At 44.2% G+C, this 144,179-nt stretch overlaps 1 long non-coding RNA gene across 1 annotated transcript; it reads left to right on the plus strand.

Annotated features, from left to right (window-relative positions):
* Positions 1-48,456: 48,456 nt before the first annotated feature.
* LOC112545516 (uncharacterized) lies at positions 48,457-107,954 on the plus strand. The gene is made up of 3 exons (XR_003089005.3): positions 48,457-48,815; positions 101,868-101,962; positions 107,801-107,954. It is a non-coding gene; the product is annotated as an uncharacterized LOC112545516 (long non-coding RNA).
* Positions 107,955-144,179: the final 36,225 nt, after the last annotated feature.

The raw sequence follows: 144,179 nt of genomic DNA on the forward strand, positions 1-144,179 counted from the left end.
CCTGTTTTTAATGGGAGAGTCCCTTATTTAAGCCCTCTTTCAGGTGTCCTGCCTTTAAATAAAAAGAAAAATTGTCTCATATTTCTCTTGCTAGTCAAGTCAGGCTGCAGTCAGTGCAGACACAGCCCACACTGTGGGGCTGAAGCGCTGATCACTAGCAGATCCCCCCCAGCCCTGTGGGGCTGAAGCCCTGATTGCTAGTTAGGCCCCCCCCTGCTGCAGGAATGAAGCTCTGATCGCTGGGAGCTCCTCCCACAAGGCTGAAGCCCTGACTGCTGATGGGCCCTCCCCCTTTGTGGCTGCAGCTCCAGTCACCGGCAGCTACACTCTTGCCCTGTGGGCTGAAGCCCCAATACCCAGCACCCCCTGCAGGGCTGAAGCTCTGTGTCACTGGGTCTCCTGGTGCCTGGGGCACCCTTAGTCATTCCCCGTGAGGTACAGCCTCTAATGTCAGGGCTGGCTCAGCCTTTCAGGCTTTGTACCCAAGTCAGATTCACCCCCTATTAGGGTCAATACAGCCACTTGGGCCTAGTCACAAATACAGCCCCACTCCCTCAGGGTGGAGACAGTTTTCTGGCCTGGTTCGCGGGTAAGCTCCCCCAAGACTCTAGGGAACTGGATTACAGTGGGGCAGGGAGGTAAGGGGACCCGGGCCCTCCCACTCCACCAGGTCCCGGCCCAGGGCAGCGGCAGCTCTCACTGCCGGCTGGGCGGGGCTGCGCCGGAACATGCCGAGCTCCCGCAGGACAATCTTCCGACTGGGCCACTTCGCACCCCACCGATGCACCGCGCCGTCTCCAGCAGCCAGTCCCAGTCTGGCGACTCCCTTGCCCGGCATTGTTGCTGCAGCGGCTGGTGCTGCTCTGGGGGCAGCTCTGGTTTCAGGGGCTGTTCAGGAGCTCCTGCCTGAGCTGCTTCCCCTCCATCTGCCCCGAGTAGCCCTCTTTTATACCCAAGCAGTGGGAGCATGCCCAGCAGGCTACAGGGGGTGTGGCCTCCCTGGCCCTCAGAGCGGAGTTAACCCCTTCTGGCCTAGAGCTGGGGGATCTTACCTCGTCACACTCTGATTCTCACTGCCCCTCCCCCCCAATTTCCAGTACCATGCCTCCAGGTTGAAGCCCTGATTCATGGTGCTCACCAAATCCCCAGCATGCATGCACCCTCTGAAGCCCAAATCCATGCTCCCTCCCACCCTGCAAGCCATGAGTGGTGAGGCTCAAACTGGGAACAGCTGAGTTTAACCCTGCGTGCCCCATGCTTTCTGTGAGGGAGAAGCCTCCCGAGTCCCTAGACAGAATCAGGGCCGGATTAACTTTATGTGGGCCTGGAGCCCAACATTTTTGTGCACTGTGGAGCATGACTCAGGGAGGTCAGCTTCTAGAGCAAGGGGCCAGCTAGAGACAAAGGGGCACAGCATGGCAGGGGCGACTCTGCTCCTCCCAGGCCAGTGTGAGGGCATTATTTATAAGCCGGCACTTGTCAGATGTACAGTTGGCTGCCCGGACCTGTGCTTCCACCCTGCCCCTTTCCCTGGAGGGCAGGGCTATGCTGTGACCCACAGCCCTTGACTCAACATCCCCCCTTCTTCCTATGGCCAGAGCCCCACACAGCCCTGCTAGAAGTACAACACCCTGCACACCACCCTTGCCCAGTGCTCCCCTGCCACAGCTGCCTAGAACCCGCACTCCCTAGCCCCCAAACACACATTCTCGCTATCTCACAGCCCAGCCCCCTCAGACCCACTAAAGACCCACTCCCCCGTTTGCTGGCTGCACTCACTGACCCTGCTGGGAAGTGACTGTCTCTGCTGGCAGCGCAGCCAGGGGAATTGCTCCAGCCCCATAACCACTAAATTGTAAGTATATATTTTTAATTTTTTACCTATTATTAATGGTATAATAATGCAGTATTTCTTTTTAATGGGTGCTTTGTCAACTTTGTATTATTTTCAATGTTTGTACTGCATATTTCTGATGGATTGCCATTGAACTCGCTTAAATCCAAAGCAATTTTACCAGGTGTCCTGTATTCGACATAGAGAAATATGGTCACCCTATACATATATGAATAGTATTTGGCCTTTTTAAGATGTGGAAGACAAGTACACTGATGTACCCCAGCCATGTTATATAGTCCTTCTGGCCCACAGCCTCTTGACTCCTCTGAAACTGCATCTTCATGAAACTGCAGACAGTCCTTTTATTTAGATTACATTAACTGTAGGTGGGTGAAACAAATCTGTGGCAAACTTGAAAAAGGCATGACTGCTTTTAAGACAGCAATAATTTGTTTCCTTGCAGCATGAGCACAGCTTACATACATTTCCAACCCCTGAAACCTGACCAATGCACTCTTGTTTTCATTTCTGGACCTATGTACCTAGTCCACTGCTTCAGTTATCTGATATAACTTTATAGCTACAGCTTATGCAACATGTAGTTTAAACCATATGGTCATTCTTTTATGTAGTGTTTCTTCTCTCTTATTTTTCATTTTCCCACACCCACTCCATTTATTGTTGGCTGCTCTCCCGGCACCTTTCCTACATAGAGGGAGTTGCATAAATAGACCACTGTAGATATAACAACACAGACAATGGTGAAAGGATCTTCTCGACTCTGCTTCAGAGTGGTGTAAAAAGCACATAATATATGGTACATGTCTACAATAGTCTGTAATTACAGAATTTGATCTATAAATAAGAGTAACAATCCTGTTTACTATGATATGGGACCAGCAACAAACTGATTTAAATGGCTACATATTATTGAATGATGTAGCCTTGACTGCTTAATCTGTCTGCAGTCAGTAGGAATGAATGTAAGGTTATGGGGGAAATTAGGAATAATAGAGTACATTTAAAAAAATCTGCATAATGTTTACATTATCTACCTCATATTCCTTTTATAATGATTTAGGATTGCTTTTCCTCTTCACTTAATTTGCTACTGAATTACATTTAGCACTAATCTACCCCATATTTATTTTATGCAAGATTTACCCTTGTAATAATGGGCCCAGTCTTGCATTCCATGCACATTCAGAACTCCCACTGATTTTCAGTGGAAGTTTTGGTTGCCAAGGAATACAGCATCAGGCCCACAGTATGGCTTATTGCAAAGTTACTGCTCAAGGGATAGTAGTTTGTTTTTATTAAGATTTATCTACATCAACATGTGTTTTAATCAGTTATTCTGTATCAAATCAAGGTCAGGATCCCACTAGAGCAGTGGGTCTTAACCTGGGGTGCACGCACCCCTTGGAGTGCGAGACATGCCAGATTTTTATGATATATCTTAGGTTTAAAGAACTGATCTACCAACAATTTTTAATAAGGGGTGCGAGAACATATTTTGAGAACCAAAGGGGTGCAGACTGCAGTAAGATTTAGAACCACTGCACTAGAGGAAAGATATGAAGATTCTTTGCAAGTGAATACTTGGGAAAGAGAATCAGTTCGTCTGTCTTAAAGAATAGTGCAAATGATTTAAGGGAAAAAAGTGGAGAACTGTTTAGCGGAAGTTGCATTTTGGTGTGTAGGAACAGGAGGGAAGAAAAAGAAACTAAAATAGCTGTTTTGTTGATTTAGTATTTGGAGGATTGTACAAACTATTCATTGGGATGTATCCACTTATGGAATGTGGGCCAAATTCAGAGGTGGGGTAAATGATGTTAACTGTCCCTAAATAATTGTAAGCTTCAGGAGGTAGCTGAGTTAGTCTGTACAGTTAAACTGAAAAAACAACAAATAGTCTGGTAGCACTTTATAGACTAACAAAACATGTAGATGGTATCATGAGCTTTTGTGGGCAAAGCCCACTTCTTCAGATGACCTGAGTGTTGGATGTCTAGGACCCTAACCCCTCTCCCGTCTGCCCTATTTATTTTGGTCCTAGAAATCTAACACTCCGGTCATCTGAAGAAGTGGGCTGTGCCCACAAAAGCTCATGATAGCATCTATAAGTTTTGTTAGTCTATAAAGTGCTACCAGACTATTTTTTGTTAAATAATTGTAAGTAGGTGGAGAGGGGTGTATCTTGCATGCAGACATTCAGAAGGGGAGGATACTGCAGGAAAAGCATTTGACAAGAGAGTGTAAATGTTCAAAGTAAGGAAGAAGAGTTATAATCTAAGCCCTTGGGCACGGGGTGGAAATATGATATCATACCACAGTGTATGCCTCTAGATAGACAGTAGGATACTGGAGACGGGCCTAAACCACAATCCCTGATCTTAACTCCATCCAAATTTGGAGGCATTTGTATCCAAAATTGAGCTTTACAGCTCCTGTTTACTAAAGGCCCCTGTCTACTAATGATATCAGTAGATAGACTATATTGATTAAGAAGTGCTTCATTCCTGGAAAAAGGGGTGTGATCAGTTAGAAACATGCACATCGGCAGTCTTCAAAAAAGCATGTGACTCCAACAGAGAGAGCCAGCTGCTTCAAAGAATGACTAGAGTATCAAGCATCTTACTTAGAGGTAGGCCAACCCAACCAGATATTGGAATTCTTATTGCTGGAGATGCCATACAGTCTGTTTGTGTGCACACTCTGCTGCCTTTTGCACATACAGACAGAAATTAGACTCTACTGATAAATACTTTCTAAAATAAAATACATGAAAATCACCTTGTTTGCTTACTGGCCAAGATCTAAATGCTGGATTTGTGTTTGCACTGCTGTGATTGAGGGCATCTTTCACATCTAAGGGTACGTCTAAACTACATGGCTCCGTCAACGGAGCCATGTAGATTTGTTGTTTTGGCAAAGTCAAATGAAGTCGCGATTTAAATGATCGCGGCTTCATTTAAATTTACATGGCTGCCGCGCTGAGCCGACAAACAGCTGATCAGCTGTTTGTCCACTCAGTGCGCTAGTCTGGACGCTCCCCCGCCGACATCAAAGCCCTTTGTCAGCAGCCCCGGTAAACCTCATCCCACAAGGAATAACGGGGCTGCCGACAAAGGGCTTTGATGTCGGCAGGGGAGTGTCCAGACTGTCCGCTCAGCGCGCTAAACAGCTAATCAGCTGTTTGTCGGCTCAGCGCGGCAGCCATGTAAATTTAAATGAAGCCGCGATCATTTAAATCGCGGCTTCATTTGACTTTGCCTATGTGTCTAATCTACATGCCTCTGACGACAGAGGCATGTAGTCTAGACACAGCCTAAAAGAGTGGAAGCAAAATAGGGAATGTAAATCCTTATGCAGTGGTTTAAGTGATAATGAGATAGTATCTACTGTTGCAGGAGAAGCACAGAATCTTGGACTTCTGATCTGGGAAGATAGAAAACATTCCAGTTCATCTACGAAACATTTAAGAATAAATAAATAAAATGGTGAAATTGTCTATGTAGTGTGTATATATAAAGAGATTTCACCCATTCATGAGAAAAGCCTTTGTCAGCACTAAAATTTCCCTCTTCAGAAGTAGATTTTCCAAGCCAGGACAAATCAGAGGGTGCACACATCTTGTCTGTCTTTATGGTGCACTTTGGAGACATTCCATGTTCATTAGCTTCTGGCTGAGGGAATGGCTCCATGTGTGAAGAGGAAAATTCCCCAGGGAATCTATTGTGTAAACCACAGTCTGGGAGATAAGGCTGGACCTCAAAGAAGAAATTGGTCTTCTCAGATCATATTATGTCTACATGTCTGAGACTAGACAAGCTTTAGGAACAGAAAAAGCAGTACACAGGAGGTTTTCATCAAACTGAGAATTCCGTGGGCAGATAGAATAAATTGGCTAATAAGATAAAAGCATAAAAATATAAGGAACTAAACAAACCCACAACAGCAGAGGATGGAAGGCATGAAGCTTCACTAGAGCATTAAAATACAGGAGATTTCAAAAATATACTGGGTCCACAGTACTAGACTTCATGAGAAAATACTCCCAGACAACACTCACTTCTTGGAAAAATGTGGGTTGGGTGTTGGTGCCTGTGTGTACTACATGCCAAAAAAAATCATACTGAAAAGAATGATTAAAATTTAACAGTCCGTCTCATGCTCATGTAGTTCTAAAGCTACTCAAACATATTGTCAGGGTATGGGAAGAATCCCATTTTTCAAATCTGTTCATTTTGTAAATTAACGTGTAAATTCTGCATGATTAACTGAATATGTTTAAAGTGTTTAAACACTGTGTTGGAGTTAGTTATGCTATATTTTAGTAATGCCTTTTACCTCATCTCTAGTATAAATTCCTCTGACATTTTTTGTTTTTTAAAATTCTGTTCAACTTGCTCCAAATGATATTGTGGGTTTCCATCCTCTTTTTTACCCTCAAAATACTCTCTGTTGTTAGTTCAATTGGGTTTTTGTTAGTTTAAAAAGAGAGAAGAAAAAAAAAAACCAATTGGTCCCTCAGGCTATGGCTAGACTGTAGAGTTTTATCAGAAAAACTTTGTTTTGCTTTTTTTTTCGGAAGAGGCTTTTCTGAAATTTGACTGGGCCAAATTTCAGAAAAACCTCTTTCAGTACAACCCTTATTCCTCTCACTGAGAGGAATGCTGAAAGAATGTGCCCTGCTTTTTTCAGAAACTGTTCCGAAAAAGTGGACGCGTTCCCTGGATACCGAAAAACTGCAGTCTAGATATAGCCTCAGATTCAACCTGGGATCTGGAATTCATGCTGGAGTATTTCTTTCTCTCTTAATATCCTGTAGTAAAGAGTTAGCAGGCAGAAATGTATCTTCTTTACACCTGTATAATTCTGTTGCCTTAAAGTTATGAACTCAGTGATGCTTATGCAACTCAAACACAGACGTAACAGACTGCCTCTGTAATTGGAGTTGATAGTACACAGCAAGGAATAGAAGCCAACTCACTCTCTCTTAGCTGTATTATCTTGAAGGACTAGGGTAGCAAAATCAGTTAAACATTTTTGCTAGGAGATGGTGGCAAGCTAATAAGATTCAGGTTATACAGAGGAAGCATATTGGTTGAGTAAGAAGGTGCCACACTTCAATCTGTTATCCTTTGACCTACCCTGTTTCCTAATTGCACAATACCATTGTCTTTCTCAAACATTCATATGCAGCATATTCTTTCAGCAAGCAGAGAACCTGATTAGTTAATGACATCCGGGGTTAGGTTAGTAAGGGTATGTCTACACTACCCTCCTAGTTCGAACTAGGAGGGTAATGTAGGCATACCGCACTTGCAAATGAAGCCCGGGATTTGAATTTCCCGGGCTTCATTTGCATAAGCGGGGAGCTGCCATTTTTAAAACCCCGCTGGTTCGAACCCCGTGCAGTGCGGCTACACGGGGCACGAACTAGGTAGTTCGAACTAGGCTTCCTAGTTCGAACTACCGTTACTCCTCGTGAAATGTTCGAACTAGCGGGGTAGTGTAGACATACCCTGAGAGATGATGGTGTGGGTGAAAAGCAGAACCTTTGTTGAATCTAGTGCATTTTTAGCAAGATGATATATGTTCTTATTATGTATCCCTCCCTCCCGAGATCTTCACAGCACATCTTTATAGGTCTTCCTCCAGGAATCAGCTAGTGCCATTGGCTAGCAGGTGTTAGCATTGGTTGACCAAAAGTCTTCCCCTAAATAACTCTTCCTGCTGATTCAGGGAGTGAGAAACTAAGGGTACGTCTACACTGCACACTTATTTTGAAATAAGCTATTCTGGAAGAAATACTCCAAAATAGTTTATTTTAAAATAGCATGTCTACACTACAGGGAAGCCTCAAATAGTCGGAGGCAGACTTCCCTAATGTGAAACAAAATACAGGACTATGTAGCACTTTCTTGTTAGTCTTTAAAGTGCTACATAGTCCTGTATTTTGTTTCAGCTACACCAGACTAACATGGCTACATTTCTATCACTTCCCTAATGTGGACGTGCTACCTCAATTTAGAGCCCCAGGAAGGCACTGGGGAGTAATTATTTTGAATGGCTCTGGGGAGGAGCTATTTCGAAATAACAGCAGTGGAGTGTCCACACTACTGCTATTCCGAAATAGCTATTTTGGAATAAGCTTTATTCCTCGTGGAATGAGGTTTACAGTTTTCAAAATAAGCCATCCATTATTTTGAAACTATTTTGAAATAACGGAATTGCCGTGTAGATGCTCGCATTGGTATTTCGAAATAACATCAGGTATTTTGAAATAACAGTGCTGTGTTGATGCACCCTAAGGGCTAAACTAATTCTAAGTGTAAGCAGACATAATTCAATTGAATACTATGAAACTGCATTACCTTACATCAAAAACAGTTTGGGAACTGTTGGGAGCCCCAACAAGAAGACCCAATTTTTTAACCACTTTGTTAATTGTTTTTCATGGTGTTAACGAACATGGTGGTAAAACGTCAAAAACTGGTAGAATTTCTTCTGGACTTGGGCTCTTGACAATTCTAACAGTAGTTCAGCAGATTAGAATTGATGGAGATTTTTGAAGTAAAAATTTCAGAAGACTCCATTTTAGCAATGCTTCAACATTGCTATTGGGCATCGTTACACAGTTTGTGACATGTGCTATACAACAAATGTTCCTTGATCATTTAACTTGGTTACAACAGAGTTGTCCACAATTCCTTTAGAATGTTTGACATTTGTTGTTTAGAAAGCATTGATGCCTCTGTGATAAGGCTGAAGCTGGAAGGCCTGTTTTTACCCTGGGTACTTTGACATACCTATATCATGTTCATGCCAACATTCCACTGTGTTGCAACCAAGCCAGAGGACAACTGTATTTTAACTGAGTTTCCTGAATCAGATATATTTATAATGTAAATGGAACCCTTACATGTTGGTTGAAATCATGTTCTAATTGTGTTTGAGTGCAACCATTTCAAGCATTGTTTCACACACGATCACAAGATTAATATGGATCAGACCTTAATGCAACATTTAAATCATCGTTCTAGGAATTTATTTATTTTTGTTCTTGTGGACAGTATTTAATATAAACTTGTAAATGAAAGATAAGAAAGAACTACCTTTTGTCTTATTGTTCTTGTGTGTACATACATATTTTCCTTTGTTTCTGTTTTTGTTCTGATAGTTAAAATTATGAAAAATAATAATTAAGGTAAAGTTGTTTTGATGGGAAGTTAATTGTTGTGATTCTTTGTAGGAAATGGAAGCTTTTACTATTTGGAAAGCATTGCAGAATTGCATAGAAACATCGGGGCTGACACACGTTGGATATTTCTGATTAAAGTGTCTTGAGAGAAGTATCTAGGATTTTTCACACAATATAAATCTTGCAGTATGATTTAATTAAAGGGAATTAAATTGGTCATACCATTTACTAAACAGAAACTTTTCTTATGCAAATATTGTGTGTGTGTGTGTGTGTGTGTGTGTGTGTGTGTGTGTGTGTGTGTGTGTGAAAAGTAGGTACTAAAAGGGCTTCTGGGCTCAAAAAAAAGGTTAGGAAATTGGTACTACTGTTATCTCAAATGGTTACAAGCTAATCACAAACTTGAGGCTTACCGTTTGTAAGATTCACTATTACCTTGTCCCAAAATACATTTTTTTCTAACTATGTAATAAGAGGCAGAAAGCAATATGTTTGATAATCCCAGCCAAAAAACTCAGGCACTATTTTACAGCTTTACATTTAGAGTAAATGGGTAACAGACTGAAAATCCTGGAATGTATGTCAAATACAGCAAATTATTTACTTTTTAGACATTTTAAAAATGTAATCAAATGTGCTACAATGAAAGATGAATTTACAAAGAAATGTAGATCAGAGGCCAAACTGACCACTGGCATAAACAACAAAGTTTCATGCATTTATTGGAGAGTATGCCTTAGAAATGCAACTTGGAAGCAAATATTCTGCTTCTAAATCTCTAAATACTTTGTCTCATAGCTTCTATTCTTCTCATTTGTCTTCCATCATTTCTGTTTATATCCTTCCATATCCTGTCACTTTCCCTCAGATTCATTTTTTCTATAATATTAAATACTCCAATTAAAAAATAAACTCCCTTCTGTTCTCTCTTTCTCCCTGCACGCTACATCTCTTTTGGCTCTTCTGAGATATTTTTCTTTTCTAAGCCTATCTTTTCTTTTATCTTATTTCTTCTTTACATGGTTATATTTGCTGGCATTTTTAATGCTCTTGGCTGGGACATGAAGACATGGGCCTCCTAGGCTATGTCTACACAGCAACATTATTTCAAAATAACTATCATCATTTCAAAATAACATTGTTTGCATCTATACAGCCAGCAGTTATTTCGACATAATGTCAAAATACTGTTGGACTTCTTAGTCCAATTCCTGTAATCTTCATTTTATGAGTAAAGGAAGTCAGAAGAAGAGTGCTCTATTTCGAAATAAGTGTTGTGTAAACAGCACCAAAACTCAAAATAAGCTATTTCGAAATAAGCTACGCAATTGACGTAGCTCAGTTTGCATAGCTTATGTTAAGTTAAGCTCTGCTGTGTAGACGCGCCCTAGAGAGACATGTCAGGCTTTAGCAGCTAGTAGCTTTTCTTGGCAGTAACTTCCTTTGGGATTTCCATGAGGCGTAACGGTTAACTCGAACTAAGGACTTAGTTCGAGTTAACATTTGACTGCCTCGTGTAGCTGCGGGCAGTTAATTCGGACTAAGGGGATTTAAAAATGGCGCCCGGATGGGAAGATGCAAATAAAGCCCGGGATATTTAAATCCCGCGCTTCATTTGCAACTTCGAATGCCTACATTAGCCTCCCTAGTTCGAACTAGGAGGCTAGTATAGACATACCCCATGTGTCTGGAGTGTTAGTGAGCTTCAAACCAGCATCCTCACTTAATGTAGAATAAAAGTATGTCATGTCCTGAGGTACTCTCCTCTCAGGTAACAGTACACTGATATAATTTGTTTTCGCTCCTGACTGGACAACTTTTGCACTCAGTTAACATCCAGCTGCTCACTATCTTCTTGTTCCAATCACAATCAAAACCAACGCTTGTTATTTCTCCCGGTGGTCTGCACTAGCAGTGGTATCAGGATGTGGCAATGCATGCATGCTGGTGCCAATGTCTGCTATAACTACTCTAGTTCCATTGTATCCTGAAGATCAGTAGAGTCTGTATATTGTATATGGGACTTTGCTTAACACAGAAGAAAACAGTTTTACCAAAATCAATTTATTGAAAGAGAGACAATTTAAAGGACTAGAGAAGGATCTGACTGGATGCTTCACAAATAGAACCATGAAAACAGTTACTTTGTGTGGATATGATGACAGCTATTAAATTTAAACCAGCTTGTAGATATCAAATAAATCTTACGGTAGCTTATCTCTCAGCAAAAAAGGCGACATTTGGCTGGTGTTTTTATTGTGAATTATATACTCATCCTTACATACATGCACACAACTGAGCAGTTCCATTTCCAACCAGAAGAGGGCAAAGGCACACACACACATACCCCCAACAACCAATTGCAGTTTAATTTGTATTTTCTGTCATTACATCTTCCTTTTTCTGAGCACTTCCTCATCCTGTGTGGCCTTATTTGCATAGAATATATATCTTACTGTAGTCTAACATCTCTCTGCTCTCTCTGCACTGAAATTCCTCATTTAGCTTACTTTTTACATATTGCCCACAATAAATGATTTCCTATGCCAGATACAATGGAATCATTGGACTGAAAGGGATCTTGAGATGTCATCTAATCCAATCCCCTACATACATAGCAGGATTAAGTATTATCTAGACCATCCCTGACAAATATTTGTCTGACTTGCTCTTAAATATCTCCAGTGATGGAGATTCCACAACCTCCGTAGGTAATTTATTCTACCACTTAACCATCCCAACAGTTAGGAAGCTTTTCCTAATGTCCAACCCTTACACCTTCCTTTCTGTAATTTAAGCCCACTGCTTCTTGTCCTATCCTCAGAAGTTAAAAAGAAAAATTTCCCACCTTGTTCTTGTTCTCTGTAAGTTGTGTGCTTGGGCGGCCATCCATGGGAGATTCAGCTGCTGTGCAGCCCAATTAGCAGAGCACCCACAGCTGCCCATAGCCAGCAGCATTTGTTTCTACCGATGGTGCGCATTTGCATATGTCTTGGCACGCATAACAAAAAATATTCTGCATGTGGATAGAAAAAATTAGAGGGAATATTGCTCATAGGTCATGTTTTCCAGATCTGTAATAATTTTTGTTGTTTTTCTCTGAACTTTCTCTAGTTTGTCCACATCTTTCAGGAAATGTGGTGCCCAGAAATGGACACAGTACTCCAGTCGAGGCCTAACCAGTGAAAAGTAAAGTGGAAGAACTGCTTCTTGTGTCTTGCTTACGACAGTCCTGCTAATATATCCTAGAATGATATTTGCCTTTTTTGCAAGAGTGTTATGCTGATGAATCTTCTTTAGCTTGTGGTCTACCTGTGACCCCAGATATTTTCTTGGAAGTCACTGGCCATTTTGTATGTGTGCAACTGATCATTCCTTCCTAAGGGGAGTACTTTGCATTTTTCCATATTGAATTTCATCCTATTTACTTCAGACCATTTCTCCAGTTTTTCTGGATCATTGTGAACTATAATCCTATCCTCAAAAGCACTTGTAAATCCTCTCAGCTTGGTGTCATCCGCAAACTTTATAAGTGTATGCCATTATCTAAATAATTGATGAAGATATTAAACCTGACCCAGAACTGATCTCTGTGGAACCCCACTTGTTATGTCCTTCAAGCATGATTGTGAACCATTGATAAATACTCTGTGGAAATGGTTTTCCAACCAGTTTTGCAAATATTTTATATAGGTCCATCTAGGTTGCTTTTCCCTAGTTTCTGTATAAGAAGGTCACATGAGTCATTATTAAAAGCTTTACTAAAGTCAAGAACAAGTTACATCTACCACTTCCCTCCATCAACAAAGCTTGTTACTCTGTTCAGGAAAGCTATCAGATTGGTTTGACATAACTTGTTTTTGACACTTGTTACTTATCACCTAGTTATCTTCCAGGTGTTTGCAAATTTATTGCTTAGTTATTTGCTCCACTATTTTTCAGGGTACAGAAATTAAGCTGACTGGTCTGAAATCCCCCAGGTTTTTCTATTACCCTTTTTATAGACAGACACTATATTTGCTCTTTTCCAGTCTTCTGGAATCTCTCCCAACCTCCATGACTTTTCAAAGATAATCACTAATGACTCAGATATCTCCTTAGTCAGCTCCATGAATATTCTAGGATGCATTTAATTAGTACTTGGTGACTTGAAGACATCTACTTTGGCTAAGTAATTTTTTTCTTTTCCTACTTTAGCATCTGATCCTACCTCATTTTCACTGGCATTCACTATGTTAGATGTCCAGTGACCACTAACCTTGATGAAAATTGAAACAAAGAAGTCACTAAGCACCTCTGCTATTTCCACATTTTCTGTTATTCATCCCCATTAACATACAAAGAATCAGGGGACAGGAGAACAGCAATATGAGAATATGCATTAACCAAGCAACCATTTGATAATGAAAATGATTATTTATACTGTTTTTCCTTTTTCTAGAATGTACACCCTGGCATTACAGCTTGGCATCATGTCACAGCTGAAAAAAGGCCTGTGTCTGAATCAATTGTAGTAGTCACTGGTAATCCAAAGCCTCTATGGGTATGTCTACACTACAAAGTTAGTTCGAACTAACAGACGTTAGTTCGAACTAACTTTCATAGGCACTACACTAGCGCTCCGCTAGTTCGAATTTAATTCGAACTAGCGGAGCGCTTAGTTCGAACTAGGAAAACCTCATTTTACGAGGATTAAGCTTAGTTCGAACTAGCTAGTTCGAATTAAGGGGTGTGTAGACCCTTAATTCGAACTAGTGGGAGGCTATCCCTCCCCAGGTTTCCCTGGTGGCCACTCTGGCCAACACCAGGGAAACTCTATTGCCCCCCTCCCGGCCCTGGACCCTTTAAAGGGGCACAGGCTGGCTACGGTGCCCGTGCCAGGTGCAAGCCTGCCAGCACCCAGCCAGCAGACCCTGCACCTGGCACGGCTCGAGCCATCCACCCAATGCCCCCAGCCCTCCCCCTCTTCCCGGGACCAGGCTGGCGGCTCCCGGGAGCTTGCCCGGGACCGCAAGAGGCGGGCACCCGCCTGGACTAGTGCAGACATCGTGGACCTCGTCCACGACCTCCGCACTAGGCACAGGAAAGTGGCCGGCTAGGGCAGGAGAGCTGCCAGCCTGGCCACCCAGGAGCAGGTGTGCATGAAAATCAAGGTGGTCCACTGAGACCCCCGACCCTGAGCCCTGAGTTTACAATGGCTGTACTGGGTCAGACCAAAGGTCCATCTAGCCCAGTAGCCTGTCTGCCAACAGCGGCCAACCCTAGGGACCCTGGAGTGGATGGACCGAAGACAGTGACCAAGTCATTTGTCTCGTGCCATCCCTCTCCAGCCTTCCACAAACCTTGGGCAGGGACACCACTCCTACCCCCTGGCTAATAGCACTCCATGGACCCAACCTCCATGACTTGATCTCACTTCCCTTTAAACTCTGTTCTAGTTCTAGCCTTCCCAGCCTCCTGCAGCAAGGAGTTCCACAGGTTGACTCTTTGCTTTGTGAAGAACAACTTTCTGTTACTAGTTTGAAGCCTGCTACCCATTCCTTTCCTTTGGTGTCCTCTAGTCCTTCTTTATGGGAACTAATGAAGAACTTTTCTTGATGCACCCTCTCCACCCAACTCCTGCTTTTAGAGACCTCTATCCTGTCCCCCCTCCGTCTCCTCTAAGCTGAAAAGTCCCAGTCTCTTTAGCCTCCCTTCATATGGGACCTGTTCCCAACCCCTGATCCTTGTAGTTGCCCTCCCCTCTCCCAGCCTCTCTCTTCCCCTCTCCCACCTCCTTTTCCCAGTCTCCCCCAGTTTTGTTCAATAAAGACAGATTCCATTTTTGAAAACAATTGTCCTTTATTTTGTACATCAGGAAGAGGGGCTAGGGAAGGGTAAGCGGGAGGAATGGGGTACGTGCCCCCGATGTGGAGGACTGGGCTAGCTCTGCGGGCTTTTGGGGTGGAAGCTCTCCTGCAGCCCCCCAATTGCCCCCTCTCCCCAGATGGCAGCCTGCGGCAAGTGCAGCCGGGCTGATGGCCGAGTGCTGTGATGTGCCCAGTGTGGGCACTCCGGGCACTCCAAGCCAGGACTGCTTTGCAAGCGGGGCACCCCTGAGAACTGTCTGTCCGGGGTGGGGGTTGGGTCCCTTTAAGCACAGCCCTCGGCTAGCCTGAGACAGCAGCTCCACGCTCTAAGTCCTCCTCTGATGCCCTGCCGGCACTGCTTCCGGCCATCCTTAAGCCTGGCTCAGGGTCCACTTAATGTGGACATGCTAGTTCGAATTAGCAAAACGTTAATACGAACTAATTTTTTAGTCTGGATCCGTTAGTTCGAATTAGCTTAGTTCGAATTAACTAATTCGAACTTAGTTAGTTCAAATTAACGTTGTAGTGTAGACATACCCTATGAGAGTGAGCACTTGTAAAGACAGAGTCATTTTCAGTTCTTGACAACAGCTTGGAATGTGAGCATTGGAGCCCTGCTTGCCTTTCTTATTAATATGGCAGAAATACCAACTGGAACAGTTATAGAGACAATGACTCTTCATTCTGCCAGATTGGGTCATTTTGTTACAACTGTAGGCGTTAAAAACCCTTTGATTATTTTTGCCTGGAAAAGTTTATTTGTATACATTTTAACTAGTTAGAACTTCCATAGTGTGCCCTCAGGGTGGTCCTGCAAACTGCTGTCTGCCTCTGTTTTCTGTTTCTGGTGGCCCCTTTCCTCAAGGCCTGCCCACTTTCACCACCATGTTTGATAAAATAGGCACTGCCTATGGCACCTTCCTTTGACAGGCTGCAGTACACTTGGTGAACTTGCTTTAGTTTCCCCTTCCTGAACAGAGATCCCAATACTTAGCTTTCAAATATAAATAGCCCTTCGTGAGGTTTATTTGTTACAGAAAGTCCCATAATCCTGAATTTCCCAGCATAGTCCAAACAAGGAGATTCTCTCTTTTGAGCCCCTGAATTCCTCAACACCCCAAGTACAGTTCTGGTATTTCTCTCTACAGTACCAATCTCCAGTATAGCTTCAGTGTCTCTCTGTAGAGGGTACTTCTACACATCAACATTATTTTGAAATAACTAACGTTATTTTGAAATAACTTAATCCACGTCTACACAGCAAGCAGATATTTAAAAATAATGTCAAAATATTGTCAAGCTGGAGGACTTCTTACTCCAACTCCTGTAACCCTTATTGTACGAGGAGTAAGAGAAGTCGGAGGAAGAGTGCTCTATTTCAAAATATGTGCTGTGTAGTCGCTCCCTATTTTGAAATAAGATACGCAATTGACATAGCTCAATTTGCATAGCTTATTTCGAGTTAAGCCCCGCTGTTCAGATGTGCCCTCTTACAGTCAGGTACAGGTTTGGTATCTCTCACCAGATCTGTCGCCTAGGCTACCAGGCATAGGAAAATGAAGCGGGGATTTAAATAATCGCTGCTTCATTTAAATTTACATGGCTGCCGCGCTGAGCCGATCAGCTGTTTGTCGGCTCAGCGCGGTAGTCTGGACGCGCGGGTGTCGACATCAAAGGCATTTGTTGACCACCCAGGTATGCCTCCTGGGATGAGGTATACCTGGGTGGTCGACAAATGCCTTTGATGTCGACACCCGCGCGTCCAGACTACTGCGCTGAGCCGACAAACAGCTGATCGGCTCAGCGCAGCAGCCATGTAAATTTAAATGAAGCGGCGATTATTTAAATCCCCGCTTCATTTTCCTATGCCTGGTAGCCTAATTTACATGCCTCTGGCGACAGAGGCATGTAGTCTAGATGTTCCCTACGTCTGTATCTTTCTCTTGCGAGGTATCATAAGCAAGCTGATCCCTCCCTTCTTCTCCCCAGCCTTCCGCCTTCTTTGGCCGTGCAGCTTCATCTCTCTGGCTCATAAAGCCAGCAGGCATCTCCCACTGCTGCTCTCTGTGTTCAGTCATTTCTGGATGTGGCTTTTAGGTTTGGGGAAGTTTGTAGGTGACCTCCCACCGCCTTCCTGCCCTTTGTTTTCACCAACCTTATCCAGAGCGTAACTAAGGCAATCTCAATGCTCCCTCCAACAGGGGCATCCTCTCCCTGAAGCTCTCAGATCAGCAGTCTCCCTTCTCTCAGGGCACTCTTCTGCACTGGATTCTGCTCCCTTTGGGTTCTGGAATCCCTAGTGCCCATGGGCTGGGTCTCAATTAGAATTCCAAGGACTGCCTGGCCTGCCTCATTACACTGACAGAGAGCATACCTGGACTGAAACAGGAGAGGTGGAACCAGTTTCATTTCAGTGCCCAGGTGATAAAATCCTACTATTTCCTATAAGTGAAATATTCAGTGTTGTTTGTGTGCCTTAGTAGCTCACTATAGTTGTTGAAAGTTGTACGTTAATGTTCTTCATATATTCTAGCACTCTAGTACTCTTGGCTATACTCTTTGAAGTGGGTTTGGATTATCCCGTTTATTGTGGTTTCCTTTAAAGTAGTCCCATTGTGCACTGCAGTGATGCAGAGTATAAGCAAGATGACTCAAGCATTCAGTACTGAACAGAGCAATGCAACTATTCTGTACTCAGACGTACATTTCAGAGATCACAACAACCGAATGAAAGCTTTACTATAATGGACTTGTTGCTCATATCTAACAAGAAGTAAAGAGTGAAAAAGCAGTGGGAGATAAAAATGTATGATCTCGTGTCTCTTTAAAAAAAAATCTTTGTCAGCTGGAACAAAGCTGGAAGCAGAGCTGAGCCAGCATAGGAGGGAGTGCAATGCTGCTCCTTCAAAAGGGGGAGGAGCAGTAGTTCCAGTCTGTGCTTCCCCTGAGCCTGTGAAGGATTTTTTTTTCTCAGTCAGTTAAAATTCTTTCCGGGTCTCCTTCCCTGCCTCTCCTCCCACAGTGCTTCTTCACAGCCCCATAATGTTGTTTTGGTGTAACACCTCAGACTGGTCCCATGTCTCCCTTTTGTCCACTGCTCATATATTTTTGGAGGGGAAGGTAAGTATCAGTAGCAGTGATCCAATGTTGGGAAATAAACAGTGCTAAGATTTTAGTGTCACCGGAGAGGAGGGATTTCTTGCAGATCAGCTATTTATTACTTGTGATAGTATATAGGCCCAGCTAAAATTACTGTGTGACTAAAAACAACTTAACTGATCTATGCCATTACGGAAAATGTGTTTTGTCTGACACTTGGTATTGTAAAGTTTAACAGAATGTGGATTAAAACTTTCAAAACGTAAACCTTGAAAAAGGGTGAGTGCTTGATCAGTAATATACCATCTTTGGAGATCTGGGTTCACATGTTGCCGGGGGTCACAAATAAAATGAGTTTGGCAGTCGCCAGCTACTCCCTAGTAAACGTTTATTCATTACAAGACCCACACCATTTGTCACGGCTGTCAGTTTTTATTCAACAGAGGCCCAGGTCTTTAATAACAAGGGTATTGTAAGTCAAGGTTGAGATGCACTGGCAGAAGTGTGAGGAAGCTTGCAAAGCAATTACCTGCAATTTGCCTGGTTCTCTGCAAAGCTAAAGGTCACTCACTTTCAGGAGCAGTAAAATTGATCACATTTAAAAACAAAAAATTATTTTAAGCGAGTTTTTTAATGGAAAGGCTGGCAAAGCCAGGACTAAAATATCACTGTCAGGAGACCATTTGAGCTTTTCTAAACTTCTCTGCCAAAGTTTGTTAAAGTATTTTCCCTATTAACTCTTTTGCAATCCTTGTCTTAAGTGTACCTGAAGTTTTAATGTTAAACCATTAAATCCATTTTACAACCACAGATTATTATGTCAAAGATGAAGGATTTGTGAGGTTAATGGCTGACCCTCAAAAGCTGAGACACAAAACATGTTTACATTACTTAGGGCCTTATCCTCATCCCATGAGAGTTGGTGGGGGCAGGATTCAGTTTATGTGTGTGAGTTCAAAATCCATACAAGAATAATGGTAACATACATTAATTCAGAATAAGCATGCTGCAAGATTTGATTTTAAATCACAGAATCTGCCAATTACTTTGTAATAGCATTTTTAATTTGAAAACATCATTGCAATGAAATATTGCTGTAATGCCATTTTTAATTTGAAGTGGAAAGCTTTCTAGAAGAAAACATAAACAAGACAGCAATTATGATTTACAAGTGATTAAGGGATTCATATAAGGAACTACAGCAAGATCAGGAGCATAATACAAGAGAAAAATATAAAAAAGCTTGTGAGTATGATTTGAACCTAAGAAACAAAAAGTAGTATCCAAAGTGGTGGCTTCCCAAGAAAGTTGATCTGCAAGCAGATACAGATGCTAAATGAAATAGTTGGAACAAACACAGTCCTACAGAAGAATTTAAAGCAATGATCAGCAGTCATTTAGGAACATATAATCTAACCATTTGTACCTTCTGAAAGCAGGATATATCTTTTACAAGGGCTAGGTGGTTTGGTTCATCTACAAATTCTTAGTTTCTGTCATATGTGAGTAATATATATAAATGACCAGTATCATATTGTAGCATTAGAATTAATTGTGAGTAACAATCAAGTTAATTTTTACATCTATTTTATATGTAATTAAATGAAGAGGCTGCTGGCACCATCTCCACATCCTTCCAGAATAGTGAAACCAAGAAGGATTAAGTGTTGTAAGCAATGATTCATTCTCCTGCTCTGCAACCTGCCAAGGGATCTCTAGAATGGCATTGCTGTTGGTAATGGAAACAGCTATCCCTCCTTCCAGTCAGAAGGAAGGAAACTGATACACATGGCAAGCAACCAGGATGGCTCGGAACAAATACTATAGAAGTTAAGGAAACTAAATATCAGACCAAGAATCTGGAAAACATGCCAGAACAAAAAAGGATAGAAGTACAGTAATAACAAAAGGAAGGAAATAAAAAAATAAGCAAGAGAATTCTGTTACCAAAAATAATCCCCAGGATCAAGTATTCTTTAAGAGCCAATGTCTATCCTCCTGATGTAGAGGCTGATTTTACATGGGACCAAAAGCTACTACAAGATGTTAAGCATCTGTCCCTAACAAGGAAGGGAGTTTTTCTTTAATGAAGCCTTAGGGCTTCAAGATTTGGCTTTCAAATTTTCTAAGTCAGCAGAGTAATTCTGAAATTAATCTGATCTGCTTCCATTGAATTCAGTGGTAAAACTTCCAAGGATTCAAGTCTCAGAGGGATAGCTGTATATCAGCAAAAACAACGAGGAAGCCTGTGGCACTGGAGTAAATCTACTTTAAACCCTGCAGCGATTCAGTTGAATTTATAGTTCAGATAATTTAACAATTTCTGCTGATTTATGGAGTTTAATAAGATTCTGCAGTCAAATCTCACTCATTTGTTCTCAATGATGGCTGTTGGATGCTGAGCACTTTTGGAAATCTGGCCTTTTCAGGTCCACAAATGGGGGGATAACAATGGGGGCAGTTGCCCCAGAGTCCAATTATTCAAAGGGATCCGAGGCCCCAGCTGCTGCCACTGCTACTGCAGGTAGTAGCCTTGGGTCCTTTAAATTGCCACTGGAATGCTGCACCTCATGCTTCATGTGGCTCTGAGGGCTGGGGAGAGGTGCACCCATGCTCTGGGTGGTGTTCAGGGTTGGCTGTCCTCAGTCCTGCCTCTTCCGGGTGCATGGAGCCGGCCACCCCACACTTTGCTGAGGGGTCTGGGGAGGCCACTTTGGTGCCTAAATGGGAACTGAGTTTTTTTGAAAATCTGTCCCTGACATTGGAAGTTTCTTGTGAAAGAATGGGGAAATACTCAGACTAGTACTTTTAGAGTAACTTCCTGAATACTATGGTCTTGTCTTCTTTGTGTTGATTCGGTACACAAACTAAAGAGAGGTTAAGGCCCATGTATTGTCTCTCTGTGCTCTAGGCGAATTCCTTTTGTTGCTCTATTGGTCCTTTTGGAAATGATGGTTTTAAATCTGTCTTCTGTAGTTGCTTAGTTTTTGGGTTGAGACTCAAGCGAGATAGACTCTCCATAGCGATGTTCAGGTTCCTGCTCTGCCTTAATTGGTGAGCTATGACAAAAAAGTTTGTAAATCAAGGACTTAAATCTGTGTTTTGTTAGCCACGAAGCCACACTCTTTCTTGGGTATTGTAGATACTTCTCCTGAATAGCAAATGGATGTTTCAGCACAATTCTGTTTGTGTGAAAACATGTGAAAGGTTTTTGTTTCATTCGAATGTAGAACAAAAATAGATTTTTAAACATCAAAAGTTGCCATGAAATAGAATTGTCATCCTCTGGAGACTGGTCAAACTTAGGAGTTGGGCAGGGAAGGAGCATGCTCAGTGAGAAAGAAATCTTCTGAGATTTTAACTGCTGAACTCAAACTAGCATGTACTGAACATTTGCAAAGTGCATTTTTTCAGAGGCTTATAATTTGGGCAGATGTGGGCAGATTTTCAGGGGGAGGGAAAAAAGCACATCCCTGACGCATCAAATCCCCAAAGCAGAGCATGGGGGGAGCTAGCTCATTTAAAAGAACCGATGTAAAGGCATGTGGACAAAACAATTTGTTTTTTCCTAGCTGTGTTCTTGGAAATGGCTGAACTATTTGGGATGAAAATATTCACAAATAAATCCAGCCTGAGAGTAACACACAACATATATTTTAGCTCAAACGCTTACATTTTCACAACGTTGAAGCAACTGGAAACAGGGTTTTGCAGCACCTCGTTACCACCTATCCTTATCAAAAGGGAGCCTTATCTGTGCTTGATGTGGGTTGTTTCCCCAGCTCCACTGGGAACAGGCAACACAAACTCTCCTGTCTAGGCCTCACAGGCCTTACTGCTATCCTGCAAGCTAGCGATTGGCACAGTCCAACCCTAGAGCCCTCCAGGCATCTCATTGGAATGTCCAGGCCCTGGTCCACTGGTCACTTGCAGGGCTCACTGCTTTCAAAGAAACAGTATGCTCCACTTTAGTAGTTCTACCAAGGGGTTGATCAGTAAAGAAAGCTGCATCATGAAGGTTAGAAAATGTGAGACTTGCTCAAAGTCAAAATGAATTAGCTCTTGGCATTGGCAAGGACATTAAAGTAAACAAGGTTTTTTTAGTTATATACATAAAAAAGAGAATAAGAAAGGATGAAGTCGGGCTACTGTGCAGTGGAGATGGAAGGAGATTAAAAATACTCCATGTATGGTCTCAAAACTAAATGAATATTTTGAGCTGGTTTTTAATGGTGATGATAATGTGGAACATTGGCTGATGCATGGGTGACAGTAACTTAAATGTCTTACAGATACTGTCCTATCACAACTGAGGTCCCTGTAACTCTTTAAATAGCTCCCTGTTGGGCACAAGGGTGCACCCCTTACTTTCACCTCTGGGCTGATGGAAACTACCACATATGAGATGGAAAATTTAAAGAGACAGATACTTTCCATGTCACAAAATTGAAAGATCTGGCACAGTGTTCCCTGTAAACTGTGTGCTTGTGCTTAAATGCCACCCAGATGATTAGCAGAGTGCCCTCAGCTACGTTATTTGTTTCTACTGGTAGTGCACATTCATATATTTCTCAGTGCATGTAAAACATTTATTCTATACATGGATGGAAAAAATTAGCAGGAACATTGATCTGGCACATGAGATTGCTAGTCTAGTAATAAGGATAGTACCATGAGATTGGAGATAGCTAATGTCATACCTATATGTAAGAAAGGGAGAAAATGATCTGGGTTAGTCTGATCTCACTAGTATGCAAGAATAAATGGAGACCCAATTATGAAGGAAAGAATAATTAAATTCATAGAGGTAAAGGTAAAATAATGCAACAAAGGTTTACCAAAGATAACTCATGCCAGATTAACCTGATGTCCTTCTTTGACAAAATAACTGATTGTTTAATAAAGGGAAGGGCAGTAGATTTAATATATATGGGTTTCAGTAAAGCATGTGACACAGTGAAATTATGAAATTAGGAGAGCTGGGGATCAGTTCAAGCATTTTAAAGTGGCTAAAGGAGGGAAGGCAATGGGTTGTGCTGAGAAGTGAACTTTCAGACTGGAGGGAGGTTATACGTAGAGTTCCTCAAGGAGTGACTTCTTATTCTTATTCAATATTTTTTAGCAGTGGCTTTAACACAAAAAGTAGGAGTGTGCTAATGAAACTGGCTGATGGTGCAAAGTTGAGAAGCATCATTAATACAGAGGACAATCAGAATATTAAATAGGAAGACCTGGATGATCGTGAAGACTGGAGTGAAAAAAATAGGATGTAATTCAGGAGCACAAATTGCAGGATTTGTGCTACAAGCTGGAGGCCCATCAGCTGGAAGTGACAGAGAAGGAGAGACCTGAGTGTGTGGGTTAAACACAGGATTGCTATGAGCCACCAACACGATGTGGCTGTGAAAAAGGCAATGCAATACTAGAATGTAGTAGGTAAGGCATTTCCAGTAGATATAGAGAAGTATTACATTAATGCTATTTCACATGGCACTGGTATGACCTGTTGGGAATGAAGTTGGAATACAATTCTGGTCACACATGTTCAAGGGAAATTAATTCAAACTGGAAAAGGCACTGAGATGGCTAGTAGGATGATCAAGAGCATGTAGGACCTGTGGTATGAGAGGAGAGTGGGAGAGTGTTGCTTGTTTAGTCTAGAAAAAAGAAGGCTGAAAGAGGACATGATTGTTCTCTATAAATACAGGAGGGTGTGAATACCAAGGATGATGAGGAACTAGTTAAGCAAAAGGACAATGTTAGCACAAGAACAAATGAATATAAAAATGCTGTGCACAGAGTCAGGCCAGAAATTAGAGATAAATTCTAAACGTCAGAGGGGTGAGGTTCTAGAACAATCTCCAATAAGAGTTGTGGGCAAACAACGTAATTAGTTTTGAGAGAGAAATGGATGAATTTATGAATACAAATGTTTGATGGAGTTACTTGTGATGATAGGAGGCAGGGCTCAACAGCCCCAGGGCTCACTTCTGGATAACGTTTTATGTTCCTAACATTCTTCACTCAGTCACTGGCAGGAATCAGAAAAGGATTTCTCCTTTCAGTGTGTTCTGGGACATTTTTTAAAATCGCCTTCCTCTGAAACATAAGAGATAGCCACAGATGGCACATTGAGTAGGACTTAGAGGTGGCACCAAACATTATTTTTCAGGTGCTTGACTGGCTGGTCTTTGCTCACAGACTCAGGGTCTAACTGATTGGGTATATGTGGGGTTGAGAAGGAATTTGGGATTGGCGGTGTCAGTGGAGGGGTTTCACTTTTTTCTCTTTAGCATGTTGGTGCAAGTGCTTTGCTAGGATTACCTAGGTACATCTCCCTTCATCATTTCCCTGCTATTGCAGGGGCCTTGGTGCACTTCTGTCTCTCCTAGCCTTGGCCTATGACATGTAATAGTCTAGTCTCCTATGCGCTGTAATACTTTGGCCTTATTTCCATTGCTGGGTTTAGAGCAGTGTTTTTGAAAGTGTACTGCGGAAACACTTTTAGAAACACTTTAACTGTCTGCCCCAGATTGTTTATCTACCACCGCTGTGGCCATGGAGCCTCGCGGCTCCCATTGGCTCCGTTTTGTCCTTTGCAGCCAAGGGGAGTCGAAGGAAGCTGTGGCCCAGCCCATGCCGTGGCGCCAGTACATAAACAAACCAGGCTGGCCAGTTAAAGTGTTTCTGAAAGTGTTTCCGTGGTACACTTTCAGAAACACTGGTTTAGAGTGCAGGAGCGGACTGGTACTGGTGGCCAATGCTGCATAGGAGATCAAACTAGATGTTCTGCTGGTCTCTACTGGCCTTAAAATCTATGACTTTGTGATCTTAGATCCCTGCTCTGCTTAACTCGCAGCATGTGGGTATGTTTACAGTGAAATCAAATACAAAATTTATTTTTCAAAACATAATTCAAGTAATTGCAAGTAGATTTGGAAACAAAGGATTGTATGGTTACATATACATTAAAATAATAGCATGTGTTCTAAAGCCTAGACATATATTAAAAAGATAGTTTAATGTCTAGAAGAGTATTGCTCACCTTGCAGGATTTTACAGTTCAGCTGGACTTCCCCCTCCTTTCATGAGACAAGCACAATGGCAATTTTCCTCCTTGGTGAATGTTTCCTTGCACCCTAAAACATTCCAGAACAATTATTGTCTTTATTCATTAACAGGACCCACTTGGTGTAGGTTTCATCTGTGAATTTCCTTTCTTCTAGATTTTGCAATCTCTTATTTCTCTGGTGGCTCAGCACGCAAATAGATATACTCTGTTGCATAGAAGCTATGTGGATTCTTTGCATTAGTCATCACTGTGGAGGATCTGAGGGAGATTCTTACACCTGAGCCATCCTTTCTGGATGACAAATCTGATGAATGTCCAGACTGAGGTGTCAGTAGAAGGGGTTTTGGAAGTTAAACAGTAATAAGTCACCTGGATCAGATGGGATTCACCCAAAAGTTCTGAAGGGACTCAGGTATGAAATTGCAGAACTGCTAACGGTTGTATGTAAATTAGTCTTAAATTAGCCTTTCTGCCAGACAACTGGAGGCTCGTTAACATAACCTTGGTTTTTAAAAAAAGTCTCCAGAAGTGATCCTGACAATTACAGGCTGCTAAGATTAACTGCAGAACTAGGCAAATAGATTGAATCTGTAGAAAAGAACAGACTTATCAGATATGTGTATGAACATGATATGTTGGGGAAGAGTCAACATGACATTTTGAAAGGGAAATCATGCCTCATCAGTCTAATAGAATTTTTTGAGAGTGCCAAGAAGCATGTGAACAGCAGTGATACAGTGGATATAGTCTACTTGGACTTTTAGAAAGCCTTTAAGAAAGTCTCACACTAAAGGCTTCTAAATAAGCAGTTATGAGATAAGAGGGAGGAAAGTGATGGATGATTCAATAATTGCCCTCTGTTCATTTCCTCTGAGACACTGGGTGCTGACCATTGTTAGAAGGCAGGTTACTGGGCTAGATGGACCACTTGTCTGATACAGAATGGCTATTCTCATGTTCTTATGGGTATTTTTTAATTTTTTTTTGTGGGACAGGAAAACTACTACTCACATACATCAGAATTTGTTCTGCGGTCCGGTTATTCTCTGAAGAGTCTCAGCATCTTAGCAATTAGACACCACATTATTTCTGAAGTGCTGATTATTTCAGTAGTTCTAGGCTGTCTCTCTTTGTGAAACATTTTGTTCATAAGGAAATTAAATCTTAGGATGGAACCTGACAGAGCTCTTTTGCAGATTTATAGTGAATCCATATTCAGGAAACATGTTGATAACCTTTGCACTGGTATAAAAGGCTGAACTTTTACTAAATCTATTGGAAGTAGCAAACCTTACTGCTGTAGCTCTGTTAGAATTGAAATGAGAAAAATCTCTGCTTGCCTGTCCTGGTCCCTGGTCCCAAGGGTTGTTCAGTAGCAGAAGTTCTTCTGTATACAGTTAGCTATTTCCTGTGGGTTTTTTTGTTTTAAGGCTTTAGACATGTACTAAACTCTGAAGCCTTCTTATCTAAGGAATCTACATATGGCTTAACCCATTTTTTAAAAAGGACTGTGCTAAGCAACATTCCAGGACTGAAGCCATTAGTTGTGTCTTTCACTAGTGTAAGTACATTGTGGTGTACACAGAAAATTTCATTTTTATCGCACGCTGCATCATAAATAAAGGAAAGAGCTGTCTGCAGCCATTGGAGTTTTTTCTTGGGTTGTTTGGAATTTTTAGACTTAAAAATACTAGATGAAAGACCTTTAACCCATGTGATGACAGCCCTGGAGGAAAGAACACTAGACATGGCTTCTCTCTGCCTGCCATGTAAATCTCATAATCACCCCTAAGAACTCTTTGCATTATTTTGTCATCAAAGTGTTTCGGAGCAGCTGCCTCCACAGGAAACAAGTTATTTTATAGGTAAAAGCTTCAGTAGTGGAACACACTTAGGGAATGGCAGATATTTTATTCCCCTTTATACATTTTGAGTGGGTGCCTGCTATGTGAATGTCTCAAGATGTTGACATTCAGTATATAAATGTGTGTAAATAACCAGAACAAGGAAAAATGAAGTAAGAGCTAATTTGGAGTGATTTGCTAAACAGATAATGGCCCTGAACACTTCTCATCAGCTTGGGTACATTAGATTAGATCATCCCTGCTTCTTAATCTCCTGTCAATGTAATTCAGAGCAGGATGAAGAAGATTGCTAGCTTTCCTCAGGTGAACTTCTGTGCGGAAACTGAGAGCAGCCAATTTGTTCAGATTCCTTTGGCCTTTTTAGATTTACTCTTACTTGCTTCAAGTTGATGAATCATTTGAAGATGGGGTCAGAGAAGGTATGTCTACACTACAGCGCTAATTCGAACTAACTTAGTTCGAATTAGTTAATTCGAACTAAGCTAATTCGAACTAACGCATCCAGACTAAAAAACTAGTTTGAATTAGCGTTTTGCTAATTCGAACTAGCATGTCCACATTAAGTGGACCCTGAACCGGGGTTAAGAATGGCCGGAAGCAGTGCCGGCAGGGCTTAGATGAGGACTTAGAGCATGGAGCTGCTGACTCAGACTAGCCAAGGGCTGTGCTTAAAGGGACCCGACCCCCATCCCGGACAGACAGTTCTCAGGGGTGCCCCACTTGCAAAGCAGTCCTGGCTTGGATTGCCCGGAGTACCCACACCGGGTACATCACAGCACTCGGCCATCAGCCCGGCTGCACTTGCCGCAGGCTGCCATCTGGGGAGAGTGGGCAATTGGGGGGCTGCAGGAGAGGTTCCACCCCCAGAAGCCCGCAGAGCCACCCCAGTCCTCCCCATCGGGAGCTCGTACCCATTCCTCCCTCACCTCCTTCCACTTACTCCTCCCTAGCCCCCCTTCCTGATGTACTAAATAAAGGACAATTGTGTTCAAAAATAGAATCTCTGTTTATTGAACAAAACTGGGGGAGACTGGGAAAAGGAGGTGGGAGAGGGGAAGAGAGAGGGTGGGAGAGGGGAGGGCAACTACAATGATGAGGGGTTTGGAACAGGTCCCATATGAAGAGAGGCTAAAGAGACTGGGACTTTTCAGTTTAGAAAAGAGGAGACTGAGGGGGGATAGGATAGAGGTCTCTAAAAGCATGAGTGGGGTGGAGAGGATGCATCAAGAAAAGTTCTTCATTAGTTCCCATAATAGAAGGACTAGAGGACACCAAAGGAAAGGAATGGGTAGCAGGCTTCAAACTAGTAACAGAAAGTTGTTCTTCACAAAGCAAAGAGTCAACCTCTGGAACTCCTTGCTGCAGGAGGCTGTGAAGGCTAGAACTAGAACAGAGTTTAAAGAGAAGTGAGATAAAGTGACGGAGGTTGGGTCCATGGAGTGGTATTAGCCAGGGGGTAGGAGTGGTGTCCCTGCCCAAAGTTTGTGGAGGGCTGGAGAGGGATGGCACGAGACAAATGGCTTGGTCACTGTCTTTGGTCCATCCCCTCCAGGGTCCCTAACGTTGGCCGCTGTTGGCAGACAGGCTACTGGGCTAGATGGACCTTTGGTCTGACCCAGTACGGCCATTGTAAGCTCAGGGCTCAGGGTTGGGGGTCTCAGTGGACCCCCTTGATTTTCATGCACACCTGCTCCTGGGTGGTCAGGCTGGCAGCTATCCTGCCCTAGATGGCCACTTTCTTGTGCCTAGTGCGGAGGTCGTGGACGAGGTCCACGATGTCCGCACTAGCCCAGGCGGGTGCCCGCCTCTTGCGGTCCCAGGCAAGCTCCCGGGAGCCGCCAGCCTGGTCCCGGGAAGAGGGGGAGGGCTGGGGGGCATCGGGTGGCTGGCTCGAGCCGTGCCAGGTGCAGGGTCTGCTAGCTGGGTGCTGGCAGGCTTGCACCTGGCACGGGCACCGTAGCCAGCCCGTGCCCCTTTAAGAGGTCCGGGGCCAGGAGGGGGGCAATAGAGTTTCCCTGGTGTTGGCCAGAGTGGCCACCAGGGAAAGCTGGGGAGGGCTAGCCTCCCACTAGTTCGAATTAAGGGGCTACACACCCCTTAATTCGAACTAGCTAGTTCGAACTAGGCTTAGTCCTCGTAGAATGAGGTTTACCTAGTTCAAACTAAGTGCTCCGCTAGTTCGAATTAAGTTCGAACTAGTGGAGCGCTTGTGTAGCGCCTATCAAAGTTAATTCGAACTAACGTCCGTTAGTTCGAATTAACTTTGTAGTGTAGACATACCCAGAATGTCTTGGATGCCTGCTTTAAATGAGCCCTGAGGGTACTTTCTGACCAAGCAGACCATATCTCGTAGAACGGTTTCTACTATGTACTATGTACAATTTTAAATATCAAGTACCTCTGGTCTAAGGAAGAGGGTGTAATGCTTGGGTTGCCTGATGAAGTACAGCAATGCACCCTATGGCCTTAGAAACCTAATTTTCTTCATTGCTGAAGTATCTGTGGCGTGTCTTTGAAAGAGTCACCAAATCCAAAGAGGAATGACATACTTTATGTGTTTTAATGGAGGATTCAGGGCAATGACTTATCAGATGGTTTATCAGAGTTTACAGGTTTAGGTCCTGTTCCTTCTGTCACAGAAGTCAATGGGAAGACCGTGACTGGAACCAGATGAAATGTTATATTTGCAATGGGGCTTTTTGAGGAGTGACACTGTTCCCATATTGATTGCTCACTGAGGAATATTAATTTTTGCTTGTTTCACTTATAGGAATAGAAGAGGGTAAAAAGATATATTAGTTGCAAGATAATCATGTAGGAGACACTATTGGGAGAAAATCCCTAGATCTGGACCTGCAGTTAAGAAAGGCAGGAATACAAAGAAAAATGTTGAAATACATACATTGGGTCATACACAGACAACTTTACTCTGTTTTAACTCAGTCAGAACCTGTATTGACTCAATGAGAATTTCATTTGCAAAGGAACTGAGTAAAAACTGCATAAAGACATCAGTAATTTCCAGTGAAATGCTTGAAAAATGTAAGCAAGGCAAAACAAAAACAAACAAACAAACAAACCCTAGTTAATATGGCTTAATTTAAAAAAAATGTTTTCACTAGAGAGTGTATCCTAAATCAAGCTGGTTCACTACAGAGGAGCAGAAATGTTCCATGAGCTTCCTTTTTGCTCTTTGGTAAGCAAAAGAGAATCCATACTATAATCTCTAGATTGGTGGGTTACAATCTCATTTGAGTATGCCAGTGTTTGAAGCAATGCTTATCTGCTGAGCTAATCTAAGACACAGTCATAATTTTTGCAAAATGCTTTTGGCAGGATGCTGGATTTTGTTTGTGACCAATATTTGTATCATTTTAGCATACATTTTGTTAATAACAGAAATATTAAACAGGTTGGCTTGTGGTTCTCAGTGCTAAGCTCCAGTAGATAATGCTCTACCAGATTTTTCCAAAAACTCTCATTACCAGGTTCTGACTCATCTAGCCAGACTCTGACGCCAGTCAATGAAGAAACTTGCCAAGTATTTCATGTGGTTTTTTTCCTGAAGCTCAGGGGAGAAAATGAAAGAAGCTTTAAAATGCTATATTTTTTTGTTTAAATATTTGCACAAAACAGATGGGAAAGATGTTGTCATGGTTACAGAGCTAACAGCACCTCTGCCTCCTGTATTGTCTCTTTGAGTATGCCCTCCTCAAGTGGCAGGCTACACGCCTTCACCTCTTTTGGACTGGAACCCCAATTCTTGCTGTGTCAGATCAGCTTCTAACTATAATACTCTGCGTATTAACCATATTTACTCAGGAGGTCTGACTGGATTTGCAACCTGCAGTTTTTGCCTGGATCCATGACCAGTGGTTTAGTGACCAGACAGTGCTTATCTCAGTTTTCTTTTTCCAGACAATCCCTAAAGAGCTACCATCCTCCAGAAAAAAAGTCCTTTTTGCAGAAATACATAGAATTGTTCTTGTTAGTTCTTGGGCTTTTGGCCTTGCATTCTCAACTAGTTCTGTAAATTGTCTGGAACTAGGAGGTAGAACCTTCATAGCTAATAATTCAGGCATTGTCTCTTCACAACCCTTAAGTGTTTACTGGGGTGATGATGGTGGCTTATTTTGAGACTGTTTCCTTCCTCCTTTCTTTTTCCTATAGCCTTCCATTGAATTCAACCGATATAGTCACACTATAAACATCTCAATAACTAGGTCAGCATATAGTATTATAAATTATTATTGAGCAGCTCCACTTCTGTCACAGAAGCTGTCATTTTTTTTACAGAAATATTAGGCCTCTGTTAGCGTATCACTTGTCAAAAGCTGTGGCTTGGAAACGCTCGATTAATAAAGATCAATTGTCCAGAGCAGGTTTGATTATATAAATAGTTCCAGGGCCTGAATCACAATCAGATCACAGATTATGACAGTTTCATCAGCCTTGTGCTGAACAGCATGAAAGAATAGGTCTCTGTCAACCAGTGACCTGCACTCTTGAAATGTATTCCCAGATTAGTGCAACTGGCCAAAAATATGGTCCACCTGGCCTACTTTTACATAAAAGGCCTCACTCCATCCAGTGCTGCCTGTCACAACAGAGACTGGATATCCTCAGAATCCTGACACATGAGGTCTGAGCCTGCAAGATTCTGAGTATCCTCAGCTCCAAATAAGTGAACTCCTGTCAGGGGCTGAGCACCTTCACACCCAAGTGGTTTCCCACCTCCACTGATTTCTGTAGGAGCAGAGGGCTCTCAGGCTGTGGTATGAGGTGCTGAAACCTAGCTTGGAGAGCCTTACTATAATGAGATGTTGTGCTAATACGATACCCTTATGTTTATCCTGTCTGACATGCTTTTAGATTTTAGAAATGTTTGTGTCATCAACTGAGAAAATGAAATGAAACTAGTCACTCTCACTAGTCTGAACACACCTGCCATCTTATAACTGAAACCAAAGTCCATCTGTGTCTTTGGCATAACACAGCTATACTAGGTATGACACTAACTTTTTGGCTAAGAAAGGTAAATGCTCTGGGTTTTGCTTTTGTAATTTAAATCAAGGGTTATATCAGGCTTAGCTCAGGGAATGAGATGAGAGGCAAAATCTAAGTGGGTATAAATACTTAACATGATAGATTGTGCAACAAAATGTACTTCTCCAAACTATGTTGAAAGTAGATAGAATTGTGAACATAGGTACCTGAAAGGTGTAAATGAATATGGTCTGGGTAGCTTTCATTCTCTTCCAGAAAATGAAGATGTTGGAAACATTTGACAAAGAAACATAAAGCTCCTAGAAGTGTGTGAATTGCAGCAGGAAAGCCTTGGATCACTCATGTTAATTGGAAGGTACACCCAAGGGGGAAGTTCAGAATAAGAGAATCCTTGCAGGGTTCAGGAGTCAGGATCCCACAGAAGCAAACCGACCCATAGAAATAAAGCAGCTGTGCCAGTCTGGAATGTGCTAAGGAGCAGAGCTGAAATAAATATGACAGTCGTCAGACATTTTTTGATGTCTGGGGAAAACCAAACCAAACAAAGACACAGCAGTGACACAATACATGGTCAAAATATATTGTGCCTGATTTTGATTTTGCTTTCACTGGCATAAATCACAAGTCCGCTCCATACAGGTTAATGGAGTTACAGGTTAATGGCATAAAACCAGTGTAAGCAGTCAGGCTCAGGCCCCTTTTGACTAAACTTTTAAGCAACAGATGGATTGAATGCTACTTTGAGATAGGGCTATAATCCTAAAGAAAGAACAGTCACTGTATGCGTTCTCCTTTTTATTACAGCTGCAAGCGTAAGTCATGCATGATTTTATAGGACACGATAATATTTATCAGCCACAGGACAGCACGAACCCGTACTAGAATAACTGGCTCAGCCTCAAAGTGATAAACATGTCAGGATAATGCAATCGTTCTTAAATATGAAAGGACAATGCAATTTCAAATGTTGTTTTGCTGCATGTTAATAGTCCTATAATTCATCATCCAGCATAAACTATTTTATTATTTGTATGGTCACAATTGGCCCATATTTTTATGACCTGGATTCAGTTTTTAAATTTGCAGGTTGCCAGTGCAAATAAATTGCAGACCCAACTTTGGTCATCTAAATACTCGATTGTCCCCTCCAATAAGGTAAATAGATGTCTACATCACATGAATGACACCCAGAAATGTATGAGAGGACAAAATTATGCTGACAGTTTGCAAGTGCAAAGATGGAAGTAGTGTTTAAGGTTGCGCTGAAAATACTTCTATGTTTGTTAATATGTAATACCCAGGAGCTAATGGAAGGGAGAAAAGCTCAACATATGTTTTTAAAATACATCAAATTTACCTACAGTCGCTCCCAAACAACTGTTTTCTCGACTTTTGATATATACCCATTTTGTTACATGTATATGTAGCTACAGTTCACTCCTGTTTCTGCTTCTACCACTGCAATTGTTATGGCAGTGTCTCTTTTGGTGGGTCTTCCTGCTCTCTCACTTGATGTGTGGTCCCACAGGCCTTTATCTTTGTGTCTCTCTTTTCTTGTTTACATTCTTCCCATGGGCAAGCTCATATCCTCATAGGGCTTCAGGTGCTTTCTCTATGCAGATGACCTGAAAATCTACATTATCACTCCTGACTGGATCTCTCAATCTTCAACTTTGCCAATGAGTGACTCAAAAAATGTGTTACCAATGACTCAAAAAATGTGTGACATCTGTGGTTTGCTGCATATTATACCAGGAGTGAAAGCTTAGAATGTTTTAAAATATAAAACCTTCTTTTCAGGGTGTTGTCAACCTGTGTGAATCAAATGAAACAGTTTTTTGATTGGTAGCAGGTTGACTGGGGCAGGAAAGGCCAGCTATAATTAATGCAGTTCCCTTAATTCATTCAGTACCTCCTACAATTAATGCAGCCTTTGCATACAATTCATGTCAATACACTACAGAACAAGTGTCAGTCATCTGTCTCCTCCCACAATTAACACCTCCCACCACCCAATTAATGCTTCTGAGCTTCTGCTTCACAATAAATTCCTTTCCTCACTATTAATGCTGGCTGGCCCCATTAACTACTCTCCTCCGGTTATCAATGCTGGCTGCACCTTCCTTATCCACTTGTTGCTAAGTTTCTCTCCTTCCACCCCCAGGAGCCATAGAGAGGCTTGAGAGGCAAGGTCTGAAGCTGAGAGTACGTTTTTGGATAGGGGAGGACAAGAGGGAGCTGTGAGACCAACATCTTTTTCACAGGAGGCAAAAAAGAGAGCCAAGCAACTGAGACCAGGCTCTTCTCCCTGAAGAGTAGGGGAAGGAACAGAGCAGCAGAAGCCTAGAGCTGTAGGAACAGCAACTCCTCTTCCTCCTCAGCATCAGCCTGTCAGCAGCCCCTGTTCTGCAGACTCTACTAGTGTGAACTGTGGAGAGGGCCAAACTAGCTGCCGATTGGAATTTGCTTTGAGAGCTCTGCTCCCAACTTATCACCAGCTTTCCTGTTTGGCACTCCTCTGTCTCTCTGACCACTTGCACTCTCTTATGTCTCACCATCTTCCCAACCTCAGTGCGACTCCCCCTTAACTCATCGTTCCACTCCATTTTTCTGTAGTCCTGTATTTCTTTTATAATGACTGGTGTTGACAATACTATCATCCTCCCCTTCTCTCAAATACGGAACCTGAGCACTGTTTTTTACTCCGTCCTCTCCTTTGTCCCATATATCCATGACAGATCCTAATGTTGTCTCTAAGGCAGTATATACACTACAAAGAAAAGTCGGAAAAGATATACAAATTGTGAACATGGTGCCAAATTTAGAAGAAACCTCCTCTTTCGGCACATCACTTTTTCCTTGTACAATGAGGTTTACAGGGATGGCGAAAGAATGAGTCTGCTTTTCTGAATTTTTTTTTTTTGAAAAGCAGATGCATTCCTTGGACATGGCAGAGCTTTTCCGGGATACCTCCAGTATTCCGGAAAAGAGCTGTAGTGTAAGATTTGAAGGTATAGATTGAACTTCTCTAGTCCAGAACTCTCTAGTTCAGAAATATTCGTCATCTGGCATGATTTTAGATAGCCAGATGTCCACTTTTCATGGATATGGTCAAGCTTCCTGCAGTCCCATAAAGTTCGTTTACAGCCACCAGTCCTAGCTGTCAATGTTCTGTGCTGTGATTTAGCTCTAAGGGTGTGTCTAGACTACAGAGTTTTGTCAACAAAAATGGACCTTTGTTGACAAAACTATACCTGCGTCTACACTGCCGCTGAGTTCTGTCGACATAATGTCGACAGAACTCAGCAGTTTTGTCGACATCTGTAAACCTCATTCTACGAGGAATAACGCCTTTTGTCGACAGTTCTGTTGACAGAAGGCGTTATTGCATCTACACTGTCCTTTGCATCTACACTGTTATGTCGACAAAGCGGATTGCTTTGTTGACAGATCTGGATGTAGTCTAGACACTCTTTGTTGACAGAAGCTTTGTTGACAGTATCTGTCGACAACACTTTTGTTGACAAAAGCCTGTAGTCTAGACGTACCCTAATTTACTCCTAAATGTCTTCTAAGAGCCCAGGAAACAGTGGAAGTGTTTGTAATGCTTCAAGACTATATTTCCCGTGGTCCGGAAAATTCTCTGGTTCAGAACCGGTTGGATCCCGAGGGTGCCGGACTTGAGAGGTTCAACCTGTACCATCTTTCCTCTTTTTATATCTACAACTACAATGAACTCTCATTCAGGCCCTCCTTATTGCCTGTGTGGACTATTGTGACTTGCTCTTCTCTGGCCTTTTTGACACCCATACTGAATTTCATTCTGTATAAAGTATGGGTGATAAGTAGGGATGATAATAGATGGGTATTTAACTAATCAAGTAACTGATAGAATTTTTATCGAATACTTGATTAGTTGATAGGCAGACCGGCTCAGTTCTGGCTAGCGCCGGATGCATGACTAAACCCTGCTGTGGCGCTGCAATTTAAAGATAGTAGGAGCCTGGCAGCCTGCCCCCTGGCTCTTACTAGGTTTTAAATTGCAGCGACGTAGTGGGGTTCGGTCCCGAACCAGCGCAAGCTGGGACTGAGATGGGCTGCCCGCCCGCCTGGCTCCTACTACATTTTAAATCCAGAGCCCACAGCAGGGTTTGGTCCCACACCAAGCACGAGCCATGACTGAGCTGGGCTGTCTGCCCAACTTGCAACAGCCTCTGTCTGCGGGGGGTCCCAGTGGGAAGTTAGGACCTCCCATAGACAGGGACTGCTTCTGCAAAGCAGGCCCTGTCTGTGATGGCCCGGCCACGGACAGGGGCTGCTTTGTGGTAGCAGCCCCTTCCCCATCTCCCACACTGCAGCAGCAGCATGCAGGGTTGTGGGGAATGGGCAGCACCACAGAGACAATGCTGGGGGGAGCCGGCTTTTAAGCACTCTCCTCAGCATTGGCTCCTGCTCCCTCCCCCTTGCTACCTCTCTATGGGTATGTCTACACTACAGAGTTAGTTCAAACTAACGGACGTTAGTTCGAACTAACTTTAATAGGTGCTACACTAGCGCTCCGCTAGTTCGAATTTAATTCGAACTAGAGAAGCGCTTAGTTAGAACTAGGTAAACTTCATTTTACGAGGACTAAGCCTAGTTCGAACTAGCTAGTTCGAATTAAGGGTTGTGTAGACCCTTAATTCGAACTAGTGGGAGGCTAGCCCTCCCCAGCTTTCCCTGGTGGCCACTCTGGCCAACACCAGGGAAACTCTATGCCCCCCTCCCGGCCCCGGACCCCTTAAAGGGGCACGGGCTGGCTACGGTGCCCGTGCCAGGTGCAAGCCTGCCAGCACCCAGCCAGCAGACCCTGCACCTGGCACGGCTCGAGCCAGCCACCCGATGCCCCCCAGCCCTCCCCCTCTTCCCGGGACCAGGCTGGCGGCTCCCGGGAGCGTGCCCGGGACCACAAGAGGCGGGCACCCGCCTGGTCTAATGCAGACATCGTGGACCTTGTCCACGATGTCCGCACTAGGCACAGGAAGGTGGCCGTCTAGGGCAGGAGAGCTGCCAGCCTGGCCACCCAGGAGCAGGAGTGCATGAAAATCAAGGTGGTCCACTGAGACCTCCGACCCTGAGCCCTGAGCTTACAATGGCCGTCCTGGGTCAGACCAAAGGTCCATCTAGCCCAGTAGCCTGTCTGCCGACAGCGGCCAACCCTAGGGACCCTGGAGGGGATGGACCGGAGACAGTGACCAAGCCATTTGTCTCATCCCATCTCAGCCTTCCACAAACTTTGGGCAGGGTCACTACTCCTACCCCCTGGCTAATACCACTCCATGGACCCAACCTCCATGACTTGATCTCACTTCCCTTTAAACTCTGTTCTAGTTGTAGCCTTCACAGCCTCCTGCAGCAAGGAGTTCCAGAGGTTGACTCTTTGCTTTGTGAAGAACAACTTTCTGTTACTAGTTTGAAGCCTGCTACCCATTCCTTTCCTTTGGTGTCCTCTAGTCCTTCTTTATGGGAACTAATGAAGAACTTTTCTGTAGGCACCCTCTCCACCCAACTCCTGCTTTTAGAGACCTCTATCCTGTCCCCCCTCCATCTCCTCTTTTCTAAGCTGAGAAGTCCCAGTCTCTTTAGCCTCTCTTCATATGGGACCTGTTCCCAACCCCTGATCATTTTAGTTGCTCTCCCCTCTCCCACCCTCTCTCTTCCCCTCTCCCACCTCCTTTTCCCAGTCTCCCCCAGTTTTGTTCAATAAAGACAGATTCCATTTTTGAACACAATTGTCCTTTATTTTGTACATCAAGAAAAGGGGTTAGGGAAGAGTAAGCGGAAGGAGGTGAGGGAGGAATGGGGCACGAGCCCCCGATGGGGAGGACTGGGGTGGTTCTGCACGCTTCTGGGGGTGGAACCTCTCCTGCAGCCCCCCCAATTGCCCCCTCTCCCCAGATGGCAGCCTGCGGCAAGTGCAGCCGGGCTGATGGCCGAGTGCTGTGATGTGCCCAGTGTGGGCACTCCGGGCACTCCAAGCCAGGACTGGTTTTCAAGTGGGGCACCCCTGAGAACTGTCTGTCCGGGGTGGGGGTCGGGACCCTTTAAGCACAGCCCTCGGCTAGCCTGAGACAGCATCTCCACGCTCTAAGTCCTCCTCTGATGCCCTGCCGGCACTGCTTCCAGCCATCCGTAAGCCCTGTTCAGGGTCCACTTAATGTGGCCATGCTAGTTCGAATTAGCAAAACGCTAATTCGAACTAGTTTTTAGTTCTAGACGCGTTAGTTCGAATTAGCGCTGTAGTGTAGACATACCCTTCCAGAGGCAGCAAATGAGGGAGGGATGCAAATAGTTGACTTGACTGCCCAATAAGCTTAGGCTTATCAGGTAGTCAACTAGTTGACTACTCCTTTACATCCCTAATACTAAGACCATCTGTCCTACCCTTCACTCAGAGACATTCAATTCACGCACTACTAGTTTTTCACTGAGGGTCTGTTCCTCTGAGAGACTGAATTTGGGTATGTCTACACTAGCCCCCTAGTTCGAACTAGGGTGGCCAATGTAGGCATTCAAACTTGCAAATGAAGCCCAGGATTTAAATATGTAATGATACACCCAGCCCACAGGCGATTCCTCTGATTCGTCATGGGCACAGAACACTACCAATAGAGAGTGTTACCTTTCGGGCTCTCAGCGGTGCCGAGAGTATTTTCCAAAACCCTGGCGGTCGTCGCTGCCTACCTTCGACGTCTTGACATCATGATCTTCCCCTATTTAGACGATTGTCTACTGAAGGCTCCTGCCTTAGAGGAGGCTACATCGGCGGTCAACACGACAAGGGCAGCATTCGAAGCCCTGGGGCTCATAATTAGTATCACAAAATCTTCCCTAATGCTGTCTCAGTCTCTGGAATTCATTTGGGCGAGGCTGGATTCAATAACTGCAGAAGCATACTTACTTCTAAACAAGTTTCATACCATCCAAGACCTGGCCCACAGCTTATCGGTTGCTCCCCAAACCCCTATACTTACCTGCCTGCAATTAATGGGGCACATGACTTCCACCATTTATGTTGTGCCCCATGTGAGACTCTGTCTACAGTGCCTTCAACATTGGGTACTCACTGTATATGCGCCAGATGTCCAGAGCATGCACAAGATGGTCTCCGTCCCAAAACATGTCAGTGTGACGGGGCAGAACCGCCCTGCCACTCGCTAGCGGTAGCTGGGACCACGGGAGAAAGGGGCGCGGATGCCGCAACGCCAGAGGACGGGGGGAACGGAGACGGGGGGGCTGTGACGCGTCATCACGGCGCGCCCGAGAGCGCGGCGGGTGACGTCACGGGCGCGACAACGGAGGGGGGAGGGGGGAACCCAGAAGTGCAGGGGAGCAGAAAAGGGCTGGGACGAGAGTGGCAAGGGGGGAAGCAAGGAGGAGGAGAGGCGAGCCACGGGCAGAGGAGCCCCGAGAGGAGCGGCCCCGGACGGGAAGGCGGAGAGCGGAGCAACCCGGTAAGCGGGGCAGCGGCCGGCGGAGTGGAGTAGGACCCAGGGCGGGTCGTGTATCCCGGGAGCAGGTGCGTTTGGGGTGCTAGCCCCCCTGCTACCACCGAGAGGTACGCTCTCAGTGTTAGGCCCCTGGGTCGGGGTCCGGAGTGAGGGCGGGCCCGGACCCCTCACTCCGCCGAGGAGGTGTGAAAGTAAGCAGTGCATTGTGCACTACTGGATGACTATTAGACCGCGGGGGCGGCGGACGGTGCTGCACCCCGTGACACGTGGTGGAGAATGTGGGTGTTTTTGCGCCTCTGAAGCCTAGGGTGCGAGGGTGGTGGTTTGTTTTGTCTTCCGTTCTCGCTGGCTGGTGGCCACTCTATCCTAACTGCCATCTCAAATAGGACACGGCACCATGGATGCCGACAAAATTGTAGAATGGCTGGTGGATAGCCAGCGCCAGCTCCAGAGGCAACAAACGGAGGCATTGCGACAGCTAACCTCCGAGTTTAGAGAACAGCAGAAGCAGCTGGTGAGGGAGCTGAAGGATGGGACAGGGCTGATCGGACCCACCAATGAAGAAGAGGAGGAGGCGGCGGGCCCAGCGCGACTCCCCATCAGGCTCACCAAACTGGGGGCCGAGGACGACGCCGAGGCATTCTTGGTAACTTTCGAACGTGTGGCCACGGCAGCCCGTTGGCCCCAAGAGCACTGGGCTACTATACTCGCCCCTTACCTGTCCGGTCCGGCCCAGCTCGCCTACCGGAGTTTGTCCGACCGGGACTCGTTGTGCTACTACAAGGTCAAGGAGGCGATCCTCGACCAACTTGGTATTTTGCCCGAGACGTATAGGCAGAGGTTCCGGGTGGCCAGATATGCAACAGGGGAGCGGCCGCGGGCAGTCGCGCAGCGGATCCGGGAAGCCGGGTTTCGGTGGCTGGAACCGTCCACCAAGACCGCAACTCAGGTGGCCGACCTGGTCGTACTCGAGCAGTACCTGCAAGTGCTCCCCGCGGAGGGCCAACAATGGGTCCGGCGACACCTGCCCGGGACCCTAGAGGAAGCGGTCATGCTCATGGAGCACTTCCTGGCAGCCGAGACGCCGGAAGGACCTGGCAAGGTAGGCACAACGACCAACCCGGTGGGTCGGGGAGGCCCTAGCCCCAAAGGGAAGGAAGGGCGGGACAACACGGGGTCTAGGGCTGGAAGCCCCCCAGTCCGAGGACCGGAGCGACGATTGGCCCCGGTATGGCGCGGTACCGAGGACCACGGAAAAGGGGAACCCCGGGCCGAAGTCGGAAAGAGGGCAGAGGACGCACAGAAGATCCAACCAAAACCGACGTGCTACCAGTGCGGCCAGGAAGGCCACATCCGCCGGGACTGCCCCATGATGGACTGCACTTACGGCCAACCTAGACCCCGGAAGGGCCCGCAGCAGGAGGTAAGCCGGGCCCGCATGATAAGGCGGATACGCTTGAACGGGGAGGTAGTAGAGGCCGTTCTAGACTCAGGGTGTGGACAAACGCTAGTGCGGAGAGACGCGTTAGGAAGATCAGGGCACACGGGGGCGCAAGTTTGGATCAAGTGCGTACACGGGGACACCCGGCCGTACCCGACAGCCCAGGTGAGGCTACACGACAGGAGCCAGGGCGGGGAGTTACGAGTAGCAGTGACTCACCGACTACCCTACCCCGTGTTACTAGGCCGGGATTGGCCCGGGTTGCGGCGGCTGCTAGGCGAACGGGGCCCTACCGGCGTAAGGGACACGCGGGAGTCGTGGGCTACCCAGCAGGAGGAGGAGGAGACGATGCCCCCACAAGGGCTAGGCGGGGAGGAGGCGCGGATGACCCTAGAGGTCGACACAGGTGACTTCTTAGCCTTGCAGCGGGAGGACCCGTCATTACAGCACGCCTGGGAAAACACGCTAGAGCCCCGGGTGGAGGGCGAGGGGACCCAACAGCGAAGCAAACAGGGACCCCACTTCGAGATCCAAGGGGACTGGCTGTACCGGGTCCCGGGGACGGCAGGCGGGGAGACCCAGCTACTCGTCCCAAAAGCATACCGGTGGCGGGTGATGGAGATGGCCCACGACAATCCCTGGGCCGGGCACTTGGGAATTGAGAAGACGCAACAACGGGTGATCCAACGGTTTTATTGGCCAGGGGTATACCAGGATGTTAAGAACTTTTGTAGATCATGCCCCCACTGCCAACGGACAGCGGAGGCCCGGGTCCCACGGGCTGCCCTCATACCCATGCCGCTAGTGTCCGAACCCTTCGAGAGGATAGGTTTGGACCTCATGGGGCCCTTGGAGCGGACTCGGAGAGAGCACCAGTATATATTAGTGGTGGTTGATTACGCCACCCGCTACCCGGAGGCTGTTCCCCTACGCAAGACCAACGCGGCCACAATAGCCGATGAGCTGGTGAAAATGTTCGCCCGCGTCGGGCTCCCGAAAGAGATCCTGACGGACCAGGGGACGAACTTGGTATCGCGCCTAATGAAAGAGCTGTGCAGATGGCTGCAGATAAAGAAGATTCGCACCGCAGCCTACCACCCTCAGACGGACGGGCTGGTAGAACATTTCAACAAAACCCTAAAAGCCATGTTGCGGAGGTTGGTCCAAGATGACCCACGAGACTGGGACAAGCTGCTGCCACCCCTGCTCTTCGCAATACGAGAGGTACCGCAGTCCTCGGTAGGGTTCTCTCCGTTCGAACTATTGTACGGCCGACGCCCGCGGGGCATACTAGATTTGGTGCGGGAGGGTTGGGAAGAGCAGGCATCCACTGCACTGGGGGCGGTCCAATACGTAATCAAGTTGCGGGACCGCATGCGAACTATAGGCAGGTGGGCGCAAGAAAATCTGAAAAAAGCCCAAGAAACCCAGGCCCGCCACTACAACGCAGGGACGCGGCTAAGAGTCTTCAACCCGGGCGACCCAGTGCTGGTCCTATTGCCGGCAGGGGAGTCCAAATTATTGGCCAAGTGGCAGGGACCTTACCGGGTGACCAAGAGGATTGGGGAGGTGGACTATGAAGTCCAGGTAGGGGGAAAACACCGGCAGAGCCAAGTGTACCATATCAATCTGTTAAAACGATGGGTACCCCGGGAGGAGCCCCCATCAGAAGCCCTTAGTACGGAGATCGAGTTCGGACCATGGGGCGAGGAAGAGGTCACTTGGGCGGCCAGCCCCATGGGGAGGGAACTAAACCATACTCAACAGGCACAACTTCGGGCGGTACTACAACAGGCGGCAGCCAGCCTGACGAGCCGACCAGGGAGGACGACCCGGGCGTACCACGAGATCACGACAGAACCAGGGAGTCGAGTGAGGGATCCGGTACGCCCCATACCCCGGAAGTTGTGGGACACGGTCCAAAAAGAGCTGCAGGACATGTTGCGGTGGGGAGTGGTGGAAAAATCACGGAGCGAGTGGCGGAGCCCCATTGTACTGGTCCCGAAGAAGGATGGAGCCGTACGGTTCTGCATCGACTTCCGTAAGTTAAACGCGGTATCAAAGTTCGATGCATACCCCATGCCCAGGGTGGACGAGCTACTGGAGCGCCTGGGGCGGGTGGAATACTTATCAACGATCGACCTTACGAAAGGGTACTGGCAAATACCCCTGGCGCCGGCGGCCAGAGAGAAGACAGCGTTCGCCACCCCGTTCGGACTATTCCAATTCGTCACCATGCTGTTCGGGTTACACGGCGCAGCAGCTACATTCCAGAGGCTGATGGACGAGATCTTAGAGGACCATCGCGACTACGCCACGGCATACATAGATGACATCGTCGTCTTCAGTAGGACGTGGGAGGAGCATTTACAGCAGCTGGGAGCCGTCCTGCGAACGCTCCAACGGGCCGGACTCACAGCTAATCCCAAGAAGTGCCAGTTCGGGAAGAGGGAGGTATCCTACCTCGGGTATACGGTGGGGAGGGGCCGGCTAAAACCACTACTAGACAAGGTATGCGCCATTAGGGATTACCCCCGGCCCCACACCAAACGACAAGTACGCCAGTTCCTGGGCCTTGCGGGGTACTATAGACGGTTTATAAAGCATTTTGCCTCCTTGGCGGCCCCTTTAACAGACTTGACAAAGAAAGAGAAACCCCACAGGGTGGTGTGGACGCCCCAAGGGGTGCGGGCGTTTGAGGCGCTCCGGCAATGCCTGGTATCGGGTCCAGTGCTACGGTCCCCCGATTTCGAGAAGCCGTTTCTCTTGCAGACTGACGCCTCCGAGGTAGGGCTCGGGGCAGTCCTCGCACAGGAGGAGGAGGGCGCAGAGTACCCCGTAGCCTACCTAAGCTGGAAGCTGTTCCCTAGGGAGAGGAACTATGCCGTGATAGAGAAGGAAGCGCTGGCCATCAAATGGGCCATAGACTCCTTACGCTACTTTCTTACAGGCAACACCTTCATGCTGGTGACGGACCACGCGCCATTGAGATGGATGCAGTCCATGAAGGATAACAACGCACGGATAATGCGGTGGTACCTGAGCTTGCAACCTTTCCGTTTTGACATTAAACACAGACCTGGTAAAGATAATGTGAACGCGGACTGTCTTTCGCGGCTGCCGGGTGACGAGCAACCGGGGGGCGGACAGACCGTAGGAAGGGGGGAGGTGTGTGACGGGGCAGAACTGCCCCGCCACTCGCTAGCGGTAGCTGGGACCGCGGGAGAAAGGGGCGCGGACGCCGCAACACCGGAGGACGGGGGGAACGGAGACGGGGAGGCCGTGACGCGTCATCATGGTGCGCCCGAGAGCGCGGCGGGTGACGTCACGGGCGCGACAACGGAGGGGGGAGGGGGGAACCCGGAAGTGCAGGGGAGCAGAAAAGGGCTGGGACGAGAGTGGCAAGGGGGGAAGCAAGGAGGAGGAGAGGCGAGCCACGGGCAGAGGAGCCCCGAGAGGAGCGGCCCTGGACGGGAAGGCAGAGAGCGGAGCAACCCGGTAAGCGGGGCAGCGGCCGGCGGAGTGGAGTAGGACCCAGGGCGGGTTGTGTATCCCGGGAGCAGGTGCGTTTGGGGTGCTAGCCCCCCTGCTACCACCGAGAGGTACGCTCTCGGTGTTAGGGCCCTGGGTCGGGGTCCGGAGTGAGGGCGGGCCCGGACCCCCCACTCCGCCGAGGAGGTGCGAAAGTAAGCGGTGCATTGTGCACGACTGGATGACTATTAGACCGGGGGGGCGGCGGACGGTGCTGCACCCCGTGACAGTCAGGGACTCATTATCGTGGGTTGTGGCACAATCCCAGAAATATGCTAATGGGTATTCCCTTCAAGGGCCTGAAGCCCACCGTGCAACTCACCACAGATGCATCCTTACTCGGCTGGGGAGCCCACTTACAAAACCATCGTGCTTAGGGTCTGTGGGTGCCTCAGGAGTCCCTGCAGCACATAAACTTCTTCGAATTGCAGGCAGTATTCAACGCGTGCAAACACTTTCTGCATATAATACGCGATCTTACAGTACAGATCCTCACTGACAACACATGCACTGTTTATTATCTCAACTGGCAAGGCAGCACTCAATATTGATCCCTCTGCTCGGAATCCATCCGGTTGTGGAACTGGGCTATCCGACATGGGATCATCCTTACCGCGACATACCTTCCCGGCAAAGACAACACCATTGCCAATACCCTCAGCAGACAATTCTTCCCACAACACGAATGGGAGCTGCACAATGAGGTCGTCTGCGACCTCTTCCTACGCTGGAGATTCCCCAGTATAGACCTCTTCGCCACCCATCACAACAAAAAGTATCATCATTATTGCTTGTGGGCGGGCATAAGCACAGCTTCCCAAGGGGACACCTTTCTACTCAACTGGAGTCATCACTGTCTGCTGTATGCCTTTCCCCCACTTCCATTCATCCCGCGAGTACTGGAGAAAATAGCAATGGACAGTGCCACAGTGATATTGATAGCACTGTTTTGGCCCCGACAGACATGGCTACTGCTGCTATCACAAATGTCTTTGTCCCAACCATGACGACTACTGAATCTATACACCTTACTGTCTCCACAGTGGAATACAGTAATCCACTCGCACATCGATCTCATGCACCTCACCGCATGGCTCCTAGTTGGCTCCAAAGTCCAGAAATGATTTGTTCCCAGGCTGTAAAGCACGTGCTCATACACAGCAGACACCACACTACTTGAATGACTTACCTTCACAAATGGCATTGGTTCCAGTCATGGTGTTCAGCGAGAGGCTTCAATCCTCTTTCCCTGCCTATTCAGCAAATACTCGATTATATCCTACAGCTAAAGACAGCAGGCCTGGCGATATCTTCCCTCAGGGTTCACGTGGCAGCAATTTTGGCCTTTCGACCTCCCATCGATGACCACTCAGTAGTCGCTCACCTATTAACCAAAAGATTTTTAAAGGGTCTAGCGAATCTATATCCCCCTCACAGTGTTCCTCTGGAACCGTGGGACTTAGGTCTGGTCCTGGACACTTTGACTTGCCCCCCCTTCGAGCTATTCATGACATATGATCTCCACACGCTCACTATGAAGGTGGCGTTCTTGCTTGTCATAACCTCGGCACGATGGGTGGGTGAACTAGCAGCACTCTCTGCTGATCCTCTGTACACATTATTCACCAAGTACAGAGTAATGCTTCGCGTTCACCTTCCCTTTTTACCAAAGGGGAACTTGATCTTTCATATAAACAAACCCATAAGCCTACCAGTCTTCTATCCGAAACCTCATTCCACCATTGAAGAGATGCGTTTACATACACTGGACATCAGAAGAGCGCTTACATTTTACCTCGAAAGAACACGCGTCTTCCGAAAATCGCAGCGCATTCTGTTATCTATAGCAGAACATTCAAAAGGCCAACAGCTATCCGCACAGCACATTTCCAACCTTATTGTGTCTTGCATCACACGATGTTACTCCTTGCACAATAGACCGTTACCGCACAGACCGAGGATCCATTCCACAAGAGGGATGGCAACCTCCGCAGCCTTTCTTAAGGGCGTACCACTACAAGACATATGCCTGGTCCTCTACTCTGACCTTTGCCAGGCACTACGCCCTTAAAAATATACTGAGAAATGATTCTGCAGTGGCCCAGGCAGTCCTATCCACAGCACAGAGACCATGAGTCTGAAGCACATCAATAGCACGGGACCACTGCTATGTACTCACCTTCAGTGGAGCACGCATGGGGTATGTCTACACTACAGCGCTAATTCGAACTAACTTAGTTCGAATTAGTTAATTCGAACTAAGCTAATTTGAACTAACGGATCTAGACTACAAAACTAGTTCGAATTAGCGTTTTGCTAATTCGAACTAGCATGTCCACATTAAGTGGACCCTGAACCGGGGTTAAGGATGTCCGGAAGCAGTGCCAGCAGGGCATCAGATGAGGACTTAGAGCGTGGAGCTGCTGTCTCAGGCTAGCCGAGGGCTGTGCTTAAAGGGTCCCGACCCCCACCCCGGACGGACAGTTCTCAGGGGTGCCCCGCTTGCAAAGCAGTCCTGGCTTGGATTGCCCGGAGTACCCACACTGGGCACATCACAGCACTCGGCCATCAGCCCGGCTGCACTTGCCTCAGGCTGCCATCTGGGGAGAGGGGGCAATTGGGGGGCTGCAGGAGAGGTTCCACCCCCAGAAGCCCGCAGAGCCACCCCAGTCCTCCCCATCGGGGGCTCGTGTCCCATTCCTCCCTCACCTCCTTCCACTTACCCCTCCCTAACCCCCCTTCCTGATGTACTAAATAAAGGACAATTGTGTTCAAAAATAGAATCTCTCTTTATTGAACAAAACTGGGAGAGACTGCGAAAAGGAGGTGGGAGAGGGGAAGAGAGAGGGTGGGAGAGGGGAGGGCAACTAAAATGATCAGAGGTTTGGAAGAGGTCCCATATGAAGAGAGGCTAAAGAGACTGGGACTTCTCAGCTTAGAAAAGAGGAGACTGAGGGGGGATAGGATAGAGGTCTATAAAAGCATGAGTGGGGTGGAGAGGGTGCCTACAGAAAAGTTCTTCATTAGTTCCCATAATAGAAGGACTAGAGGACACCAAAGGAAAGGAATGGGTAGCAGGCTTCAAACTAGTAATAGAAAGTTGTTCTTCACAAAGCAAAGAGTCAACCTGTGGGACTCCTTGCTGCAGGAGGCTGTGAAGGCTAGAACTAGAAGAGAGTTTAAAGAGAAGTGAGATCAATTCATGGAGGTTGGGTCCATGGAGTGGTATTAGCCAGGGGGTAGGAGTGGTGTCCCTGCCCAAAGTTTGTGGAAGGCTGGAGAGTGATGGCACGAGACAAATGGCTTGGTCACTGTCTTCGGTCCATCCCCTCCAGGGTCCCTAGGGTTGGCCGCTGTCGGCAGACAGGCTACTGGGCTAGATGGACCTTTGGTCTGACCCAGTACGGCCATTCTAAGCTCAGGGCTCAGGGTCGGGGGTCTCAGTGGACCACCTTGATTTTCATGCACACCTGTTCCTGGGTGGCCAGGCTGGCAGCTCTCCTGCCCTAGCCGGCCACTTTCTTGTGCCTAGTGCAGAGGTTGTGGACGAGGTCCACAATGTCCGCACTAGACCAGGCGGGTGCCCGCCTCTTGCGGTCCTGGGCAAGCTCCCGGGAGCCGCCAGCCTGGTCCCAGGAAGAGGGGGAGGGCTGGGGGCATCGGGTGGCTGGCTCGAGCCGTGCCAGGTGCAGGGTCTGCTGGCTGGGTGCTGGCAGGCTTGCACCTGGCACGGGCACCGTAGCCAGCCCGTGCCCCTTTAAGGCGTCCGGGGCCGGGGCTGGGAGGGGGGCAATAGAGTTTCCCTGGTGTTGGCCAGAGTGGCCACCAGGGAAAGCTGGGGAGGGCTAGCCTCCCACTAGTTCGAATTAAGGGTCTACACACCCCTTAATTCGAACTAGTAAGTTCGAACTAGGCTTAGTCCTCGTAGAATGAGGTTTACCTAGTTCGAACTAAGCGCTCCGCTAGTTCGAATTAAGTTCGAACTAGCGGAGCGCTAGTGTAGCGACTATCAAAGTTAATTTGAACTAACGTCCATTAGTTCGAATTAACTTTGTAGTGTAGACATACCCATGGGGACACTACTCGACAAAGAACAGAGTTACTCACGTGGTGTAGTAACGTCTGTTCTTTGAGATGTGTGTCCCCGTGGGTGCTCCATGACCCGCCCTCCTTCCTGCTTCAGAGCTAGTGTCTTCATCTTTTTCAGGTGCTCCCAGCTTAGGAGGAACTGGCGGGGCTGGACCGTGCTCCATGAAAGAGCGCAAATGGTGTGAGGCAACAAGCGCACATGTGCGGTTTGGTAGGGCCACTGCTGATGAAAAATCTCCGACTTGCGGCACTGGGATAAGCCCAACACCTTCAGTGGAGCACCCACGGGGACACTCATCTCGAAGAACAGACATTACTGCACCAGGTGAGTAACTTACTCTTCACAAGGAGTAAGGAAAGTCAAAGAGTGTTCTTTCTTTAATTTCCTTCTGTGTAGACAGCGCCAAAAGCCGAGTTAAGCTATTTTGATTTAATTGATATAGCTGAAGTTGCGCAGCTTAATTCAACTTTAGCCCTGCTGTGTAGATGTACCCTTAGTCTCCTTGTGCCTCAATTCCCCAAAAATCAGGATAATAGCACTTCCCTACCTCACAGAGGTGTTGTGAAGATGAATTCATTAAAGCTTGTAAGGTGTTCAGCTACTGTGGTTGTGGGGGTCACAGATAGTTATGAAGAAGCTGAGCAAGGGTAACTAACAGTTTTAATTACTCATTATTCCCCTAAATGATTACTACAATATTTTAAACCAATCATGTAAAATTGTCATGGAAATATGCTATCCAAGGCACAAGTATACTTGCTTTCCCTTTACTCTGATAATAAAAATGCTAATGATACTTGATTTAAAAAAATACCCCATGGGAGTAGGATTTTGCAAGGCTGTTTTAAACTTTCCTCCATGTCCAGCTATATGAACGTGACTCAGCTACTAAAGAGGCATCTAAATAGAGAGGCTTCTTTTGTGCTTTTTATTCACAAAATCCCAGTCCCAAAAAGCAAAGAAACACTCCTGGGCTTTTCTACATATTCTTTCTTTGATCTGAAGAATGTTAACAATAAAACATGTTTGGGTGAATCATAAATGCGATTTATTTCAGAGTCACAATGTAGTTTGATTTATTTCAGGAACTCCGCTAATGGTTCAATATGATAATACTGTATATAATTGAAACATAATGGCATATAATCATTCTGTATTTTCCCCTTTACTCATTCTTTCATAAATGTATAGTGGGAAAACAATATTTCCTGTGCCATTTCCACCTTTAGGAAAATCAAAGACCTAAGACTATAAAATAACATTTGAAAATAACACGTGAAACAATTTTATCTACTATGTCTAATAAGCATGTGTGTTGCCTAGAGTCACTATAGGGGAAGGGAGGCTCTTCTCTTTACCCTCTCCAATTTATGAACATCCTTGAATTGTGGGCACCAGAACTGGACTCAGTATTCCAGCAGCAGTAGCACCAGTGCCAAATGTGTTGCTAAAATTATCTCTCTACTTCTATTTAAGAATGTGTTGTGTATGCATCTCAGGATCACATTGGGATGCATGTTTAGCTGATTTTCCACCAGAATCTTTTTCAGAGTCACTTTGGGTGTGTCTAGACTACAGGGTTTTTTTTTTTAAAAAGTGGCCTTTTTTCAAAAAAACTAAATTGAAAGAACGCGGCAGTTCTTTTTGACCACAGTAAACCTGATTTTATGAGGAAGAACACCTTTTTTCGAAAGTGCTCTTTCAAAAAAAGGCATTCTTCAATGCAAACAGGGATTTTTCGAAAGAGAGCATCCAGATTGCTTGGATGCTCTCTTTCGAAAAAGCGGCTTGCTTTTTCAAAAGAAGTGGTCTATGATGTTTTATATTTTCTTCCAGACAATGTTAAATAGCTTAGGACCAAGAACCAATCCTTGTAGAATTTCACTGGAAACACCTGCTTGACAATGATTCTCCTTTTACATTTGAGACCTATTCATAAGCCAATTTTTAATCCATTTAATACGTGCCATGTTAATTTTATATTCTGTCTTTTTAATCAAAAGAAATGGAGCCTATTATTTTAATATAACCCTCCAGGGGACAGAAACATTATCAAACTTTCTGCCAATTTTCACAAAAGTTCATTTTGGCTAAAATTAGTTCAGTTTCTAGATATTTCCATGAGACTCGTTTTTAATTGTTATAGCCAAATGTTTGTTCTCAGGCCACATTCACATGATTGATATTTCTATTGACTTTGGTGAAGAGAATCTGGATTAAACAGGTGCCTATGAAAACAAATACACCCATTGTGCCACCTGTTAGTTCTTAATTTCTTGTTTTACTAGTTTAGCAACAATTACATACACTGTCCTATCTAGTGGGTGGTGATTTCTGGATTAGAAACCCAGTCATACTCAGAAGCAGAAGTGGTTACAGCAACAGCAAGCCTCTCTAACACCATTGGGTCACAGAGTATAACAGGGAAGTGAAAGTGCATAGAGGCAGAGAACCCACACAAATTATGTGACATAGTGTATTGGTGAAACCGTATTATTGGCTTTTGCTGAAGTGAAGAAGAAACTCTGAACAGAAAAATTGTGCTCACTGTCATCTTTCTGGTGTCAGAGCTTGTTTCCCAGCTAACCTACTTTTCTTAGATAATGCAGAATAGTAATAACAGTGGTTGAATGAAAAAGATGTGTACTTTTGGTATTACCAGTATTTGCTGACAGTGTATAAGGAAAGAACACTGCCCCGCAAAGAATGCAGGTAATGTTGTACCTACAAGTGAGATGGTGAAAAAGTTGGCAACTATTATCTTCAAATTCCCAAACTATATTTTTTATATTTTAAATTATTGGAATAAAGGGGCACTTTAACAACCTATACCTCTGTTGGAAAAATATGACAAAACCCACAAAATTTCCAATACATTCTTGGATTGTACTGGGGACAACTTTTTTGTTTCAGAAAGTTGAGGATGTAACCACGGGAAATCATTTTAGACTTGATTCTAACAGAGAGATATTGTTTGGAAATTGAAGATGGAAGACAAATTTGGTGAAAGTGGTCTTGACGTGATAGATTTCATTTTTTGTAGAAGAGGAAGACATGATGGCAGTACAATAATCTGGAGAAAAGCTAATGTGATGCCATTTTAAAAAAAGGCTCCATAGGTGATCCTTGCAATTAGAGACCAGTAAGCCTAAATTCAGTAACATTTAAATATACTGAAACTATGGTCAAGAACAGAACTGTCAGACACATAAATGAACATGATATGTTGGGCAAGGGTCAATACAGCTTTTGTAAAGGGAAAACATACCTCATCAATCTGCTAGATTCCTCTGAGGAGATCAATAAACATGTGATCCAGTGGATATAGTGTAATTATACTTTCAGAAAGCTTTGACGAGGTCTGTCATAGAATCATAGAATCATAGGACTGGAAGGGACCTTGAGAGGTCATCGAGTCCAGCCCCCCGCCCTCAAGGCAGGATCAAGCTCCACCTACACCATCCCTGACAGAAGTCTATCTAACCTGTTCTTAAATATCTCCAGAGAGGGAGATTCCACCACCTCCCTTGGCAATTTATTCCAATATTTGACCACCCTGACAGTTAGGAATTTTTTCCTAATGTCCAATCTAAACCTCCCCTGCTGCACTCTATCTTCCCTGCTACAGAAGTTAAGCTGATTGCTCTGTAGCACCCTGGGTGGTCCTTATTTCCCTTTTCATAGATGGGCACTGTATTTGCCTTTTTCTAGTTTTAAGAACCTCTCTTGCCTTCCATGACTTTTCAAAGCTAATGTCTCAGATAGCTCCTCGCTCAGCTCCATGAATATTCTATGATGCATTTCATCAGGACCTGGTGATGTGAAGACATCTAACTTGTCTGAAATAATTTTTAACTTGTTCTTTCCTATTTCATAACTTTCATCAAAGACTCTTAGGTGAGTAAGCTGTCTTAGGATAAAAGAGAAGGGCTCTCCTAAGTTCTCTGTAAGCTACATGACTGCATGGCCACACAGTAGCCTATTAAGTGCTGTACAGACACTCAGGGAACCCAGTCCCAGTGGACCTGTTGTGACTAGAGAAGAGGGACCAGTTAGGGGTATAAGAGTTTAACCGGTGAACCAAATAACTGATAAGCTTCAGCTTATTGGTTTCTGTTATGGTTAAACCCTTCTGCCCTGCAGATGTGGGCTGGCTCCCAGCGCACGTTGGCTCCCAGCCAACGACTGCACTCCTGGAGAGCCACTGTAGGATCTTATACTGCAGAGCCTGCAGTGCGGGGCTGCATCTGGCTCCCTGGGAGTGGCACCGGCAGCGACAGCCAGTGCGTGCTTGGAGCTGGCTTATATGCACTGGCTCCTGGTTGCCAGCTCCGCTCCCAGGGAGTTGGCTGTGCTGTGGGCTCTGCAGTATAAACCTTATATTGCAGAGCCCATAGTGCAGGGCAGCAGGCGGCTCCCTGGGAGCTGCAGGGACACCCTTCCACCACCGGTCCCTCGCTTGTCCCAGCTGGCCAAAACCAGTTGACCATGTAACCACTAGGATATTTAATGATTACACGGTTACTTCTCTAAACCCTTTTTAACATCCATAGCACCAGTCCTCTGGCCTGAACCTAGCCTGGCTCCCAACCTGCCATGGCCAGCACATAGGCACCATTCTCCCAATCCAAACCTGAGCTGGATCCTCCATGGCCAGGGGACAGGCTCCTTCTCTCCAGCCCAAACCTAGCCTGGCCTCTGACTTGCCACAGCTAGGAGACAGGTGCCCGTGCCCAGTCCTGAACCCAGGCCTGGCTTGGACGTGGTGTGCCAGAAGAAAGATGGCTATCCTGCAGCCCAAGCTTTGGAGCTGCTGTGGCAGGGAGAGGCACCCTTCTCTGGAATAAATTGCCTAGGGAGGTTGTGGAATCTCCATCTCTGGAGACAGGGGCGGCCCTAGACTAGCTGCCAGCAACTGGCGCCCTAGGCGAACCATGCAATCGGTGCCCCCACCTCCAAATCCCTCAATGATATTGCGCCACCATTTGGTGTCCCATTTAACTTGGTGCCCTAGGAGACCGCCTCGTTCACCTATATGGATGGGCTGTCTAGAGGTATTGAAGAACAGGTTAGATAGACATCTATCAGGGATGGTCTAGACCAGTGTTTCTGAAAGTGTACCATGAAAATACTTTCAGAAACACTTTAATTGGCCACCCTGGTTTGTTTATGTACCGGCACTGTGGCCATGGAGCCTCATGGCTCCCATTGGCTCCGTTTCGTCCTTTGCAGCCAAGGGGAGCAGCTTAGCTGTTACTCTTCAAGTAACAATGCTTGGAGCCATTGTAGATAGTTTTCTGAAACTATCACCTCAATTGTGCAGCAGCTGTCATAAAAAAACTAATAGAATATTAGGAACCATTATGAAAAGGATAGATTAAACACAGAAAATAGTAGAGAGATTAAAAACACTAACTTTTCAGCTTGAAAAAGAGGATTGAGAGACATGATAAACATCCATACAATCATCAATCATGTGGACAAACTGAACAAGGAAGTGTTACTTACTCCTTCACATAAACAAGAGCCAGCCTCACCCAATGAAATTAATAAGCAGCAGGTTTAAAACAACAAGTAGAAGCCCTTCTTCACACAACACACAATCAACTTGTAGAACTCATTGCCAGGGAATGCCATGAAGGTTAAAATTATAACAGGTTTAAAAAAAAAAAGAATCAGATAAGTTCATAAATAGCTATGAGCCAAGATGGTCAGGATTGTAACCCTATGCTCTGGATAGCCGTCACCTCTAACTGCAAGAAGCTGGGAAGGGGCAACACGGGATGGATCACTCAATGGTTGCCATGTTCTATTCATTCCCTCTGAAGTATCTGGTGCTGACTGCTGTTGGAGAACAGGATACTGGCTAGATAGACCATTGGTCTGACACAGGATGTTCTGTTCCTATGTTTTCTTTGCCCAACACTATGCTCTATACTCTCTCCCTCAACTGAGATTCCTCACAGGTTAAGCCCCCTCACAGGTGGATGTTAGGTAGAGTTGACAAAAGAGCATCCCAAAATCTAATGAGGCCTGTGACCAGCTCAGCTGGGATTGCTAATGTGATGTTTGTTAGCTAGGGTTTGGCAAAAGCAACTAAATGAGGTGGAGCAAGAGAGCAGGAACTCATGTTCAGTGTAATGTTTGTTCTGAAATGAAACAGATGTGCTTTAATCAGTTCTCAGTTGATATGATTTCCGGCACAATAATTAGTGCAAAGTATAGGACTGACAATTAAGAAAATAGCTGCTGTAGCTGTAAATGTAAAATGGGAAGTAGCTTCACAGAGATATCTTTTTCTTTTTTAAAGTCTTTGAATCTCATCTTTAATAGCAGCTGTAGAGAGAGTATTTGGATGAGTTTGATTTGTAGCAAGTATAAAACAAGGTCTGTGGACTTATGTTTTCCAATGTATCAAACAGCAAAGGGACATAATGGAATAGACATATTGAGAAGTCAAATATTCATCTGTATGGAGTGCACTATTAATTATTTTAAATAAAAAACATAGTATTTTTATTATTTCAATTTTTTTTAAAAAAGCAAACTTCATTTTCTCTATCACCCATGTGTCAAAACATCTGCATCAAACATTTTGTGCACAGCAAAACAACTATAGTGCACACATTACAGTTGGGTGTCTTGTTGACAGATTAGCAGATGAGTTTCCCTTATGCTATTGAAAATATATCTCCTTAGCCATAATGTGGATAGGGGAAAAGCTAGAATTAAAGATCAGATAACAAAAAGTAAACTTTTGTGAGTTTATTATTGAAATTCTAGTGTGCCGAGGGAAATATAAAGGGCAAGCAAACAACACAAGGGACATCTAATACGGGGAAATGAAACACTGACAGCTTTCAAAATTAAAGCTGCAATGCCTATACATATGAAAGATTGTTTTTCAAGCATCTCTGTAAATCACAGTATATATTGATAAAACACTTAGAATATTTTCTTTTAGAGCCAAAGTGTAGACAGGTTGTAGGGCTACGAGCTGAATTTTTCCCACCTCACTCATGTGAGTAGTCCCACTGAAATCCGTCGGCATACCCGTGTGAGTAACGTATCACTTGTATTGGATTTTTGCTTCTGATCTCTGTTCCTAGTGTGTGTTTTGATACTTCCTTCACTAGTGGAGGTGCCATTAGTTTTATTCATGGTGTAAGGGCTAGATTCTGTAAGATGCCAAGCCTGTCTTGTGAGGTAACTGTAGGAGATCATGGGGACATGCATCATCTTGCATTAGGTGCTTAGCATATCACAGGACTGGGCACCAGAAGATCAGTCCTGTTAAATCTATGTTGAATTCAGGAAGTGTCCTGTTGCGTGGGAAGGACTGCCTTGTGTCACATATTGCCTTGTGTCATACAGGAAACTCACAGATTCTATGACAGAGCCATTTGGATTCAGCAACCAGGAAGTGGGTTGTCCTGCCTACTGGTCAGAACCGTGGCAGTCCTGCCTAGTGGTTAGAGCAGCAAGTAGACTCAGAGTCAGAGTTAGGAACCAAGCTGGGGAACAAAGCTGGAATAAAGCAGGAAGAAGGCAGGAGCTATCATAGTTAATTGGGCAGGTCGGTCAATCATGCAGTTCTACTATAGCTCACCTATGTTCTTTATTCTCCTTTGAAATGGAGCTAAGATACTCCTAGGCTCAGCCACAGTCCCTTATTCCTGACCCTCTCTAGCAGCTTCAGCCAAGATAACACTGGGAGAGCCCTTGAAAATGATGCAGCATGTTTTCCCTTTTGAGCTACTCTGGCCCTGTTGGCTGGTGTGGAAGAAGGTGGAGCCCTGGCCCACGTCTTTTGGGGTCTCTGACCTTTGCTGATGCTGGAAATTCCCAGTCCTTGAACACAGCATAAGAGTCAGATTAATGACTGCTCTCAATGTAGGGTCTTCCATCCTAATGTAGTTACCCATAGAGGGCCCAGCCCAATCTGGCCAATGGGTTTTTCAAAATCTAAGATGGATGGAATTGCATTCAAGAGTTGTTTTTAATGTTTTTGAAAACTTCTCTTTTTATTACATGTTGACCATGAGTAGGGTGTGCTTCTGGCATTTGGGGAGGCTGGACACAAATGCTGGAAGCTCCTCCAGGGCCCAGATTTTGGCTCCACCCATTGCTCTGCCCCCACATGACCTTCTGACCCCATGGCCCTATCCATGCTCCACCTCTACTCTGCCCCAGAACCCACTCCTGCTCAGCCCCCTTATGTGAGGCCTCTCCACCCACCACTTCCTTGCTCCATTCTGCCCCCTCCTGCTGTAAGGAAAAGTGACAGAGGGAGGAGGCAGAGAAGAGCGAGTGGTAGGGCCCTGCCAACCAGCTGATGGGTGCAGCCCTGCCTACCAAATGTTCAGTAGTGAGCAGCTGGTGCTCAGGGACAAAGTGGGGGAAAAGTGCAGGCAGTGCTCCAAAAGATGACAGGTCAGCAGTGCACCTCCAAAGGGAGGTATGCCACATCCTGTTTGGGGAGGCTTAATGTCCCCTGGCCTCTTCTACCTGCTGCCCATGATGTTGACATAAAACCTCAGTATGTAATCCACTGACAGTCAGAGAGAGCCAGGGCCCTAGAAACCATCTTATGAAGGAAGATATGTAATTTCATATTTCTGTCAAGCAAGCTAGAAAAATATATCAGCTGCCAACAGCCTCACAGAACTAGTGGGTATTGGAAAGCTCACAACAAATTATAATTAAGAACTTAGAAACTTCCCTTTTCAGGACTTGACTTACAAGTTGTAAGTTTTGTTTCTTTTCTTGTTTTTTTTTTTAAGGCGCACTAAGTAGCATAATGAAAAGCATAGAATTACCTCCACTCTTCCCTTCAGCACAGTAGATGGATGCTGGATCTTTGAATATGTGAGATTGGTGTTTCACATATTAAAAGTAATAGGTCATCAAGAGTTGGCCTCCAATTCTCACACCTTCTTGCTACATTGTGAGGGGAGTGCTAAGGTCTCTCCAGCTGAAGGAAATGCCAGTCTCCTAGTGCCCAATCCAACTCCCACTGAAATCACTGGCAGTCTTCACACTGACTTGGCAATAAGATTAAGCCCAAAATGGGTGAAGTCTGAGGTGAGAAGAAACTTTCAACTTGCCCAGTCTGTGATGTGCCACAGAACCATCCCCATTTAAATTACAAAAAATGGGAGGGAAGGATGGACTTGTGGTTTAGGCACAGAAGTTGGAGACTGGGGCTTTGTTTATACTGCTGGCTTTTGCTGGCAGAGAGTACACAAATGAAGCGCTGATTAGCATTTTGTCACACTTCATTTGCATAATATATTGCCATTTTTGCACAAGGGTTTTTTGCGCAAAAACAAGCAGTGTGGACGTTTCCTTTTTGCGCAAAAACCCCTTTTTGTGCAAGATCCTTATGCCTGTTTAAAACCTGATTTTCTGTTGAAATACAGTTTTAACGTGACATTTTCATTTAGCCTTAGTGTTAGTGCTTAGGAGATAAACAAAGCCCCTTTTGAATTTGTCTGTCAATTTCTTGATGACACCCTATCTGCAATAAGATTCTTAGAGAAGTGCTGTCCCACTGGTGTCAATTTGAAATTAAAATATTAATGTCTTCTATAGAGGCTTCCAAACTGGATCTTTCATAGTGTCTTTGTTTGTGCTTTCACATATTTTTAATTTCAATAGAGTTGGTTTGATAGAATAAATTTTACCATTCCCTGCAGCATTTTAAACCAAAGAACAAAATGTGTGTATGTCCAAGATGCAGAAAGTGAAATGACCCATCTGGTTTTACTGACCAAGCTCTAGGGAAGTTGATAAAGCAGTGATAATCAGATTGAGATTAGTGAATCGCGAGTGGCTCATTAATGCATCTCTTGTGGCTCTTTGTAGGACATGATATTAAAATGCTGTGTGATTTATTTATTAACCAATATAAGTTATTAACCAATCAGATTGTTTTTACTATGTTATTGATCAATTGTAGTTGATAAAATAGTAGTAATTGATAAATCACTTCTTGGTGAGAATTATTTTTACAGAGAGAGAGAGAGGGTAAATATTTCCCTTCTCATACTACTTAAATAAGAATATATGGTACTACAGTAAAGGAAACAAAGAACTAACACTACTGTGTCTTTTTTGGGTAATATTGATCGCTAATTTGGCTCCTGAGCCATGGAGGTCTGAGTATATTACTGGTACAGATTAAACAAACAGCAGAAATACCGAAGAATAAATTAGGGGTTTTATAATGAATATTTTAAATAGAAAGGCGGGGTAAAAATATTTAAATAAATAAATAAATAAATAAAAATAATGTGTCTAACAAAATCAATATTTTTTTAGAAGTACAAAGTCTTATTCTAATTCCATTTATTCCAGCTCTAGAACAGTGTAACTTAACTGACTTCATCAGATTTATTCCTGATGTATACTTGAGTAGGTCAGATCAGGCCTATCATTTTTCTTTCATCCTGAGTGTTCATGAAAATACTTCTTGTTAGGTGTAAGGTGTTGTAACAAATAGTATATATTAGTGTTGCTGGGAGTGTTCATTGGGTATATCAGTGAATTTGACTTGTTACAGTTCAACTCGTAACATAGGATAGAACAACCTTTTATTGCTCTCACATAGGCAAGTATTTCATTGTCAAAGAAAAATATCTGTATTTTCCAGGATGAATCTAATGATTTTAAATGACTCTTTACATCACATGCTTTTATCTCAACAAGATTTACAGGTTGTCTAAAGCTGGCTTGTACTGACTTTGTTGTGGTCCAATTTCTTGCAAAGACTGGTATTCTGGCTTGCTTATTACTTCTGAGACAATATTTGCACCAGTTAGGACTGCAGATTTGTCACAGCAATTTTTATCAAAAATCACAGAGCTGTTGCAATACATTTAGCAAAGATTATGAGTTACGGTGACCTCTTGCTGATTTTTTATTAAAAATTCCCATCCTCCTTACCCTGTCATCAACCCATGTCAGCATCCTCTGCCTTGGCATCGCAACCCTAATCTGAACCTGGGATGAAGGGAGGCACCATGGGAGGGGTACTGGAGAGCAAGCCCAGCCCACTCTACACTCCCCCAGGCAGCAATGACGGCTGTGGTTCATGTCCTGAGGGACTGGGCCAGCTCCCAGTGCTCCGCCCCCAGCAGAGGCTCCTGTGGGTCTTGTCCTGTGGGGCTAGGCTTAGTGCCCTGTTCCTGCTACAGGCATTGTGATTAGCATGCAGGGTCTCAGTATGGCTCTGGTTTGTGTTCCCCTCTCCCTCTTATGAGGGGCAGGGTGCCAAACCTGAGGGGAGCTTTAACCTGGTGAATACAGGAAGGGCTCATGCTCCAGCATCTCCTCCAAGGCCTCATCTTCTCCTCATGCTAGGACAGGCTCATTCACCAGCCCTCCTCTCTCCCACCAAGTCTTCCCCTTCACACTGGGCTGGTGTCCTACCCTTTGTGAAAATCATTGGCAGGGGAAAAAATCACAAGTGGAAAAATCATGATGTCTAGGACTTTTTGCCCAGGAGCCCCTAACCATAACCAGAAAGGGCCAGATCCCTTTCTACCCTGGTGTTCCTAAACATTAGAGGACTCGATCCTGCAACATTTGCAAGAATACTCCCATTGGTTTCAGTGACTTAAGTTAGTAAGGACTAGTCTCATGAGTAAGTGTTACAGGAACTGGACAGGAACTCCAACAGTATAAAATACTTTCTGAGCTTTACTATTAGTTTGTGTGACTTAGAAGCTCCACTTGACATATAGTATTAAAAAGTCCAGACATCAAGACCATGCACAGCAGCATTTGAAACACAGTTCAGGCTCAGCCCATTGGTCAATCACTGTTCTTTCTGTGCTAAAGCTTAACAATGACAGAGAAAATGCTGTGAACGAAAGAAATACAGTGTTCTCAGCATTCCTCAGTGCTTGGAAGGAGTTAAGTTTTGCACAGCCACTGAGTTCTTTTGGCATTATCCCATTAACTTAAGTCATGGCTGATGACTTCACCCTCATAGTGACATCAGCCTCTAATCTCGTGAAGGTGAATTCATGTGAGATGGTTTCAAAACAATTATTCCCTGAATTGCAGACCATTTCAATTGATATATGGCCACAACATTCCCTTTTACAGATTATAGCCTCTCTTATGCCCTGTACATGTACTTACCATTTTGTATGACAGCATGGCTGACATTACCTAAGATCAGTAATGGAATGTGCTTGTACTAAAGGACAATCACAAAACTACCTTTTTAAAAAAAGTATAAAGTTAAGATAGAAGTATGGTCTGACTGTGGTTTGCCAGAGTTCCTCTTAGCAGTCTTGCCTTTTTCTTTACTTGATTTTTGGCTATATCTTTATCTAGGAATTATCTGTCTATTTCAGTTTCTTTGGCCTTGTGAGCAGTAAAAAATAGGCTGATGATTATCCATGATGACTGTTTTGTAAATAGCAATTTTCAATAATGTTTTTAAATCCCCTTTTAAAATCAGGTAAGTACATACATTCATAGTAAAATGATTGATTGGATTGTAAAACATTTTCTTCTACTTCTATTTCCTTTTGAGTAATGGGAAGAAAATACATATTGCCATATTCCACACTCTTCAGGAGACTTTTTTTTTAAAATCAGGTGAGGCAATTTCTAGCCCCAACTAGGCAACCTTTTCTGGAATAGAGTTGCCAATACTTCTGGACCAGAAAGACTGGATACCATTGCTGCAAATGGCTTCCCATCTGGGGAGTTGGTGGTCTTACCCTGGAGTCAGTGGGGCTGTGCTGGGTGTAAAGGAGGGCAATGTTTGCCCCAGGGTGTAGCACACTCATGCAGACCACACAGTTATATGTATAACTGCTTATTTAGACCAGAGCTTTCACTTAACCTCTTCTATTTGTTTAACTTTATTCTACTTACCTTTCCTCATCATTCCTCTTCATCTGACTGTAGCAAGACAAGTGGTAGCATCAGAGATTACAGGGCTTGACATTTAACTTTTACAAATGCGAAAGCCAAAAAAGAGATGTTGATTGGGCCTCCCCACAAGTCTGGATTTAACCAAGGTGGGGGTAGGGTGACAGTTGCATGAGAGGAGCGAAGCAGGAAGTTTCAAACACTTTCCTGTACCCAGTATACTGTGAATAGACTTCTTAATGTGACTAATAGCTCCTGGCATTGAACTGCAGCTCCTGAAGTGCCGAGCTGGCATTTCCATGTGCTAATGTTTAAAGTAATGTGTCAGAAAAGCTTTATAGTACTAGCACAGTATTGTTAGAGGACAGGAAGGTTGTTTATTTAAAGCCAATGGAATTCTACTATCATCATTTCTCTCCCTTTATAGCAGGGTATGTGGAAATGACTTAAGTTTTTATTTGGTGCTAGCAGTGTAATGCTAGACATTTTGCACATTCGGAAGTGGTGAGGTCGCGATTAAAAAAAATCTTTAAAAAGGAAACAAGTTGTCCTCAGTTCCTGGATGCTCCAAGGGGGTTGAGCCAAAAAGACAGCAGACCTACTGTATGAGCTCAGAAAGGGATTTTCTTCAGCTCCTCACAAAATAAACATTGTTGTGTTATTCCTTTGAGGAAGGAAATTGAGTCTTTGGATGACTTGCAAATGTTTTGCTAAATGTAGTGGCCGGTGGGTTTCCTGAATTTCCAGATCTGATTTTAGATTAGATTTTTTTTGAGGTGGGGGAGGGGGGGAAGGAGTTGGCTAAATCAGAGGAAATTAGTACAGTCTTAGTCCAAGAACCAGGCACTGTTACCAATTACATGTGTGTAGGTTACAAGAGCGATATTGCATCTGCCTTACCTCTAGTTAGAAGTCAAATACCTTCCCCTTTGCTCCCAACCCCTCACTCTTTTGGGTGGCCAGGAAGCAAGAAAAATAGTGAAATGTTTTCACTAAAAATTCTCTCTGAGTGAAACCTGTGTCTGGGCTGAATAAAGTATCTGGAGTCTGGTTCATGAAAAATGATGGACAGGAAAAATGCACATGAATAAACAGTGTTTTAAAATATAGTTTGGCCTTTGGGTAAGTGCACAATATGGGGAAAGCACTAGGAGCCCTCCCTGCATAAGCCTTCTATGGAAAAGCCAGTTATAATGACAGGCCCTCTTTTCCCCAAAGGGGTCTGCTCAACCCCAGAAAAGTTGAAGATATGGTTAAGTACTAGGCTGGGAAACTTGATCCTTTGAACTGGAGCTAACTGACTTTTCGCTGCTTAACAGGCCAAGACAATAACATGACCAGTAATCTTCCCTCTAATCTTTTCCATCCATGTGCAGACTTTTTCCATCCACGTGTATAATACATTTTTAACGTGCACTGAGGCATGTGTGAATATGCATCACCAGTGGAAACAAAACCTAGCTCATCAGAACTACCACTCTGCTGATCAGCAGGGTGGCATTTGAATCTGTCTTGAGCGGCTGCACAAGCAAACAGTTTACAGGGGACGTTGATGACCAGAGCAGAAGATCTATGTCCTTGCAGACCTTAGAACTGGGACTGCCATTGATAAGCCAGTCATCCAGGCATGGATAGATCTGCACTCTTTGGCACTGCAGGTAGGCTGCTGCCACCAACATACATTTGGTGAATACGGAAGGGGCCATTACAAGGCCGAACAGGAGGACAGTGAACTGATAGTGACTGTCACTTACCATAAATCACTGGAAGCACCTGAGTTCCTCCAGAAGTGAGATATGGAAGTACACATGCTTGAGGTCGAGGGTGGCATACTATCCCCTGGATCCAAGAAGGGGATGATGGAGGCCAGTTGAGACCACGCAGAACTCAAGTTTTATGAGGTAGCAGTTCAAGCCTCACAGTTCCAGGATGGGATGAAGTCCACCCTTGGCTTGGGGATTAAAAAATAGCAGGAATAAAACCCCTGGTTCCTGTGACAGTGTGGAACTTCTTCCACTGCGCCTATCCACAGTAACACTTTGACTTCTTGCTAGAGCAAATGTTCATGAGAAGGGTCTCTGAAGAGGGACAGGGAGGGAGGTTCAGGGGGGTGGAGGTGGGCTGGAGGCTATATTCCTACAGCACCATGTTGAGGACCCAGTGGTCCATAGTTACAGAGTGACAGGCAGGGAGGAAAAGGCACACAAGGTGGGAAAATATTTACACGTGAATGACTAAAATACAAGAATATAACCAACAACGAGAGCAGTTGTAATGTAGTTCCAAGCACCATCACTGGTGGCAAGAAGGAACTGAGGGTGGAGGGGGTCCAGCAGCACCCTATATAGCACAGCATTTGCATGCCATGCCAAGGGGCATTGGAACCAGTCACCCTATGGATACTGCTAAGGGAAAAATCTTCTGGCACTGGTGCATATGGCAAGCACACATAGCTGTGTTGAATGGATATGAGCAAGCTCTCAAAGAAGAATTTTTTTGACTAGCTCTAATGCTTGAGGTGAGGGAGTGTCTCATATCACTGAGCAGGAATTTCTAATCCTCTGGCTGATTAAGGGCCTCTATTGAAAGGATGGAATCCAACCCACTTGTCCGTAGTCAGAAAGATAGTGCCTGTGATGCAAGACTCCAAATGTTGGGTGGAATGTGGAATAGAATAGAAATGTAACAGGTTAATCCTTAGTGCTCTAGGTGGGTCATAGGAGACCCCTTGTGGTGGTGGTGAGATATTTTAAGAGAAATGACAGCACTGAAATGGAATTTTCCATGAATATAGCTAGTAAGGATCTATAGTAGTTGATGGTAGGAGGGAGATTACCTCTTTTGGCATAAGGCAACGTTGCATCATCTTGGGTTGAGAGGCACAGTCCTCCTTTTTCCCAGGAGCCTGTTTTTCCCTCTTCCATCCCATCTTAGCTTTATTGATTTGGCCCTTTGAACTTGGGAGAGCTAAGTGGCTGCACCAGTGAACCCATACACCTGCTTGGTGCAGTTCACTGTCCCATGTAAGTGGCACTTGAGACACTCACAGAGACAAAGAATGAGTGAACTCTAAGCCTTAGATGAGAGCCTGCTGGCTTTTAGCTCAAACTGTAGATGCTCATGCACTAAGCTCTAGAGGTCCAATGTTCTGTTCTGCCTGTAAGTATTACAACTGACAGGCGGATTTGTCTGGGATTCCAACAGGGTCTCTGAAGTGCGAGATGTGCTTCTTCAGTAGCGGAAGTATGTAACCAGCATACTTACTGGGTCTGGTTCACTGTCCCATGTAGTGGCACGTACCACTTACAGCGAGAAAGAATGAGTGTGCTTTACAGCCTTAGCTGCGAGCCTGCTCGCTTTGTAGTTCAAGCTGTAGAGGCTCATGCCCTAAGCTTCAGAGGTCCTAGTTCAGTTCTGCCTATGGGCATTACACAGCCTCAGCCCAGCTATTTTGTTTCATAGCTGCATCTCACTTTCTCTCTTTCTTACTGCTGAGGGCACGGCATGCTCTCATACAAAGCAAGGGAACAGAACTGAGGACACCAGAAAGAGTTCCCAAAACAGGCCTCTGTGCATTTGTTTGGCTGGCTGTGCTGTGTGCAAGGACACATTACGCACTGCTATAATACTGTCATTTAGATTTGACTAACATGGTGAGGCTCTAGTAGTGTAAACATAAAAATGGGAGTTCTGTGGATTTTTATACAGACTACTTAAAAATTGCTTGATGCAATTTCCTGCATTATCCTAGCCCATTGAAGTCATGAGGAACTTTAATGTTTACTTCAGTGGAGTTGGGCTTTCACCCATAGATTTTATGCCAAACATCTAAATGCTATGGATTGTCAGATTTTCTCCCTGCACATTCACCTTGGAAGAGACGGGGGCTCAGCAGGGAGGGGGCCTGTGTTCCTTTAGAGGACAAGAGGAGATAGAAAGGGGATGGGACATCTGGGTTTCTCATCAGACCCTGCTGCTGCCAGAAGGGCTTGAAGCTCCATAAACACCCCAGGTTTTTTTCCCTTTCACTGACCAGTAAGGAATAGGATACAGAGATCTCTGTGTTATAGTAGAGGTGAGAGGGGAAACCATGCTCTCCAACCCTACTCTTTCTGGAATTATGTCCCTGCAGATACTACATTCCATATAATAATTTAATAACTATTTCCTACAACTCTGCCTGCCTGCCACAATGCTTACTGTTAATGTACAGTTTGCTTTGTGCAATGCTCCGGGTATGCCTACCCATAAAACTCTACAGCCACCCAGCTGCAGCGCTGCAGATGTAGCACTTTAATGTAGAAACTACCTACTCCAAGGAAAGGGGTTCTCTCATCCATGGTAACCTTCCTCAATTAGAGGTGGTAGCTATGTTGATGGAAGAGTTTTTTCATCAGTCTAGCACTGTCTGCTTTGGGGGTTAGGTCAGCTTCCCTGCACTGTTCAGGGGTGTAGCGATGACCGCATTTATGAAGTTGTTGCTGGAGGACTCCAGAGCAGAATTCTTCTCCCTAATAGAGGAAGGCAAGCTGGTTGTCCAAACTTTACTTCAGACAGCCCTCAACATGGCAGACTCAGCATTCCATGCCATAACTTTGTGGATAGCCAAGAGACAGGTATCTTTATAAGGTCTAGGACTCCCAGTTTCATAGCCTGAAAGACTCAAGGGCCACCCTCAAGTCTCTGGATCTCCACACTTGGGTGAATCAGTGTAAATATTTTAAGTAGCAGCCCCTGCCTCATTCATACCAGCCTCGAAATAGGCAGAACTTCTCCCACAGGTGAAGTAGAAACAACAGGAGAAGGCCCCAACCTTTGTCAGGCTCAGGCTGTGGTCAGGTGAAGCAGTCTGCTGGCCACAAGCAGGCCCTTCAAAGGTATGCCTAGGGGCTATATTCCAATCTGGACACTGGATATGTCTCACCTTACTTTCTTATGCCAACTGTCACCTTTCTACTCTGTGTGGGTTCATGTTTCATCAGATCACTGGGTACTCTGCATGGTAGAAAGGAGATATTGCCTGTAATTCTTGGCCCTACTGTCCTTCCACCCTGTTACCCTGTCCTTTTCCAGGGACCCTTCTCGCAAATAACTCCTCATACAGGAGGTGCACTTGCTGTTATCACTGGGGGGCAGTAGAAGATCTTCCTCAGGAGCTGCGAGGCAAGAGCTTCTATTCCCAGTATTTCCTAAATCGGAAAGCCAAAAGTAGTCTCAGGCCCATCCTAGACCTGTCAGAACTCAAGTTCATGAAGAAACTCAAGTTTTGCATTGTCTCTTTGGTCTCTGTCAAGGGAGAGGACCCCTAGATGGTTGGGATGCCCCAAAGTTGGGGGTCAATGTCCTTTTTTTGCAGAGCAAATATGTCCCTACGAGCCTAGTGCCAAACACAGTTCTCTCTCTTGGAGTTACTCTGGCCTAGAGGCCTAGTCCACGGGTAAGTCTCCCCACACTGTTAGGGAGCAGGGTACTGAGGGGTAGGGAGGTACAGGGACCTGGGCCCTCCCGCTGCACCGGGTCCCAGCCCAGGGCACTGTTGGCAGTAGAGGATTTCACTGTCTACGCAGCGGGGATGCTGGCCGAAGTGCACTGAGCTCCCAGAAGACAATCCTCTGCCCTGGGCCATTTTCTACTATTCCCAGCACTGCTCAGCTCTCCAGGTGTTGCTCGGCATGTCCGATCCTTGTGGATGGCCTCACTGGTTGGGGCTGTTGCTGGGGCTGCGGCTGAAGCGGCTGCTGCCTGGGTCACTGCTCCTGGGGTAGTTGTGGCTGCAGCAGCTGTTGCCGGGGTTGCTGCCCCAGGGGTGGCTGTGACTGCAGCTGCTGCTTGAAGGATGTTTACTTTCACATTTTGATCATGCCCTCCCACAGAAAATACCTCAGGTTTGTGGTAAATCATCAGCACTGGCAGTTTATGGTCCTCCCATTTGTCCTCTCAGTGGCTCCTTGAGTGTTTACCAAGTGCTTGGTGGTTGTGGCTGTGTTCCTGTGCAAACGACAGGTACAGGTGTTTCTATAGCTCAATTACTGGCTAATCAGGGGCTGCTTCAGGGTGCAAGTGGAGTCACAAGTTGGCTTCTTCAGAGCAACTTTTGACAAACTGGGCCTTCTCCCAAATGTTCAGAAGTCAACTCTGTCACCCATTCATCAAATAGAGTTTATACGGGTGGTACTTGACTCCACCCAGGCCAGGGAGTACTTCCGGGAACTGAGTTTCTGGTCTCTAAGTAACATCATTCAAAGTCTCAATCAGTTGACTCAGTTCCTTACCACCACAGCAAGAAATTGCCTAAAGCTGGGGTGGGCAAAAGGGCCACCGTGGGCTGGAAGGAGATGTCACTCGCTCCCCCACCCCCAAGCCTTGATTGGCTTGGAAGTGGGGGAGCTTTGTGAAGTTTCCTCCTCCCGCCCTGCGAAGAGCCTGTGGCACTTCAAAATGCTCTACTCTCACAGGGTATGTCTACACTACCACCCTAGTTTGAACTAGGGTGGTTAATGTAGGCAACCGAAGTTGCAAATGAAGCCCGGGATTTGAATTTCCCAGGCTTCATTTGCATCTTGCGGGGCGCCGCCATTTTTAAATGTCCGCTAGTTCGGACTCCGTGCACGCGGCATGGACTAGGTAGTTCGGATTAGGCTTCCTATTCTGAACTACCGGTACACCTCGTTCCATGAGGAGTAACGGTAGTTTGGAATAGGAAGCCTAATCCGAACTACCTAGTCTGTGCCGCGGGCATGGAGTCCGAACTAGCAGATATTTAAAAATGGCGGCGCCCGGAAAGATGCAAATGTTCGAACTAGGGTGGTAGTGTAGACATACCCACACAGGGCGGGGGCAGGGTAAAGGACACTTTGCACAGCTCTCCTGCCCCTAGGCCCTGATTGGAAGTGCCCCAGGATCCTGGGGAGGAGGGGATAGGGTGGGAGGAGTCTTTGCATCCTCCCCAGCCCCCAGGTCCTGATTGGTCTGGGGGTGGGGGAGCGTGCAGTCTCTTCCCGCACTTTCAGGGTCATGAGTGCCTAGTGGAAAGGGGGGGCAAAGGGGTTCCTCCACCCCCAGATCAATCATGGTCTAGGGATGGGGAAGCCCAGAAGCATCCTGGCCCCACCCCTTCTGGTTTAGGCCCTGCCCTGACCAAAAATTATTGCCCACCCCTGGCCTAAAGCTTCAGGGTCATGTGGGCCACTTGTTCCTAGGTGGTACAGCACACGAGGCTCAGACTCTGACTGCTTTAAGTGTGGCAGGACCCAGGGTATCGGCCAGTTTTGGACAATCTGGACAAGGTCATCTTTCTTTCCTCATCTGATCCTTAATTCCCTCCTTTGATGGCTCAGCCTGCAGGTGACATGTGTGGGTGTTCCCTTCACAAGACTCCAGCCATCCCTCTCGGTGATGGACATGTCAGTGTTGGGGTGGGGAGCTTATATGGGAGACTTCAGTACACAAGGATTCTGGTCCGAGGCAGAGCTCTTCCTTCCCTTTAATGTCAGAGAGTTACGACATCATAAACTCTGTCTTCCAATGGTGGGGTTTTCCCCAGATAGACTTGTTCACCATGTGATGAAACAGGAAGTGCCAACAGTTTTGCTCCTTCATGAATTACAGCCCAGGTTCCATCGTGGATGCATTTCTCCTTTCTTGGAATATATTCTCTCCCAACTTGTTCACATGGCACTGTAGAATGACCTGCTAAAATAATCTGCCAGCTTGTTCTGTCTTCCAATTTCATGTCAACCGGGACATTTTTCTCCCAGGGTACATCTACACATCAACTTTATTCCAAAATAACTTAGTCCACATCTACACAGCAGGCAGTTATTTTTGAATAATGTTGAAATGCTGTCAAGCTAGAGGACTACTTACTCTGACTTCTGTAACCGTCATTGTACGAGGAATAAGGGAAGTTGGAGGACGAGTGCTCTATTTTGAAATAAGTGCTGTGTAGATGCTCCCAGTTTCGAAATAAGATATTTCAAAATAAGCTAAGTAATTGATGTAGCTCAATTTGCGTAGCTTATTTCAAGTTAAGCCCTGCTGTATAGATGCACCCCCAGTGTTCTGTCCCAAATCGCACTCACACAGTAGGAAGCAAAAACGTCACTTGCTGGACATTCTCTGGGCATAAGCCTTCTGTATCAAGTGAACAAAACTATTCTGGAAATCCATTCAGCTATTTGTTGCACTAGCTGACAGAATGAAAGGGCTTCCAGCCTCATTCCAAAAGATTTTGTCATGGATCACATCCTGCATCCAGGCATGCTATAACTGGGTGAAGGTACCTGCCCCTCAACTTACAGTGCATTCCACAAGGGCAGATTCCTGGAGTGTGTTCCAATCCAGGAGATATGCAAAGCAGCGACATGGTTATTACTACATACCTTCACCTTACATTACAGTGTCACCCAGCAGGCCAGTGACAATGAAGCTTTTGTTAGAGTGGGGCTACAATCAGCAAACCTGTGCGCTCCTATTCTGCCTCCAAAACTTGGACTTGGTAATCACCTAATTGATATGAGGAAGCACTCAAAGAAGAAATAACATGTACTAACCTTCTCTTAACTGTTGTTCTTTGAGATGTGTTGCTCACATCCAGTTCAATACCCATTCTCCTTCCCCTCTGCTGGACTGAGTGGGTGGCTGGCCAGCAGGGTTCTATATTGAATGCCAGAAAGGCATGATGGATGATGCTAGGGGGAAAAATCCTTCCAGCTAAACACACACACACACCTAATTGGAATGGACATGAGCAACACATCTCACAGATCTACAGGAACAGGAAGGTTAGTAACCATTTTTTCCTAGGTTTGTTGAGTTTTGGTTTGGCCTGTTCTCTCCTGGGGAAAAGATGAGAGAACAAATATGTGACAGAGGTTAGGCATGTTGCTTAATGCACTACTGGAAGATATGTCTGTGGTGAATGCAGCATATGAACCTATATAGAATAGAACTGTATGTTCTGCAAACTCACCTTCCTTGCCTTCAGCGAGTCATGAATGACTTGAGAACTTATACCCACAAGAAATATGAAAGTGTGAGGATAAGATTTGTTTTGTATGTTTTAAGTGATGATTTTTCACTGTGAGTTTAAAGGAAAACTCTGAATTGATTTTTGTTTGGAAAATAACCCTAATGAATTCTTATTGTGATGTTTATCATTTTCTTGCTTTTTGTAAGCAATGAGTGGGGGAAGATGTGTGTTGCACAGAAGAAGTGCTATCCTTTTCTGTGCATCTCAGCATTCAGTGATTAAATGGTTAAACTCAGCTAGCTAGGTGGTGTAGATAGGGAGCCAGGAGAGCCAAAGGGAGAAGGTGTTTGAGATTTGAATTGAAAGGAATCCTGCTTTCTTTTTTTTCTTTTGTGTTAGTTTAAGCCAGGAGCTTGGGAGAACAAGATTAATTGAATCAGGCAGGACTACCATGCCTACAAAAATGCTGGGCCTGGCAATGGACTAGACCTTGAAGCAAAGATATGTGAGTAGATAGGGAATGTCTATTTAGATGCACTCAGGTTATGTTCTTTCTTTTTTATTTTTTTGGTTAAACTCCACTGTGCTAAATCCATGTGTCCTCCAATAAACTGTAACTTTAAGTTGAATCCCAGGGATGAAATTCTCTGTTTTAATTTGTTCTTTCTCAGTTTCCTTAAAACACCTAACAACCAAGTATGCTTTACCAAGTATTTATTTTTTGTTTTGTTAATAAAATCACCTTTTTAAAGGCCGTGATTTGATTCTTGTGTCCTGGAAGGTAATGGGAGGTTTGTATATGCATGGCTAAGATCGAGAGGTCAGCTATCAGAGATTACAGGGCTTTATTTCAAGCTCTTTTGTGGTAAAAGAACTTGGGGTGCCTGTCTGGAAGGAGTTCCAAGTGCTTTCTTCCTGGGTTCAAGAAGAAAGGATGGGTTTGGTTTTTTTACTTGGTGGTGGCAGCCTATCTCCCAAGGTCAGAGAAGCTGTGACCTTGGGGAGTTTTTTTAAAGCAGAAGCCTCAGGTCTGGCCAAAGAGTTTGTAGGGCTTAAGGTGGCACACTGTGGTTGATTGTGCCATCCAGCTGGGTGGCTCCCAGCCGGGGCAGTAAGCGAGTGGCCAGGCAGGCAAACGCTGGGCAATATGGGGCCTTGAAGGTAACTGTCTTGCCCTAAGGCCAGGCCTGAGAAGCCTATAGAGGCAAAGTATTTTGAAAAGTCTCTTGCAGGCCCCCACCTTCTGCATTCAAAGTGCCAGAGTGGGGAACAGCCTTGATAACATGCTAAATAGCATCAGAGGTAGCTCCAGTGGACTTCAGACCATTCTAAGACCTTTGACAGGACAAACAACAATGATGCACTTTCCATTTCAACCATCAAATAAGGTGTTTACAGATTAGAACATAATGCAACATTTCTTTGCTTGTTAGAATAAAGCAGAAAAACAGCTTTGGCTTATCAAATCTATCATTGAACCCTAATTAGCTCTAGCCTTTGGATATTTTTAGTCTTACATCAAGATAAATAATATTTATGGTTTCTTGTATGCAACAAGTCATTGTTTACAAAATGCAATGTTGTATGAAACACTCTATTCTTTCAGAACTCAGACCACATGGTGACCAGGGTTACAATCTGGGTTTGCAGTTGAATAACTGGAACAGAGTATGGGTAATCATCATGTAGACACTACTAACCACAAACATCAAAATGCTTAGCTATGTCTCAGGCTTGCACTTTTGAGTGGAAATGTTGCTGTGCTAAATGCAGAATCTGAGCTCCAAATTAGGGATAAGAGAAGCAGAGGTTTTATGAAGCATTGTGGAACTTACAGAATTTTTTCATGTGAAAATATTTCTTTTCTAAGGAAAAATTTCTCAGAATTCACCAACACCAGTGCAATATTGAATTAAAAACATGTACAGGGAAAAATGCTGAGGCCCTTACCATGATAAAAACCCCTCTTTAATTCCCATTAAATACTACTTTATTCCATGAGAAATGTCAATTAAAGTAGGTGAAATTTGGCTTTCAGATCTTACTCAGTACTTCTGATGTCCATGGGAGTTTATGTATGGACTGAGTGAACCATGAGCATATCAGGACTTGGTTTTCATATTAAAAATAATTTGAACATACAACTTTACTGGCTGTGGGATCATTGTTAATATGATTTAACTGTAATCTTCAGTATCCATTCTTTCTCTGCTTTCTGAACCTTTCCTTCTCCTTGTTTATCTAGCCCAAATAATTTTCAATTATATTTCTGTGTATGCTTTCAGTGCTTATCTCTTTTCCCAGGTAGGGATGTTTGGGACCCAGTTTTGTCTCTAAAGTGAGACACAAAGTGTGAGATAAGTGATACATAATCTCTATGTCCTGATAACTTTATACTCTAAGAGTCTGATCCAACAAACATAGTTTGGCCATGCCAGAAGAAAGATAGGAGGCAATGGATATGGTTTAATTAGGCCATGACTTTAGTTACGTAAAATATGAGACTACCTGGCAATAAACTGCACAGTGAAGGTCATCATTATTTCCTTCATCATTTCCACACACTCCTCAACTTGGTCCCAACCAGGCCTGCTGACAGGGTGGGAGCAAATGGACAGTTGCTCTGGGGCCCAGCAATTCAAAGGGGCCTGGGGCTACCAGCTGCCACCGCTGCTACTGTGGCAGCGGTGGTGGACAGAGCCTTGGACTCTTTAATTTACTGTGGGAGGGCCACTCCATGTGACTCTGAGGGCTGGGGGGCGGAGAGTGTGTGTGTGTGTGGGTGGGGGGGGGGGTGCACCACAGTCCAGGCAGCTCTGAAGGCCACCTGCCCTTGGCCCTGTCTCTTTCACCTGAGGCCCCACCCCTTCTGGAGTTGTGGAGCCCCCTCCAACACCTTACTCAAGGGCCCGCAGAGGCTGTCAGCTCCCCTCATCCCATCCATCCCGTTTCTGGGACCCTGTCCCCCCCCTCCACCCCAGGCATGAGGACCAGGGGAGGGGCTAGAAAAGAAGGGGGGGGGGGAAATCCCTCTTGTTCCAGACATACTTTCTCAACTTCCTTAACAGGTGCTTTCTTTTAAATCCTTCTCCAATCCACTTTATCCAAACAAGTACCTACCTACACAGGGCTTCTGCCCCAAAGAGACATCTGCAGTTTAGCCTGGCTCCCTCCTCACAACACTCTGCCTGGTTCCCAGACTTTTACCAATTCCTTCTTCAATAACAGACAAAATAGATCTGCTCCCCCACCAGATAAGTGTACCCCATCCTCCCGGAATAACTTGGGTAACCAGTAAACTATGTCCAGCTGAATAATTAACCAATGGTCACATATAAACAAAGCTGCCTCCCTATTCACATAGCCCTAAGCTATTCTACTAATGTAGAATACATACTGATGTCTGGCAACCTGTGGTCTTCTCAGTTACCCACTCTACCTTGCATTTCATCATTTCATCATCACGTCCAGTGTCAGTTCTTGTGCCAATTGGTCCCAGAGCATGCCCCTCCTTGACCTGTAGCATGCCCATCCATCCATGGCACGTCAGAATTGCCTCACTGCTGGGAGCCAGCACAGAACCTGTGGGCCAAAAGCACAATACTGTGCCCCCCCAGTCACATGATCGTGAAGGCAGGAATAAACATGAAAAGAGTTTTAACATATAAACCACTGAATTGTCCTCCTGAAAAAGGGGTTCCAACCTTGTAAGCCTTTTGATGCCACCATTGATCTAGGTTTGGTTTATTGGGCTTCCTGCCCAAGGTGTTCTACAAATGTAAGAATACCAGCGTGAATGAATATCCCAGGGGAACCTCAACAATGGATGTTATTTGCCATTGCCATGAACTGCAATTTCTGTCTCTGCGGTAACTCCCTTCCCTGTGAAGAAAGAGTTGAACCTACTCAAAGCAAGTCTGAACTCTTTGATGAGCAAATATCAGCCTCCCCCATGCTCTTGTAGCATTATGATATTCCTTGCTGTCTGTTAATTGGTTTGTTGACAGTCCCCAAGTCAGGATGTCAGGTCCCTCCTCTCCCCTCCCGTAGCAGATCCCTGAATTCCAATTACTTCTTTTCTTGCTGAAACCCTTATTAACTCTGATAAAGGCCATCCTTTCAAACCCAGGCTCCCCATACTTATTTTTATGACACTGTGAGAGTCAAGAAATTGGATCCATCCTGCAGATTTCAAAATTCCAAAGCTCTATCTAAATATTTCCTTGCCGAACCCCTTAACCCAGAGTAAATTCCCCCACACCTCCAACATACATCCAAATGTTCAAGGTGCTAGTTGCTTTGCATTTAGACAATATCGATCAGTAATAAACCAAGCTTCCCAATGTGGTCACTTTACCTGAATAGTAAATTTTTCTTCTTGCTGATCCTCTGCACCAGTTCTCAAATTCTACCTACCTCATACTCCCAGTGAGTTGAAGAACCAGTACCAATGTGGATTTCTGTCTGATTTACCTTTGACTTCAATTTAATAGGTAGTCACCACCACTGAGGCAGGAAAGAGTTCCCCTGGGGTCTAGTTCTCTTCCCTTCCCAGCTCTAATGAACACAACTCAGTTTTCAGGTGTGACCTTGGTACTCCAACATCCCTTCAAAGAAACCCTATTCTATGGACTAAGGAACTGACCAACACTCAATAAAAACCTCCATCTCTTAATTTTCACTCACATAATTAACGTGTTGCTGACATGCCTATGTGTTTGTAGGATCAGAGCTTCCCCAAATCTTTTCTAATAGTAGAGATACAAGTTCAAATGTGAGCGACAGATCAGATTTTTTTTTTTAGAATGATTAGAAGAAACCTCATGTGAGATAGGTCATCTCCTGTCCCCTCCACAAAAGAACTAACTCGCTCAGTATTCAAATGAAATGTGTGTTTACTAAGGTAGAATATATACTGATGTCTGCAATACAGTTCAGAGAAATAATTATGTGTCATATGGATACACTGGTCACTGAATATGCTGTGCTGTCAGTGTGGCAGCGAGCTAGAGTTTAAAGTGCCAAGCACTCCTCACACCACAAACTGCTATAAAGATATTAGCATAATCTAAGCAGAGTGATGAAAAATTGTATGCCTTAGGCTACATAGCCAATCACATGCAATAAGCATACAAAGCTCTCAGTCCACAGCTCAGATCACTAGTCTAAGTGGTGCAGTGATGATTAGCTATTAAAATATTAAGGTCTCTGATGTGGGTTAGAGCCAGCCAGATGTGTACAAACTTTTTCCAAATTACAATTTAATTACGGTTGCAGAACTATCAACATACTTTGACTAGGAAATCCAGCTGGCCAAGTTAACCATGAATCCATCTCTCAGCTGAAGCTGTCAAACTTTGGGGCATGAAAAATAATTACCATAAATCGTTGCAGATTTTTCTTCTTGCCATTTTGTTGATCTCATTTGGTCCTGCAATAAAGAGATGGTCTTGGATAGCTAGACTCTGTTATTCTTCCCTCTCCTTTGTAGTCAACAGGGTTTATGTTCCCAGGGTCATGATAAGTCCCCAGCCCGACTTCTCAGGTTGCCAGGTTACAAGAGGGATGAAGACATCTGTACTGGCTTAAGGTGACTCTCTTCTTGGTGCAGCATTTTGATGGTGTTTAACATCCAACATAGAGATGATTCATCCCTCTCTGCTCTCCTCATTCAGATTCTCCCTTAACACTTTTGTCTACCCAAAATTAGTGATCAACAACATTTAGACCAAAAAACAATATGCTGCATCATGCTGTGTACAAATCACACTTCACCTTATTACTGGTGATTGCTGTTCTCCCTCCCTCAACCCCAATTTTACTGTTTTGCTTCTCCTTGGTTGAGACATCTCTGATGTGAGATTTTAACCCCTCATTGCAAGGACTGGCTTCTTATTTGTACCATGAGGAGGCAGGCACATATTTGGGCACTGTGAAATAATAATAGAGAAATTATTGTTTTCAATGTAACACAAACAATTGCTGTTCCTTTAAGAGGCAAAAGTTAAATAATGCTCCTTTCAGTATTTAAAGTTAAATACTATTCCTGGTTTGTAAATCCCTTTTTTCATGTATGCTTTTGTTGCTTAATTCTTTTGTAATACAATTATGCAGCTATTGTTCTTTCCCGTGGTAACTGTAAAGCAACAGTGCTGTCACTGCTTGCATCTGTGCTCATTCTCTTTGAGGAGGCCTTTCTAGATTACAGGCAAAAGTGGGCTGAATATCATAATTAATTCAAAAAGTCTCAGAGGGGTAGCTGTGCTAGTCTATAACTTTATAAACAAAGAATTGTTCTGTAGCACCTTAGAAACTAACAGATATACAGGATACCAGGTAAAATCTTTAGTGGGTAAAATCTACTTCATCAGATGAATTTGAGTGGAAATAACAGAATAAGTAATTTTACTACCCAGTTACAGACAAAAACTGCTGAACTGGAATTCATTTACAAGTTTGACATCTGTCAACCTGGTCTTGAATAAAGATATTAATAGGTTAACACACTACAAAGGCAATTTCCCCTGTCTTTGACATTCACTTTTTTCACATCAAAAGCTATTAATGGGACACATCCAATGTACTTAATTAGCTTCATTCACATGGGTCCTACAATTGACAGGTAACTGTTTTTGCTGTTGTATATTCTCTGGATTCTGTTATTTCTACTCCAACTCATCTGATGAATTGGGTTTTACCCACAAAAGCTCATGATCCTATATATTGTTAGTCTCTGAGGGTATGTCTACACTACCACCCTAGTTCGAACTAGGGTGGTAATGTAGGCAACCGGAGTTGCAAATGAAGCCCGGGATTTGAATTTCCCGGGCTTCATTTGCATCTCGCCGGGCACCGCCATTTTTAAATGTCCGCACTAGCGGACATTTAAAAATGGCGGCGCCCGGTGAGATGCAAATGAAGCCCGGGAAATTCAAATCCCGGGCTTCATTTGCAACTCCGATTGCCTACATTACCACCCTAGTTCGAACTAGGGTGGTAGTGTAGACATACCCTAAGGTACCAGGAGATTACTCATTGTTTATAATTAATTCAGGTTATTTATGAGGTCATGATATAGACATATTCCTACCCCTAATATGGTTACAGAATTCTTGGACTGTCAAAGTCCTGGATTCCCAGGGCTTGCATGGACAAGCGGGCACCAATTATAGCAATCTCCTGCTTTGGCCAGCAAACTGCCAATTGAGGTTTGCAATAATCTCTCTGCCATCACTTGTTTACAATGTAATTTTGAGATGTTTGTGGAGAAGTTAACTCACTGGCAGGGTTCATCAGATAAGTTATTAGGGTGGAGCCGGGGAGTTTATTATCTGACAGCAAATAATTGATAGCTTTCTGGGTGATGTGGTTCACAACAGACTTATCAGTGAGCAAATGTATTATAGCTATTTATTAATAATATTTTTATTAGAGCAGCACTGTGAGAATATATATATATATATATATATATATATATATATATATATATATATATATATACATACATACATACATACATACAGGGATTGGGTTTGTGTAATGCCGACATCAGTGGGTAGATTGAACATGGGAAGCTTAGTGTTTGAGTCTCTGGGGTATGTGTGTGTGTGTGGCCATAAGATGGTTTGGGGAAGCAGCCTATGGCCCTGGACTTTGGAGTGCCCTGCAGGGTGGCCTAGGGGCTTCCCAGGGGGCCTGGCAATGGCAGCAGGGGTCTAGTCTGCCCCTGCACTCACCATCAGTGGTGGGAATTGTGAGAAGCAGCGCAACCCAGCCCCAGCTCCAGCCTGCTTCATTCCATCATCTTCCAGCCAGACCACTCTGCTCACCCCGAGCAACTTGGCTGGGAGACAGGCTCAGGGAACAGAGTGGGCTGGAAACAGGTTGCTCCACCACTGCTGTCAATATGGAGTGCCGACTTCTGCTGCCGTTGCCATGCCCCTGGTAATTCCCTGGATTGTATTGCTTGGGGAAGTGCTATTGTTAATGCAGCATATCTTGAGAAAATTAAAATAAATAAAATACAAGTCTTTGAAGGATGGCATGCAGCTTTTATTTACTCTCAGCCATGCCTTCATTACTTATAACTAATGAAGTCAATCACTACAATCAGTGAAAAGTGACTGTGTAGCCCACCTTCTAATGACATAGATTTCATTTGCCCTCAGTGTATTGAGTCAGAATTGAGTCTACTCTATTATGACAAATTATTTAAAAAGCCAATCAAATTTTCCTGCATGTGCAACATATTTTATCAAATGTGCAAAAAATTTCTGAATGAAATACACACACACACACACACACACACGTAAACACACACACACGCACGAGAGCGACACTGGCAGCATATTGTGGAAAAAAAAGCAAAGCAAAAAAGCTCAGTAAGAAGGGAAAAATTGAGCTACATGCCAGAGTTTCAGTCACAGTTGGACACGCTTTTCTGAGCTTGCAAGTACAGTACGAATGTGAAAAACACGTGGTGAAAGAGGAAATGGAAAAGGAAATAGCTGATGCAGAAGGCAGGACTGTTTATGCCAATGGTGACATTGCAACTTAGCTTTAAAAAAAGGAGCAAAGTAACTTCTGATCCAAATAAGAATTTATCTTACAAATGCAGGATTTCTGTTGTTGCAGTTCTTTGGGAATAGTAGGAGTCATATAGGCAACATGTTAGGAGGAAAACACTGCTACCCTCTCAAAGGGGACTTAATTCTGAGCTTATTTATGCTGGTGTAAACCTGTAGTAGCTCCTCTAAAGACATTAGAATTGCACCAATATAAAATCACAGTAGGTGCAAGTAGAATTGGCCCCTATACATATATCTTTAAGAAACCTGTGCATGCTGTTAAAGTGATAGTTCAAGCTCTGAATCTTATATATCTAGGAATCATCAGATCTTGAAGTTGGGATTGGAGATATTGTAAGTGGAGGAGAAAGAGTTGTTTTCCTGGTTACTTGAGGAATGAACTTTAGAAAGTGAAATTAAAGGAAAATGCCTAGAATAATTGTTTTAATTATTATGATTATTATTTATTATTTATTTGCAGGGCTCGACAAATTATACAATCTACTCGCCCATGGCGAGTAGATTGTAACCTGGAAGAGCCGGGTTCGGGCGGTCTGCGCATGCGCAGATCGCCAGACAGCGCAGCTGGTGAGCGGGGCTCGCCGCTGTTTAGCAAGCCCTGTTTATTTGTATGATCTTAACACCTTGAAACCTTCCTCATGGATGAGGACCTCATTGTGCAAGGCACTGTTCAAACCCAGAACAAAAATGCCAGTCCCCCTCCTGTGTGGCTGCATCCTTTAAAAATGTATTTTTGATTTCTGTGTACTGTATCTTTAAATGTATTGTTATGATGGAAATTAGGGGAAATCTTATTGAAGCTTATCAGCTTGATAGCCACCCTTCTTTCAGGATAAACGTAAGAAGCTGTGAAGCTGGGTTTTTTGAGCAAGATAGATGAAACAATGGATGACTATGCCCAAAACACAACCACTTGCACAGCTAGTTGTAGAGCTGAGTGTGTGGGTGGGTGGGTTTTGTTGTGGGCTGAATGCAAATGCAAGGGAGGAGGAAATGTGTGTACGTGGACAGAAGCAGGCTGCATGAGAAGCATCAGCCTGAAAAGAATGCAAAGAGAAAGGAGCTTTTTGGGTGGGATATTGGCAGGAAAGAGACTTGAAACTATGAACAAAGGAATTGCCTCTTGTTGTGTAATGCCTACTCTATTCAGGGAAACAGGAATTTGTGTACATTCTTTGTAAATAATCAGGATTGCATCAAAGAGGTACATGACTCCCCCCTTCATTCACACTGAGTGTACCCTGAACCGAAGTTAAGGCTGGCTGGAACCAATGCTAGCAGGGCATCAGGTTAGGACTTAGTGTGTGGGGCTGCTGCCTGAGGCTAACTGAGCTCCGTGCTTAAAGGGACCCTACTCCCACCCCGGACAGACAGTTCTTAGGGTTCCCCACTTGCTTGTCTACCTTGATGAGGGACAGCAAAGCAGTCCTGTCTTGAAGTGCCCTGAGTGCCCACACTCGGGACATCACAGCACTTGGCCACATGGAGCTAGAGCTGCCCATGGGCATGCCGGTGCGTCTCGTGGGGTCATTGTCATCAGCCCGGCTACACTTGCTGCATCTTGCCATCTGGGGGATCCATCGGGGGGCTGTCAGGATCCAGGAGGCCCTGCGGGGCAGCGTCCACCCTGAGGAGCCCTCATAGCCACCCTGGTCCTCCCCACCAGGGGCTCGTGCCCCATTCCTTCCTCACGTTCTTCCACTTACCCCTCCCTAGTCCCCCTTCCTGATGTCAAACAAAAGACACGTATGTTCAAAAATAGAAACTGGGTTTATTGAACAAAACTGGGGGGGGGGGGATGAACCTCTGGGGAGATGGGAAAAGGAAGTGGGAGAGGGGAAGAGAGAGGGTGGGAGGGGAGGGGGAAACCTGGGAGGAGGGAGCTGGAAGGGGGAAGCAAGGGGAAGAAGGGGGAGGGGAAGCTCAGGGCCCAGGGTTGGGGGTCTCACCAGACCAACTTGATTTTCATGCAAACCTGCTCCTGGGTTCACATGTGGCCTTTGGTGGCCAGGCTGGCAGCTATTCTGCCATAGACGGCCGCATTCCTCCGTCTAGTGCAGAGATCATGGACTTTGGGGGCATCCTCCCAAACCTGAAAAAGGTCGATGAACTCCACCCTGGACCAGGAAGGCGCCCGCCTTCTCCAGCCCCGTCAGGCTCCTGGGAGCTGGCAGACTGCTCCTGGGGAGTGGTGGTGGACTGGCTGCCAGTGGGCTGCTTGTTGGCTCATGTTTTGGGGCCAGTGGGTCATGGGCCCTGGTGGCCACTGCTGGCTCTGGGCTGGCAGGCTTGGAGCTGACACAGGCACTGTGGCCAGGGTCTACCCCTTTAATGGCTCTGGGGTTGGGGGAGAGGAGAGTAAGTTTTCCTGGTTGTGCCCAGAGTGGCCACCAGGGCTCTCTGGGAAGGGCTGGAGGCCCCCTATTTTGAATTAAGTGTCTACACAGCACTTAATTCAAAATAGCTATTTCGAATTTGGCATTACTCCTCATAGAATGCGGTTTACCAAATTCAAATTAAGCGCGCCACATAATTAATTTCGAAGTAGAGGTTTGCATGTATAGATGCTATTAAAGTTAACTCAAAATAACGGCTGTTATTTCCAATTAACTTTGCAGTGTAGACATACCTTATGGAAACAAACCACAAGACCCCAGGTATTGGCTAATTGCTCAGATCCAAAAAGGCTACTAGTGTATTGTGCCTACCCTTCCCTCGGGTGGCTGCTGGAGCAGCTGTGACTTTGTGTTTCGGTGCAGTTGCACAATGTTTTGGAGTCATTTTGTTCTTTCTTGCAGAGATTTTTTTTATATATTCTTTGTTGTTTCATCTGAACAAACACCATCTAGGTTGTTAAGAACATAAGAATGGGCATACTGGGTCAGAGCAAAGGTCCATCTAGCCCAGTATCCTGTCTGCCAACTGTCCAATGCCAGATGCCTCAGAGGGAGTGAACACAACAGGTAATCATCACATGATCCCTTTCCTGGCTGTCATCCATTTCCAGACATATATAGGCTAGGGACACCATTTCTACCCAACCTGGCTAATAGCCATTGATGGACCTAATCTCCATAAATTTATCTAGCTCTTCATTGAACCCTGTTAAAGTCCTAGTCCTAGTCCTGTTGGTGTAAACTGTGCTCTTGGTTAATGGGAAGCATAGAAGAGGGGATGGAAGAACATTCAAAACCATGTACATAAAAAATCCTTACCAGGAACATGTTCTGATCCTAGGGAAGGTAGGTATTGTCATAGCTAATGGGAAGAAACTAAGAAAATGAAGCCATAAAACTCTGGTATACACTAGCACTTTATTTTGAAATAACCCCCGTAAGGTCGAATTTATAGATGGAGCATTCACAGTACTAAGCCTGTTATCACAATATAATGGACTGCTTAATTCGAAATCTGTACTCCTGCTTTTCATCAGGAGTAGTGCTAATTCTGAAATAGTTATTTTGAAATAACAGTAGTGGGACACGCTGCTATTTTGAAATAACTACCCCCTGAGTAATTTGAACTAATTTCTCTCCAGTACTTCCGGGGCTAGTCCAAAGTAGTGCGTCTGCATTAACGAAGCCTGCCTCAGACTAATTTCAAGGCTTCCCCATAGTGTGGACATGCTAGTTCGATTTTGTTAAATTGGGAGTTATTAAGTGGAATTTACTAATTTTGAAATAGTTCCCTAGTGTAGACATGGCCAAAGAGGCCAGAAAGGGAGGTTTGTGGCCATTTGCATATGATGGCCAAAGGCCTACAAATTATTTACTATGTAGGTATAGTTCTACTAATGTGTTTTCCATTGGTAATAGCTCCGTGACAAACTGAACCACACCAGGTGCCGACAATGTTTATTTTGATGGAAGAAATTATAGCTGGACTAGTGAACTGGAGGATTATAGTGGCTGGCTTGAGTATTACTGATCTGCGAATAACTAAGTTTGTAGTTCAGTGGCTAAAAAGAAAAAAAATCAGCAGACAAAATTCTTGAATAACTTTTGTTTGGATTTTGAGGGATTTTAATTTTTTAAAACTGAAATCAAGGGAAGTTCTGAAATAAAAGTTTCTGAAATGAAAAGTCAGAAAGTTTTGTTTCACAAATGCCAAAATGAACCCTTTTGACACAATTTGCAGTAATTAGCCTGAATTAAAGAGTTGTTTTGATTGACCCTAATCTGCATTTTTGGGTGAAAATTTTTGCTCAGCTCTAGTATTAGCCAATTAAACTAGAGGTAATGTGGAATTTTATCTAACAGTAAAATCCAGGGACAAGGGACTAAGAGCTTGATTCTAAAATTCTTACATGAGCAAAAGTTCTATTGCTTTCAGTGGGAATTTAGATTGAGAAAGGACTGCAGAACTGAGTCTTTAATATTCAGAAGGACAGCATATGGGAGAGAGTTTGAATACTTACCATAGCATCTGAAATTGCAAACACTGCCCAGGCAAAACTCCCACTGATTGTCCCCTTATTGCAGTTCCCCTTTGCTTTAATGTAGTTTTTTATACAGCATCTTTCTCCTTGACAAATTCAAAGCCTTTCATCAGTGATGACTGGCACCAGCCCCCTGTGGCTTCTCCTGGATGAGAGTCAAGATGTATGTTTTTTTTTGCTGTAAATCTTCCTACCCTATTTTTCCCCTTTTAAATTCTTCATTGACTTTAATGTCCCTCTCCTTCCAAGGCTATCAAAGCAGCTTTTCCCCAGGCTGCCATAGCTCCAACAAAACTGCCTAAAAAGAAAAATGGGTCCATGCTGAAAATTGGAAGTAGTTATACATGAGTACTGTATACAGAATGAAAAGCTCTGAGTTGTTATAGCAGCTGTCCCAGCTGAAAAAAAAGTCAGTAAGCAGGATCATTTACTGTGTAGTTTATGGGCAGGGAACAGGCCAGATTCATTGGTATTTGTGTTACTCTTGAACTGTTCAGCCAATCCCTACATTTCACAGGATAGTAATTTGATCTCCAGTGCCCTTGAAGTGTGTTTGCACTGAATGTAAAAAGGTATAATTTTATGCCAAGCATTAAATGGACTTTTAAATATCCAAATCACTTGTATTCTTGTAAATTCAAGGTCTGATTCAATAAAAATACTACACACCTTTTTTTTCTAGGGAGTTTTTGTATTTTTTTTCTCTAGACTAGAGCTGGGTGAATTATTCACTGAGAATACAAGTGATGTTTCCCTTTTTGATAAGCAATTGTCTGAAAACAGGATTTGATTGCAACGAATGTCGTCATTGTTTGAAATTGGTTGACCAGTACTTTCTGAGGAAGGGATTGTAGCCTAGGCTGGGTCATTTGCACATGCTCCACCTCAGTTTTGTCTTTGACAATTCAGTTCTCAATGCTCATGTGATAGAACTGTCACTGGACAGAGTCACATGGTGTTGTTTCTTCTTCCTGACTGGAACCCTTTATAAATGGGAGGAGAGAATTCAAAAATTCCCTGGGTGGAGGGAAACAGAGCAAGGATCAGTGGAGGTTTAGTGAAGGTTGATGCACCAACTCTTCTATTAACTCCTTTTTGGTCCCCACAGGGCAAGTTCCATGGAGTAGCTAAACAACTGCTCCACCATCCCTAATATGCCATTCAGCTTTTGCTCAGTGTTTGTCAGGCCACTTCAGACTATACCTCTGGGCATAACAGGGCTAACAGGCCCTTCAGACCCTTGACCTAAGTGTGCAGATTTAGATGTTCTTCTTTTTCCTTATTAATTGTATAAAATGGTGGTTTTTAACCCTTTTTCATGTGTGGGCTCCTAAAACAATTTCCAATAGAGGTGTGGAAATCTTAGACATAGTCTTTGGACCTTCAGTGTCTTAGGACCATAGGTTGAAAACACATGTTCTGTGGTAACAATAGCCTTTCATGGACCCCTTTTACATAGTCTGTGGCTCCCAGGGACCCATGGACCAGAGATTGAAAACCACTGGTCTAGAACACCAAGATGGATGTTAGTTCAGTTTCCCTTCTCTTACTTCAAGGAGCATATTACTCATGTAACAAAAAAGGTTAAGACATTTTAAAACCAGACTTGATAAAACACTAGGAAATACACTGGTGGGAACAGGCCTCTACTGGTAAGAAACTAGAATGGATGACCTAATCGTTCTCTTTCATCTCCAATTTCTATGATTTTCAATACTAATTAAAACTTGACTAGCTATTAGGATTGAACATCACAGCCAATTCAAATACCTTGTGTTAAAAGCGTCCCTTCTTTTTATCTTTTCCACCTGCCTATTTTAAGTAATTTTATATACATACCATTTATAAGCACTTATTTACAAAGGCATTCAGTTATAAAACTACCAAAGTCTCTTACATATAACAGTTCTTATTAACACTGTCAAAGCCTAGAACAAAATTAAGTGTAACATTATTAAAGAAAATATTTTCTTTAACATTAGAGTTGTGTATTTGGGTTGTTTATTATCATGATCCCCAGGTATTCAGTGGCTACAGAATTTGCCACAGAATTCACTCCTTGCTCCAGAACCTAAGCTTTCATTTAAAAACATGTTTCTAGTCCTCATGGCTGTGAACCAAGTGTAAGTGATGCAATATCTTCTTCATATGGAAGAGAGCTCCAAGCAATAGCTCTGAGAATTGGGAACCACTGCTATGGTTTTAATTTTGAAATGTAACAACGACAATGTCTAGTTGTCAAAGCCTCCAGTTTCTCTGTGATACTGTCTATGATTTTTTATTGTCTTTACAAAATATTTGACATTTTGAAAACTGATATGTGGAGGCAGGTAAAATACATAGAATTTACTATCAAAGTAAATAATACAGGCGATAGCATGCAGAATTTTGTTACAGCAGAACCTCAAAGTTATAAACCAGAGTTACCTCAGGAATGGAGGCTGTTCATAACATTGAAATGTTTGTAATTAGGAGAAAAATGGTTGCTGTTTCAAAAGTTCATATCTGAACATTGACTTAATACAGCTTGGAAACTTTACTATGCTTTCCCTTTATTTTTGTAGTAGTTTATGTTTAACACAGTACTATACTGTACTTGTGTGTTTTTTGTTTGTTTGGTCTGTGCTGCTGCCTACTTGTGCATGTATGTAACCCCCTTTTTCCTCCCTGGGGTACTCGGGAACAGGCCATGCTCACATGTGTGCTTGGGCGCCTGATGGTTTTAACATTAAAGGAGATCCTGAATACCCCAGTGGTGATGTTGTATAATTGGGGATTCCTTATCCACCCACTTGCTTCAGTCTCTTGCTCCTAAAGGAATATACAGTGGCAGTTCCTCCACCTGGCTGGCCCTATACACACTTAATGGTGTGCTTTGGGAGCCTCCAGTAATAATCTTATTCCAGTAATAATCTGGATCTAACTCCAAAACAACAATTATAAATAATATACATCTATTTGATTAAATTAGAATTAACACACCTTTACTTAACAGCTTAATGAAACAGGGTTCAACAACCTAAAAGTTAATACAATCAATTAACAAAGTACACAGAAATAAAGGAAACTTATGTAACTGGCATTTACACTGCCACCATTTATCCCACTCCAGAGTGTGCACTTCTCTGGATCTTAGAGTCCCAGACACTTGCTTGCGTGGGCGCGCTTGAAGGTCTGCAGCTGGAGTGGAGATAGCACTGTGCAGGTTCTGTGTGTGTCAGTCCAAGCTAAACAGCCAGTCCAGGCAAGGCAGTCCAGCAGGTCTGTTTCACTGGGCAGATCACTCTGCCTCTCTTTGGACCCAGAGTTAGTTTATTTTCTGTGCTCTGTCACAGGCAGCACTTTTCCAAACAGCCACAAGTACTCACAGTGCCTTCTATGCAGGGTTATGCAGGCCCTTCTCAGCCATAGGTACAGCCAGGATCTCCCTCCTTCAGGGACAATCACCAACAGCCCCTGAAGCAGCCTGCTAGATCCAAGCCCTAGCAGGCTCTTAGCAGTAAGCTCTAGCTTCCAGCTGCAGCTCCTGGATTGGGAAGGGCTCCACACTAGCAATCTGGCTCCTCTCTCCAAATTGGAGTCCACCAATTCTCTCTCTGCACTGCCTGGAAGAGAGCAAGTTTCCCTCCTTTTTCCCAAGGGCTCATGGGAGTTGTAGTCTCTAGGTCTAGATTGCAGCACAAAGTAAAAGTCAGAGGCTCCTATAATAAGAGAGCTACATGTACTTCTGGTTCCAAATGAGGTGTGCGGTTGACCAAGTTACATCGTAACTCAGATGTTCATAACTATTGATTGTTTTCCTATTTAAATAATTAAAACCCTCTATTTAAAAATTGCATCTGAAACTGCTATTTTCACCTCAGCGATTAGAATCCAGGAGCACTGCTATAAAGTTCATATTCTCCTTGCTGCAGAAAACTGTAAAGTTTAAGACAAAGATCTTTTTTTTTTTTTTAAAGGAGCCTTCAGTTAGTCAGAAGAGACTATTAGACATAATTTTCAAGTCTATGGAATATGTCACAAGCTATGTTGAGTCCAGTTAGAGAGCCTCACTGGCCAGTCTTTTGCAAAATAAAGCCACTGATTGGGGGCATAAATATGGATTTTGGAACAACTTCTGGCTTCATTTTTGGCCTAATTTATAAAGCACTCGAAAGCATGGAAGATTCAACAGAAATACTTGATATTGTTAATTGGATGGTAAAAATAACTGTTGATTCATCCTTTTAAATTCATCACATTTGTTCAATTAATTCTAAGCTTTTGCTATCTTTGTTAGGGAACTTGTTAAGTCTGTATTGTAAATATTTGACCATTTGATTTGGGGCTAGATGTTTGATGAAAGAGTGAGGGCAGTGAATAGCCGTATGATTTGAATTCTGTCAGGTTGGTGTGTTATTGCTTTATCATGCAAGGTTTCTTTAAAAAACTAATTACATGCTTTTCCCATGAACCAGTAAATAATAGCTTAAGGGTTCTATTGTTCTATTCTACTTCTAAGCTTTGTTCTATATTGTGGCAGTGCAGATCAGCACCATGGTGCTTGGGGAGGCTTTGTGTGGCATGAACACCTTAAGGAGATCTGTTCCTCTCTGGGTATACACTATCTGCATTTGGAGCTGTGGATGGGATTGTCAGCTCAAAGAGACATACTTGCACTAGCTCTGATAAAGGTAGCTTGTTAAAAATAGAGTTTAGCACAAGCAGTGGCATAGGCTAGTGCCCTGAAATATGTGCCTATGGGTTTGGCTTGGTACCTACTCAGCACCCATCTTCTTGCCTGTGCTGCTGTGTTTTTAGTGCACTATCAAGGTGAGAATTACACCTCCCCCCAGTTCCAAGTGTAGACATACCCTCCATGACTACCAGTGGTTCTAGTAGGGGTAAAAGGAGGGAGGGGAGAAGAAGAGCACAACCTTCAGGGCCAGTCTTAGGATTTATGGGGCCCTACGCAGGATTATCAAATGGTGCCTGACTGACCCCAGTGTGTGGAGGGGACACATCCCTTAGACAAAACCCGTGTTGGGGGCAGATTGCTCCATGCCACCCTATCCACTCTCCCGGCCCTGAGGCCAGAGACCCTTGAATGCTGGCTAGAGCAAATTCCCCCCAGACTGTGTGGAAAGACAGGTGAGCAGAATGAACTCATTCTGCCCTGACTCATGGCCACACTCCTTTCACCTAGCTCACCCACTCCACTTTGTGCAATTTTCCCCCTGGGGAGAGGATGAGAGAGCAAACCATACATGACAGATGTGAAGGCACATGGCTTAAAACTCTAATAGGGAGGCGTTCAAATACTACAGAGAAGAGGTGATATAAGAACCTACATAGTAGTGGCATAGTCAAAAGGGTCCACTTGGGCACGCTCTGACTTTGGGTGGGTGGGCAATGGTAGGGGTGGTAAGCCCCACTCCACCCTGGCCACGCTTCCCAGCTGAAGTGCCAGGCAGATCGGGGACAGCCCCACCCCATTCCCTGAGGTCAGCTCAGTTGTTTAAGTTTTACAAGCCTTAAAAACAATTACTATACAATTTAAACCTTAAATACTATAAATTCTAAAGCAATTAATACAACACAAAGCAATGCAAAAGCAGTTCTTCATCGAGTAGTGTCCCCGAGGGTGCTCCACTCGAGGTGCTGGGCTCGTCCCGGCGCAGCAAACCAGAGGAATTTTCATTAGCAATAGCCCCCTACCGGACCGCGCATGCGCGACTGCCCCTTTGCGCCTTTGATCTGAGCGCGGTCCGGTCTTGTCAGTTTCTCTCCAACCGTCCGCAGCCGCAGACGGAGTTAGATTAAGCTCCCTTTAAGGGCTCCGGGGCCGGGAGGGGGGCATATGAGTTTCCTCAGTTAGGGTATGTCTACACTACAAAGTTAATTCGAACTAACGGACGTTAGTTCGAATTAACTTTGATAGGCGCTACATTAGCGCTCCGCTAGTTCGAACTTAATTCGAACTAGCGGAGCGCTTAGTTCGAACTAGGTAAACCTCATTGTACGAGGACTAAGCCTAGTTCGAACTTACTAATTCGAATTAAGGGGTGTGTAGCCCCTTAATTCGAACTAGTGGGAGGCTAGCCCTCCCCAGCTTTCCCTGGTGGCCGCTCTGGCCAACACCAGGGAAACTCTATTGCCCCCCTCCCGGCCCCGGACACCTTAAAGGGGCACGGACTGGCTATAGTGCCTGTGCCAGGTGCAAGCCTGCCAGCACCCAGTTAGCAGACCCTGCACCTGGCACGGCTTGAGCCAGCCACCCGATGCCCCCCAGCCCTCCCCCTCTTCCCGGGAACAGGCTGGCGACTCCCGGGAGCTTGCCCGGGACTGCAAGAGGCGGGCACCCGCCTGGTCTACTGCGGACATCGTGGACCTCGTCCACGACCTCCGCACTAGGCACAGGAAAGTGGCCGTCTAGGGCAGGAGAGCTGCCAGCCTGGCCACCCAGGAGCAGGTTTGCATGAAAATCAAGGTGGTCCACTGAGACCCCCGACCCTGAGCCCTGAGCTTACAATGGCCGCACTAGGTCAGACCAAAGGTCCATCTAGCCCAGTAGCCTGTCTGCCGACAGCGGCCAACCCTAGGGACCCTGGAGTGGATGGACCAAAGACAGTGACCAAGCCATTTGTCTCGTGCCATCCCTCTCCAGCCTTCCACAAACTTTGGGCAGGGACACCACTCCTACCCTCTGGCTAATAGCACTCCATGGACCCAACCTCCATGACTTGATCTCACTTCCCTTTAAACTCTGTTCTAGTTGTAGCCTTCACAGCCTCCTGCAGCAAGGAGTTCCAGAGGTTGACTCTTTGCTTTGTGAAGAACAACTTTCTGTTACTAGTTTGAAGCCTGCTACCCATTCCTTTCCTTTGGTGTCCTCTAGTCATTCTATTATGGGAACTAATGAAGAACTTTTCTTGATGCACCCTCTTCACACCACTCATGCTTTTATAGACCTCTATCCTATCCCCCCTCAGTCTCCTCTTTTCTAAGCTGAGAAGTCCCAGTCTCTTTAGCCTTTCTTCATATGGGACCTGTTCCAAAACTCTGATCATTTTAGTTGCCCTCCCCTCTCCCAGCCTCTCTCTTCCCCTCTCTCACCTCCTTTTCCCAGTCTCCCTGAGTTTTGTTCAATAAAGAGAGATTCTATTTTTGACCGCACGTTTTCTTTATTTTGTACATCAGGAAGGGGGGCTAAGGAAAGGTAAGTGGAAGGAGGTGAGGGAGGAATGGGGTACGAGCCCCCGATGGGGAGGACTGGCCTGGCTCTGCGGGCTTCTGGGGGTGGAAGCTCTCCTGCAGCCCCCCTAATTTCCCCCTCTCCCCAGATGGCAAGTGCAGCCAGTCTGATGGCTGCGGCAAGTGCAGCCAGTCTGATGGCCAAGTGCTGTGATGTGCCCAGTGTGGGCACTCAGGGCACTCCAAGCCAGGACTGCTTTGCAAGTGGGGCACCCCTGAGAACTGTCTGTCCGGGGTGGGGGTTGGGTCCCTTTAAGCACAGCCCTCGGCTAGCCTGAGGCAGAAGCTCCACGCTCTAAGTCCTCCTCTGATGCCCTGCCGGCACTGCTTCCGGCCATCCTTAACCCCGGTTCAGGGTCCACTTAATGTGGACATGCTAGTTCGAATTAGCAAAACGCTAATTCGAACTAATTTTTTAGTCTGGATGCGTTAGTTCGAATTAGCTTAGTTCGAATTAGCGCTGTAGTGTAGACATACCCTTAGTTAGTTTTCTTGTTTAGTAATAGATAGTTACCAGTTATAGTGTTAGTAGTTGTAGTCCCCTGAAATCAGAAAGGGAGTCAGGATGCCAGGATTACCTGGCTTCAAGAAGTGCCTTCAGTGCCAGGAGGCTATCCCTGTCTTCGATGGACACTCCCGGTGTGTAAGGTGTCTCGGGGACGCTCACGTCCCAGCGAAGTGCAGCCATTGCGCGAAGCTGACAGCTCGTGCCAGAAGAGATCGGGAGCTGAGACTGAGGGTCCTTTTATTTAATAAGGCTCTACAAGCTCCAGAAGTCTCCGAGCCCCGCTCTGCACCCAAAGATCACGCTGGGCAAGAGATCTCCAGCAGGACCCATAGGACGCCGGGCGGCAGTTCGGGCAAACCGGGGAGCTCTGGCTGTGCGCCGAGACTCCCCGCGGACAAGTCGGGCAAGGGCCGTAGCTCCTCTGCCCCAATGCCAGCCCGCCACAAGAGCTCCACTTCAGCACCCACAAAGGGTTTGCGGGCAGAGTCGGTGCTGGTAACGGCTTCAACGGCTTTCCCAGAGCCGGCAAGAGAAGCCCTGGCACTGGGAGTTCCTGCGCATGCACGGCTGGAACCAGCTATGTCGGCACCTGCAGCTCCTTCTCTGAGTGCCGTTCCGTGCTCCTCGGTGCCGGGCACATCGGCACTGGATGTGGCACCGCAGCAGGAGTCTCTGCTAGCCCAGCCCTCAGCTCTCATGTCATCCCCTGGTGATCCTGCAGCACCGAGCCTTCACTCTGCTGAAGATCAAGTGACACAGGCTTCTTTGCTGCCTGCTGTTCAGCCACAAGCACCTCCTCAGCCTGCCTTCAATTCCTTGGGGCCAACTAAAGCGCAGCAAAAATCTGCAAGGGTCCGGATACTGTCACTGACACCGGACCGTGTCACCTTCTCTCCTGGACCTGATTCACCTTCCTCGTCGCATGTTGATTGCCGTCGTCATGTTCACCGTTACACGGCCCCCAGGGAACTCTACTATAGGTCACCTCGTCGTTCACCACCACGTCGATACTATCGAGATCACTACTCACGGTCTCCTTCACGCTACTATAGGAGATCCCTTTCACCAAGGTCCCCAAGACGTACAGAGTGCCCTTGTCGGTATGACACAGTGAGAAGATACAGTCGTTCTCCCTGCCACAGCCAGCGGGATGACCGATGTTATCACAAGTGTTCTTCTCATTCATCGCACCGCAGAAGGTATTCGCGGTCGCGGTCACCACAATCTTCTCGACCTGAATCTCCACACGGTCCGGACGAGTCTACCCTTTATGCTGCCCCACCATCCTCGGCTGGGGATTTGGATCCACACTATCAGGAGGATAAGCAGGACAACACTCCTCTTGACGGGCAATAGACCCCTGATTCCCCGGCGCAGCATTCCTCTTCCTTGCCAGATGACGCAGTCATCCCTGCGGACTTGTCTCCTACGGAGGACCACAAGCAGTTCCAGGAACTCTTCAAGAGGGTTGCGCAATCCCAGGACATCCAGACCACAGATGTGCAACAGAAACAGCATCGGCTGCTGAAGAATTTACAACCTTCCCAGAAGTCAAAGCTCGCCTTTCCCTTCGATGACGCTATACTGGAGGTGGCCAACAACATCTGGCAGACTCCGGCCTCATCGCTACCAACTAATAAGCGGTCAGACAAGAAATACTTCATAACTCAGAAGGATATGGAGTATCTGTTCACACATCCACAGCCTAACTCCCTTGTTGTGGACGCTGCGCAGCAGAGAACAAGAACTTCTCAAACCAAGAATCCCTCAAACGACAAGGAGGCTAAAAGACTGGATATCTTGGGCAGAAAAGTATATTCCTCCTCCACTTCTCCTCTGAGGATGTGTAACTTTGTGGCACAACTAGCAAACCACGATTTCGACAACTATTCGAAACTGCTCCCTCTATTTGAGCACTTGCCGGATTCCAAGCGTCAGATTCTCAAGGCAGTGATACAAGAGGGCTATACGGATGCCCGAACAGCCTTACAGATTGCCCTCGACATGGCGGATGCAGCTGCTAGATCCACAGCTTCGGCCATAGTTATGCGTCGGGCGTTTTGGCTACACCAGGCCGTTGTTCCTAAGGAGTTGCAGGCCAAGGTGGAGGATTTGCCCTTTGATCGCAAGTCACTATTTGCCCAGTCAACTGATCAGGTCTTCCACTCGGGCAAGGATACATGTACAACTTTGAGGACACTAGGGATGTACACGCCCCCCTACAAACGAAGGAAATACATACCCTACAACAGGCAAAGACCATTCTTGTATGCGACGCCTCGGACCAGGCCATACGATCAACAGAGGCCAAGACAACGTCCCCAAAAGCATCACCAACAGCCTAACAAGACGTCTGTCCAGCAGCAGGGCCGGCAGCAGGTTTGATGTGTTGATCGAAGGACTTCGGACCACCCCATTAACAGAGACTCTAGGCATCACAAAAGGCGTATTTCATCATCGTCTCAGGCCTTATCAGCATCATTGGGCTCTCATATCCACTGACCGGTGGGTTTACGACGTAATAACTTCAGGATATGTCAAGAAGTGAGGCGCGTGTTGATTAACAGCAGGCGGCATACAACGCGCAAATCCTATCTCCATAAGTGGCATCGTTTCCATTCGTGGTGCTCGGTAAGAGATCTTGACCCTCATTCACTGCCTATACAACAGATCCTAGATTATGTGATGCACCTAAAGACGACCGGAATGGCTATTTCTTCCCTAAGAGTTCATCTGGCGGCAATTTCAACCTTTCGTCTTCCAATTGACGGCCATTCAGTGTTTGCCCACCCTGTCACCAAAAGGTTTCTGAAGGGATTAGGCAATCTGTATCCGGCCCACAGGATCCCACCGGAGCCTTGGGACTTGCCTTTAGTATTGGACACTCTGACTCACTCGCCTTTTGAGCCGCTCTCAACGTGTGATCTACGAATGCTCACGATGAAAACGGTGTTCCTACTTGCCATTACGTCAGCGCGTCAAGTAAGTGAATTAGTAGTTCTTTCCGCCGATCCGCCGTACACACAATTCTTCAGTCATGCGGCAGTACTGCGTGTCCAACCAGCATTTCTGCCAAAAGTCAACTCTGCTTTCCACATAAATGAGCCCATAACCCTGCCGACTTTCCACCCGAAGCCTCACTCCTCATTGGAAGATGCACGTCTACACACTCTAGATGTCAGGCGAGCACTGGCCTTTTACCTTGACAGAACTCCAGTCTTTAGGAAGTCCCAGCGGCTTTTCCTTTCTACAGCCGAGCGCTCCAAGGGCAAGCAACTTTCTGCGCAGCGTATTTCCCACTTGGTCGTCGCTTGCATCACACAATGTTATGCCTTGTGCAACAAATCTCTTCCAAACGGTCTTCATGCTCATTCCTCCCGGGGCATAGCAACATCCATTGTCTATCTTTACGGAGTACCGTTGCAGGACATATGCCGTGCGGCAACCTGGTCATCTACCCTCACATTCGCTAGACACTATTCCCTCGCGAACATACTTACCTCTGATTCAAGGGTAGCTCAGGCTGTCTTGTCTACAGCACAAGGACGATAGGTCTGAAGCATTCATGTAACGTTGGACCACTGCTGTGTACTCACCTCGAGTGGAGCACCCTCGGGGACACTACTCGATGAAGAAAAGAGAGTTACTCACCCTGTGCAGTAACGTCTGTTCTTCGAGATGTGTGTTCCCATGGGTGCTCCACGTCCCACCCTCCTCCCTGCTTCGGAGCTTCTATTTATATCTTTCAGATGCTTCTGGTTGGGAGGAAACTGACAAAACCGGACCGCGCTCAGATCAAAGGTGCGAAGAGGCAGTCGCACATGCGCGGTCCGGTAGGGGGCTACTGCTAATGAAAATTCCTCCGGTTTGTGGCGCCGGGACGAGCCCAGCACCTCGAGTGGAGCACCCATGGGGACACACATCTCGAAGAACAGACGTTACTGCACAGGGTGAGTAACTCTCTTTTACTAAAAGATCTACTATATACAATAATAAAGCCTACTTCCCTTACACTTCACCTGTATGCTACTTTCAGTTGCAGGCAGGAGGTTGTGGTTCCGTCTTTTCCCATGCATAGGAATGCCACCACTGATGTAGATGGTATGAAGGGCCTAAACACTTCTAGTTACATCGAGCAGGACATGTGGGTCAATCCTGCCCATTCCGTCCCATCGATTGTTCTTACAAAACCCAATTTATAGCAGAGAGAGGCTTGGTCATTCTAATAATATTTACCAATTGATTACGTATTGTGTAGGATATGTAAAATGCCCAGTGCCCCTATTTGGAGTAAATCCTGCTACTCAGGATGTTACTGCTATGTGCGCAGTTGACAGTTCTATGACTGCATCTGTACTTTTTGCTTATCCGAAACAAGTACCAGTACAAGGCTGCTTGTCCTGTGTTCTTGACGTGGTCTTACGTACCATGCTTAATCTGCATTTTTATGCAAAATAATTCCTGACTCTTGGGCCTGCCTGCATGTTTCTTTACACCAGACTTGAGACATGCCATAAATCCACACTTTAGACAAGGCAGACATCACCATTTATTGCCAAAGCAGGGTAGTGCAGGCTCCCCTACACCCACACAGACCCACCTGTGGCTATGCAGTCCTTGTGACGGAATAAGATAGAGAATAGAATAGGATAGAATGCAGTCCTTGTGATCGAGTGCCAAGATTATGATTAGTCTTAAGCAAGAGTCCAATGAGACAATTCCTCATTATCTTGGCCCTGGGGATAATAAGACAGCTTACAGTAATAAAAACCTACTTTCAGTTGTTGGCAGGAGCTTACCCATAAAGACAGACACAGCAAACGGGGTGTGTTAGGAAATCCCAAAGAGGGACTAATGGTATGTTTTAAAAACTGAATAATTGCTGGTCATCATGAAAGGGGCATTTGTGGGGATAATGGAAGTATTTAGTTTTAAGGAGAGATTTGAAGGGAAGGGGTGGTGGTTGGTGAACATGGACAAGGCGATCACTTTATGCACAGGAAGCAGCATGAGAATCAGCTAGAGACAGAAGCAGGAGGGGGAAATGAACAAGGTGCCAATGTTAGTATCAGGAGCAGAGTAGGGTAGATACAAAAGATCAGCTGGACAAAAAATGCCAAAGGCACTTTATTTAATGGGAAGCCAGAAGAAGAAATCAAAGAGGGTAGGCAATATGGTTAGATTGACACAGAAAGTGCTTATAGCTGCCAGCTTTGGGGAAATGTGTAGGGAAAGCTGAAGGCTACCAGGGATGCCAGCAGGGAGGCAGCTGTAGTAACCACGATGGGAGATGGTCACAGCCTGAACTAGTACTTTACTTACTGGTGCAGGCCAGGGTGGTAAGGTGTAACCTGGGGCTTAGGAGACTCTGGTTCAGTGTCTGACTCTCCCAAAACCTTCCTGTGTGATTAAGTCACATACTCTCTCTGGATCTCAGGTCTCTATCTGTAACGGGCTTGTCATATATTCCTACCTCCATAGGGCTGGTGTGAAAATAAATGCAACTGTGGTATAATAACAGGAGCCCCATGACTAACTACTCTTAGGCAGTAGGTGGCTACGGCTCAAGGAGCCTCAGCCTCCCCTCAACCAAATCTACCTACCTACCAGCTCCCCCAGCTGCCCAGGACAGAATGGAGCTGCTGCTGCCCAAAGTGATTGCAGGGCTGGACAGCTTTATGCTGCAATCCCTGGGGGGACAGGAGTTGCCATTCCCATGGGGCAGGTTTGCTCTCCAAACCCTCTCCCTAGTCTCATTTTTGATACTGTATCAGGACTACTTGGATGCAGCACATGTGCGCATTTGAGAACTTGGAAGCATTTCTTTCAGAAAGGGTATGTCTACAAAGCAGGGCTAAACTTGAAATAAGCTACGCAACTTGAGCTACGTCAATTGCGTAGCTTATTACGCAATAGCTTATTTTGAAATTGGGTGCATCTACACAGCACTTATTTCGAAATGGAGCACTCTTCCTCTCACTTCCCTTAATCCTTGTAAAATGAGGGTTACAGGAGTTGGAGTGAGAAGTCGTCCGGCTGGACATTATGTCGACATTGTCACGCACTTTCTTATTTTTAAATAATGTCAGTTATTCCAAAATAATGGAGCTGTGTAGATGTACACAAAAGATGCATCTACACAGCACCCTTACTTCAAAATAAGGCACTATTCCGAAACGTCCCTTATCCCTCGTGCAATGAGGTTTACAGGACATTGGAATAGCGAGCCCATTATATTTTGATATAACGGGCTTGCTCTTAAGACACAGAATACCTCTGGTATCCCAAAATAGCGCTGCAGTGTAGACATAGCCAAAGAGACCAGATCTGGACATCTATGGGGATAAGGGATGGTCCATAGATAAATAATTTGACCCATTATCTTGTCTTTCCTGGGAAAACCATGATATCTTGCGAGGCTGTTCACAATCCCCCAGCCTCTGCTATAACCAGAGTTACTTATTTTACAAATACAAGAAAAATGCATTTTAAACATTTGTGTACTATTTATATTTAAATTCTGTCTATTTTGTCTAATGATTATATTGTTTATACCTGTGTTCAATAGTTTTAGAGAGGTAAATTAAACTAGAACTTCACAACAGCATGAATACATGTACAAAATTAAGATGCAGTGCAAAAAAAGACCTCTCATCAGGATGGTTACCTTATAATGAAGGCTTAGGAATTTATGTAATGTTTGTTGCTGTTTAAATAATACAAAATTATTGTAATTGATCAAGAAATATCTGCACTCAAGATTAATGTTTACTGCGTATTCTGATCAAGAGTGGGAACAAGAAGATGGTTATATGGGGATAGGTTTGCAATGTAACAAACTTAAAAGAGAACATATATCAAACAACCCCTTCTAAGGAGAGTTTATTTGTCCAGTCACTTCTGCATTCCCTTTGTTGTTATTTCAGATACTGTTGTATGAAGAATAGTATTAACCCTTATAATAGGGTTTTACTTTTGATAGGCAGTTAAAATACTAAATTTGTCATGAAGATCTCCATGTGTACAAATGAGGGTGAAGTCTCAAATTCAGCACAAAGGAACAAATTATGGCTGCCATCTACACACAGGCAAATAGAAAACCTATGGGTAAAGAGTAAGTAAAAGAGGAGAGGTTTATGCTCCATTTTTTGGCTCACCTACCACCCAAATATGCACCTGACGTATTTATGTAGGGCAACAGGATATGGTCCGAAGGCTTGGAAGGCTATTATCAGAAAAGGACCAATTTAAACAGAAAGGACCAAATTTAGCTTCAGTCTAAGTGATTTCATTTCTATGAAAACTAATGACGTGTGTAAGGAGAGGGGAGGTGTAAATCTCAAATTCTACTTTGATGGCATCTGGATTTAGATCAAGACATCTGTGAGTCAGCCCATCTCTAGCACACATCTGAGCCAAGATGATGAGGAACGTTTCCAGGAGTGGCACATGTAACAAAACTTACAGATGTATAAAACTTTGGGGAATTTCTCAGTTTTCTGGAAAGGTGCAGACTGGGCTGAAAACTGTAGGAAGCCTAAATATAGTAACTTTCAGAAAGAGGTATCTTCAGATTCCAAACTGATGACATGTGGTTATTTACTCACTAATTCTTTATCCACAGCAGGTGATTTGAATATGAGAAGATAAAAGACTTCTCTCTTGTTTCACAAGATACTCCTCTCATTACTCTGTGCAATAAGTGTCTGACTTTACTGACTTTGCAGTGACCATTTGAGTTGCTCTTGGACTAGGAGACAGTCTATATTATGTCTGGGACAACTGGGCAAACCCCAACAAAAATACTGTGCACACTTTTTTTTAAAGTGTTTTACTGCAGGGAAGGGGATTTCAAGGAGAGAAGGGTTGGTTTTGTGTAAAGAAATCCTTTTTTATAGACTGCAGCCAGCTGGATGCCTGATGCACTGCTTCAAGTTGGAAAGAAGGGAGAAAAATAATTCTTCCCTTAAAATGAAGGGTCAGACACTGATTTCACTTGTACCACTGGAGTAAGTGGAGTGACTCCTGAGTTACAGCAGGGTGAGATCAGAATCAGATCTGAAGTCTTTTTTTCCCTTAAAGATATTTAATTTCTGGGTGTTTTGAGATGTTCCTGCTATATCTTTTCATGAGCTCATCTTATGTATCTGTAGCATTAATCCACACACAGGGTATTTTCTGGGCTGCGATTTTAATTTCATTGATTGTTTACCAGCCACACTAATATTGAAGTCAGAAAAGTCTGTTCAACGTCTGCATTAATGGTTTGAGGGGCCTGGCTATAGTGCAGTTTGCTGTGGACTCTTAAAAGGGTTGTAGTGAAGTTACTGCTGGAGAACAGTGTCAGATTTCCCATCTCAAAGATCAAGGTTCTTTCTTTAGTCATGTGACACCTATAGATCTGGAAGCTGCCTTTCAGCCTTCCTTACACGGCCCCTGGACAGCAAATTTGACATGGTAAATACATGAAGGGCAAGAGAAGAGTCCAGTCACTATGGGTATGTCTAGACTACAGGCTTTTTTCGACAGAGGCTTTGTCGACAGATACAGTTCATGCCTGACTCCGGAGCCCTACCTTCCCATCTTGTTGCAGATCCATGCCTTGTTCCTGGCTCCTGCTCAGCTGCCTTCCCTGTTTCTGTGTTTTACTGCTGGCTCCTGACTCTGGTTCTGACCCTTGGGTTGTTGCCTGACTTTCTCTGACTTGGCTCCTGTTCCAGGCTCCCAAATCTTGATATGATCCGTAGGTCTGAGCACCACTGCTCTGACCACTAAATAGGACTGCTTACACTGTCCTTGACAAAATTTTATCATCCATTTAAAAAACAGGTAAGATAATCCTTTTAGGAGACTTTAATGCAAAAGTTAGCCAAGATTCTTACATATGGAATAGCACCACTGGGAATGAAGGAGTAGACAAGATCAATGCCAAAGGCATCCTTCTACTCAGCAAATGTACAGAGCATGACCTTGTGATCACAAACACACTCTTCAGAAAAAGCAACAGGTACAAAAAAACTTAGCAACGGCCTTGCTCAAAACAGTGGCACCTCCTAGACTATGTCACTGTAAGAACACAGGATCTAAGAAATGTTCAAATCACCCATCTCAGGAGAGGAACTGATGATTACTGCACTGACTACCATCAGATGAGGTCAGTCATGACCATCAGGATTGCCCAGAAGTATAAAAAGCAATCCAAATCACAAAGACAGCAATATAGCATCTAAAGCCTTCAATCTTCAGTGCACCTAGTGAACTTCCAAACACTCCTCAGTGAAAAACGGACCATATGCACCCCTAGAAATGACAACACAAGTGTCAAAGAAGACTGGAAAGCCCTAAAACAGACCATCCAGAAAGCTTGTGGGGAATCCATTAGCCTTGCTACCTACCACTATCAGGGCTGGTTTGACAACAGCAACATTGAGGTTATAGCCCTTTTTGGACTAGAAGAGAAAAGCTTTCTTTGAATGGCAAAAACAACCACTATCCAGTCAGAAACAGAGCTTTTTCCATCAGCTCAAAGCTGCAGTTCAAAGGAAGATCTAATGAATCAAAATCAAATGGTGGGAGGACAAAGCAAAAGAAATCCAAACATTCGCTAACAGACATGATATGTGGAACTTTTGTTGTTGTTGTTGTGAGATAAAGACCCTGTGCATAAAGCTCATATGACCTCACACCTGTAAGATCCAAAGATAGCAGTACCCTTCTTAAAGATAGTCCATCAAAGAGCTCTGGAAGGAACGCTACCAAAAGCTTCTAAATTGAGAAACAACTATGACTGATGACACCATCAATACCATCTCTCAGCACCCAATCTGGGAAATTCTTGCCAACTCACTGACATCTGAGGAGGTCTTCAAAGCAATTAAACAAATGAAAAACAATAAAGCACCAGATCCTGGTAGCATACCATCCGAAGTACTGAAAGTGTGTCTGTGGAGAGAAACACTGATTAACGAGCTTTATTTGCTGCTCCCTCTAAAATCTTGTGCACCAAAGAAATCCCTGCTGACTTATTCGCAAAAAGGGAGACAAGGTTGATTGTGGCAACTATTGAGCCATTGCCCTTCTGTCCATCATTGGGAAGGCTCTTTCTAGAATCTTATTGAATCACCCACTCCCTCTGGTAGAGGAAGCACTTCCAGAGTCCCCATGTGGTTTCAGACCATCACCAAGCCAAAGCAGATCCTGGAAAATTACCAAGGAAACCAGGAGCTGTACATGAAACAAAAGACAGGACTATGCAGTACTTTAAAGACTAACAAGATGGTTTATTAGGTGATGAGCTTTCGTGGGCCAGACCCACTTCCTCAGATCAAATTGTGGAAGAAAATTGGCACGACCATATTTACCAAAGTGATACAATTAAAAAAAAAAAAGTGAACACATATAAAATTGACAAATCAGATTTTAGAACAGAGGCGGGGTAAGGGGGGAAGGTTAGTGTCTGTGAGGTAATGACATTAAACGTGATAATTGGGGAAGCTATCTTTGTAATGGGTCTTAACAAAGATGCTAATTATCTCACCCATATGTAAAGTGTCAAATTTAAGCATGAATGACAGTTCTGAGGCTTCTCTTTGAAGTCTGGAGTTAAAATCTCTTTGAAGCAATATGCATGTTTTAAGATCATTGAGAGAATGGTCAGTCTGGTTAAAATGGCAAACAGTTTTCTCTCAGTGAGAGAGCCTGATGACTGTTTTATAACACGGCTGCATCTCTATCACTATTCCAGGAGCTGTACATGGCCTTTATCGATCTGACCAAAGCCTTTGACTGTGTCAACCATGAGGCTCTGTGGAAAATCATGTCAAAGTTCGGCTGCCCAAGGTAAGACTCCTCCACGACCAGATGACTGCCTCTGTTCTGTGCATGGCTCTACCTTTGAGCCCTTTTACATCAGTTTGGATAGCAAACAAGGCTGGGTATTGGTTCCCACCCTTTTCTCAGCAGCTATGAAAACAGTACTCCAAGACCATCTACCACAGGGCATTGACATTCAGTATTGGACTGATGGCAAGCTCTTCAACCTTTCTCACCTCCTCCATTCCTGAACTAAAATAATATCGGCAACAATAACCAAACTCTAGTATGCAGGTGACTGTGCTTCTCTGAAGCTTACAAACACCTAGGACTAACTCTGAACCTCAATAAAACAAAAGTGACATCATTATCTCCTCAAACTTAGAGGAGATACTAGTTCTGGTACTTTCTACAACACAGTATGTAAACTGTTGACCAACACTGACTTCTCATTGCTGATAACTGTACCCAGGACAGATACTGGAGGCTGAACAGCTGATGTATCTGTGCTGAACAATAATTTTTACAATTTATAGAATAGTAGCCTTTTATAAAGTGCACACATGGAATCTAAGGGAAAATAGATCAACCCAGTTTATTTGGAATACTTAGCAGCCTAAAACCTTGTTGGTTTGATTTGCTGCTGCTGCAAGTTCATGGGTAATGACCAGGGTGAACCAAAGGAATGGGCATGTTTTCTAGAGTCTTGCTGACTGTAAGGTGTTTGGTTTATGCTTGTAGCATAACAATATTATACAACTTCTAATCTGATATGGACTCGCAAAGCACGTTTGCTTCATGTGAAATGCTCGAACTTGTTCTTTAAATCATAACAGGTCATTAAACCACTTGCCAATATTTTATTCTCCATGCAATCTGAATCTACACATCCCAGGGTTACGTATGGACAATGTACTGACCTCTTCACCTGCTCCTCCGCCATCCTGTTCAATACAGCTGCAGTCCATGCCATTGACAGTCTTTGAAGTTAGTTCCTGACTGTTTGTGACCTATTTATAGTGCACTGACAAAATTTAAGACAGGTGAGGACCTTGTCTTAACTATTTATGGCTTAAGGGGGAGGAAAAACGTGAGAATTTTCTTATTGAATGTCAGATGTCCCAAAAGGCTGCAGATGTGTAAATAGATGTGAGTGTTCCCATTTCCGCATGGTTTTGCTTTCTCCTATAGGTTAGCTTTCTCAGAAGATGAAGAAAGCCAAACTTTCTAACTTTTAGGGAAGTTATAAATCTTTGTAACACATATTACAGTGTTTTCAGACAGATAAAATCTGTTCATTCCACAGGTGACTTTCTGTAACCCATTAATTCTGCACTTTCTTGAATAACGTGGACTTGGAAGTCACTGTGCCTTTCTTTTAAAAGCTCACTAGTGAATGGGAACCTTAAAGTCCTTCAAAAACACAAAGCTGAGCATGCCCTGTCTTAAAGCATGAAAGTTACTAGGGTATGTTGCTAACCTAATTTCTACCATAAAGGAATTCCTCTTTTATCAGTGTGTATCAGTCATACTGATGCTGACTCCTTAGTTCCTTTACTCCCATGTTCTACTATAGGCTCTATGGGTATGTCTACACTACCCTCCTAGTTCGAACTAGGAGGGTAATGTAGGCATACCGCACTTGCAAATGAAGCCCGGGATTTGAATTTCCCGGGCTTCATTTGCATAAGCGGGGATCCGCCATTTTTAAATGTTCCACGAGGTGTACCGGTAGTTCGGAATAGGAACCTAGTCCGAACTACCTAGTTCGAGCCCCATGTAGCCGCGCTACATGGGGTTCGAACCAGCGGGGATTTAAAAATGGTGGCTCCCCGCTTATGCAAATGAAGCCCAGGAAATTCAAATCCCGGGCTTCATTTGCAAGTGCGGTATGCCTACATTACCCTCCTAGTTCGAACTAGGAGGGTAGTGTAGACATACCCTATGATAGTAGAATGCAGCAGGGTTCTTTGGAGGCACATAGGAATCACCATTTTAAGGTAAAGAACTTAATAAATGGGGGAGTGCCATACATTTATTGGTATTGCTCCACACCGCTGGGTACATTGTTCAGCAGTCAAATGTTAAAATTATTCAAAGGAGGTAACATACCTCCTATAGCTAATTCACTGGAAATAGGTTTGTTTTTTACCAAGAGACAAAACTTTTGTAAAATATGTTGAGAGACTTTGCTTATGAAGGCATTAATTAATACTGTAGGAAAACCAAACTGAGAATAACAGAATGTGCCAAAGTTATCCCAAATGTTGTTAGAACACACTGTGTTTATATTACTTACATACGTCAGTTAGTACGAGGAAAAATTAAAGCATCACAGACTTTTATACAGAACTTCATTAAAAATTTTATTGAAAATTAAAATGCACTTGAAATCAAATTAGCATTTCTTTAAAGCTTGATGTTTTTTCATTCATACCTCTCCTGGGCATCCTCAGGGACAACCACAGCTCTATCAAATAGCTTGTGAGTGCTGCAGCCCAATAAATAGGCATGCCAACTTGCCCCTATATTGACCCCACTACAATCATTTACCACCTTGTTTTTGGCTACATAAACTGCTTCTAAGCACTTTCTCATTCAAAAACCCCAGGGCACCTTTCAAAGCCCGGCATCAGCATGCAAAATCGTGAGAGTCTCTCAACCTCGCGTGTGCACATATATGTGCACTCAAGGCTTTGACCATCATTCTCCTCTCACTTGCGTAAATCTGGCACAGTTCCACTGCAGTCATTGTCACTGGCTTGCCATTCTTGCAAAACAGAGAAAGTGTGAGAAGAATCAGGCCTTAATGTGGTTCCATACCTTCCTTTAATCTTACACTTGTACCCTGATTTCTCCCCTGCACAGAAACAGTTTTACAGTAAACTCCAGTAAATTGCTCCTTGTCCATAACAATGACCTGATTCCAAATCCACACATTTTGGCATTCATCAAAAATAATTATTTTAAAGTCAATCAAGTGAAACCAGTAAGAGTTCAGATACATGCCTTTAATCTTGGCCTTTCCTCCATTTTGATCCTGGCCTAGGCAGCTCAGCGTAACTGCATTCATTTTGTCCTCCTGTTTCCTTCCATGTATGCCTTCCCCATTCCTCCCAAGTGCCCTGCTTGAAACTCACCTTTTTTAACAGACTTTTTCAAACCAAATTTTCCCTTTCCAGAGAATTATTATTTTAACAGATGACTGATAACAAATAAAACAAAGATCCTGGAAGTAACAAGACATGTGTTCTACTTCATCGCCCAGACTCACTGATAGTTTTTTTTTTCACTTTCCAATACAGGATACTCTATTTGTCTATTTCTGTTTAAATTCTGTAAGCACTCTGGGGCAAGGTCCAAGTCTTCATACCTGACTGTACAGAACCAGCATGCTGTTGGTACTATACAAATAATAACAGTTTAATTCAACTAACCAAAAATATCAAGAGATGTGAAACCACTTCTGAGGCCTTATTATTAAAAAGCCATTCTGGGCAATGTGAGTTTACACTGCACTGTGATATAATTATATCACAGTTTGAGCTGTCTCACTGGCAGCATCTAGGATAGCCTGAAAAGCCAAATCCTGAAGTTACTACTCAGGCAAAAATCCTGCTGAAGTTCAGTGAGTTTTTCCTTATTCAGGTCTGTACAGTTTGGTACTTTGTCTATGAAAGGGTTTAACTTTCATCCTTCATTAATTCTTGTGGATATTAATTTGATAAGAACAGGTGTTGAACCATTTCAAGACCTTCTTCCCATGGTGGGTCATTGTTAACTAGTACCAGCTAATTTTCTGTGTTTTTCAAAAGTCCTTTATAGCTAGAGCTGGGATGCTTCCAAAGCATAAACTCCATTATGTCCTGGCAATTCCTTGTCTTAATTTTCACATTAACATGGAGAGGACAGTCAAAATGCAGAATGTTACCTGGATAGGGTTCTCACCCAATCCATCTGACTGCCTTTCATTTATCCCTTCAGAAAGATAACAGCTTCTATGATCCGATATGAGCACAGGTGGGGTGGGGAAGTGCTCCTGATTTGGAGTGCTGATGCAGCACACTTACAGCAACCTCTGGGTTTTCAAATGAGAAAGTGCTTAGAGGCAGTTAATGTAGCCAAAAATGAGGTGGTAAATGATTGTACTGGGGCCAATATAGGGGCAAGCTGGCATGCCTGTTCATTGGGTTGCAGAACTTTTAAGCTATTTGATACAGCTGTGGTTCTCTGTGGAAATGCCCAGGAGAGATTGGGGTGAAAATGTGGATCTTTTAAGAAATTTTAATGGGATTTCTATTGCCTTTTAATTTTTAATAAAACTTTGAATAAAGTCCTGGTTGAAAGACCATGGTGACTAAGAGATTCCATTTTAACATACTGCACAAACAATTGCCAGTAATGGGAGAAGGATGGGCTTTGTAACAATGTTGTGTGCACCTTTTTCAAATACATTTAATAATGAATGATATCAAAATGGAAAAAGGAAGGTAAAAAAAATCTGCTGTGTAGTCAGTAAGTTTGGAAGAAATTACTGAACTTTTGGCATCCTTAACGGATACCCTCTTCACATGATAGTTACTCTGCTCCAAAGACAGTATAATAATGCATGCCAAAAATTCTTCTTTTTCATTTGCATGAAATTGAATTGACAGATATACCTGTCTATTTTACATCCAAGAAAATGTCTTGTTAGAAACGTGTGAAAATATATTATATGACAGACGCTGAAAATGTTTCAGATACAGCAATAAATTGATTGTGGTTTTTGGACCAGATGTGAACTATGTTTAGCATTTTTCATGCAGGCCTGTTAGTCTAGCTATGTGCTTAAATAAATGCAGAGAATTGGTCTTGTGTGTCAAGGAAGCTCCAATGAGTATAGAAGAGCTACTTTCTATCTAAAATGGAATTATACACACTAAGTTTCACACCCATTATGCAAGCATTAAAACCACAAACTGAACTTAGGTAAAGGTGTGGCAGTTGTTGGTTTTCACTTTATTAACATGCATGAAAACACTTGGAATGTTTAGAGTCAAATAGACACAGTGGAAACCAGAAAGGCTGTGATGTTAATTATTTTCAGAGCAGAGATTCACTCCATAATAGCGATATCTGTGGGGGGAAAATACTTGGAGCTTGTTTAAGACTGACAACTTAATTGAGAAATCATACCATGTTCTGAGGGTGATTTCTATGCTATGGTGATTTCTATGCTATGCTTTACATGCTATGGTGGCTATAACTGAGATACCAATTGCTCATAAGTGAAACAGGGCAGCCATGTCTTGCCACATTCTAGTAAGATTCAAGTCTGAGCCCAAGAGTTCTAACATATACTCACACAATAGGGTAGAGACAGCACAGAGAGTAGCGTGGTCCAACAGACAAGACTTAGGACCAGAAATAAGATCAGTGGGTCTCCCTTCCCACCAGAGGACTGTTGTCAATGGGCACTGCTCATATCGTACAGAGGGGAGAAGAAGTGTCATGAGTTCAATTTCTGTTGTTCTATTTCTGACTTGGCCATATTCTCTTCACTTCTCTGAGCTTCAGTTCATCATCTATCACAGTGATTCTTAAATGGTGGGTTGGTACCTCAAAGTGGGTGCCACCAGTGTTCCCTCTAAGCTGCGAGCAGCACAGCTTCACAGGTGATTAATCAGCCCCGCCCAGTCAGAGGCTCAGGGCTCCGTGCACAGAGCTGACTGCCTGGGTGGGGCTGATTAATCACTTGTGCTCCTGATCTATAAAATAGGAATAATGCTACTTATATATCTTTGTAAGGAGTTCAACTGATGAGAGGGGATACTTAGTCATATTACAGTTTTAATGCCAAAATATAGTTTTCCATCTCTGTAGCATTCCGAAACTGGACAGACGTTTGAATCAGAGCTTCTTACAAATCTGAGATGAGCTTCCTCAGAAATAACGCACCACTTCACCTTAGAATCATAGAGTTGGAAGAGACCTAGGAGGTGAGTACAATAACTGTATGTATTCTTTGGTACATGAAATTTAGGGAACTGGTTGTATGGCACATGTGACAACAAATATGCTTTCCAGGATGTGGCAGGTTGGACCAGAAATATATAGATCATAGTGGTTCATGAAAACCCTTTGTGGGCACCACCTGCTAATATCTTATGTTTTTATGTTCTTCTTCTATCTGCTGCTTGTATATAAAAATAGAAGCAACCCTCTTTTCTTCCAATGTCTTGATCTAATATAACCATCAACACAGTATCTAACTGTACATAAATAGGATTCAGACTGAATTCTTTATGAAATAGGGTATAAATTCTCTATCCCTCCTTCATTTCAGTTGTTAGTATTAGTGGAATCAATTTACTGAGTCCCTTCAAGTTAAATTTTCCATCTAATAAATACTGGTCATTTTTAAAACAGGAACAAGAAAAATGGCATAGTACCAAGAAAAAGACTTGTTCGTGCAAGGGTGAAACAGCTTGTTAAAAATAACATGTATGCCTTACACTTCCAACCAACACCATTCAATTAGGAGTGTGTTTCAACTTTCCCATCCCATTTTAAATTATTTTCACTGTTTACACTAAAGCTCTGGACATTAGAAAGTGAAATGCATTTCTAAATCAAAATATATACGACCTCTTTGCATATTAATGCTAATTTGTTTTTGATGGGTTTCTTGTGAGTTAGTGAGCTGGCAATGCATTTTTATGGAAAATAGTTTTGAAGCATTTGTTCAGAGGGGGAAAAATATACAGAACTACATGCACTTAGTTCAAATTTTGGACTTTACCAGACTTGACAATGTCACTTTAAGTATGAAACTGTCCTTTTGTGTTTTGATAGTACTGTGCTCAACATGCAATTTTACAGTGCGTTTGCAGTAAATAATACCTAGGTGGGATATATAATGGTGGAGTTCAGGGCAGAATTTCATCCTTATGTCTGAATTTCCTTGTTTGAATCCATTTTAAATTATTCTGTCAAAATACTTTGTTGGTTAAAGGGACACAGATTAGATGTGGTTTGACAGCTAAACTATTTAGAAGTTTTTATTTTATGGAATACTAAGATAGATTTATTTGCAATGGATACTTGGTAAATAGTTGTCTTTAAATGTGTCCATGACACAGTTTTTAGTAAAACTCAGTACAGTTCACCCTGACTACTGCTTTTCAAGGCTCACATGTTTATCATGAGTGGGAATAAGTCTTTGTCTACAATACAGTTATAACTGAAGTAGAGACACCCAGTTTTAACTTGGTTAAGAATTGCCATGCAGATGGGACCTAACTATGTCCTCATAATTTCAGTTAAAACCTAGGACTGTCACAGATGTTGTTGTTTAATTTATTTATTCAAAATAATTTTGTCTATCTATGCTGTAGCTTTTAAAGATGGTGAAGCTCAGATCTCCTGATTTGCTTACAGTGCTAGTATAGACAGAACCAAAAAGTTCTGCATGTTTCTCTTTGTTAAATGTATTTTCAATATTAACAACATCAAGCTTTCAAAAATCATGTCAGTCCTATGATCCTCAAGAGACTATGTAAAAAATTATTGGCTTAAAAATAATAAACATAGGGTTATTTTTATTTGATTTCCTGTGTTGGAATGTTAAAGACTGTCTACGCAGCAAGTAGACACTCATGTCTGGCCTGTACCAGCCAAGTTCGACTTGCAGGGTGTAGGCTACGGGACTGTTTCGTTCCTGTCTATACTTCTGGGCTCGGGCTGGAGCCTGAACTGTAGGACCATGCAACTCTGGAGCCTGGAAGTCTATACAGCAATGAAAAAGCCCTGCAATCCCAAGCCCAGGAACCTGAGTCTGTTGTCATAGTCCAGGCATGCGTTTTTCTACATTATCAGGTTTTGCTCTTTAACTATGAGGGCCAGAAACTTGATATTTTTAAATAAAAGCTGAGATTCTCACTTCATCTGTGAACTCAGGAGCAGGTGCCTTAAGAATTTCCCTATGTATTGTAAAAGTCAGGATATAAACATATTTGACAACAATCTTCTAAGTATTCTATTTAGCAAGAGGTTGCTGTAATCCCACCACCAGCACCTCTGCTGCCCAAAGACAAAATACTTTCCAAGAAGGACTTAAGTGAAGACAGAGTCAGATTTGGGTCCTTAAATGCCTGGCAATGTTCCTTTGATTTAAGAGAAGTAAATAAATTCCAAGTTAGGCTTAGACTCTGTCCATAACCAGTCTCCTACACATCTTGCTTCATTCAAAAACTCCTGAGAAGGGATGGCTGTAATAGAAATGCTGACACAAGCTTAGCATACTGATGCGGTAAAACAAATCTTATAATAATATTAGCATTACAACATAGGAAAACATATCAGATGAGTGATACATATTTTTCGCTTTAACAAAACTGCAACATGAATAAAGATCGTGTGACATATTGATGTGTATGTTCCTTTAAGAAAATGCTGTCTTTCTCCTAAGTAACATATGTATACAGGGTTCCACAAGCACATGCATTTTATCACATATGGCTGTAAATAGGCACTTACTGTAAAAACAGTTTAACTTGTTGTTAGGCTTCTAGTGGTCTGTTCCAGGGCTGCCATTCCTCTGCCTCACTTTTCAATATTGCTCATTGTCTCTTGTAAGAGATAACTTTACTATGCAATATATAACACTGATGAGCAAAACAGCTCAGATGAAATAGGAAATCCCTCTGACCTTGGTCCATTTTTATAACTCAGAAAGAGTCACTTTTGAGCTTCTGTGAAGAGAAAGGTTAAGCACTTTTGGTTCCTGGCTGGGAAGTGCTGAAATTCTGTATTGAGCCTCTGCTGCTTCCATCAATCTCCTTCCAAAATGTGCTAGGAGAATCCAGCCATATCTTTGCTCCCCCACAGGTTCTGGGATTCTCCCCACAACAGGCTGCAGGTCCCTTTTTACCTTTTGTTTTTTTCTCTGGACAAGAGAAGAGAGCAAGTGGCTTCTAGTGGCTTAGATGGGTCAAATGTCAGCCTCACTCTGCCCTCCTACTTTTAGGATGACTGACTAACAGACCCGTCTCTCCACACTTACTTCCCTCTATGCACAGGAGAGGGAAGCAGGTGGCTTCCCTGCCTCCTCCATTCTATAGGAGAAATGCTGTTCCTGTTTCACTGTACCCTGGCTCTTCAGCAATATGTGGAGCTTAGGCATCCTGGTATACAATGGGTCAAACTTAAATTCATTAAAAGCCCAGATTTCCCTCTCATATATGCCAGTTTTACCTCAAATTAACTGTATTATAGAGTTACTACTGACCTATGTTAGGTGTAAGTGAGAGGAGAATCAGGCCATAGGATGGGGAGTTGAGATTGTGCCTTTACACCCACAATTCATTGAAGGGTCAGTGCGTAGTACTGGGAGTACTGGGGCCATGGAGGATTTTCTGGTTCCATTGTAGAAGAAAAGGGAGTGCAGGTAGCTTACCACAGAAGGTGTTTGTTACAGCATGACACTTGGCCCTTTAAGATGGAGCTGGGTCAATGCACCTCTGTTGTATCAACTGACCCAGAATAGACTTTTAAAGAGGGCATCAGGGCCTGGGGAAGAAAGGGAGGCCTGGTCAGTGAGAACTAGGAACCTGTAGACAGCAGGAGCCTGTGAGAACCTGAGAGAAATTGTTCTAAAAAAGGGACTCCAAGGAAAAAACCCCAGGCAGAGCTCAGGGAACAGGGTGAAGAAGCAGGAAGAACAAGAAGCAGTCATCATTTGGGGCAATAAATGTGCCTAAAAGACATACAGCATAGACTCTGCTATGGCTCTGCATTATTAGAGGACTGGGGAGCTAGTATGCAGGCAGACTAGCTCAGTCCCAACTGGTGCCAGGTCCCAGCAAAACACCCCGTAGCTCCCCAGTTCCCTATTAATGCAGAGCCACAGGATGGGTATGCTGGGACTGCTGTGAGCCGGGACTAAGCCCGTGTCCTGGTGCACTGACTCCCCAGGCCTCTAACAATGCATAGTCACAGCGGGGAAGGGTGGGGCTGCCTGTAGTAGTCAATAGTGTTAACTGATAAGTTCCCACTTATCAGTTAATCATTTAGTCAACTACACTCTTATATCCCTAGTGGAGACCAGAGCGGGGTCCAGCGGAGTAGCTGGAATGGTCACTGCTGTAGCACAGGAGATTGGGCAGACTGCTAGGGAGCAAGCAGGTTCCTTTGCCCAACCTGTTCCCACTTTCCACTTACTAGGGGTCCCAGCAGCGCCACCTGGCCCAGGACAGGGCAGGAGCACATGTACCAGTGGGCCAGGGTACCAGTATTGGGAGGGGCATTGGTGCACATTATACCAGTTGCTGCGGCAGCATCGGGGAGCACATGCACAGGCATCAGCTGCTAAGGAAATACCATAGAAGTGACAGTAGGTACAACCCCCATTCCCAGTAGCTTCCCTTCCTAACTCTTTGGTCCCTTTACAGCGGGCTTCCTCTGTCCCAGGGTGCTTGCACTATATTCCAGTCTTTAACACATGATCACTTCCTGTTTCTTACTGCTCATGCAGTAAATGGGACTGACAATGCTCAGTGAATAAGACACCTGATCAATATTTATTTTCATTCTCATGATTCAGTGTGCAGCTCCAGGACTTACCGACTACACATCATCTAAATTATGCACTGAATAAGGATATTGTTAACAAAGCTCATTTCCATAAGACTTGAGCACTTTATAAGCTCCCAGTGATGTCAGAAAGTATTGTTCTCATTTTACAAATTGAGAAACTGAGGCACAGAGAGTGAATGACTTGCCCAAAGGCACACAGAAAAGTATGGATTCTATTCCTTTTCTTGCCATAAATTTCCCAGGTCCTGGTCCAGTGCCTTAACCACAAAGCTATTCTTCCTCCTACAGCAGACCCTTGAGTCATTCACTGCAAACCATACAACTTCTGCCGTGAATCAGGAAGAGGAGATCTGCATTCCAGATGAATTAATTCAAGAATCCTGTCTCACTCACTGGCCAGCATATGAAATGAAATAAGCCACGCTCCATTGGAAAACAATATGCGCGTGTGTTATTAAAGATTGAGTTGTAATGTGTACACCCAAATAAGCAAATTTAAAGTTGTACAGGCTGAAATGCCATTGGCATATGAAAGGTGCATTTATCCTTGTTCAGTTTTTAGATAACATTACAATTTGTAAAAAACAAACATATATATATAACAGGTCTTGCAGAAGTTTCAAGTCATGATCAAGAGACACGGACTGCTTCACGAACAGTTGTTCAATAACTCATGCCAATCTTTTCCATATCATTCCAGTTTCACTAGGGCTGTGTCTAGACTGGCAAGTTTTTCCGCAAAATCATCTGCTTTTGCGGAAAAACTTGCCAGCTGTCTACACTGGCCACTTGAATTTACGGAAAAGCACTGACGATCTCATGTAAAATCATCAGTGCTTTTCCGGAAAAGCTATGCTGCTCCCGTTTGGGCAAAAGTCTTTTTCCGAAAGACTTTTGCGCAAAAGGGCCAGTGTAGACAGCATAGTACTGTTTTCCGCAAAAAAGCCCCGATCGCGAAAAAGGCGATCGGGGCTTTTTTGCGGAAAAACGCGTCTATATTGGCCACGGACGCTTTTCTGCAAAAAGTGCTTTTGCGGAAAAGCGTCCTGCCAATCTAGATGTGCTTTTCCGAAAATGCTTTTAACGAAAAACTTTTCCATTAAAAGCATTTTCGGAAATTCATGCCAGTGTAGACGTAGCCTGGATGTATAATAAAAGAAGAACATAGATACTGTAAAAATTGCAAATTTTTGCACTTAGAAGACCACTTTGCAATCACTCTAATTTCAAATTCTAGGTAACAGTATGTTATAATAGGATGTTGAATTGTCTAGTTAAGGATAAAAAAGTTAAGGATGAGTTGAAGAGCAGTTAAGGAAAAAAATATACACTCACACTCATACATTTGTTAAATAATCTCATAGTAAGATCCCAATGTTACAGACAAAGCAGGACATATCTTAATAGATGTCATCATTAATAGTTTAGGGTGACAATTTTTGTGTCTATATTAGAAATGACTGGATACTCTTAAAAAAACCCAGCAAGCTTAATTTTAATTTTTTCCAAATAAAATCACTGAATATGCTTTCCCTGATTTTTTAGGTCATAGCTTGTTGTTCACGAGTAGCGGGAAAATTGCTGGGTATTTGTAAAAATGTTCATTAATCTTTTGGTTTTCGAGACTTCGACTATGAATGATTATTTTCCCACAAATTCTTACCAAGGAGAGTTATTTGTTATTCATTGATTACCTGTATAAAATATTTCAGTCAGCCAATCAGAACGCAAAATCAAAGCCATGTGAGTTAGATAACCAACCACAAAAAGTGAATGATTTACAAACAAACAATGGTTTGAATATAGTTCAGACGACTAATTGGCAAATACTTTCAAAAACAATTGAGCCTCCCATCTTGAAAATACTCATGGGTAATTTTACACGAGTAACTGGTTTGACTTCAGTGGAACTGCTCCTTTAGAAAGCTCTTTGTGTGCCAACCTGTTTGTGTGATCGAGCCTTAGGATTGGTTCACAAATGATTTGTCAAGTGGTTGCATTTATAACAAGATGTGGTTAAGAGTGAATAATTTGACCAGCTCTCACCTGCATCTTTGCACACCCACCTAAACTTCTGTGATAAGGCAGATGAAGATAAGAAGGCAAGAAAAAATAGGTCGTAACCTGGGAATGATGGATGAACAGTGTAGTCAGTGCTTCCATTTGGACGCAAAGACTAATAATCAAGCAGAATAATATAACCCAAAAGTGATGTCATATTGCTGTGCTCTGCTTAGAATCCAGTCAAACAGTTAATTGCTCACAGTCATATGCTATCAAATGGTGTTCAAGGTAAATGTAGGAAACGTGGGTGCTCCTTCATTGCTGGCAATGTTCCTAGCTGCCAGAATTGGAGCAAGAGTAAAAGTGGGGAAATGCAGCCTTGTGGGCATGCCTCGGTGTGTTTCTTATGAGGAATAACATTTCCCAGAGAAAATTTTTGCTGTTTAGTGCTTACAGACATGTAAGTTGCCACACTGATTTTTGAATAATTTTATTTTTAACTAGAAACACACTGAGAATTACTCTTAAGGTTTCGTGTTTCTTCCATGCCTTTCTTCAGCGGCATCGCTACTGAGGGTGTTGGTAGCTGCTGTATGAAACTCCTATAGCATTAAAGTTCCACTCCCCCCATTTAGGTTTAAAGGAGATAATGCATCTCCATCTACTTTTTGAGCCTTAAAGTCAAATGTGAAAGTGAGAGGTCACATGAGAGAGCTCATACGAAACATGCCTTTCAGGTTCTTTTTTTGCTACTGTTGTTAGAAGTTTGCAATTGGTTTCTATTTCAGTAACCAATGTGTAATCCATATGTTCAGCCTGCTGGTCCTAGCCACAATACAGGTCTACACAGTCTTTGTCAGCTAGACTATCTTTTCTGCTTGGTCTGTCTGTGCTCTTACAACATATGTTAGAACAAACCAAGTGCCTCTGTTCTCCTAAAGCAATGCTGCCTGAGGCCATCCCTCCAGTACACACTAGTTCTTTGTTTGGATAAAAGAATGTCAGCACTCGTTCACTAATGAGAATATGCTTCAGCTCAGTTGTTCCATGCTCATGTTCTGGTCTTCATAAATAGTCTATTTTACAGAATATCGTAACGGTGTTCAGACTGCTGCAATCACAGGGCCAAACGTTGCCCTGTCATAAATCTGTCAATTTCACTGAATGCAAAGTAGACGCACCAGTGCATTGGGCTACAAGGAGTGAATCTGGTACCTCTGGATCTAAAACAATGAGCTCCTCAATTAGATGACTCGGGTCTATTATCTCAAATTCCCTAGCAGACTCAAAAACCAGTATGTGAGCAAGTATATGTAGGTCAGGCAGAACAACACACTACCCAAGTGTGGGTTACATATTTATTTGTATCACTGGGGCCAGTGCTCCTGGCAAGTCTCTTTATGGGCCTGGAAGCTATTGGAAGGTGAAGGCACTGATTTTCCTCCTATGCCTTGGCAGCACCTGGTGACGGCTGCTTTGAGAAAGAAGCTCTGAGGGATTAGGGATTTCAAAGAGAACCCCCTTAAAAACATTGAGCAATATTCACTGAATATACTTTGTAGTGGTTCCCTGTGTTTAGTGTCCCAAACCAAAGCTCAGTGAAGTTAAAAAGAGTTTTTTCAGTGACCTGCCTTGGTTGTAGAGCAAGTCCTACTTGGGATGTTCTTTGATGTTGCACTCACGATGTTGCCTTCAGAAAAAGAGCCAAACATTTCAAGTATTTATGGGAATGTAATTGAATTTGTCAAGCTTTTGAAACTTGTCTATCACTAATAGAGATTCAGATTGAAATGTGTGGTAGAGGTCTACTTGGCTGCTTCCTTGGAAAGCAACACACCTTCTCTTTTCCTGGGAAAGCATCTACCTCAGTGTGGTCGCTACTGGAAACAAATACTTAATAGCAATAGTTAATAATCATCTGTTATAGGGATGTGAAAGGTTAACTGGTTAACCTTGGCAGGGGGCATTCCAGCCTGGTAGGTGAGGAGGCCGCTCTAGCTCAGGCTGGAGTGTCCCCCCTACCCTTCACCCACTGCCCTTCATTAGTTAACCAGTTAAACATTATGTTTAACCAGTTAACCAAATTAAACAGGATTTTACATTCCTAATCTCTTGTTGCTTATCACTCTGCTCCTGAATCTCCAGCTTGGTCAGTTAGGAGTAAGCCAGTGATTGTCTCGATTTTCACTGTCCTTTTAGTCATCAAAGACCTGGTATAATATTCCTGTGGCTCACAATGGGACCGCTGCCAGCTAAGTGGATCAGTGATATCAGAACAACTTTCTCTTAAATATATAAAAATATAGTGGTTGGAATAATGTAATGGTTGTTAACTTTGCTACACACCCTCATAATAATTAAATAAACCTGCTTCTTTGCTGGAAAAAGCCTCCTAAATTCTTCTGGGAAAGAACAAAAGATATGGAGAGATATAGGATACTTGGGGATGAGGGGAAAAATAATAATACAAAAATATTAGCAACATCTGTTAACACTGAAACAAACTAATGTTTCTTTATTTTCATAAAATAAGGAAGTGAAAAATAGCCTTAAGGAAAACACATTAGAATAAGGTTAAGGAAGAACCTACATGAGCATGTGGTGGCTCATGGGTCAGAAGGACGGGATTACCTTGTTCCATAACTCACACAACACATTTCTATTCTAGGCTATTAATTTCCATATGTACCTTTACAATGCTTAACATGAGAATTTCCCAAGCTCAGTTGTGGCTTTCCAGTATATAAAAAGTTTTCTCTTTAGTGTGGAAGGATTTGTGTGCAGCCAAACATTTCATCGTCTGATGGTAACATGTTATAGAGCTTTCCTGGAAGAATATATTTAAAAGAAACTTTGTCATAATAATTGGAAAAGCCTCTAGAAACTCATCTATTAAGCCCTGAGAGTTTATAGGGCCTGATCCAGTGCCCACTGAAATCACTGTAGAGACTATTTGATTTTAGTAGGCATTTGACTAGGTCTCTAAAGCAAAGACCTGCCCTGGCTCACTTTGAAGACATTTAACATTTATCAGGCTATGCACATACATGCATCTCTCAAATATTCATTGGTTTTGCTTTATTTAACAAAACAAACCTTGTTTGGCAAACCTGTTTACAAAATTACTTCTGTCAATCAGATTTCTTTCAACTGTACTTAGAGATAGTCAATTAAGAGCAGTACATTGAGTCAAGTCTATTAATTTGTTTCAAGAAATTTAATATATTTTTGCAGTATTTGACCCACTGTGTATCTGGATGAATGCCATCAATGCATTGGATAATTCAGTCAAAGAACAATAACAAAACTTGTGGAAATTATTCAATAAATACATTTTCTTAGTGTTCAGCCACCCCTAACTGGAATTTGCATATTCATTGCAACATTATTAAGAACTTGCCATCACTATCAGGAACTAAAGCCTCATTCCTGAATTAGATGCATTCATTGGAGTCAATGGAGTGGACAGGGTTCCATATTGGTACATCTCATTCCTGGATCAGGGACTTTGAAATTTTCCTTATGATTCCCAAACCAAAAAATTTGATTTCAGAAACCAGACAAGCTTGGCAAGTGTCAATAAACCAGGGGTGGGCAAATTCTAGCCCATGGGTCAGATCCCGTCCATGGGGTTAGTCCTTAGTGGTCCCCCACCTTCATGTTTACCTGCACCTCTGCAGGTATTGGAAGAGCGCAACTCTGGTTGGCCACAAATTGCTGTTCGCAGCAATGCGAGCAATGGGAAGCGTCCCAACTGCAATGCTTCCCGACACTCACATTGGTTGCAAACGCTTCCTGCCACTCACATTGGCCAACCACAGCTGCAATCCTCCAATACCTGTGGTAGCAGATGTAAACATGGAGGTGGGGGCCTGCCAGAGACTAACCCTGAGAGCTGCTGTTTTTTTTATTGCCCACCCATGCAATAAACCATGCTTAACTGTCATGTACAAAGCCAAGCACTTAAGATGGAGAAAGTTAACAATGTCATAACTCTTCTGAATTATGTCAAAATTACCCCAAATGAAATATATATTTGTTCTTGACTGAAATTGAATACTGTTTGCAAAATCAAACATTTTCCATTGAAAAGTTCAATTCCTGTCAGAAAATCATTGCAATGGATAATTGTAATCAAGCTCTAGCGAATACCATCTCCACCATGGACAGGAACAGAGGACTCCTCATGCACTGTGCCATCTATACTTAAGCTATACAACTTTCAAGTTTCCTGATGTCTTCTAAGCATAAAAACCATACATTTATGCATTTAATGTTTTGATATTGAATACTTTAATATATTAAAAGTATTGAAATTTACTAGCATAAATATCAGTCTTCAAACTTTCACTCCCAAGTATTGTCTATATATGTATTTGCACATGCAAGATTCTCATTTGCAAATACAGATGATGGCAGTTATTTGCTAACCTAATCGCTCATTATTGTGTGCAACTAAAAATGTACATACCTCTCTATATTCTATATGTATACACTGTAGACTGGCTGGAAAAATCTGGCTCACTATACTTTACTACTCTTGGTATTTCTTTTTTTTTCCTCTGACATCAGTTCCCTTTTTTTCCCTGTGATTTCATATCATGCTGTATTTTTCCTTCTGCCTAAATATCCCCATTCTGACTTCTATATTTCATGCTTTCTTAGAAAGTAGAGATCATTTCTGCTGAACCTTTCAGCTTTTATCTGTGCTTTCTCTGTAAGTTACTCATTTCCTCCCCTTCTGGCTCATTTTCCCTACTCTGTGTTCACTTCCTGCTAGGGATGTGAACTGGTAATCAGTTAATCGGTTACATGGTAAGCATCACCTTTACTTGGTGATGCTTACTGGTAACCAGTTAACTGTCAGCCCCATGGGACTGGGATCCAGCAGCCCCACAGGGATGGCATTTGGCAGCACTGTGGGGCTGGGAGCCGGCATCTGACATCCTCAAAAACCTGCCAGCCCTGCCCTCGGGTTGGGGGTGCACCTTCAATCCAGCTGATTAAACAGGATTTTACATCCCTACTTTCTCTTCCTCTCCCCTGAGAATTTCTTTACTCTCATTTTATTCTCTTCCCTTAGCCAGACATTTTCTCCATCTCTCTTTTTCCCCTGTTCTTTCTTCCTGTGTGTTTAACAGATTCATGGGTTTTGAGGACAGAAAGGAACATTATCATCGTCTAGTCTGACCACCTGCCTACCATTGGACACAGAGATTTCTCCTCACATCATCGGTCCTCATCTTCCTTGTTCTCCTTTCTTTCCTTATCCTTGAACTCCTTTCCACATGTCCTTTTCCAATCCGTCCCCCCTTTCCTCTATTTCTTCTCCCTCCAGGTTTATCTTGCTGTTTGCCTGTGCTGTGTCTGTTCTCTCTACCTTTTTGCATAGACTAAGGCTAACCAAAATCAGAACTGTCTGAGCACAAGAATTCCTATTGTGCTCAGCCTGTGTACATGGGCACAGGTTCCTTATGATCTGCGCACTCTGGGGTCAGATTGAATCGTCCTGTCATCCTGAACATCTGAGACCTGGCCTTCCTCCTCAAAGAATCATAGAGCTTGAAAAGGCCTCAGGAAGTCATCAAGTCCAGCCCCCTGCCCAAGGCAGGACCAATCCCAACTAAATAGTGGGCTGTTCTAATTCTGTCACTGGTTCTAGCCCATCTGTCTTGGAGACTGACAAAAGTGTTAAAGAGCTATCAGTAGAATAGAAATGAAACAACATTATTGACCCGCATGATACAGCTTTGCTGTACTAAACTACTGCATAAGGAGTTACATAGATGGTGCTACATGCATGATTGTCCCTTTTTGCATGGTGTGAAGCCAGAAGCCCTGCCTTGTAATTCTTACAGAACACCAAACAAGGACCACTTGGTCATAGGATCAGGAGAATGCTGCTCTCTGGCCTCAGCTCTGGCCTCAGCTTTCAAAAGCAAAATAACGATTTTGGGTGCTTCGATTTTTGGTTGCCCAGTTTGAGATAACAAGATGATGTACACTTGCCTGATGAAAATCAAGTCCCTTTGAGCTATAGACGGGCACCCAAATCCATGTCACCATATTGCTCTGAAAGTGACTCTGATGCATGGGTCTTTGAAATGGCTATGTGAGAGTTTGTTGGACAGTGGGGCTACAGTAGGCCAGGCAAGCACAGCTAAATTGAATTGCTTTATACTTATTTTACAAAGGCCTTGAATAGTCTGGGTCTAAGCTGTAGCATTTCTTGCAAGATTTCCTTTAAAAACAAAACCCAAAACCTCCGATGGTGTTACAAAACTAAAATGAACTGGCTCTGTATGGAGTGTATAGCATCATTGTCATGTCAGCCAATGGTTATCAGACTGCATGCCTTTAGTGGCATATGTTTTCCCCATCAAATCCAAAATAAATGAAATGAGGAAATGAATTGTAAGAGGCCAGCACTTCATTCCTCATGCTGCAGAGGCTGCAGCAACACAGCTAGGGAAAAATTCCTATGTGAGAAATGATACAATGATGGCAAGTCACATTAGTCAGTGTATGCAAGTACAGTATAATAAACCTATTTTGGGGATTGCCATTATTTGTAGCTAACAGAAGTCTGTGGAGAGTTTGATGTGGTGTTCTGTGCCTGGATTTAGGTAGTGAGTAGGTCAATGAATTTAGAGCAAGAACTTGGGAATCAGGAGGTCTGGATTCTATTCCTGGATTGGCCACAGACTAACAGTATGACTACAGGCATAACACTTAACTACACTGTATCTCATAGATTAAAAGGGACCTGGAGAGGTCATCAAGTCCATTCCCCTGCTGTCACAGCAAGAACAAGCACCAGTCAAGAAGAATGTAAGTCTTTGCCCCCAGTGCAACTTGAAGTCATTGTCCTTGGCATAGGAGGCCAATGCCTTGACCTTTAGACCACTGGGGTCTCAGTAGCCCTATCTTCATAATAAAGATAATCAGCATTGTATATAAAAGGTACACTGAGTCTTATGTCATTAGTGTTCGTGTTTCTGGGTTTTTTTAACACACTCCTCCTTTTGGGGCAAAGTGGAGGTGCACAGCCCCAGGAAAAAGTGTGCTTCCTGGAGATCCCACATGTCTGATGGAAAAAACATGTTGCTGGGTTCTTTTGTGCAGCAAGCTAATGCTGAGTCAGAGCTCTGCTCATTAGTGCAAAAGCATGGATGTGGGATTATTGCCTCACCTACCTTCCCGCCACTGGCTTTTCCATTTGGTGTGTCTTGCAGTGAAGGGGTCATCAATAGGGAACATGCCCTGTGTTTAGGAGCACATGTGGCTGTTGCATGGGGGATGGAAAGGCTGATAATCTCCTTTCAATCATGCATGTGAACTAGTCACAGTCTCTCACTCAGGCTCTTAATATTTTCAAAGCACTCTGATATGCTTGGCTGAAACACATTAGAGCAGTACACAGTGAAAAAGACTATGGATGAATGTTATTAGCAGGGCTGGTCACTATCACAACTGTTTTTTGACTGAAAATTGGGCTTTTCACTTTCATTAAAAGTGTCTGCCACTGTGGTGGCTCATGCCCATATTTCTTTTCTCTGGGGGTACGTCTAGACTGCAAGCTTCTTTCAAAAGAAGCTTTTTCAGAAGAGATCTTCCAAAAAAATTATTTCGAAAGAGAGCATCCAGACAGCACAAGTGCATCGAAAAGGCGATCTGCTTTTTCGAAAGAGAGCTTCCACACTCATTGGATGCTCTCTTGCATAAAAGGGCCACCCAGAACCACTTCAGCCAGGGCATTATGTCAGCAGTTGCTTCTGGCTGTTGCCTAAGGCTATCTGAGATTTGTGCGTAAAGGGACTCCCCTGGACAGCCGTTTCTCAGGTTCTGCTGTGTGCTTGCCTACCTCTATGAGGGACAGCAAAGCTTTAGCAGTGCGTGCTCTGGCTGCCCAGCTTTGTTGGATGCCACAGCATTTTTTTAATTTTTTTTTTGCTATGGAGCCGGAGCTGCCCCATGGCATGCGATGGCCCCACACAGCCATGTTGCAGGTTCTGCAGCAGTTTGAGCATAGTGTCTAGACTATCCTGCCCCAGCTCGACTCAGAGTCCCTCTGCCTGGGTGCGATGCCTTTGAACCTGCACCCCATGATTGAGAGATGATTCTGGAGGCTGGATACCAGTTCCGACTGTTGGGACTGGCTGGTGATGGAGCGGTGGGATGACCAGCAGTGGCTCAACAACTTCTGCATGCAGAAGGCCACCTTCTAGGAGCTGTGTGCCTGGCTCACCCCTGCCCTTTGGAGATGTGACACCCACCTGTGGCCCGTCATCCTCCTGGAGAAGCGGGTCACTATTGCCGTCGGGAAGCTCACCACCTCCGACAGCTACTGGTCAGTGGGCCACCAATTCGGCATGGGGAAGGCCACAGTCAGGGTCCTCCTCATGGGAGATATACAGATGCCACTGAATCATTGGTGATATGGCCTACCCACTAATGCTGTGGCTCATGAAGCCCTACACTGACCACCTGGACCCCAACAGGGAACAATTCAATGCACACCTCAACCGGGCTAACATGGAGGTCGAATGCGCCTTCGGGCGCCTCAAGGCCAGATTGAGGTGCCTCCTGACTCAACTCGACGTGGGGAAGCATAACGTCCCCGAGGTGGTTGCGACATGTTGTGTTCTCCACAACATAGTGGAGAGCAAAGGGGAGGCCTTCCTCCCAGGGTGGGGAGCAGAGGCCAGCCAGGAGGGAAGGGCCTTCGAACAGCCTCTGGCAGTTTCCATTTGCCAGGCCCATCTGTTGGGGGTGCGCATCCAGGAGGCCCTGAAGGAGACTTTCTCTGAAGGACCCCTATAACTCTCCCCAGGGCCTCCTCAATGGGGGCCTGTGCCTTGCCCCCCTATACCTTTCCCACCACAATCCCTCCCTGCCCCCCTTCCTTGTACAATCAATAGAAGTAACAGTTGTGAGTTGAACAACGAAAACTTTGTATATTTTTTTTAACAAAAAGTAACTGGGGAGGAGGGGGCTGAGAACCTGGATGGGGGAGTGAGGAGGGGAGATTAGAGCAGCAAGTGGTGCATGGTGCAGCTGCAAGTGCCACCCCGGGTCCATAGACCTCAGCGAACTTAGGGTTGGGTGGGGCCTGGGACAACGGGGGGCAGGGGGGGCAGGCAGGAGGGAGGGCTGAAGTGCATCCATACACATCTTTTTCCAAAAGAGCACTTTCGGAAAAGACATTCTTCCTCATACAATGAGGTTTACCAAAGTTGGAAACCCCCCTGCATTCTTGCAATTTTCTTTCAAAAGAACTCAATAGCAGTGTGGATGTAAGTGAATTTTTTTTTGAAAAACGGCCATTTTTCCAATAAAACACTCCAATCTAAACACACCCTGGGTCAGGTTCACCATACTGACTACATTTCCCATGATGCCCATGGCCAGGAATTCTGATGATGCTCTATATGGCTCAGCAAGAGAGGAAAAACTATAGAGTAGCCTAGGAGATGTAGTCGAGGAAGAGAGTGAAGTCCAGAGGGAGAATGGGGTCAGGAGGCAAAAGCTACTAAAGCTCCCCTGAGGAAGCATTCCTAAAGAACATTTTTTTAGTTTTCTACTGAAAATTTGATGGTTTTATTTTTGCCAAGAAGTACAATTTTTCTGTAAGGATTTTTTTTCTGACCAGCTTTAGTGATTAGGCTTAGCATAATGATCTCACAAAAGCTGCCATCTACTTTTCATAGAAGTCTGATGTCACTAAATATTCACACTGCACCCAACTCTGAGTCTAGTAGCTCACGTGCACTTCTGAAATTATGTCTCTCAAGAAAAGACTGCAGACTATTTTCAGTGTGGCAAAAAAGTAGTTGAATAACGAGATCTATCGATAAGACTTTGTCAAGAGTGTCTGTACTGGTTTCTTGTAACTTGATGTATGGCATGGTACAGCACAGATTGTGAAATACAGAGGGGTATGGCTTTTTACAGGAAAGGTGGTCTCTGGTTAAGCAACTGGATTGGATCTTGGGAGCTCTGGCTTCAATTTCAGTACCTCAGTGTTATCAACACCAGAGTTACAAACTGACCCAATCAATCACACACCTCGTTTGGAACTAGACATTTGCAATCAGGCAGCAGACACAACAAAGCAAAGGTTGTACAGTACGGTAGAGCGCTAAACGTAAAATACTGAAAAGAGAGGGAGGGAATTTAAAAAAAAAAGTTTGACAAGGAAACTGTTTCTATGCTTGAATGCATTTACATTAAGATAGTTAAATGCAGTATTTGTCTTCTGAATAGTAATATCTCAAAGCTGTATTATGTTTGAAAGAGAAATCATAACATGTTCAGAATTATGAACATTTCAGAGTTACAAACAACTTCCATTCCTTAGGTGTTTAAGTTTGAGGTTCTACTGCACCAGCTTTACTTCAGGGTCCCTACGTATGGTTGGATACTTGAGCATTTACTCCAGTGGCGCCTGTTTCCCATCTGTATAATGGAGAAAATAATTCTTCCTTTATCTCACTCTTGCCTGTCTTGTTTTCTAAATTGTAAATTCTTCAGTGCAGAGACTGTCTGCAAGAATGTTTTTCTGCAGGGTGTACTACACCAAGACACCAATTTTGGTTGGGGCTTTTAGGCACTACTGTTATATATACATTATGTTGCCATAACTGTACATTTGATATCTCTTTCTGACAAAGCTGACACGTTTATACAATAGGTCTAATATTAGAGAACTGGGTAGTCTGAAAACAGAACTATGGTCTTGCCTAAGACCATGAATTCCATAGATGTTTGCATGTAGCTTTCACTGACTTCAATGAGAGATTTCCATATACACATTTGGTCCTCAGTTCTAACCACATTTTAGATGCTACACTGAAATGCAAACTGTGGTTCAGACCCAGGTTTAAGACCCATCCCCACTTTCCATATACTCATAATTCTGTTTGATTCAGACGTAACGGGGTGGAGGTTTCTGCACTTTATTTTATTACTGGTTGTGGTGTTAGTTTATGATTTTCTTTCTGTGTTCAAAAGGTAACTGATCTGCATGGCAATTATCTTTTTGTTATTTTTTAAATTCAGATAAGGCTTTAATTTAATAAGAATATTTATTACCATTGTGATGATATATGGAATTATGACACTTTACAATACTGTTGATATTAGTATTATAACATTGCAAGGATTCTGATCAGATATGTCATGTGAGGTATCTGCAAAAATGTTATGATTGGCTAAGTAAAAGAGTCTTGCTTATATGTTTTTATCTCCTTTGGCAATTTTTAGCTGTATTTCCAAATTTTGCTGTATTTCTGGTGATACCACCAGATTGGCATCAGCAGTGCCTAGCCTGTTTGATGGCCCTTCAAGAGTCATCAGCAGTGTTCCCTCTAAACTGCACAGCAGCACAACTTCACAGGTGATTAATCAGCCCCACCCAGTCAGAGGCTCAGGGCTCCATGCAGGGCTCCTGTGAAACTGTGCTGTATCACAGCTTAGAAGGAACACTGGTCATCAACTGTACAATACACTCTTTGAAAAGTCAGGGATACACTTTATGAGTCAGCAGGATTAGTAGGGATATGCCTACAAATGGGAGACCACAAAGTTTTTCCATTCCATGTGCTATGAGTTTGTGTTCAGAACAAAGGAAGTACCAGATACATGGCAAAAGAACTATAAAGGACAGCTGCATTATTTTGTTTTCATCCTTGCTTCTTACCTTGGGAATAACTTTTCTACAAACTGACGCTCTGAACAAAGGGCTGAATGTCCAATCCAGGCTTTTGGACGTTTTCCAGAGGGACTTTCAAGCCAGCAAACTCACCACTATTGCTAAGAACCTGATATATGGACTTTGAAGACTTTGTATGTATGTGGCTGCTTTACCACTGAACAACTCTCTTCTGTTCTTTTATTCCTTTATAATAAAAGTTTTGTTTTAGATGCTAAAGAATTGGCTTGCAATGTGGTATTTTGATTAAGAACCTACCTAGTATTGATCTAGAAATGTGGCTGACCCTTGGGGTTCAGATGAAAATTTTATATAGCGAGAAAACTTTTTAAATAACTCTTCACATTGCTGCACCCAGGTGCTGATTAGGACCCAGAGAACTGGAATGCAAGAAAGGGGGCTGCGTGATTTCATTGACTACGTGGAGGCATGAGCAGCATCAGCCAATTTGAGTCCTCCATATTGGAATCCTCCTCCTGCTCCATGGTTAACTGTGTCAGCTGCCTATGGTGGGTCAGAAAATGCCATCAAAATGTCTATCAATATCTCATGGGAGCCAGAGAAGGTCCTCAGATGCTGACTTCTCCATGAGATCATGCAGATTCAAAGAAAGCTTGGCAGAATCTGGTGGGAACTATGCTGGTTGTGACTTCTTCCTGCATTGTGTAGGGTGGACAGTCAAGTTTTCCCACATTTTATCACAAACTAGAGGCTAGAGTAGCCACATTTTGGGAGAACTCTAGGAAATCTGGGGTATGGTTGATCAGACTCACATCTAATTGGACTCATGTCTGCAGTGTGGATACTGGAGCCTTGCTGTGGACCTGAACTCACAAACACTAAATTTAGGGTCAATATGCAGTTGGGACTCCCAAGCCCTGGGCTTGCAAATCCAGTGTCCATGTGCTCAACTCCCACTAATCCTAGATTTACATTGTAGTGCAGAAATACACTTTCTCTAAAGCCTTGGATGCATTAACCTCTCTGCCTCATTTTCCCCCTCTTTAAGCTGGGGACAGTGCTATGCACAGGGGGGGAAAGATTAAATAGTTGTGAGAATTCATTATTCACTATAGTTAAATTGCTCTGAATAATAAAAGTTGATTATGGGTTTAACTAGGAAAAAATACATGTTGTATTTCTCTTGTTGGCATGCTCCCACTTTTACCTTCTTCTTGTTTCTTAGTTGTGCTATCACCTTCAGAGGCAGGCACCTGCATTGCTGACTTTTTTAGCATATCTTCAAAATCCTGTAAATAATACACTTCAAATGTTGTGTGTGTGTGTACGCGCGTGCGAGAGAGAGGGAGAGAAATTTGAGCCCTGTCCTATGAGCAGATATATGTGGAAAGAAAGATTTACAGAACAGTGTTTTCTGACATTTCTTTGCCATCATTCAGTTTAATGGAGCAGCGTGCTGCTGTTCTTTTAATATTTTGCTGGTTGGCAAGAGGCGAGGGAAAACTTACAATGAAGCTGGCCCCTGCTGGAATTATATATATTGTGAAACCTTAATTAGCCCCTACTGTATTGCTGAAAGTATATTTCTCATCTTGAATACTTTGTCATGTGAAATGTTATACGGTAGCTTTCTGAATGTGGAGTCATTTCTGTTAGCATAATGGGATATGCCCAAGCATGTAGCATGAAGAAATATATGCTCTTGGCAACAATGAAAAATTTAAGTTTAGCAGAGTAAAAGGAAAATAATAACTTGTGCAGTGAAAATGTGCAGTTATCCATTTCCGTTTCATTCACAGGGTGCATTCTTCAACCTGGCATACACCCACTTCTTTTTGTCCATAAAGTCCAGTATTATTAACCTCAACAAAGTCAGTCTATCTATCTAGCTAGCTAGCTATCTATCTATAAAAGTTTTTTCTGCGGGATGACAGAGTGATGTAATCACGTCACTCTGCGACCCACAGCCCCTCTCCCCTCAGCCACCCCACCTCCTCCCTTCCTTCCTCCCTCCCTCCTTCCCCTGTTAACGCAGCAGGGATTGGCAACCTCTGACTCCCGTGCAGCAGCACTGAAGGCAAGCTGCTGCTGCTGGTGGGCTTGTGGAGGGAGGTGGAAAATTACAGGGCTCTGGCAGCAGCAAGGGAGTGGTTGGGGCTGGCAGAGTGGCCCACTGGGGGAGGGGGGCTCAGACTGGGGGACACCCCAACCCCTGAGCCAGGGCCGGGGCTGGCTGAACGTTCAGCAGCCACCACGTGGCAGGCAGCTGCCAGAGTTTTAAATTGCAGTCCTCTGGCCTGGGCCTTGGCCCCCACCACCCTCCTGGTGGCCAGGGGGAGAGATCGTGGGGCCCAGCGAAGGGCCTTGGGAACTGCCCTACTGGCAGCTTGGGGGGAGAGTGCAGGGACTGGGGAGAGGGAGTGAGCCAGTCTAGCTGCAGCCTTTGCCTGGCCCCCAGTCACCGGGAGGAGTAAGAGGGGGAGAGCTGGGCCAGCCGCAACTTCAGCTGGGCCCAACCCCCCCAGCAGCTGGCGGGGGGAAGAGCCGGGGCTGGCCTGGCTGGGGGGTGGGACCTGGCAGCCAGGGAGAGAGAGTTGGGGCAGGCCAGGGATGCCACGCCTTGGCCTGGCCCTCTCCAGCAGCTGGTGGGGAAAGCTGGGGCTGCCTATCACCAGAGATGGGGGTTGGTGAGTGTAGTGAGCAGGGGGCACTGCCTCCTAGTATTATTAAAAAAAGTTTTTTTGTTCCTGGGAGACTAATTTTTGGCTAACGTATCCAGCTGTATTAGATGCTCTTGTCTCAGTATACTGTGTCAGAGTACTCTTTTCTGCCATCATTAAGAAAGAGTCACTGCTATCCACGTGATATGGTTACATTGATACTGTTTAAAAATTATTGTGCCAGCAACCATTTTATTTTAACTCTACCAAGCAGTTGTATAGAATACTTACCTTACTATTCTGTCTTGGAAACAGAAACAAGAATGGGTGATGCGTTTTTGATTTATTCCAGAGTCTAGGAATGGAGAAATAAAAGGAAAAATAATTGTGTAATGGAGAGTGCTTGGTCATATCACTGGAATGAAAAGGCAAGCATTGGTTAAGATGACTACTTTCAATGGGACTGTGTCCAATAACTCTGCCCTCAAACCACAGAGCAATTATAGGCTACAACCATGAAGCTTTTTATTACCGTGAAGTTGCATTCTAGGTGTGCAGCACTGGGCAATGCAATATATTAATGATGGAAGGTAACACTCCTTCTCCCTGACCCTAAAGATAGTGGAACTTCAGTAATTTCTCTCCTTGATACACTTAGTCATGGATTTATAGATTTAATGATCTGAAGGGATTGTCATCATCATCTAGTCTGACCTCTTTCTTAACACATATTGTTACCAAGTGGTTCCTGAATAACTAATTTCTGAGTTAGCAGAACGTATCTTTTATGAAGATATTCAGTTTTGATTTAAAGATGTCCATGGACGGAATATACACCACATCCCTAATTTGCAGAGTGATTAATTACTCTCATTAGTCTGAATTTGTGTAGTTTTAGCTTCCAGCAATTGGATGTTAGATCTGCTAAATCAAACAGCCCTTTAGTATCAGAAATTGTGTACCCTTCTAGGTAACTTAGACTGGAGCAATTTTCCTCTTGCAGGAAGTTCTAAAACTGCAACATTTGTTTTTGTCCCAAATCATGATGTAAAGTTGAAATTTCAAAAATTTGCACAAAACAGAAATTCAAAAGCATTTCAGTTCAGGAATATAAGAACACAATATTTTGACGTCTTTTTATTGCAACAAGATATTTTGACATTTCAGAACTACAAGTGCTTTGATTTGATTTCTTGAACTGACCCAAAATGCTTTCTTATAAGTCAATTGTTTGTTGGCTGATGTCTCCATTCATCCCTATGATCCAGACTCCCTGGCCTGGCTTTATCTCCATATCTATGGCCTGGTCTACAGTAGGACCTTAGTCCAAAATTAGCCTCCCCCCCAGATAACACCACTATTCTGGAATAAGGGGTCATGGAATTCAAACTCTGTAGTCCTGCTTTTCAGGAGGAATAATGCTATTCCCGAACTTGTAAGTCCAAAATAATATTAGTGTGGATTCTCTGCTGCCGCTAATTCAAACTAATTGGCCTCTTGGTGACCTCCTGCAGCTCTCCAGAATGCTTCCTGGGGCTCTGAGTCTGAGGTAGCACGTCCATGTTAATGGAGCCTGCTTGGACTATATTCGATTCGTCCCCATAATGAGGACATGAAACTTTGAATTTGTAATATTGGGTGCCCAGAAGTCAACCCTAGTAAATTCAAAATAATCTCCTAGTGTAGACATGGCCTATATGACTATATTTTCATCAATGATTTAGATAATGGCATAGAGAGTACATTAATAAAGTTTGCAGACAATCCCAAGGTGGGAGGGGTTGCAAGTGCTTTGGAGTACAGGGTTAAAATTCAAAATGATCTGGAAAAACCAGAGAAATGGTCCAAATTAAACTCAATAAGGACAAATGCAAAATATTCCATTTAGGAAGGAACAATCAGTAGCACACATACAAAGTGGGAAATGACTGTTTTGGAAGGAGTACTGTGGATAGGGATCTATGGGTCAAAGTGGACCACAAACTATGAGTTAATAGTGTGACACTGTCGCAAAAAAGCAAACAACCTTCTGTGATTAATTATCAGAAGTATTGTAAGCAAGAAATGAGAAGTAATTTTTCTGCTTTACACTGTGCTGATTAGCTGTCACCTGAAGTATTATGCCCAGTTCTGGGTGCCACATTTCAGGAAAGATGTGAACAAACTGGAGAAAGTCCAGAGCAGAACAACGGAAATAATTAAAGGTCTAGAAAACATGGTTTATGAGGGAAGATTTGAAAGAATTAGGTTTCTTTAATCTGGAAAAAAGCAGACTGAGGGGGGATGTGATAACAGTTTTCAAGTACATAAATGATTGTTACAAAGGGGGAGGGGGTGGGAACTGTCCTTTTTAAATTATGAAGATAGGACAAGAAGCAATGGGCTTACATTACAGCAAAAGTGGTTTAGGTTGGACTTTGGAAAAACTTCCTAATTGTCAGCTAAATGGATTCTGAACCTGTGCTCTGGTTTCTGGCTTCTGACTCTGGCACAGACCCTTCCTCCAACTCCAGTTCTGATCTTTGCCTCAGATTCCCAGTTACCGATGCCTGCACTGATCACAGGGCCTGGCTCCTGCTCCAACCACTAGACACAACCACCCACGTCCTGGTTGCTGACAAATGTTTTGTTAGATTGATTCAAACCAAAACATTTTGGGTCAGTTCAACTAGAAACTGATTCAAAAGTATTTCTTCTTGAGTTTCCTGAAGGGGGGGGGGGGGGGAGAGACATTTCTGGCAAAATCCCACAAAGATTTAAATTTTGCAGAAACTGTCTTTTTCTTCAAAGTTATTCTGACAGAGTATTCCTCACAAGCTCATTTATCAACTATGGAACAAATCCCTTCATGTAGCGAGGTAGAGTGACCTCCCTCTCACACAGATAGGGAGGAGACACTCTTTACCTTGTGGTGGGTGGAACCAGGCCAGGCCTGCACCTTGTGCTGGAAGTGGAGGGGCAGAGCAGGAAGATAAGAGGTGGGGCCTCGAGCTCAGTCTAGGGCGAGACAGGGAAGCAGTGGGAGTGTTTGACTTCCTTTTCACTCCTGAACCAGGGACTGAGTAGTATCAACCTTTGCCTTTAGAGCTATATTTAGAGGAGTTACCACCAAGTGAATATCTGGAAGAGCTGCTATTGTTTGAATACCTCAAGATGTTGCTGGAGCTGCTGGCTGCTGAGTACATCAGGAGCCTGAGGGCTTGTGAGTGTCAAAGCCTATGAACAGGTAGAGTCGGAAGTAGCCCAGGGAAACCGGACATTAGTCCAATTATGTTTGCTGAAGCCACAGTTGGTATGTTTCAACAGGCCACCCACGGTGTGTCTACATAGCAAAGTTATTTTGGAATAATGGCTGTTATTCCGAAATAACTATGTGAGCATCTACACAGCAATTCTGTTATTTCAAAATTATTTCGAAATAACGGACGGCTTATTCTGACTTCTGTAAACCTCATTCTACAAAGAATAATGCCTATTCCAAAATAGCTATTTCAAAATAAGGCGTGCGTAGGTGCTCCACTTCTGCTATTTCAAAATAGCCCCACACCAGATCCATTGTAAGTTATTCCTTCTGGGGCTCTAAATTGAGATAGCATAGCTACATTAAGGGAGCCTGCCTTGGACTGGTTTTGAGACTTCCCTGCAGTGTAGACGTTCTATTTCGAAATAAGCTATTTCGGAATAACTATTCAGGAATAGCTAATTCTGCAGTAACTGTGCAGTGTAGATGTAGCCCCACTGACTCAGTGGCAGGGAATCCCACCACTGTTGGGGTGCTGGTGGAGCAGGGTGGGCCTGGGTGTCCCTACCCCCAGCTGCCAATTCCACCCATGGAGTGGCAGCCTACCCACCTTAGGTCAGGCAGGGGGCATTTGTTTGCTATCTGTCCCAGCCAGATAAGCCACAGACTGCTTGATATAGCTCAGCCCAGCCCAATGGGTTGAGCCTGATTGTGTTGCTGCCCGTCTCTGCTAGAGGGCTGGCTACAGATGATAATCCCTAGTTGATTGGCTCTCAGAGAGTGGCCTCCCTGTGATGCAAACAGGGAGGAACCATTTGAAGCCGCTACATGTCACCTTTTCTTGGATTGAAGAAATAGACTGAGCTCTTTAGCCCTCACTATAAGGAAGGTTTTCCTGACCTAGGATGTTTCTTCTAGCAATTTTCTGAATCTTTTCCCATTTGTCAACATCCTATTTAAATGTGCACACCAGGGCTGGATACTATTCCACTAATGTTCTCACTAATGCCTTAGGGTATGTCTACACTACCCCGCTAGTTCGAACTAGCGGGGTAATGTAGGCATACCGCACTTGCAAATGAAGCCCAGGATTTGAATTTCCCGGGCTTCATTTGCATAAGCGGGGAGCCGCCATTTTTAAAACCCCGCTGGTTCGAACCCCGTGCAGCGTGGCTACGAGGTGTACCGGTAGTTCGGAATAGGAAGCCTAGTCCGAACTACCTAGTTCGAGCCCCGTGTAGCCGCGCTGCACGGGGTTCGAACCAGTGGGGTTTTAAAAATGGCGGCTCCCCGCTTATGCAAATGAAGCCCGGGAAATTCAAATCCCGGGCTTCATTTGCAAGTGCGGTATGCCTACATTACCCTCCTAGTTCGAACTAGGAGGGTAGTGTAGACATACCCATATTTAGTAGTAACCACACCTCCTTACTTCTACTTGATATTCCCCTGCTTATAAAGCCAAGGAATGCATTTGCTCTCTCAGCTGCCATATCATGCTGGGAGCTCATATTCAGTTTAGCTGGTTATCATCCATGATACCTAAATTCTTTTCTGAGTCACTGCTTTCCAAAATACAGCTCCCCATCCTATACAGGTGAGCTACATTCTTGGTTTCTAGATACATGACTTTACATTTAACTACAGGTGAGCCCAGGTTGCTCTGTAGAACTGACTTGTCTTTCTCATTATGCACCACTCCATCTTTTTGTGTATCATCCACAAACTTTATTAGCAGCAACTTTACATTTCTCCTGTCCATCACTGATAAAGACATGGAATAGCCTTTGGTCAAGACAAATCCTTCTAGGGGCCCCACTGAAGATGTCCCCACAGTAAGGTGATGCCTCACTCACCGTTACTTTTGAGATCTTATCAGTTAGTCAGTATTCGATGAATGTTACATTACATTTTTTAATCAGAGTTTTGTGCAGTGTAAAATCAAATGCTTTAACTTCAACACAGTAGTAGATTTTTAAATGTCTCTGAGGGGTACCTGTGTTAGTTTATAACTTTAAAAATGAGTAGTGCTGTGGCGCCTTAGCCCTGTTTTACACTAGGGAGGTATTTCAAAATACCCTCCCCCTTTATTTCAAAATAATAAGTATTTTGAAATAACAGGCTGGTTATTTAGAAATCTGTACTTCTACTTTCCTTGGGGAATAAGCCTATTTTAAAAGTTATTTTGAAATAGCATTAGTGTGGGTGCTCCACTGCTGCTATTTTAAAATAACTACTCCCCAAAGTAATTTGAAGTAATTACTTCTGAGTGCTTCCTGGGGCTCTAAGTTGAGGTGGTGCGCCCACAATAACAGAGCCTGCCTTGGAGTAATTTCGAGGCTTCCCCATAGTGGGAACATGTTATTTTGATTTTGTTATTTTGGGAGTTATTATTTCAAATTCAGTTATTTTGAAATAATTTCCTAGTGTAGACATGCCCTTAGAGACTAACAAATATATATATATAGTATGTGCTTTATAGTATGTGCAAAACCCACTTCTTCAGATGAGATGATCTCATTTAACTTTAGCAGTTTTTATTTAAAATCCTAGAATCAGAGATGATTAGGGCCACCTTTAGAATAAAAAGTATTTCATTGTCACTGTAAGTGGTGAATAGGTCACTTGGCTTTTTTTCTAAATAAAGAGCATAGATATTCTTTGTTTGAATCATTGCATATTTTACCATCCCAATTTATCCTGGTTATCATCTGACTTACACTGATGTAAATCGGGAGTAATTAAATTTAAGTCATTGGAATTAAACCAGTGTAAAATTGGCTGTAATTGAGATTTGAATCAATCTTATAGTACTTTATCTTATTTATAACCTCAGTGTTCTAAGCAGGGAGTATATGTTAGGTGGTTGGATGCTTAGATGCAACCTCAATTTAATTAGAAAACTTTCTTATTCTTGACACTGATCAAGTTGTTTTTTTCTAATGCTTAAATGTTCAAAAAGCAGAATGCTTTTCTTTTAAATAGGTGGAAGGATCCCAAGATAGACTACCAAGATAGAGTATTCAGAATTGCAATGTAGAAATAGTTGAGGCTGGGAGCATAATAAGAGCTCTGTGTCTATTGCACAGCAAAACAACCACTGCTACAAACCACTTTTGACTGCAGTGAATGTTAAATATCCTGTCTATAACACATCTACTTTAACAGCCTTCCTTTGCAAAGAATCATTGATACTATTCTCCTAAATCTCAGCTCATTAAACAGCCAATTTTCCCATGAAGAGGATATTTTAAGAGAGTTGTTGACCATTCTCAACTTCTTGAATAAGCTCTATATTAATTATTACAGTTAAAATGATGAGGCTGAGGTTTTCCCTCTACTATAACAAACAAGAGGGATCTGGACGTCATTATTGGAGATTACCAAATTAACAACTGCCACGATGCTGCACATCCCTGCAAACAGTGTAATTCTGCAATTTCCGCATTCTTCCAATCTCACTCAGCAGTAGGGGAGTATGTATGATAAGTTCCACATGGTAGATAAGCGTTAGAAGATCTCATCTGTTAGAACTCTGACTACAACATATGTAAGCAAGAGTCTGATCGCAGATAAGAAGAGATACATTTATCATGCCAGGGACTGTAAATTAGTTTGAAAATATGGTTTGTAATGAAGGAGATCAATAGGGCAGAATAAAAGTGGGCAAAAATAAGATAATTCAGTTAACTGGCCTATATTTTGAGGAAGTAGATGGGATGGGATCTCTAATGTATTCAGAATAGGTTACGAGTTTTAAGAGTTTAGTCCAAGGGTGGCCAACCCATTCTGGGCAAAGATATGAGCCCCCAGTCGCTTTTGGGCGAGCAAAAACAAACAAACAAAAGCTCTGCCCCTTTAAGAAAATGCATTTGGAGGCTTTTTGGTCTTAAAATATGGCTACAGAAAAAGGCCGGAGCGCTTAGTTCAAACTAGGTAAACCTCATTCTACAAGGACTAAGTCTAGTTCGAACTTACTAGTTCGAATTAAGGGTGTGTAGCCCCTTAATTCGAACTAGTGGGAGGCTAACCCTCCCCAGCTTTCCCTGGTGGCCACTCTGGGCACCACCAGGGAAACTCTACTGCCCCCCTCCCGGCCCCGGAGCCCTTAAAGGGGCACGGGCTGGCTACGGTGCCCGTGCCAGGTGCAAGCCTGCCAGCACCCAGCCAGCAGACCCTGCACCTGGCATGGCTCGAGCCACCCACCCGATGCCCCCAGCCCTCCCTCTCTTCCCGGGACCAGGCTGGCGGCTACCGGGAGCTTGCCCGGGACCGCAAGAGGCGGGCACCCACCTGGTCTAGTGCGGACATCGGGGACCTCGTCCCCAACCTCTGCACTAGGCAAAGGAAAGTGGCCGTCTAGGGCAGGAGAGCTGCCAGCCTGGCCACCCAGGAGCAGGTGTGCATGAAAATCAAGGGGGTCCACTGAGACCCCTGACCCTGAGCCCTAAGCTTACAATGGCCGTACTGGGTCAGACCAAAGGTCCATCTAGCCCAGTAGCCTGTCTGCCGACAGCGGCCAACCCTAGGGACCCTGGAGGGGATGGACCGAAGACAGTGACCAAGTCATTTGTCTCGTGCCATCCCTCTCCAGCCCTCCACAAACTTCGGGCAGGGACACCACTCCTACCCCCTGGCTAATACCACTCCATGGACCCAACCTCCATGACTTGATCTCACTTCCCTTTAAACTCTGTTCTAGTTGTAGCCTTCACAGCCTCCTGCAGCAAGGAGTTCCACAGGTTGACTCTGTTTTGTGAAGAAGAACTTTCTGTTACTACTTTGAAGCCTGCTACCCATTCCTTTCCTTTGGTGTCCTCTAGTCCTTCTATTATGAGAACTAATGAAGAACTTTTCTTGATGCACCCTCTCCACCCCACTCATGCTTTTATAGACCTCTATCATATCCCCCCTCCATCTCCTCTTTTCTAGGCTGAAAAGTCCCAGTTTCTTTAGGCTCTCTTCATATGGGACCTGTTCCAAACCCCTCATCATTGTAGTTGCCCTCCCCTCTCCCACCCTCTCTCTTCCCCTCTCCCACCTCCTTTTCCCAGCCTCCCCCAGTTTTGTTCAATAAAGAGAGATTCTATTTTTGAACACAATTGTCCTTTATTTAGTACATCAGGAAGGGGGGCTAGAGAGGGGTAAGTGGAAGGAGGTGAGGGAGAAATGGGGTACGGGCCCCCGATGGGGAGGACTGGGCTGGCTCTGCAGGCTTCTGGGGGTGGAAGCTCTCCTGCAGCCCCCCAATTGCCCCCTCTCCCCAGAGGGCAGCCTGCGGCAAGTGCAGCCGGTCTGATGGCTGAGTGCTGTGATGTGCCCAATGTGGGTACTCCAGGCAATCCAAGCCAGGACTGCTTTGCAAGCGGGGCACCCCTGAGAACTGTCTGTCTGGGGTGGGGGTCGGGTCCCTTTAAGCACAGCCCTCGGCTAGCCTGAGGTAGCAGCTCCACGCGCTAAGTCCTCATCTGATGCCCTGCCGGCACTGCTTCCGGCCATCCTTAACCCTGGTTCAGGGTCCACTTAATGTGGACATGCTAGTTCGAATTAGCAAAACGCTAATTCGAACTAGTTTTTTAGTCTGGATCCATTAGTTCGAATTAGCTTAGTTTGAATTAGCGCTGTAGTGTAGACATACCCTGACTTCTACTGTCTGAAATCAGTGCTTCTTGCGGAAATACTATGCTGCTCCCGTTCGGGCAAAAGTCCTTTTGCGCAAAGCTTTTGCGCAAAAGGGCCAGTGAAGACAGCTCAGATTTGTTTTGCGCAAAAAAGGCCTGATCGCGACAATGGCGATAGGGGCTTTTTTGCGGAAAAGCGTCCGTGCCAATCTAGACGTGCTTTTCCGCAAATGCTTTTAACAGAAAACTTTTCAGTTAAAAGCATTTGCGGAAAATCATGCCAGTCTAGACGTAGCCTTTGTGTTTTGTTCCTCGGAACATGCAATTCAGTACTCACCTGATGAAGTGGGTTTTACCCACAAAAACTCAAGACCTAATATATTTGTTAGTCTCTAAGGGCATGTCTATGCTACAGAGTTATTTTGAAATAACAAGGCGAGCGTCCGAACAGCAAGCACATTATTTCAAAATTATTTCAAAGGAACGGGCTTGCTATAGCAAAATAATAACCCCTCATTCTATAAGGAATAATGCCTATTTCAAAATTGCTGTTTCGAAATAGGGTGAATGTGGAAACTCAGCTATGCTTATTTTGAAATAATTGGCCTCCAGGGCTTCTCTTAGCTGCCCTGGTGGCCACTCTGTCCATACCCCTCAAACTCTATATCTTCCCTTCTCATGCAGGGTTTAAAGCTGCAGGCAGAAGGGAAGGGGCTTGTGCCATGACGTGAGCCCTGCTACCACTGTGCCATACAGCAGCACCCTGCTCTGCCTTCCCTGCTGATATAGCAGAGGCCTGCACTTTCTCCGAGCCCCCCATGGTTGCAAGCATGCCGGCAGCCAGCTTGGACGCCCCATCCAGGGGCAATTGAGGGCACCACCCTAGACTGGTGGTTTGCCTCCTCGCCCCACACCTCTATGAGATCCAGGATCTCCATACCAGGTGCCCACAATACGGACACCTATGGCCGGAGGGCCAGAAACCTAGCCCAGAAGGGGCACACCTGTACCCTGGACCATGTGGCTGAAAATCAAATAACTGAGGACTGCCTACACCGAGGCCAAGGAACAAACTTCCCGCTTTGGAGTGGCACCCCAGACCTGCTGGTATTACCAGCAGCTAGATGGCATCCCTGGACTTTGGCCTGGACACATTTATCATCAGCCTCCAGGAGGGTGGGGCTGTGGACCAGGATGATGAAGAGAAGGCCAGCAATGACACCATGCCCACCAGCCAGGAGGTAGTCATCTCCCTGGAGCCAGTACCCCCCTCCCAGGATGTCTCCCAGGGCTCAGATGAGGCCAGGGAAGTTCTAGAACATTCCCTATCTACACATGGGGGACGGGGGGGGGGGGGGGGACGACGACGACAGCGGGCTCCAAGGGGCTGCAAGCTCCTTGCTTGGCCTTTTTGTCTTGGGGCTCTCACAACAGCCTGTGCATGAGAGTGCACGTGGAGCTCCAGTCTGGAGTACCCAGCCACATGAGGCTGTCACACAGAAACCCATCGCTCCTTCTCACAAGATTCCTGGAGAGGCCTGCCTTACTCCGGACTCCGCAGTGGGACATCTTCTCATGACAAGCCACCATTGGGAAGGCTGGGGTCTTGGAAACACAGACCAGTGCCAGACAAGGCACAGGGTCGTGCCTGCACTCTTGGGCAGTAGCCGTTCCTGGTCAAGCCCGGTGAGGCAGAGGACACCGATCCCCTGCATGGGAACCTGCTGAGGGAAGGAAGAGAAGAGGACCCCTATAGCACCCTCCCTGGCAAGCAGCATCTGCCACTCATACACACCTCCCCCAACACCCTCCCCCCTCTCCTTCAGTGGGCAGGGATAGATATTCTATCTCTGCGGGATGCCACCATTGCCATACCTGGCATGTGTGTGGCACAGAGGGAAGCTGAGCTACCTCGTCCCCCCTCCTGCCCATAGGCTGCTGGCCTGGCCAGGAGCTTCCCAGGCCTGCTTGTCCCTGGGATGTGGGGGTAGTGAAGCTCCCCTGGGACATCCATGCCTCTGCAGGAAAGTGCCCACTGTCTAGGCAACAGATGGCCTTGCTCGAAGCACATCGCCATCGTCTGAACTGAGACTTTCAGTGTTGGCTCAGATTAGGGCTAGGCTTCCTGCTATCTCACACTGTCTCCTGGGATGACTGCCCTTCTCACTTATCTTCACAGCTGGGCCAGTTACAAGCTCAAGCTCAATTTCTTAAGCATTTTAGTATCTAGCAGGAATGTGGGAATTGTTATACTGGATCAGACCAATAGTTCACCTATATCAGTATCCTAGTGTCTCTGTTAACGCAACACCACTGTTTCAGAGGCATGAACACACAAAAAAAAATAACGAATAGGCATTATTGAACAAACTGCCCATTGTCTAAGTTTTGTTTCCACCCAGGCAGAAAATGGTTTGTTTGTAATCCGATTCAATGGGTTTATAGCCTTTATATATTTTTATTTCAACTATTCATCATTCATATGAATGTCTAATCCATTTTAGAAACTTATTAAGCAGAACTCATAAAAATCCAAATGAAGAATTTTTAATAAATAAACAGTTTTTTCATGCCCATAGAAGTGACAACAATAATATAAAGAGTTTTACAAAAATAATGAAAAAAATAATTTAAAAGTCTGGGGTTTGTTCCCTCACTTTAAGAAACAAACTCTTTTTCCTGGGGGCTAAGGGGTGAGAGAAGAAAGATGGGAAGGACTGGGATTTTTTTCCCACCAGGCCAAATAAACATTTTGAAATTAAACAGTTTTTGAAAAAAAATTCAAAATAACATTTCATACTGAACCATTTTGATAACTGTGACAGGGTTGGGGAAACCTCCATCCAATGTGGGGTGAGTATGCCCCATCATACTACAGATCACAATCTATATACTCACCCTTCTTAGCAGGGGAGAGCAACCCATTGGCCAGTGTCAATAAATTGACCCCAGTAAGCAGGGCAGTAGGCAGGCAAGTGGCTACAATCAATAAGTTAGCACTAAAGAGACAGGGCTATGCAGCTAAACGGGCCAGTGACAACAGAGTCACCCTTCTTAGCAGGGTAGTATGGCTCAGTAGCTCTAATCAGCACATTTGCCTCAGGAAGACAGGGCAATCAGGCCTTGTGCTCTGAGTCTATATATCCATCTTTCTCAACAGAACAGTGAGGACTAGTGGCCAATGTCAGTAAATTCTCAGGCAGGCTGCCTGCCCACGCATGAGGGGCCTGCCCAGTTCAAAAGAGGGGATTATTTCTAATCATGGAACATCACCTGTCCTTGGCAATCCTGTGCAATTAGTATAGATTCATTGCCTTTTGTGATGCAAGACAGCCTACCATAGACTGTCACCTCTTTTCCATAGCGCTTTTTCCATTGATCTGAGTGTCATTTGAGTAGATCAACATGGAGAACTATATTAAGCATTTATACCATGTGCAATCCCATTTGGTCCTTTTATGTTGAGGGATACTCATGTATTCATACAAAATGTCTTAATAGCTAGGTGACCTATGAGCTTTTTTCCATCAGTTGTGGCTATGAATCTATGGTTCATTGTAAATTTGAGACAAATACTAAATCCTCTATTTGCCATTTGGATAATGGTTGTCTAGCTCCAGTTAAAATAATTCACAAATTGAAAGAGCAATCACCAGCACGAAGCATATAAACATTTTGTTCTATTTATGCTGTAGATAAAAACTGTCGAGAAAATGTTCATGTCTAGAACTTTGGTTGGTATAGAACTGGTTCAGATGTCTTATGATATGTTACTTTTTGTGTATGTTTTTGAAAGGATCTCAAAAGAAGAGGATATGAAAATTAATAACCCAAGAATACAGAAGAAATAGCTCTTCTGAATTACAACAGGATCCCTAGCTCTTTATGAACAACTGGGAAGGTAACCAAAATGTGTGTTATGTTAATCCAACCTGAGTCTTGCTGGTTTGTCAATTCTGCAGGGTGCTGGGTGTATAGTGCTTGCCTGGAAGCAAAGGCAACTTGCTGGACTGATGTTAAGGATGGTGTATATCTGAAGCTTGGGCTACAAATTGTAAATGCAGTTGATCCCAGCTGTGATCTGGACTGGGAAGCAGAACTCTTTGGCAGCAATTTTCTATTCCAGGCAAAGAAGCCAGGTCTTGGAGCATTTGCTGTTTGTAGTGGACCTGAGAATCTTGGCATAGGGAATTTATATACATGGCTTTTCTTTCCAGTGATGATGGTAGTGAGGACTTAGGGTGGCACAGGTGGAGAACAAATCTCAGGTGTACTTAGGGCACTCAGAAGTTAAGGCAAACTCCCTCACATTTGAGTAACAGTTCATCAGTCTTTGTGATCATAGTGGTTATGTTCAGGTGATTTATCAGTTAAGCTTTGGACTCAATACAGTATTTCCTCTCCAGCAGGAAACCATTACCTATCTGGCCACAGGAAACATTTAAAGTTTTCATATTAATGAATCTCTCTCCCTGTTGCCTGTGTGAACCACGAAGATTTTGAAGATACAAGTATTTTCCATCAAGATTATGAATAACGCTACTTGGCAAACTATCCTATAACAAAAAAATCAAGCCTCCAATTTTTTTTGGTGACTTTACATACAATGTGCCTTAATTACTGGCAAGCATGTCAAGAACCTATTCCCACATGTGTCAACACTTCCTTAATACACTATAATTCATCATGTTAGCATGGCAGAAACAAGGTACTCTATATCTTTACACACATCCTTCTCCAAGTTTTGGTCCTGAACTGCGTATTAAGTGAACACAAAGTCTTCGTCTGGTGAACAAAGAACAGACCACAGCACCGAAACAGTAAGGTCCCTTGAGTCAATCAAAGTCATACATCATAGAGCACTTTATCATGTTCTTCACAACACTGCCTAAATCCAAGAAGCACTGCTTTATTGTCAGAAGGACATTCACTTAATAACAGCAATAAATCGAAAAAGCAAGCTAATTTTAGACAGAAATCTTGGCTAAGAGAGAACCCTATCATTTCCCACTCCTGACATTTTTATTCATTGAGTTCATTTTCATGCTAGTTGTGTGATTAAATGCAGATAGGGATTTATTTCTTTTTAATAAAAAAATATAGGATTCTGAAAAGTGCCAAAATAGCAAATAAAGGACCCAATCCTTTTCCCCCATTGAAATCAACAGCAGTTTTGTTATTGACGTCAATGGAAGTGGGATTGAACTCATGAATCTCTGTTGGAAGAAAAAAATAAGTTTAAAATCCCATTTGAAAAGTCTTTTTCGATCATCTGTTAACCCTCTGTCGGTTTCAGAGGCAACTGAGAAACCAGTGTGATTCCTTTTCTGATCTGTCTGCATGGTCTTCCTAGAGAAAATGTATGTGGCTGGCATAGGCAACCATTTCATAAAGATGCAGGTGAAAATAAAACTGTTCACAGCGTGTTGAAGGGAGATGTTTCATTTATATTCATAAAGTGTTTGCTGTAACTTTGAATTGCAGTTTTATAGTCAACCAGGATACAGTCCATCTTCATTTTACAGATCCCCTTCTTTCAAAACCAAGGATTTGTGATTCGTCACCGAGATGTTTCTAATAAAAAGATTTTAATTGAAGACTGGAGTATTGTGATGGGATGGACTATACCTAAAGGCCCCCTGCTGGAGACCTCAGGGGTCTTTTACACCCATCCCAGGAAAGGAGCAGTGGAGAGGTCCTCCAAACAGGCTAGAGTGGCTACAGGGGAAGTAGCCAATTATGGCTTAGGAGTGCCAAATAAAAGGAGTTGCAGAACAGAAGTCAGTTGCTGTTGGAAGCTGCAGAAAAAATGACTCCATACTTGACTGGCTGAGGGAACAGCAGCACAACAGACTGCTAAGTCGGGGGGTAGGAGGAGCAAGAGGCTGCTAGGATTGAGCCAGACAGTTTGCTAGCAGGGACTGGGGGAGCAATGAAGGAGCTCCTGGCTGGCTGTGAGGACTGACAGTGGTGGAAAACATACTCAAAAAGTTACTCGACTAAAAATATTGCTGCTTTAAAAAAAATGTAATTACGTAAAAGACAAAGTATCCTTTTGAGTAAGAGTACAAAAGTATCACATCTTAATTTTACTCAAGTATCTAGAAGTAAAAATTAGCTGTTCTATGGAAATCTATGGTTAATCATCCGAGTTATCAGAGGCACCATTATTTCACACACACACACACACACACACACACACACACACACACACACACACACACACACACACACAAAAAATGTGCATGTGTATATATATATGTGTGTGTATATATATTATATATTATATACCCACATATACTATACATTTATATTTCAAATCTGGAATTTAAATGTAGTCAGAGCCTTCATTTACAAAGCTAAAGAGTGACCAAATTAAATGGAGTCAGATTACAGAAATGTATTTATTTTGTCCACATTCAGAAGCATGCATTTTTAGCATTTTAGCATTGTAATGATTAATTACAAA

Source organism: Pelodiscus sinensis, chromosome 1, assembly GCF_052426305.1.
Source record: "Pelodiscus sinensis isolate ZL-2025 chromosome 1, ASM5242630v1, whole genome shotgun sequence".
Lineage (NCBI taxonomy): Eukaryota > Metazoa > Chordata > Testudines > Trionychidae > Pelodiscus > Pelodiscus sinensis.